The following is a 115525-nucleotide window of genomic DNA, read 5'->3' as shown; positions in this document are numbered from 1 at the left end:
TGAAGCGTAAAGTAAAACATGGAAATTCTCTTCATATCTAAATAAGTGCAGCATAAGAAGCTGTTCCCACTGAGGAAGTGAACATCCAGTTCCCCACAGGAATTGGAACTATGTAAGCAGTTACCAATTCTAGAAAAGAATCCTGTCTGCTGAAATTCTTGAATGAACTTTAACATGTCTTCAAGCTAATTGTTTTGTGTACCAATGCTTAAGAAGCTCACGCTTGAACTACCTGTACAGAAGCAGAACACTTCTCATAAAGCTTTGGATGAAAATATGCATAATTCACATTTAGAGAACTAACGCAGTAATTTTTTTTAAAATTCGGTGTTAATACACGTGTTACTGCTTGTAAAGTTAGCTTATGCTTACAGTGCACACAAAAGGTTGTGACTGCTTTATTTCCTCCCTAATCTGAAACTGGTATATGTCAATATTTACAGTCTGACCCTTTTATGGAAAAAGTAATGTTTACATCTTGAAATACAAAAAAAAGGAATTAATGGAATTGCACTCTTCATGTTAGGACTCTTTCATTGCAGTATAAATTTCCTCTTATACCTCACCTTGTTCCTAGTGCCCTTTTTCATTCTCAAATTATTCTGTGAAGTGAATGTTACTTGCCTAATAGAAGACTATTTTGAGACACTGGAAGATGCTTTCACATGTCCAAATGAACTACCTGTAAGCTCAAACTACTACTGCTCTCCTGCATAAGAGAACTTAACTTCTGGGGAAGTATTGTAGAGTTAAATATTACATTTGTTCATAAGATGTACTGATACTGTGATGCTAGAAATGAGACATGGGAGGAATTTGGAATCAAACTGCTTGGGTTTTTTTCTGAAGTTTTCTTATCTTTGCCAGTTTTGGAAATAACTTAAAGGGGGAGAGATTTGGCCACAGTACTGTACTAGTTCTAGGTAGACTTCAGTTTAGACATATAAACAATAGAAATGTGAATGGTCAAAAATAGTCAATGTACCGCTGTCTGCAGCACTTTTTGAATTGTAATCTGATGATGCAGCCAAGCATCAGTGTAGACAGAAAGCTTTTTGTTCGATTTGAAACTGCTGTCCCAATGGCATCAGACTATACTTCAATTTATAGCTTTTATTTTGCCTGTGTATGGGAAGGAGAATGAAAGCAAATAACAAGTTGATCAAATATGTAACAAAATGCAGTTGTAAGCTGTTTGCTAAGGTAGCATTAGAGTAGCAGAGCTCTTAATCAAATTAGGTTCTTTCTTTGAATCTCAAGCACCTTATGCTTTTCTTTGAAAGGTTTATGAACAAGTTGAGGATTCCTAAAACCTAATTTACATTCTCTGTTCTATGAAGTAAACTCTGGAAAGATGCTTATATTTGTGGAAAACTTTACATTCTTAGTGTGGAACCGTAAACAAAGTTGTTTTGTAGTCTTGATTTTGTTCTCAGTGTTGCAATATCTGGGCTTCAAACAACAGATGAATGTGGATTTTGCTGCCTTTTTTTATGTGTTTGTGTTTTTTGGGGGGTTGTTTGTTTGCTTTTTTAAAATACCTTCCAAAGCCTTTTATTTTCAGAAGTTTGAATCATCAAGGAGAGTGTGGCTTCCTGTTTTCAAGGAGTTGTTCTTTAGGGAGAGATTTGCTCTTTAGGGAGAGATTTTCAAATGGAGAATGTCTTTGTAATTGCACTGGCCTCACTTCAGTCTCAAGAGATACTAGTTCTGCTGTACAACAAGCTCAACAGCTTCATTGTTTTAAGAAAGGTCACTACTACCAGGGCTTTTTTTCTTTGAGGTTGTGGCTGGGGTGAACTACTTCTTTTGAAAGACACTGTCATTTCTAATTAATTCACAAAATGTCTTTTGACTACCATAAACTGGAAGCAATGGGACATTTCTGTAGTCTTGGTTAGTGAGTGAAACTATAGTGGAAGTTAGTTCCTTCTTTCATCAGTATACTTTACCTTTTTATACTATGTGGCATTTTTATCTAGTACTTCCAAATCTAGCAGGGTGAAGTCAGTAGCTTCACTCCCATACGAAGTACAAAATCTACATGTGAAGTCCCACCTCTCATAAACTGGGTTTACTGCTTGTAACACACCCAGTAGCAACAAAGACCCTTGGCAGTACTGTCATGATTTTCAGGCACAAATAAAATGAAAGTTAAAAATTTGTCTCTTTCCTTTTCAATAAAAAGGGGGTTTGGCTGAACTGTCTCAATAGAAGCAGGCATGGGAATCAATTTGTTTAGGTAAGACCCTGAGAGAACATTTTGAGTCTCAACACAGGTATTTAAATACTAAGCAATTACATGAACACTTTAGTTAAATGCTTGAGATTGGTTTTAAAAAAAGGCTTCCTTGCTTTTAAATAAAAAAAGTGAAGAATTACACACTTCCAGGAACGTGTTTCAACTAAGGAAAGATGGGCTAAACCATGAGCTTTTTTCCTTCTCTTACAAAAAGGCAGGGTATAGCATAGGTTCCACAGTTTTCTTTGTACTGAATGCAGTTTTGCTGCTGTCCCACATTGCACGTGAACTTTGAGCTCTTGCTTTTGGTAGTTCTGAATTAAAATTACAATTTTATACATGCAGATGTCATATATATTGGAGCAATTTATTTGCAATATATTGGAGCAATTTATTTGATTCATGAGCTGTCTTAAAACATATTTTGTTGAAAGTGAACTGGAGTTTTGACTTTACTTGTTTAAAGTTCAGGATATATTATGTCAAAATTAACCTAGTACATCCTGTAGACTCTGTTAACTTCATAGAAAACTGGTAGAGAGCAGAGGAACCTTAGGCATTGACGATACACGTGTGAGGTGCCTGTGTTAGTGATGCCAACTGCTGGGCTTGCTTTGGTTGTCCTGCCTCTAAGTAGGGAACATTGCTACCTCCCCTGATATTCTGGTAACAAAACTGCAGTTAAGATCAGTGTTGATGCAAATATGTGAAACTTAAGATGGAGATGTAATTTTTAATTATAAATTTGAATTCAGAGTCCTTTATATCACTGACTGAAAATTTTGCATTCCCTTCTGCTTCTTGGAAGCATAAGATGCTTGCATGAAACTGTCAGTTATTTTTTTTTTCTCCCTTTTCCTTTCCATTTCAGTAGATAAATATGAAGTGGGATGCCAGTCAAAAAGTACTGCCTGAAAACACACCTTCAGGTGTGTTCCCCCCCCCCATTGCCCCCTTACTGGAGCCTCTAAGGTGCTTCCCTATTCTGTACTTAGAGAGGCTGTACATACTAAGAGAAGTTCTCTCAAGGCCCCCAATCTTTTATATAGTTTTAACAGGTTTGTTTGGTTTGGGTTTTTTTAAAAGCATGCATGCTGCCCTCTTAATTTCCCTTCACCCATATATATTTTGCTTTATTCTCATCTGTCATTGCTTTGGGTAAGCCTGAGAGAGCACACAAAGGAAGCATCTTTTCTTTCATGGTTACATTTCTCATTTGTTTATGCTTCTCTGCCCTGAGGCAGGGCTACCCTGAGAGTGTGAGTTGTTGGCAAACAATTGAACCAGATAGTAATTTGTGCATTACTCTGAATTAGCCACTGCACTACAGAGACAATAAAGCTACACTGTTTCAGGAGGATGTGTTGAGAGATAAATTCTATTAAATATGTAGTACTGAATTAGGCTAGAATAGTTCTTTTAGTGCTCTTTTAGTTTTCTGTTATAATGAAGGTTGTTGCCTTCGCTTGTGCTTTCATGGTAGTCTACAAGATAGAAGGGCATCTTCACATATTTATTTTCTTTAAATCCAAAATCACATTTCCTGAGTGACTAATCCACTCTGTAGGTCTTCTGCTTGCTTGTGTTTCTGCATATCTTCATCAGCTTTCTTCTTGTGAAACTGCCTGAAGTTAGGCTCTCTGCCAGCTTCAGTGAGACCCCAGGCTTGGGTGCCACGGCATTTTATCAGCATCTTAAGCAAGTTGTGGGACTTCACGTCTTGCAGTTCTGCTGTCTTTTGCAGCCATTGTCATATGTATCCTTCTGAGGAATGTTAACATATAATTTGCTTAAAGTACCCCACTGTAGCTGTAGCCCTAAATTTACCCAAGCACTTCCAAGTGTGTTTGGATGGTTTTCCTGAACTACAGTCAGTAGCAGGGTCGTTTGTACTGATAGAGTAGTAACAGTGCTTTTCTCTAGTTAAAAAGTAGGCAAACTTCATTTTGGGAAGGAAGGGGAGAGGTGGTTTCATAACTTTGTTTCATAAGTTTGTCCATGCAGGTAGGGTGCGAGTGGTCCCGCGTGGTAGTTACTTCACCCCTTAAAGTTGGTGCCAGCAGTCTGAGTTACACTGGGAGAAACGGCAGAGAAATAGACACAGGTTTGTAAGTCGGTGAAAACAAACTCGTCTTTGCAAAGGCTGGGACGCAGACTGCTTTAGCTGTATGTATGAAACACTCTGCCCGTCTGATGAGCCCTTCCCTGGTGCAAATAGCACCAGACACTTAAAATACGGGGTTTTTCTTAAGCTCTGTCCCTTAACACGGGATGCCGGGGACTGACAGCGGAGAGCAGCCTTAGGCCGGACAGCGGTGGGCGGGCAGGTCTCGCCGCTACTGCTCATCCCCACCACGGCCTGTCTGGCCCCCGCGCAGCCGCTCCGGGGCCGGCGGTGCTCGGTGTCGGCAGTGTCCGGTCCCCGACGCCGGCGGGACTCGTGGGCAGCGCGGCGGCCCCGCCCGGCGCGGGCGGAAGGCGGCCGTGTCCTTCCGGGGCGCGGGCCGGCGCTGGCGGAGGCGGGAAGGCTGGAGCCCGGAAGGCTGGAGCCGGGGCTGAGCCGGGCCGGGGCCGCTGCCATGGAGAGGTGAGGGGCGCGGGGCGGGCGGTGCCCCGTCCCGGGGCTGTGCCGTGTGTGACACGGGCCCCAGCCGAGCGGGCGCGCACAGCGCGGGCTGCGAGACGCAGCGGGGCGGGAGCAGCTGCTGAGGGTACGGGGGGCTTTTGTGTCACCCGGGAGCTTGGAGCGTGGTTGCTGCTTCTTGAGTATATCTATGGATTAACCAGGAGCCGTGAATTGCTCGGGGATCGCGGGGCCAGGCCTTTACCAGGCCTGCTGAGGCATCACCGCGGTGCCTTCACAGCGCACCGGGAGTGGCTCCTCCGCGTCTGAGTAACTGGGAGCGGATTCCTTCTCTTCTGCAAGACACGTGAATATTTCCAATCTGTAGTGATTGCGTGTATCCGAAGAAAAAATCAAACAGTGAAATCATGCTGTTCTTTCAAATTAATTTTTCAGTTCCAAATTGAATTTCATACCTTGTATCTCTTACTAGTCTTTTTCTTCTTTTTTTTTTTTTTCTTTTTAATAGTGATAAAAAAGGTTTGTTGTCGTGTAGAAGGAACAAAGTGTGGGTTTTCAGGAAAGGTCGTTTCCCTGACCTGATAAGCAGTGCTAGATGTTCTGCAGAGGAAACTGGACATCAGTAGCAGAGTTGGAGATGACTTAACACTTTAAGTTTTCTAGTTGTGGAGTTAATTTGATGCAACAAAAACATCTTGTGTTTTCCGCTTGAATTCACTTGTTTGCTTTCTGTCTATGTTGCTGTTTTCTAGAAATGGTTTTGAAGACATGTTATCACCACTCGAGGCAGAGGTGGTCAGACCAGGACGTAAGCAAGGCTCTCAGAAAAGAGTTTCTAGTATCCTTTTTCTGTAAAGAATTTTTGTCTTCTCTTTAACTGCTGCTTGCTGTGTTCACTAGATGTATATATTTTTACTACTACTATGATTTTAAGCATGTTGAGAATAGTTTTTGAATATACAGTAAGTAACTCTTACTGTAAACTCTTTAAAATTAAGAATGTAATGTGAAATTGTTACCTGACTTTTGAGGTATTCTGCAGCCAAAATTCTGCTATTGAGCTATCACATATTATCCCCTACTCTAGTCAGTTTTCTTTTCTGTGTGGTATTTTCATGCATTAAGAAGGAGAAAAGTTAAAAACCAAAACTGTAATTGCAATATGTAAAAACTAGTAGGGAGGGATGTTAATGACTGTGACTTAGGAAATCTAGATGAGTTTCATTTAGAAAAGTACTGCATTTTCAGCAACATAGTACATTACTTGTCCTTTACAGAAGAACTTAGAAGTAATTCAAAAGATGTAATTCTTTGCCTTTTCTCAAAAGTATTTCCTCTGAATGAAATTTTCTCTCTCTCTTCTCTTTCTTACACTGTAGTCTCAAACCATGTCAAAACTGTTGTAGTGATGGCTCAGAACAGATTATTCAAAAGATTTTGGGGAAAGTAAGAGATTGTTCTTGCCTATATGTAGATTGATTATTTTGATTGTGGGTTAAATGTGATTGCACGGATATTGCATTGCCTGTTTGCTAAACTTGTGCCATAATGTTTATATAGTGTGGTGTTTTATAGTTTTTCTTGGGCATATGAACTCAGGTTGATGTCCACCCAGAGAACTATGTGAGCCATAGCTGATTCCATGTCTGAGCTTTTGGAAAAGAAAAAGGAGTTTTCTTCCTTATAGCTTAATTTTATGGCTCTATGCTCTTTTGCAGATATTGTGTTACCGGTGATGATTCAGCGTATCTTAACTTTCCATCCATTGTAATAGCAAGAGTAGTGCACAGACAGATTTAAATTTCCACAGAATTTTCCCCCCTACTTTTTTACAATAAGGAACCCCCCCCATGTAATTTGACAACTAAGATAAGGGTATTTTTATGGTTATAATAGCAAAAGAATCCTGTACATTTGCTGCTTTTTCTAGTTTTTGCATGTAAAATAAAGCTAGTGAGATATTCGCCCTGATTACATTGTGCCTAGGAATCCAGATGTTCCTGGACACTAATAATGCAGGCTGCTGAAACATTTGTACAACTACTTCTTAGTAAATCATACTTAGAGCACTGAACCTAGTTGCTGCCAGGAAAAAGAAAAGTAGTGCAACAGAGCACCTTGACCTAAGAGAGAACTTTTTTAAACAATTCATTTAAACTCAGATTTTCGTGTTGTGGTTGATGTAGCATAAGGCAGCTCTTTATGGGGCATAAGGATTCTCTTTATTCTGAGCAGTTGTGAGGAGTCCCAGACCTGTTCTGTTCATATTTCTGAACTTTGCTTTGTGGTGTCCCTTTTAGCCCTCCAGCCTTAAGGTTCTGGTGAAACATTTTGTGACCTAGCTCAGGTTTATGAATGGGACTTTCTGTTTTACTCCGAAAGAGGTGTAATTTCCATAACATTTTTCCTTTCCAAGTAGTCACAATCATTTGGAATAGAGCCAAAAGCATGTTTAGGAGAGTGTTTCTTAACTTGTTTGTTAATCAGTTCTCACATCCCTGGATGACACTATTGGAAACATGACACCCAGAAGCCAGTTTCTTTCCCGAACTCCTAATTCATTGCTTCACCAGCCAGGTAAGACTGCTTGCTCTCTTACTGTTTAGTTAAAGTACTTACGCACTCGTACTTCATAATTAATAGCAATTCTTAAGAAGAAGGACATGGACATGCTGTAATGGGTCCAGTGAAGGCCCACAAAGTTGATTAGTGGATTGAAGTATCTGACGTATCAGGAGAGACTGAGAAGAGCTGGGATTGTTTATGGGAAAGAGATTGGGGGATCTTGTCAATGTATATAAATGATGGCAGGGAGTAAAAAGAGAGCCAGGCTCTTCTTGGTTGTGCCCAGTGAAAAAACAAGAGGCAATAGGCACAAGAGCATATACAGGGAATTCTGTTCAAACATAAGAAAACCTTTTTTCTGTAATGGGTGTTAAATGCTAGAACTGGTTACCCAGATGGTCTGTGGAGTCTCTGTCCTTGGAGATAACCCAAGCTGACTGGACAAGGTCCTGAGCAACCTTTTCTAGTTGACACACCCTTGGGCAGGGGACTTGGAGCAGATGATCTCCAGAGGTTCCTTCCAAACTCAGCGTAGTGGGTTGATCCTGGCTGGATGCCAGCTGCTCACCAAACTGCTCTATGATTCCCCATGTCAGGCAGGACAAGGTGGGGAGAAAATGTAATTAAAGAGTCACAGGTAGAGATAAGGACAGGGAGAGATCATTCACCCATTACTGTCACAGGCAAAACAGACTCAACTTGGGGAAATTAGTTGATTAACAAACATATCAGAGTAGAATAATGAGAAATAAACCCCAAACTTAAAAACACCTTCCCTCTTCTGAGGCCTAACTTTACTCACATGTTTTATACCTCCTCCCCTGCCCATGGTGCAGGGGACTGGGGAAAGGGAGTTGTGATCGGTTCATCACAAATCCTCTCTGCTGCTCCTTCTTCCTCTGGAGGAGGACTCCTCACACTCTTCTCCTGCTCCATTGTGGGATTTCTCCCACGGGAGACAGTCCTCCATGAACTTCTCCAATGTGAGTCCTTCTCATGGGCTGTAGTTCTTTACAAAGTACTCCAGTGTGGGTCCCTTCCACTCCAGCATGGGTCCCCTGCAGGGTCACAAGTCCTGCCAGCAAACCTGGTCCCGCATGGGCTCCTTTCTCCCCAGGGCTACAGGTCCTGACAGGACCCTGTTTCAGCATAGGTTTCCCACAGGGTCACAGCCTCCTTTGGGCATCCACCTGCTTTGGTGTGGGGTCCTCCACGGGCTGCAGGTGAATCTCTCCTCCACTGCTGACCTCCACAGGCTGCAGGGGGACAGCAGCTGTTTCACCATGGGCTGCACCACGGGCTGCAGTGGAATCTCTGCTCCAGCACCTGAAGCACCTCTTGTCCCTCCTTCTGCACTCACCTGGTTTCTACAGAGTTGTTGCTCTCACATTTTCTCACTCCTCCCTCTGCTGCTGCTGTTCCCTCAGCAGTTTTTTCCCCTCTTAAATCTGTTATCCCAGAGGTGCTACCACTACTGCTGAGGTGCTCAGCCTTAGCCAGCGGTGGGTCCATCTTGGGGCTGGCTGGCATTAGCTCTGCTGGACATGGGGGAAGCTTCTGGCAGCTTCTGACAGAAGTCACCCTCACTACCAAAACCTAGCTTTGCAAACCTAATACACTCAGCTACAAGGTGATTCTGTGATTTTGCAGTTAAACACATTTCTGAAAATGGACAAAAACACCTAGTAGCAGGCAGCATTTATGTTCATAAGTTATTCGCTTATGCTATTCCTGATTAACAATGAATTTTTGCCCTTTAGTTTTTAGAGTGGGTTTGAGCTTCATTTTCATTGTTTGGCACAAGAAGGTGTCTGGTATCATTTCAGTGTCTCTGCTTTAGTGAGCAGTTTGTTGTTTCCTTCTTTTTGCAACCTTCTTTTGATTTTGCAGTAGCTTCTGATTCTTCAAGATTGTCAGTTTTGTAGTGTGTCTTCAGATATTTTTCCATCGTTCTTTTTCTGACAGGTTAATTTTGTTGCTGACTTTCTGCATATTTATTTATTGGTTGGATCAGTTAATTATTCCCTCTCCACTAGCAGAAGAAGAAATTAGCACACCTTACAGAAAGGCTGTGGAATCACACATGGTGGCTAGGGTCAGGTTGCCCTGAAACCTCCCAGTCTCATCCCAAGTTCTGCATCAGTGGACGCATATTAAGAGCATGTTTGGGGCCAGTTTCCATAACTGGCACTTGTGCAAAGATATGAAGCTCCAGAGAGACTGATTCTTCATGATTTTGCAAGGTTCCTGCAAAGTTCTGTGTAGCCCCTGCTTGTTCTTGTTTACTGTAACATCGATTGGCTTCTATTTTGGCAGCCAGCAGCAAAGATAAATGCTGTTAGCATCAGCCTTCTTCTTGAGCAGAAGCTACTTATGTGTCAGCATTGTTGTTCTTAGTGTTGACTTGATGCTAAACATACTGTGAAAAGGTCTGTAATCTTCTTAGAACCTCCCTCACTAGTTGTGGCTGAAATAAAAAAATGTGCCCCTTCCTTACATTTCCATGTCATCACCAGGGCTTACCTCCCCTTTCCCTGTCACAGTCTCTTCCTATAATCTTTATTTTGTTATCATTCAGGCATTCATATTGGGAATTCCTCTTTTTTGTCATCATTTAACCAGTATGTTTTCCATCAAGCTCCAAGAGGATGGCTGCACCTTCTGCTGTTCTGTTTACCTTAGGCACTGGAGGAAAAAAAAAAAGAAAAGTGCCATAGACATTTGATCTTTTGCATCTAAACTGGATGGAGTCTGATGGAGACCCAGGACATGCCCTTTATTTTGGGGTTGTATATGCTGTTGTGGGCATTTTTCGATGCCTTGGATTTCAGGAGACCAAAAGGAAATATTAGTGATCTCAATGCTGACTGAAGCTGTCTTATTACCAGGAACTGCTGCTGAAAGTTGTACAAGCACTCCTCTCCCCAAATTGGCTACCAAAACGTCATTCCCTCTGCCACTATTGACACAGCTCCTGTCTGTCACTGTCTTGATGCAATCAGTATTTTTAGATGGCTTCCGAAGCTGTTTGTGATTGATAAGGGGACCAAAGTAGCTATTGTCTTGATGGAAATTCTGTGATGTTTGGTTTGTAGAAGGGCCTGTTGTGGTGGATATCCCTGTTGTCATAGGATGTGGTATTTATTATCTTGCAAAGCAGTGTTTACATGAGTTAGATATTCCTGGGAACACTAGGCACTGGATTGATGTGCAGAAGTATCTGGAGCAGATGTAATGCTTGGTAGAGCAGATTTGTGGTTGCCTTTTGCTTTAAGGATTTGGAGACGAATTTCCAAGAAGGAGTGACTGGAGATGCACTGCTCTTTGTGTTCATATGTGTTTACCAATGAACTCTAGTAACTGAAGGTGTGTCACATATAAGCCTCTCTCTTTCAGGTACTGCACTACATCGGAGCTCCATGAAGCCATCAGATATGTCTGCCATCCTGGGAACAGGAGGGAAATCTCCTCTGATTCTATCAACTTCTGGGCTTTTCGGCAATCTGTCAATGGTAAGATGGTTAGAGCATCTTTTTCTCTTTCGTTCCTGTGAAACATAAGCAACTGCAAGTTTACAGCATTTCTGTGTTGTTTGCACCAAGGACAAAGTGTGGGTGGTATAAGCTTCCTAGTACTACTGTTGCTGCTTGCTGCTGGTGTTATTTATTACTGTGTTGTTCTTTGAGAAGATGCAGTGAGGAATAATAGGAGGTTTTAAGGACTTTCCCAATGCACCATGTGTGTTAAACTGGTCCTTATAACATGAGCTTGTGACTACAAAAATCCTGATATTGCTTGTTTACAAATTCTTCAAAGATAATTGTTCTATGTCAGCAAGTTAAAACTTGAGAATTTTTCTTATTTTAGCACTCTCCAGTATTAGGCTTCATTTAGGTGTTAAAGTTTGGACTTCAAAGAACAAGCTCTTCTGATGACTTTTTAGAGGACATTGATTATCTTCTACTTCAATGTTTTTGGAAAAACATTGATTGGAAAAGTTATCAGTAGGGATGTCTGAAGTATTTTATCTGTTTTTTTTAAATTAACTTAAAAGAAGTTTAGATGTCTTTCTGTATATGCATTTTAATTAATTCTCCCTTTTAGTTGTTTCTTTATAAGTTATCACCTTCTAGGGCCTAGTTGATCCTTGGTGAGTGGAATGTGTTTTTAGGTTAACGTTTAGTGCTCTGACTTGAATCCAGTTTAGATTAGGAGGGGAAATTTGGGACTAGACAAAGGCTTTCAGAGGAGGGTGACAGGAAAAAGGACTTTTACTTGTGGAAATTTACTTGCTGGTAGATAAGAACACTCATCAGCCCTTTTTGTATTTCCCACAGAGACCTGATATGATCTTGCTGGAACTGTGTTTGTTATTTTTACTCTGTGGAGGGAGGACTATAGCATTCTGTTCTGGTTGGCTAGAGGGGATTAATGGCAGAGAGAGATCAGGCAAGAGGAATACTGTGGGTAGAAATAAGAGTCCAGAAAAACAATCAGCCAGCAGCACATCTCTAAGTCTTTGTATAGTATTAATTGCTGCTGAGAAGGCAATTGCTGGCATGGAAACACCTCTAGGAAGCTGTCCTGTCAGTGCAGTATATGTACAGTCAGTCTTCTGTTTTGGTCATTTTGCTGCTCTGGTGTCAGATGTGTTATGAAATACCTCACCTGAAATACTCCCCACAAAGTATAGGTATGTCTTTATTTCCTCCTTTAATATTCTGATACTTGCTATTATTTTAAACATATTGCTGCCATTGATCAAATGGTTTTGAGCAATTCACCAAGAAGGTTGAAAGACCTTGATTCAAATTTTAGCTATTTTGCTTAACTTTTCACAGCTGCTTTAGAACCTGATCAATATTGTGTTCTTTTTACTTTGAAAGACTAGCTAAGCATTTAACATAATAGAATATGAAAGTTTAGAGTGATTTATTTGTTTTATGATGAAAAGTGATACCTGATATTCTAAAGTAGGTAGGTTTACTAGATTAACTTTTCCATTTTAGTTATTTTCAGGGGAAAAAAGGGATTTTTCTTTTTCCAGATTAAAATTTATCTTTTCAGAGCTGTTTGTTAAAGGCATAGTTGCACCTTATCTAAATGCAGTTATTTCACATTAGTTTTTTAGGATTCTCTGTTTATATACCGTTCATATAGAAGAAAAAACGTGGAACTAGGCTTGTAATATCTGAGACTGCGATTTATTTTCTTTATGTTCTTGTGGTTTTAGTTGGATGAAAGTAGCTGGACAATGGCACTCTCGCCTCAGCAGACAGGAATGTTTGTAAATCCAGACCTGTCCAATATGACAGAAGATGTCACTATGAGTGCTGTACTGTTGCGTGAGGATGATCCTGGGGAAGCTGGTGAGACAATCTGGAGTTTTCATAATAATCTTATTTGTGGGATATAAATTTATATGTTTGGGGTTTTTTCTCTATTATTTTGCTGCTATTTCTTAGTCAAAAACAGTCTAGTTGAAAAAGTTCAGAAAATTAAGCTGTTCCAGTTTATTGGAGTTTTGCGAATTTGTGTCTTCTGGGGAACCTGATGGAAAAATTGGGATGCTCTGGTGATGTCAGACACAACTGGATTAGTGGACTGGGGAGATACTCAAATGAGTTTGCTTTTAAAACTTTTGCAGATGACATATCCACAGCAAAAGTTTTCTAATTATTTTACTTAGTTCATAGCTTCTGTCTGTCTTGCTGTCTTAGCTGATAAGTTCTTATGACTTTATCGGATCTAAATAGTTGATATCATCAATGTTCTCATTTAAATTTGTGAAAGATGAGATGCCTTGTCATCAGAAGAATTTTTTTGTAGTCTGTTGGGGTTTTTTTATGAAGTTGCATCTGACTAATATGGCTTTCTTATTAAATCTGTCCTAGCTACTATGAGCATGTACTCAGATTTTCTGCATTCCTTCCTGAAGCATACATCAACTACCATTTTTGATCTTGTGGATGAGTATGAAAATATTTGTAACAGTCAGGTAAGTAGTTTACTTGCCCTTCTCAAAGCAGTTTTGCTGAGAAGTCAGAGTGCTTAACATACTTTAAATCTTCCAGCTGGTTGCAGTGTTACGAGTCATGCTAGCATTGAGTATCACTCAATGATGAACATCACTCTTTCTTCATACACTACTTTGGCACAGAAATACCCGTGGTGTAGTTGCTGAATACTAAAAAATGTCATCTGGCTGCCACTCCACTGCAAGTGTCAAGTGGCAACTCACGGTAGCAGATGTACAGATATTTTTCTTAGTGTCAATAAGCTGGATTAAAATGTACTTATTTTTCTCAGGTATAAATAAATAAAATCATTGTATTATGATGCTTTAAGTTTTCTGCTGCGTTACTAACAAGCTGGCCGTAGAGGACTCAGCACTGGCTCTAAGGTGTCTCTGATTTTAGACACAGTTCTTCATTTGACTGGTCGTTTGATTGTCAGTTCAGAATCAGCAGGGATTGACAATCTGAAAGGAAGAAATTATGATGCTTCTGTCAGTAAGTGTTGATCACAAGAGAGGTGTGCAGATTAAGTTTTTTTAGGAGACTTCATACCTATGTCTGTGTTAGGAAAATTTGTTCTTAATGGAGGGTTGCTAGCCATCTTTTGTGCAAATTTATTACTGAGGCTGAGATAGAGAATGCTGAGATCTTTAATGAGGCATGTACCACAATTGTACAGGTGCTCAGGTAGGAAGCAGACAAGAGGAAAATAAATGTGAACTTGATTATTTTGTGAGATAGTGGAACTCCTGTTGGAGAATATGGATAACATCTACAAGGTCAGGGAATAATAGAATGGGTGTTTTAAGCCATGTGGAACTGAGAGGAGTTGACTGTATGTTGCCAAGGATGTACAAGAGTACAGTGAAAGATGCTGCTCTAAGGTGTAGCTTGGACGTTGCTGGTGGGGCTTGGCATGGGAGTGGAGGGACAGCCCTAAGCTATCGTGCTGCTTCTCAGCTGTACCCTCAGATTAGCCCAGTGGTTCCCAGCAGCCATAAGCTCTTCATATTTTCAGGGAGGGGGGTAATAAAAGAGAACAGAAAACTGTGCTCCCCTCTTGCATCTTACTGGTACACGTATTCCTTTTCTCCAAATCTGTTGTTCATCTCCCACTTGAAAACCAGTGACTATATTGATGCCCGATGAATTGGATACCCCTAAAATATAAGAGACTGGGACTCTTCTTGGAAGTAGTAGGAGCTCTGGAACTAGCTACCAATGGAAAAGACTTCATTGTGTAGTTTTCTTCATAGTAAACAAAGGAAAAAATAGTAGAATTTTTTTGTGGTGATACTATAAATTATGTGGTAACCAGCAGATTGGGTTCCCTCATTTAACAGAGCTAGAAAGGAAAAAGTATCTTTCAGGCATGGATAAATGCATAAATACCATTAGGGCTAACTTAATGTTTGATATTGACGTATATGGGAAAAAAGCTGGGGATTTTGGTGGCTGCAACCACTCTCTTGGTTTATATCCTCTAGTCTGTGTTAATGGGGTTTTTTTATTACTAATTAAGAGAATTTACAATGTATTGTCTACCTATTTTGAAGAGATGGTAATGAAACTCGGTTGTTGAAAGCATTTAGAAAAAAAATACACTGATGGGCAATGTTAACTCTGTATAAATTTATCTACCTCAGGTGAATATACTGGGGAAAATAGTTTATCGGGCAACTCCTGGACAGCAAAAGTTTTCCAAAACTGCCAGTGTCTTGTGGCTTCTTAAGCAGGAGATGGTAACTTGGAGACTGTTGTCCTCGCTTTATAGGTAATTCCTTTGAAAAGCGTGTTATGTTTTTGTACAGAGATGACTTTCTTGGATATGTTTTGTATGAGTTTATACATAGGGAGTGAAGCAATTAAGTACCTATTAGCAAGCTGTTTATGGAACTAGGTTCTGATATATGTGTCTATTGATTATCTATTTACAGAAATGAAAGTTTTAAAGAGGACTGTTCTTATTACCTTTGCAACTTCTAGTATTTTTTTAAACATTTTTGTAAATGTTTTTAAAGTATTTTTACTCATGCATTCTGTTAAATTTTCTCAGCTTTATTTTAATCATTAACGTTTTGCACTTTTATTTCTAGAGACAGAATACAGTCTGCACTGGAAGATGAAACTGCATTTGATGTCACAGTGAGTGTGGACTTTTTTTGTGTTTTTTAAGTGTCATAAGAAGCTAAATAAGCAAAATACAAGCTAAATGCTTTCATTGTACTTTTAGAATCTCAAAATTCAAAGGTGAAAAATGAGACTGATTTTTATTAAGACAAATATTAAATTATTTCGTATATTGTGAAGAGTAAATCTAAATATTCAGTTCTAAAGAGAGAATGCTAGTGTAAAAAATATTCTAAACTATTGTTTGTTTTATTTCCCTAAATATTCCACATACACTTGGAAAATCATAAAATACCATGAGTCGGAAGGGACCTGTGAGGATCACTGAATCCAACTCCTGGCTCTGCACAAGACAAACCTAAATTCACTAGAAATAACTATTTATTTGTTTTTAAAAGCTGCATCAGTAGCTGTAATGTTCCCATAGGTCAGAGATAATTTTGCTTTGGCTAAAAGAAGAACATGTGGTCTCAAACTGTCTAGCCTTTGCAATTCTGACTACAATTTATTTCAAGAGAAATTCAGGTTTTTTAGCATTCTTGTTTCAGCTGTAGTCGTCTTGTCTATGTCAATACAGCGCTTCCAGTCTTTGCTGCCAGAATTGCTTAGGAAGACAAAACAATAAGTAAAAAGACTCTGCCTTTGTAAAATTTGTGATCACAGTTGCTTTCTTCTTGAAAATAAAATAGCTTACTCTAGAATTCCCAGTGCTAAGTTGTCACTGTTAAACACTGATGTGCCAAAAAAAACCCAGTCTCCTCTTATCTGTGTAATTTAGAAAAATGCATCTCCTGTTCTCTTTTTATTGGAAGTCTAATGGAAGCTAAATTAGTGCAGGAGATCAGATAGAAGGATCAGGGCTCTGGTTTTATTTTTTTGGTTTTTTCACACTTGTTTATGTTAAATGTGCACATGATCTTGGAAAATCTCATCTTTTTAATGTATAGTAACAAATGGGATTTAGGATGAGATGAGTGCAGCCAGTGGAATCCATGGATCTACTGTGTAGAATCTTTCTGTGGTCATAAATTTGTGAATTATATGCTGAATCTCATTATTACAGTTTTTAGTGTAACTGGATGTAAAAGATCATCCAAATAAAACAAGTGATAGTGTCATCCATTTTTTAAAAAGGGGGAGGGGAGAGCTAGCATACTGAACTTGTAGAAAGTTTATGAATTACTATGTGTTCAGTTTGATATTCCTTTTTTGCAGCAGTTTTCTTTTCCATGAAGTAATAATCAGCTTTTTCTTAAACAGGTTTTAACTGCTAGTGAAAAAACAAACGTAGACAACTTGTTTCAGAAAGATTCACTTGTTCGACAAAGTCAGGTATGATGGAAAGTTTTTAATATGAGAATGAAAATAGATTAAATGTTTATAACACTAATGTTCTATGCACTTTTTGAAGTTGTTTCTAATACTTTTTTTTCATATTCACTCAAGTGTAGTATTCCTTCTATGCATAAAAATAATGCTCTCTAGTTTCTAACGGTCAGGATGTTTTTTCAGTCTGGCTTGGGGACAATGAAAGGCTGAGAGCTGTTCCCAGTTGCAGCGTCTGTTACTGTTGATTGTGATTAATAAACAGTTAAATAGCACTGTAGTAAACTGCACCATCCAATGAGAAATAGAGATTAAGTGCCAACAACCTTCATACTGGATACTTAAAATGCAAGTGAAATAGTCTTCTGGATTTGTATGCCTTTAGATTGCCGAGTAGATAACAAATAGATACAGAAATGAGAGGAAGACAGTAAAAGTATTATTTGTTACATATTTGCTTTAAAAATGCAATTTAATTTTATTCCAGCTGGTGGTAGATTGGCTAGAGAGCATCGCTAAGGATGAAATTGGGGACTTCTCTGATAATATTGAGTTTTATGCAAAAACAGTATATTGGTGAGTTCAGACTTTCTTTAATTATATACATACTCCCATCAAGTGTAAGATTCACATTCACAGAATCACTCTTGGAAAGAAGTGGATTTTTTAAGTTGTTCATTGCATTCACTTCTTTTCTTCAAAGTCAGAGATGTAAAAATTGAGATTTCTTACCTGTCTGCTGAAGTATATCTTCTCAGATGTCAGTTACTGCATTTTGGGAGGCAAGGATGGAAGGAAAAACCATCAAACCAACTTAAATTAATCTTAACATAGATGAGGATTACTTTTATGTCTTTCTCAGGTGGTCACTTCTTTGTCTGGCTTTAATTTTTGCTTGTTTAAGTACTTGTCCCTTTATGACCCTTCACTAGAAGCCATTATTGTCATCTTTATTATCACTGATGGATTTGGCAGAAAAGACCAAAGACTTCCTTTAAAAACCTGCTTTTAATGGCCAGTGAATGTAGGCTTTTGGAATCATGTTTATCCTAAGCTGAATTTCTGTCCTTGACTGAATTTATAGTGAATGCTAATGGGAAATTTTTCTTATGCAGAAATCAATTAATAGTTAAATACATGAATGATTGAAATAATGGATGCTTTTGAAAGGAAGTAGAGATATGTGTATTGATTCCAATGCTTTTGAAAGGAATCAGAGAAATGTGTATTGATTCCAATGTTGTACCTCTTGTGAAATGTTGCATTTTCACAACAGTAGCACAGTCCATAATAAATCAACCAAACCAAGTGTCTGTTCTGTAAACGTATTCCATGTAAGAAAAAATATCTTTCAATATTTGTGTCTTATTAAAAGATGCTTGCTAAAAAACCATTTTTCTGTAAAACATTCCACTGCTTTCAGGGATAACACACTGCATACCCTGAAGCAGCGACAGTCAAGTACATACACTGGAAGTTCTCGAGCTCTGGTAACAGAGTTGGTAAGTATTAGATAAAAATAAGGCTTGATTTCAGAATATGTTAGAGCTATTTTCACAGCTTTCCATCAATTCTTAGATAGTTGTGCTATCTAAAAATCAGTACAGAAATTGTGAGGCAGGGCACCTCAAAAGTTCTTTTTGGGATCCCTGTGGTTTTCTGTTTTCTTTCAGGAGTCACTTCCATATCCCCACCCCCCATCACAAGTACTTGTGGCCTATTTGGTGAAGTAAAGGGCTTTATTATGACTTTTTATGTCTGAAAGATACTCATGTTCCTAACCAGAAAAGCTTAGAAAAATGTTTGGGAGCCATTGGAGCCATTACAAATAAGGGAATTCTGTCTTTATGTAGTGACTAGTACAATGAAACCAAGTCCTGAAGCAATTCTTTGAGAGCTACTATAGTAAGACCTAATAGGAGAGAAGGCAAGAAAAGAAAGTACTGTCCAGCAGAACGAGGTAATGAACTGCCCCAGTGACAGCAAAGCAGTCGTAGAAGATTGATTCAGTTGGGGAGTGATCTGAGGTATTGAGTGGCTTAAGAAAATCTGTTTGGATTAAATAGAATCGAGTGCCGCTGTTGTAAAAAGCCTTCTCAGATAGAAGGTGGAGGAGGAGAAACAGTGGTAGATGGATAGACGGAAGGGGAAAGGATGTTTGAAGGTGAGAAGAGACCCGGAAGATGAGAAGTTTAGGGCAAATAACAAGGCAGTGGAATAAATAAATTGCATTGGCTTCTTTGAGTAGGAACAGTGACAGAAGAGAAATAAAAGAAATGAGAGAGGAAAAACTGAAAAATATCATGCTCAATATTACATGCATTGTACAGATTGTTGTGCTAACATGAAAAAATGACTCCAAATTATAAAACAGGGCAGGAATATAATGGAAGAGACATATAGGCATTGTGTGGATGAGTGGTGACTTCTTTTCTCCCAGGATCCAGATGCTCCTATACGACAGAAACTGCCACTTGATGATTTGGACCAAGAAGATGATGCAAGGTTATTGAAGTATCTCTTCACTCTCATCAGAGCAGGAATGACAGATGAGGTAGCATAACTTTTAATTAAGTAAGATTTAAAATATCTTACTGTTAAAGCCAATGAAAAGCTGTATACTAAAATGTCTGTTTAAGTTTGGCTTGTGATGATTTTCAATTTGTTGTCAATATTGAGTGCTAAATTAGCATTTTAATGAAATCTTGCTTTTAGTTAAGTAATTTTGGGCATAGAGTAGATGTTACGGAAAAAACGTACTTTGGGGTTTTTTGGTTGTTTGACAATATTTTTTCACTCTTGTAGCTTGATACTAAATACTGCCAGAAAACACACAGAATGTTTCAAAGAACTTCCTAACTGTGTTTATAATCATCAGCAGATTATCATGCATGTATATATAATGGCAGTTGAGTAAAGGGAGAGAAAGAGGACTTGAGAGTCTTGTTGCAAAGACCTTAGTCTTAGGAATATGGTTATTTGCTCATATTCTGTTCCAATACGGCGCACATCTATTCATTGTCTCATATTATGGGAATGTGAGCATATTGCTGCAGGGCATTACGAACATGAATATAAATTCACAGCTTCACTTGGGGCTCTAAGTCAAATGGAAAAGTAGATGACTGCATGAAGAGATGGATTATACATATAAGCAACAGGATAACACTTTAAAACTTATCAGAAGGATGTGTAGTAGCTGTTTAAGCTAACAAAGATGAAGCTGTAGCACATTTCTCACATTGCTATAAATACTGACTGAAAAACTAAAAAGTTTGGCGACAAAAAAAAAAGAATGACATTTACTTTGAAATCTTTCTGTTGTTTTGAGTTTAAGATCCTCTGTGGTTATTTCTCACATAGTAGAATCTACACAAATTAACTATTTTAATAATGTTCACATTTTTAAAGAAGCTAGAGATTTTCCTACCTTAAAGTGTGTTGCTGAGAAAATCCATTATTTTTCAGGCACAGCGCTTATGCAAACGATGTGGTCAGGCCTGGAGAGCTGCAACTTTGGAAGGCTGGAAATTGTATCATGATCCAAACATAAATGGAGGTATCTGCTCCAAAGTGCATTTGAGACAGATATAAAAATAGAGCAGAGGGCTTTCTCTTAATATCTGTCTGTGGCAAAGAGAAATAGCTGTTTCTTAAGAGCCTTTTTTGTATCTAAAATATTTTCCCATGTCTGTTAACATGTAAAAACTAATATGAAATCACTTTAGTTGAAAGTATGAGTTCACTGAATTCATCTAAATATGTTAAAGTCACTTTCTTTTTTAAAATCAGGCATAATCACTAGGAAGTAGATGTCTCAGAGTTCCAGACAGATCTTCTCCACCTCCATATGATACTTCAGTCTGTATTTTCTTAACATCTGACTTGCGCTATCTAGTACACATTTTTTGCTTACAAACTCAAATTGGACTCTGTATCTTCAGAAAGGTGTAGTAGGGCTAGAGTTCAGCAAATGCAAGTGCAGGAAATAGAGAGGCTTTTAAAATACTTGAAAATTATTAAACTACCTTTTCCCTTGGTACTAAGGTTCCTTGCACACGGTCCCATTTATAACACAGTGCCTTGCTTCTCTCTATGCTCAGGACATTGCAGGATTTAGCAAGGAATTTAAGAACAAGTCTAAGTGTTGGTTATAGGTGGGAGTGGAAGGCATAATGCTTTCCTACTTTTCAAATCCCGATAGCCTGTCACTGTTATCTGCATGCTACACCAGTGTCCTGGGCTTGTTTTGAATCTGCCTACCTAACTTGCTGTTATATGGGTTTGAATGCCCTCATGCAAGTGCATACAAAATAGCAGCACTGAAACAGTGACATTTTTTAAAAGTTTTGATTCCTTAAGATATAAAAATTCCTTTTTTTTCCTTAACTTTGTTGTTTTTCCAAATGTTGACATTGTAGATACACTATAGCCAAAACAATAATTTTCTTCAAAGCTAGATAGCAACCAAGCTTTAAAAATACTGTAACTTATAGATACAAATTTACCAAACTTCCCAGAACAGCCACCTTGTGGTCCAGTCAAAAGCATCAAAATGCTTTGGGAAAAGTTTCAAAGCGATTGAAATTGGGTTAATAACAGAAAATAGGCTTTACCTGTTACTGGGTTCTCTTTTTTTAATAGCATTTTTTTCTTTTGTTCCTCACACCCTCTCCCTTTTTTTTTTTTAATTATCTTTGCATGTAGGAAAAGAGCTGGAGCCTGTTCAAGGCAATCCATACAGGTGCATTTGGAAAATTTGTTGTTGGCGTATGGCTGAAGAGGTAAGATAATGCTGGTTTGCTTGATATTAACACATACATTTGAACTTTCCTGAACTCTGAAACATGATTTTAAGTAAACCTACCCCCTCTGTGTTTGCTGCTTATAGGATTTACAATTAATGCTTCTAAGAGGACTTCTGAAATAACATATTTATGTTCTGTAGTGAGAAATCTACATAATCAGCAGCAGTTTTTCAGGAAATGAGTTCCTTTTTTTTTTTTGTTGAAAGTAAAACCACTGACACTTTGACTTTCATCTTGACTTAATTAAATGGGAAAGGAAAAACATTGCTTTCTTTCCAGGTCAATATAAATTTTTCAGGTAAGTTACAAGGGGATGCTAGTGAAGGGAAAGTCACTTGCTATTCTTGTTTTGGCTCCTTGTGTCCCCTGTGGTTTTCTGTCTGTTAAATGGAACATTTTCCAATGGATTAATCTAATGTAAAGTGACTAGAAAACTTAAATGCTTTGTAATTAAAAGTTTGGGTATTTTTACTGTTTATTTTAGGAGCAGTTTAATAGGTATGAAAGAGCAATCTATGCAGCCCTGAGTGGAAACCTCAAACAGGTAGGTCAAGCCTCCTAGATTGTTTGGTAGTTGTGCATTTTCTTTTTCATATATGACAGTGATATCATCAGATTTCATCAGAAATATTGCAATTACTGGTTATTGTACTTTTAAAGATGTAGTAAACAGGACAATGGCGAACAGTGCTGCTCCTTGCAGGACTGCGTCTTAACTAAATATGTGATAGTCTTTTCTTAGTATTATTCCTGCTGACTTTTCAGTCATCCTGCTTTGATGAAGGAAAGGCTGCTGTTCGTGATGGTTACTAGTCTGCTTTGGTGCCCAAAAATCTGATCATAAATTACAGTTGCTATGTTTGGGAGATAGTTCTCCCTCTCTTGATAATTTTTGCTCTGTTTTTTTAATCTGTAGCTTCTTCCAGTTTGTGATACCTGGGAAGATACTGTTTGGGCATATTTCAGGGTCATGGTGGACACCCTAGTTGAACAGGAAATACGAACCTCCGTGGTAACTGCAGAGGAGATGGAAGAACTCCCTAGAGACTATTTAGAAACAAAGTAAGTTTCAAGTAAAATTATGCTCCTACACTCAACAAAGCATCCTGTATGATCTGTTTGGAATATTCAAGGTAATGTTTTTTGTCTTTTCTCTCCTACTTTGAAGCTGGACTTCTGAAAAGGTTTTTGAAGAACTTCAGGCAACAGACAAAAAGGTATGTAATAATTGCAGTGTTTCTCCTCCCTGTTTACCAATCACGAGGTTCTGTTTTTACTGCACTATTTGATGAAATGCTCAAATATGCACAATGAGGCATTTTATATTTTCTACCTCTATAATGTGTTATTTCTCAATTCAAGTATATTGCCACCTTTTAATGATGAAAATTATACAGATTTTGTCTTGCCCTGTATCTGCCAAACCAGCTGCATGTGCTAAAGAAACAGCTGACTGTCAAGTGTTTTTGGACATACAAAGCAGACAAGAGTAAATCAACTATTTAACTCTGACAGAATGTTCAAAGATTGATTACATTGCGTTTTCTTTATAGGAGGTTTGTGTGCATATTTCAGAACAGACCTCTCAAAATTCAAAAGCATGTTTGCTTTTGCAATGATTAAATTGAAACTACACTTACTTTTATTTGATGGCATGGACACATATTGCTAAGACAAAGACATGCAGTCAGCTACAGATACACCCAGCTGCATTTGCCATTGCAACACAGTGCAGTCCTCACCATATAGCAAATTTACAGGTGTGTTTGGATTGCATTTCTTGCATTAATTCCTCTATAGCGGGGGGAAAAAATATCTTCTTCCTCAAGTAGCTTTCACAGGCCTTTCCTTAGGGATTTATTCACATTGTTGCTTCTTATGTGACTTTGTAGAATCTATTATCTGTAATGTTATTGTTTATTCTCCTCTTCAGAGCAAAAAGCCCTTAGTCTTGGATCTCTTCCATGAAAGTATTAACTGTACAGATCTATATTCAGGTTCTTTCAGTTTGTCGATATTCTTGTAATTTGACATGGAGATAGCAAGTGCCTTTTCTCTTGGTCTTTATGAAGAATACCCTTTGAAATAGGATAGCTTTTTTCCCCCCAAGGAACTTTTGCTTTATTTATAAGTTTGTTTTCTTCATACATTAGGCTATAAGATTTTATTCAAAGTTTGAAATTTCTTTTTCTATCTCCAGAGGGTTATAGAGGAGAATCAAGAACACTATCATGTGATTCAGAAATTCATTATACTGGGAGATGTGGACGGTGAGCTTTCTCTAAGTGATTTTTAATTGTCAACTGACTACATTATTTTTGAGTGACCTTTCCAGAAACTTTAATGTGAATGGATTAGAAGCATGCAGTAGGCAAACTCTGCCTTAAAGCTGAGCTCTAAAACAGTGGGGACTTTGTGTAGTTTGACTTTCTGCAGTTTGACATATAAGGTAGTTTTCAAAGAAGTCGTGAAATCATGTAAATGTGTTAGGATATATGCAAGACTTTTCCTGAGAAATGATAAAATATATACAGCAGATATTTAAGCCAAGTCTTTCCAAAATTATTGCTGTTCTGTTTTGTTGGACTTTTGAGGCTAAATTGTGTTTATTGAATAAATGCGTAATTTTGAAATATTTTTAAGGGTTGTTTTTTTTCCCCATGATATGGCTAATACAGACATTTCCTTGGTGTCTATAGGTTTGATGGAAGAATTCAGCAGGTGGCTTTCCAAAGACAGAAGTGTGCTCCCAGGACACCTCCTTCGTTTCATGACGCATCTTATTCTGTTTTTCCGCACTCTGGGTATGCAGACTAAGGTAAGTTCTCTTGTATTTGATTTTTGTCATAGCAATAGCTAGTCTTTGAAGTAGAAGTGCTTGTGTGCAAATGACAAAACAACATAGAGGGATGGTAAATTACTTCCAGGCTGATGAGGAGCTGTATGCCTTAAATAGTGTATTTGTTGATCTTGGCTCCCAAATACAACAGCCAAAATGAGAAAAGAGCATCCTCCTCTCCTCCAGTTCAGCTTAAAAATTGTTTTTTGAGGATGGTGGATTTTACTCATAAGCCCTTTATTGAGAAGGTCCTGACTCAGACTTCAATGTTAGGCTTATTCATAGCAGCCAAGATGTTTTGAATATAACCTGTTCTTATAGACAGTTGTTGGAACTGTATGTATTGCTGCTGTAAGCTGATATATGTTTTTGTTTGAGGTAGTTAGTACTAGCTGAAACTTTCATATTATCTCAAAATATGAACTAAGTATAGCTTACTAGCTATCTAGCCTATTTATGCTAAATATGCAGATGGCTCACATATCTGTAATTACTCTTTTCTGAGGAAATCACAAGTAATTACAAGCTCTCCTTTTCTACTATTTTAAAATTTAGAAGCCCTTATGTAACAAATAAGTTTCTGAATGTAACGTCTTTTGACAAATAGCAAATGTGTCTTTTCATTAGACGATTTAAACACAGCTCTGAGTTATTATGTTTATTCATGCCTCCAATCATTGTTTTATTCCCATGTTGAAATTTATTTTGAAATCAGTTAACATTTAGCTAAATAAGAGGAATGTATACATGTATACATACATGTATGTATGTATGTATACGTACTAATTTTTTAGCCAGACTTAAAATTTGATAGAGTAGGTCTTTAGGCTAAAGTGTAGTACAACTAGCCATTAGCATATGTTTAACAGAGGGGACAAAAAAGGGGCAATTTCCTACATTACTTCCCTTGTGAGATTGTGAATAACTGTTGATTCTGCCTCCAGAATTTTGAGTAGGTGAATTTACTGGACAACTCGATCAACCCTCAGTAGACTTCAGGGAGAAGAGGCAGATGTGCAGACTTTTACAATGTTCATTATTTGTTGTTTGTATACAATTCATATCAGTATATGCTTAAATGAAGGTCTTTAATTTACATATATAAAAATAAAATGATAATTCTTGACAGCAACAAACACTTGAGTCTTGGCTAAAGCTGTTCCAGGTGCTCAGACTATACTTTGGTTGTTTAGTATAGGCTATTACAGATGAGCAAGGTGATATTTATACCCTATTACATTATAATTTTCTATAATAAAACAGTACCTGTAGTAAACTGCAATAGTAATCTGTATGCCTGACATTTTGTTTATTAATTTAAAAAATATAGTAAAATGGAAAGAAATAAAAAATATTTAAAAAGTAACATCCCAATTAGACTAAAGACTGTATTATCCAGTTGCTGAAAAAGAAAATCCTTGAAACACTAAATCTTTGAATTAGAAGATCTATTTCTTTTTAATTACACTCCAAGAGAAACAGTTCTTCCAGTTGAACCTGTTTGTGTAGATGACTGAAGCAGGAATAAGGAAATAACCTTGTGTCTGTTTTAATAGTGTTAGCCTGTAAAGTATCTTTTACTTTATTTTCCACATTATCTGATTTAAAATTGAATTTATATTTGTTTGCAATAAGGAGGAAGTTTCTGTTGAAGTCCTAAAGACCTACATTGAGGTAAGCTTTCAGAAATACAGTTTGCTTTCTCTAATGTAATTTAGACATAAAGGAGGAAGAAAAGGAAACTTAAGGTTACAGGATGAAAGGAGATATGATGCAGCTAATGCTCTCTTCTGGAGAGATGCATGGAAGCTTGCCTAATACACAGAGTTTCTGTCAGCAGTTCTTAAATAAGAGACCGTTTTATTGATCCTTGTTTAGAAGCTGAGTGGAATTTTCCTATATCAGGATAAAATAATCAGAAGTTTGTTATACACTTACGTTTTTACCTAATACATGTTTTTACTTGAGTGTAAACACACGCATTTACACAGAGGAATATAGTATGTTTATATATTATATATACATTTATATAATAATGGATATCTTCTATATATTTGCTTCATATATATTTGCTTCTTGTTCTGTATATTTGCTTTTTATTCTGCAGCGGATGGTATCTGAGAAGCACACAGACTTAATAGCATTTTATGTGAGCCACCTGCCCCCAGAGCTCGCCGTTGCTCAGTATGCTTTATTCCTTGAAGATGTTACTGAAAGCGATCAACGCCACCACTGCCTTGAGTTGGCAAAAGATGCAGGTGAAAGATCCTGAAATTCCTATTATCATTTTATATCCTAGGTTCTTTTGTGGTTTTGCTCCAAGACCTAGCTACGAATATGATACTTTTTCCTTTCTGTGTCTCTGTTTTTCAATTAAATAAAATTAATTTACTGATCACTTCTTCAAGTAGGTATATAATGTGTTTTAACTAAGTTGGAATTGAAGTTATTTTCTGAATTAAACTAAATATCACTGGCTGCTGGATTATGTCCAAACACAGCAAGAACTAAATGCCAGCTGCCTATTTCAAATACAGGTCCTGAAGGTTGATGTGATCATATTATTTCAGAGAACTATTTTTAAAAATATATACCTGTTTGTGGATTTAGGAAGGTTATGAGTATCTTAATTCTTCTGTTCTATTTATAGTGCATTTTCTTAGCCGTGGTGGGTTGCTTGCATTAATGGTGATCTTCCTACCAGGCCTATACATCAAACCAAAAGGGACTACAACAAAGCAGCATACTGTCCATTGCTTGACAGTTCCTCTGTGCCACTCAAAATTCACAAAGAAATAGATTTACTGGAGATTTCAGTGTCGTAACATCTCTTCAATCATTTTTCAGTCATTTTCCTTTAAACTGGGCTAAGGCTTACAAAAATAAAACATCCTGCTTAAGCATCTGTAAAAGAGCTATTCTGAGCTTTTTCTGGTACATTCCTGTCAAATCACGGTCTTGCTTCAGAACTGTAGGAATCAGTGGTTTTAGCAAATATATCTATATGCTGTTCCTCAGCACAGACTGAAAAACTTGTTAGTTGTCTTGTTATTTTTCTCATATTTTATATTCTCTCATATCAAATATCATTCTTGTAAAATATCTGCAATAAATACACAGCTTAAAGGCTTAAAATTTTTTTTGACAATATGTGTGTGAACAGACTGATAGGAATTACCAGTAGTGAGGAATAAGTTGGAGTCTGAAATTCATTTTTTGTCAAGTTTGAGTTCATGGTAGTTCTTATACAGTTCTTTCTTAACCCAGGTCTGGATGTTGCAACCATAACAAAAACTGTTGTTGAAAACATCCGCAAGAAGGATGCTGGAGAATTCAGTCACCATGACCAAATGCTAGATACAGGCACAACAGAGGTGAGTACACTTCGCAGAGCAGATATTCCAGTTTGCAATCAACTATGGAGTCTTCGACGATGTATGATCCATCTGTCTTTTAACAATGGTGAAAATTGCCTTGAAAAAGCCTGTTGGGGAAATGTACTTTCCATGTGACCGACTGAGGATATTGCACAAATCCGTAACTTCTCTTTCTGCTTCTCCTTGATCCTTGTGTTGGTCAGCAGCCACGTCTGTATGCAGACATCAAGTGAAGATAAAGCCCATGAAATGACTGCAGCAAACTACCTCATAGTTGAGAGTAGGATGTTCTTGTAGCTTCTATGAATTACGAGGATTAATACTGTGGATCTCAGATGTCCCTTTTAACATGCTCAAGTGATATTTCTAGATACAGCAGATGCTGCCTTTACTGACAGTTTCCTTTCACCACTATTGAGCGTTGGCTGGATCCAACTCAGTACTTTAGGGACAGTGAGGTACTGTTAATAGCCTGTATTCAAAGTGCTGCTTAGAAAGCAACTGATTGTTTGCAAATTTTTGGCTATTTTTTTGCTGTTCAGTACAAAGTTTAAGCTGTCTAAGACAGAAAGGTAGTTTATCTAACATAGGAGGTGCAAGCTAATGGCACCTCTGAAGATTATAGCAAGGGCTCCATAAACCATATTTGTACAGTGTATTCATATTAAAGTTTGATGAAAATGCATTGTAATCCATAAAAAATTTTGAGAGATGATGCTCAGTATCTTGGGAACACTTAGAAATTAATTTTTTTATTATTCCATATTGCAGATATTGTTTTCTAAGCTTTTGAATAGAGTGATCCTTCTTACCATGTCGTAATGCTTTCCAAACTTGTGTATTTCATTGACCAGATTTAATGTGTGTAACATCAGCTGTATTTTTGAGATGGTAGTGAATCTCTATGTTGGTTTTTACAGGCAGATCAGCTGAAAATAGATGTGATTGACTGGCTCGTATTTGATCCTGCACAGAGGGCAGAAGCACTTAAGCAAAGCAATGCAATCATGAGGAAGTTCTTGGGTACTAAGCTTCACAAATATTGTAGACTTTTTAAATGTTGGTTTTGTTCTCTTTGGCTCTTGGCACTACATTTGACATAATTTTGAATCTAGTCTATTAAAAGCATGGCTTTGCCATCTTATGAAAATAAGGCATGGAAATTGCAAAGCTGTTGATACCCAGTTCACATTCTCATAGCATCCAAGAAACATGAAGCTGCAAAAGATGTGTTTGTGAAGATTCCCCAAGATTCTATAGCAGAAATATATAACCAATGGGAAGAACAGGGAATGGATACTCCACTTCCAGCTGAAGATGACAATGCTATACGGGAACATTTATGTATTCGTGCGTATTTGGTGAGTTTCAAATATACAGTATTCCAAGTTATTACTTAGAAATAATGGTGGGTTTACCTTGGTGGTTAAAGACTAGCTTTGTCCATTTAACTTAACTTCTGATTTTTGGATGTATTATAGCTGTGCATGTAATGACATTCTGGTTATTATATGAGACAAAAATGTCCAAACACTGTTTCCAATGCAATCCAGGAAGCCCATGAAACCTTTAACGAATGGTTTAAACACATGAACTCAGCTCCACAGAAGCCATCTTTGTTACCACAAGCAAGTTTCACTGAAAAAGTGGCCCATGAACATAAAGAAAAGAAGTATGAGGTAAGTAGAAGTCCAAGTTATTTACTGCAAACTTTTATGGTTTTGCTTAGGAGGCAGTCTTAGTTCAGTGAAACAGAGTAGAAGACTGCTATGTCATATTGCTTAAGAACTCTATTATAAATGATTCTATTTTTAGGTTGAAGGGAGTAGTATAAGACAATAGAATAATAATGGCACTGCACAATAAATTCTGCTTTTTTAATATGACTTAGCTTTACATAAGATATTGTAATGTAGTAAATATTCATTATAATCTGTTGATTGTCAGTGTTATTAATAAATCTGAGCACTTGATTTTGCTATTAACTCTTTATTCTTGTATTTATCACCTTTTGTTTTCTAAAAGATGCAGCAGTTTTGTTTTGCCGAAAGTTCTTTTGCGTGCCTGACCAGTATGAATATACTGTGCTCGGTTAATACAAATGTTTGTTTTATAAGCATGGCAGAATAAGTTGTTTAAAATTATGTGCCTCGAGAGGCTTTACTTCTGAACAACTTGTCTGACTCTCTGGACAGGGAATTAAGCAAGGATGGAAATAGCAGCAGGTTTTAAGTTTTAAGTTTTAGCCACTGGCTGAAGATTCTAATTTGAATTGGAGCTGCACTGACTGTTGCATGCCGGTGAAGAGTCTGTTTTAAAATAGCCTTGGAAATCATCCTGTTCTGCAGTAGTTTATTTTTTGTTTCTTTGCCAGATGGATTATGGCATTTGGAAAGGCCTCTTGGATGCTCTTACAGCCGATGTTAAGGAGAAAATGTATAATGTGTTGCTGTTTGTTGATGGAGGATGGATGGTTGATGTTAGAGAGGTAAAATAAATTTTTATATCACAACACAGACCACAAAGCACAGATTGTACCCAGTTGTACCCTTGTCACCTTTAGTTTGATGTGTTCCTGTTTAATTTGCTCTGGCCTTGCTGTGACCAGTTACAGCTTGCTTCCCCTTCAGTTACCATCCAAATCATATCTGACAGTCCAGTCTAGGCTGGTTAGTCCAGTTTTCTGCCTCTGATGCTACTGATTATGTGGTTATGTTGAGTTGCCTTTTAAAAGTATATTTTCATAATACTAATATGCTGTATTACTCTGGTAAGGATGCCGAGGACGACCCCGAACGAACACAGCAGATGATTTTGCTGCGTAAGCTATGCCTGCCAATGATGTGCTTCTTACTGCACACAGTGCTGCACAGCACAGGGCAGTACCAGGAGTGCCTGCGCCTGGCAGACATGGTCGCTTCTGAGCGGCACAAGCTTTACACGGTGAGTTAGTGAGGGCTGCAGGCAGCTCAGCTTTCATTTAACGGCTCCGTGGGTTGGCTGTGTAAGAAGCTTCTATATAGAGAGGAAGATGCCATATGTTCCTTAACATCATAAGTTTCTTTATTGCTTCCTATCAACAGCAAGTGGTAAAGGGTTTCCTTGTATTCTGACTTAAGGAACACTGAGGATGATGGCCAGTGTTTTGACAAGCAGTTCTTCTGAATACTGCAGTTACTAATTTTTGGATGGGAGTTTAAAGGTTGGACTCCGTGATCTTAAAGGTCTTTACCAACCTAAACAAATCTATGATTCTGAGTTGAGCTGCGGAATTGTAATTGATTTCAGGAATGTATACGCAGGTTTGCACTTGTTTACCCCTAACCTTCTTTCCCTCCTAAAGCCTGGAAAAAACCTCAAAATGAGACAGAGCTATCTTGAGCCTACCTTCAGGTTTTGGATGCTGCTACTAGCTTCCTGTGCCTTACTAAAGGTCATTCAGAAGTGCCTGATGCTCACACTATCTTGAATAGAAAGAAATAAAAGGGAAAAAAATAGTAACTTAATTAACCACCATTGCTTTAATATCAGTTATATTCATGGTAAATAAATATAACTGTATTATGTTTGGGGTTTTATTATTTATTCTTAGGTATTTTCAAAAGAAGAACTCAGAAAGCTTCTGCAGAAGCTGAGGGAATCTTCTCTGATACTTCTGGACCAGGATCTTGATCCTTTGGGATATGAAATTCAGTCATAGGTTTTCGTGTAGATACCTACAAAACCTCCTGTCATGGACATTCTGGTTACATTAAAAAAACAAACCAACAAAACCATTACTTGGACAAATTGTTCTGATTTTTTGGGGGGGAACCTCCAACTCTCAGATTTCAATGTAAACTTAAAAAATTCTGACCAACTTCAGAGATGTTATTTGTTAAACAACCTTTTTCATAATTTTTTTTCCTAATAAAAGTGCTTCAAAAAGAGAAAATGTTTGTTTGTTCTAATCTAAAATGTCATTATATAAATATGGTGATTGCATGAACTTCTTTGCTATGTGCCAAAAAGAGCCGCCCATAGACCGGAAACATTACTTGGCAGGAAAAGAATGTGCATGGGTACAGTGAGGAGAAAAGTGAGACTGCAGGAACGTGTACATGGAAAGTAGGGGAGAAGAAAGCAAACACTTGGGGCTGGAGGAAGGGAACACCAAAAAGCAAAAGTGAGGGGCTACATCCCGCCCTTCAGAAGAGAAGGCAGCCTTGCTTCAGAGCTTGTGCTGTTCTAGCGTACATCGTGGAATTGCTAAAATGCTGCTGAACCAAAGCAAGGATGATCATATGTTGAAACTCCCGAGATTTTGCAGTTTATTTAGAAAGCTTGTTCTGACCCTGTTTACCTGTGTAAACAAACATTTAGCTGCCTTTCCCTTAACGCGAGAGTGCAGAGGACACGACTGTAGTGGAGTTAGGCAAGGGCTCTGGCTCCTTCACCCAGTCGGTGTCTTCTGACACCTGACAAAGATCTTCGTTTGTGCTGTACCTTCTTTAGGAGGTACAATATGCCTGTTGCAAAGAAATTCACACTTAAATGGATGACTATCACATCAACATGACAGAGGATGCTCATTTGGGAGACTTTTACAGTCGTGGCCAGTAATGAGCTGGTTGAGATATTAGTAAATGTTAAAGCAGAAAGGGCTAAGACAGTCCTTGGACATATCTATTTTTTCAACCATAATCATCCAGAAAGGTTGTATTGTGTGTATATCCTGCATTTTCGTGTGTGTATTCCGGAAATACCCAGTCCGGTTGTGGAGAGGTACCTTGGAGGGACGGAGCGTTTCTGCCCATCGCTGGGCTGCTGGGCAGAGCTGGGGGTTGTACCGGGGCAGGGAGTGGACGTACACACAGACGAACAGACGGACACGCCCCCGCACGCGCCCCCCGTCCGTTCCGGGGGCGCTGCCGGCGCTGGCCCCGCGCAGGGCGGGCGGAGCCGCGCGGGGAGGGCGGGGCCACCGGAAGGCGCGAGCCCACGTGTCCCGCGGGGCGGGGGCGGCGGGCCCGGCCGGTTCGCTGGCGGCCGCCGGGCAGCCTCAGTCATGGGGTGGCTGCCGGCGCAGGGCCGGCTGGCGGCGGGGCTGCTGGTGAACCTGGCCGCCTCCATCTGCATCGTCTTCCTGAACAAGTGGCTGTACGTGCGGCTGGGCTTCCCCAACCTCAGCCTCACCCTAGTCCACTTCGCCATTACCTGGCTCGGCCTCTACCTGTGCCAGGCGCTCGGCGCCTTCTCCCCCAAGAGCCTCCAGCCCGCGCAGGTGCTGCCGCTGGCCCTCAGCTTCTGCGGCTTCGTCGTCTTCACCAACCTCTCCCTGCAGAGCAACACCATCGGCACCTACCAGCTGGCCAAGGCCATGACCACGCCGGTCATCGTGGTCATCCAGAGCGTGGCTTACGGCAAGACCTTCCCCCTGCGGATCAAGCTGACCCTGGTGAGGAGGCGGCGGGGCTGAGGGGAGCGGGGAGGGGCGACGCCGAGGGCAACAACCCCGCCTAAAACCCCCCTCTCCACCTCCGCAGGTCCCCATCACGCTGGGCGTCTTCCTCAACTCCTACTACGACGTGAAGTTCAACGTCCTGGGGATAGCATTCGCCACCTTGGGCGTCCTGGTGACCTCCCTCTACCAAGTGGTGGGTATTGGCGGGGGGGGGGAGCGTTGTGGTGGTTGGTCTTCACGATACGGCCCCTTGTTTTGATCGCCTTTCAGTAGCATCCAGCCTTCCAAGAAACCCTCCGTGCTCCGTTTTTTGTTTTTAAAAAACCCACCAAATTTTGATAGTCCATCATAACCCCTGGTAAATTGACGAATTGATCGTCCTTGCTGCTAAAAATTGGGGTCATCTTTAACGTGAGTGTATTTTCAAGGGGTGAAAAGCGGTAAAACTCCTTTTTTTCTAGAGAGAACTGATGTTCTTGCTGAAGTAAGTGTCTTGCATTTGAGCCTTTCCCTAGAAAGGACGTTTTCCAGTCCTTCAGTTAATCCCGTGGTTTACTTGAGCTATTTACATTTTGTCAGCATCCTTTTTCAATTTCGACTATACATAATCTCAGGTGTTTTTGTAGAGGGTGCATTAATACATATGCATGATATACACACAATACAACCTTTCTGGATGATTATGGTTGAAAAAATAGATATGTCCAAGGACTGTCTTAGCCCTTTCTGCTTTAACATTTACTAATATCTCAACCAGCTCATTACTGGCCACGACTGTAAAAGTCTCCCAAATGAGCATCCTCTGTCATGTTGATGTGATAGTCATCCATTTAAGTGTGAATTTCTTTGCAACAGGCATATTGTACCTCCTAAAGAAACGAGGCTCTTTGATCTGTAGTGTGTAAGATGATAAGTAATGGTCTGGTCTCTTGTCCTGTTTTGGGGCAGGAGGAGGAGAGACATGCTATATAATAACTTTAAGTGATGGTGTGTGTACTGGAGAAATGATAGTACTTGGGTGAAATTATTCTGTAATATTAAAAAAAACACCTTAGCAAATTCATATGCTGGAATTCATGTTACCAGTTAATGTGATTTATGAAGTATTAAACATCGTTCTTAAGCATGATATAAAGTCGCATCTTTTTGGCTGTAACATCTATCTTCATAGCCATAGATAAATAATACTTCTTAAAGCATGCTACCTTGAAAATTGAAGTTACAAGTTAGAGTCAATTATAATCAATATTGAAATGAAATCTGTTAAATTTGGAAAACTGGCAAAAGAAAGACGAACGTTTACTGATTTTGTTAGCTTGTATGGGGAAGAAAATAAGCAGAAAGGTGCACAAGCAGATCTCTGCCGTGGCAAAGGTACTCAGCTCCATCACAGACAGGATCTAGAATTTGTGTTGAATATAAAAGGGAGCCGGCATTTTCTTTCTAGTTCTGCTACTTTTTTGTTCTTCCTCAGGCGCAATACTTTACCCCCAGGCAATGGGAAAAAGGAGGTTTAGGCACTCAGGACTTTTTCACTGTCCCTGCATCCTATTTTCTCCTCTTTTGTGCTTGCAAGAGACAAACACACAGGGCCCCCAATTAGGCGAAGGTAATGCTCAGCAATCTGTTTATGTAATATTGTCCACATGAGATTCCCTCTGTGTTAGTAGCCAGTTTGCTTTTGCTCAGGTTTTCAATTTGTGGGGTTTTTTTCCTCATGTTTAACAGTTTTCTCTTTTGGTTTTAGTGGGTAGGTGCTAAGCAGCACGAGTTGCAGGTAAACTCTATGCAGTTGCTGTACTATCAGGCACCAATGTCCTCAGCTATGTTGTTGTTCATCATACCCTTCTTTGAACCAGTCTTCGGAGAAGGGGGAATATTTGGGCCCTGGACGCTTTCTGCTGTGGTAAGGCTTTTATTGACTTCATTTAAATAATTAACACTGATGTAGTTAAACTTGATAGTAAGATATATTTCTATGTGAAACAGATTTTTGTACAACCATTGGCTATGGTGAGATGAGAGGGGCATGTGCAGGAGAAAAGCCCTTTGTTGAGTCTGCCCCACTTCCTCTGAGAGGAGCGAGTCTGTCAATTTATTTATGTCCTTAATTCTTGTTTCTGTTTAGAGGGCATCTGAACAGCAGGAAAATCTGTGAAAATCCAGAAGCTTCCCCTAATGTATTAAATTAAAAATAATGTAAGTGCTCTAGTTCCAGCTCTTACTGTCCACTCAGAGAAAGAGAGAAGCGTGCTCGCTTTTGACATTCTCAGCTCTTCTTCTGCGGAAGGATGTCAATATTGGTTGTTCACTAGAATTAATAGTTTATTTTCACCAAGAAGACTATAATTTCTCTCTGTATCCTGTCCAAAAAAGAGGCAGTGGCATATTCTTACCAATGCTGATCATGCTCCTCAGTGGTGGGTCACTTCTTGTAGCATTGCAGCTTATGAATGGGTTAGCAAGTATTCACAATAATAAAATCAGATATTTTCCTTAAATAGTTTTCATTGTCACCATAAATAAGACTTTGTCTCAAAGGTAAAGAATGCAGCCTCAGTGTGCATGAGCAGCCAGATTTTCCAAATCACTCTTAAATGTTCACCAAGGGTAAAGGAGAAAAGGGCTTGTAGGTCTCTCAGAGTATATTTATGGAGATCATACCCTGAGCTGCTTATACACATCACCAGTGTATGGACTGATTTGAAGCTGTTTCTATTTTTGTTCTTCGTATGTTTTTCTTGCCTGATACTTTGCATTTGAAAGTAAATGAAACTAAATAAATACCTGGGATGTATCTACAAAAGCGGGTCAGATTACTGACTGTGTCCATTAATCCACAGATAATGGTACTGCTGTCTGGAATAATAGCCTTTATGGTAAACTTGTCCATTTACTGGATCATTGGAAATACGTCACCAGTCACGTATCCTTTGTAACATTAGTCATTTCTCCTGTTTCCAGATGAATTGTGTTGGAATTCATTTGGGCTGATTTATTGTGGCAAAATTGTTTGTAACCTGCCTGCTTTATCTTAAAAGATGAAGCTGGAAAAGCATGTTCATGTTTTAGTGTACTTTGTTTCTTTGTTCGAGATTTGTACAGGTAATGGTGGTTCCCTCGCTGACCTTCATACCTGCAAAGAATATTAATCCACACTTTGGCTACTTTGAGGAAGTGTTGGCATGCGAATCAGTTTGAAGTGTACGATGGGTGAAAAGCTTTAGGTGGAGGTTAATACTCACAGGCTGCAGAGATGCAAGAAAATTGCATGAGTTGGAGTCAGCATGGCCATACCATTGTGTGCTTTGGGTGTAACTAATGAAATTTCCAAGTGTTTCTTTTTACAAAAAATAATACTGGAATTTGCTGTTATCCTTAATGGATGTCTAGGTATAACATGTTTGGACATTTCAAGTTCTGCATCACCCTCCTGGGAGGGTGCCTCTTATTTAAGGATCCACTATCTGTTAACCAAGGCCTTGGGATTCTGTGCACGTTGTTCGGCATTTTAGCCTACACACATTTCAAGCTTAGTGAGCAGGAAAGCAGTAAGAGTAAATTGGTCCAGCGTCCATAAAGCAAGAGTTTCTGAATACTGTTGTGAAGGAAAACAAGTATTTAAATATGCATTGATTCTAGAATGCACGAAATTGCCTCAATCATTTAGATCTATGGTTTTAGTTTAATTACCAGGATTGTTATTCTGTAACTAAACCAAAAGAACTGAATTATGTAGAATGCTGGGGGTTTGCCATCTCAGTCCATCCTATCATTTTCATTAAATTAAAACAGTAACTTAAAAGAGAAAAAGGCATACTTCGAATTGCTGTGGAAATTGTACTGAAGTAATTATATTTTTTGCATACCAAATGAGATCATGATGGCTACCGTTATAATACAGAAAGAGAGAAAGAAAAGGAATCCTGTCTCTGTGATCATGCCATTATTGCTGTCATGAAGAAAAACTTGGAGGCACTTTTATGCAGATGTTCTCGTATGTAGTAACGCTTCCTCCTTTTTGTCTGGTAAACAATGAGGAGGAAAACATACTTTGTCCAGTTGTTTTAAAAAAGGCCACCAGAGTCATTCCTATTTCTTGTGTGCTTTCTTATCTATGTTTGGCTTCAACACAGGGATAGATTTTTGGCTGAAGAAAGTAGATAAAATTACAGGTGGAAGGAGACTAGAGGTGAGAGTGGAAAACTTGAAGCCATAGTCCAAGCTATAGAAAAATAGGAAATCAGATCTGAACAGTTCATCTTAATTTTTTCTTTTAGTCTATCAGGACATTCATGAAGTAATTAATGTTTTGGAAAATTTTGTTACTGCATTATAATTTTCTCTGTGCCAAAACCAAGACTTTACATGAGATCTTGTAAATACTTGTGAGCCTAATAAAATCTCTGGTTTTGTGGTAATAACCAATTATTTTGCAGCCCTTGCACACAGACACCCATGCTAAAAAATATTTTGGAGAAATCTTCAGAAAGGTCATTGTTTTTAATGGGTGTGAAGATTGCCCATTTCTCTGTCCTGCCTTCAGCTCCACCTCCTTCACTCCCACATCTTTCCCCAAGAGTTACCTTGGGTAGGATCTGCAGGTTTGTCTGCTGCCACTGTTTTAGGGGAGAGGCACAGGAGGGCTGTCTGGGCAGTGCTGGTTAAGGCAGCCTTTCCTCAACAGACAGTCCTGGGAAACGTATCACAGTGACTGAAGAGCGCGAGGTGGGACCTACTTCTGCTCTAATTCAGAAATGCTTTGAAAATTATTTTGTGACAGTATCAGGCACTGATTTTGACAATGTGGATGGAAGAAACTGAGCTCTGTTCTAGTTAAAAAAGGAAAGAAAAAATAACTGCTTTCAGTAAATCTGGTGAGAACATATGTTTGCTAGATTTGCGGGGTTAGAATGTAATTGCAGTATCTTAATCCTTACTTGTTGGAGTTTGTTTTATCTTCATCTACCTCTAGGAGATTTAAAGAGGGGAATTATGTGAACAAAACCAAGTATTTAAGTTTTGCAGCCACCAGCAGAAATAATATTTAGTTCCTCTAAGTTTTATACAATAGAGATCAGAAGTCTTTATGTAGGAAATAATTCAGCTTTTCTCAAGCTTGTAAATTATTTATTCTGTTCTTGATTTAAGAAAAAGCTATTTCTCTGTGTAACCTAAGTTTACACCATAATACTCTATATCATTTCAGAGTTAAAAATACCTGAATAATTTTACATCTTTACCAACTGTTTCTTGGACATTGTACTGGTCCAAGGATAATTTTTTTATACATTTTTATAGATTTGTATAATTAGTTTAAGAATACAGCCTGGACTACTGAAAGATGTATTCAGGCAGTCAAGCTCTGGATGCATATCCTTCAGTATGTACACTGAGAAAGCTATTTGCATTAATTTGTGCTGTGCACAAGTTCTTCTGAGATGTAGATAGACTGCCAAAACACAGAAAACAACTGAATTAGATGCCTGTTTGACAAATATTTGAGATCAGACTGATGTAAAATGGTAGAATGAACAAAACAGCCATGCCTGGAAATACAAAAGACTCCTTAAGAAGAGGAGCAGATCTGCAAGAGAAAATTAACAGTATCATTAAAAAAGTACATTATAAATAGAATCTGATGTTGGAATGTGGGGGGGTGGGGCTTAAGTGACGTGATTTTTTTCATACCTTCAAGATCTCTCCTTTGAGATTTACCTGTTGTATCTAATAAATAAAGTATCTTGAACTTTGTCATATGGTTCAAAATATTAAATCCAGGAGGCTTGTGTAATTGTGAGATAAATGGATCTTTGTATGTATTGTTTCTTTGGATATATGTGGGGTGGGAATAAATTTTGATCAGTTTACTGATACCTGCTTATTGCAGGAGAAAGAAGTTGTTCTTGTCTTTTTTCTTCTTCAAATTGCATACACTTTTGAGGTCTAGGTGTCTGTAAGACAAAATGGTGCCACATGGATTTCCATCTGTATGAATATTTCATGAAGTTTGAATGTTTTGCACTCGTGGCACAAATGAGGGAAATTTTAAATCCTGAGGTAAAAACTGAAATCTTATAAAAATCACTGATACTTACACGGTGGGAAACTTGCTTATTCTAGTTTTTACTACATCAATTGAATGTGTTTTCCTATTAATTATATGTATTTCAATCAGTTTTGACTTTCCTGAAAGAGAAATCAGAGGCTTGTAATCTTTAGCAATATGTAGTCATCACCCTGTGTATGCTGTTATAATTGGAGCCATACCATACAAACCCTCTTGTTTGCTTTCTGATTTTCATTTTTCATACTCTACATGTCACAAAACTGTGGTAGCAGGATGGGCCTTGCTCCTTTGCCATCCAGTGCTTTGCTGCTTATATTATCATTCTTTATTTTAAAAAGCTACCACTGATGATGTTCCAGTGGAAATGGTGGTGTAGATACCAAGGTGGCATTTAAAACTGAGAGCATATGTAGATGATTCTGTTTAAAATCTGAGCAGCTGGTGGTAAGTTATCTTTGCTAGCCTTGTCCCCAAAAACTCTTTAAAACAACATACACAAGGTTTTCCCATTTTTCCCAAAGGAATAGGAAGTATGCCTTCACTTAAAAGATACTCAGTTCAAAGCTTTGTGTTACCTTTAACTTTGGTAACTCAGCACGTGTTTGACAGATTTTTCATCTGTTTTTGTATGACTTGCTAAGTTCTTGCAGGTTCTGTGTCCGTGCAGGGCACTGTGCCAGGGGAGTTTTCCTGTTGATGCGTGAACAGTCACTCTCTCAGGCTTGAGTCTGAAGTAAAGTGGTTTGCTGCTGTTAGACGTATGAAAAGGAGGTTTGTCTTGCAGGAAGTCTACCTTCGAGACAGAACTGCAATTCAGCAGGACTGTATCCTCTCTCTGTCTCATTTCATGAAATGAGTGCCCAGCGATGGCCTAGGGCTAAAGCAACATTAAAGCCTTGTTTGGACTATGCAGAGTTTTTTATTAAACTCTTTTTAAAATATTAGTCCTAGTGAATGCTGGTCAAATAGTAAGGTAAAAGAGTCATTTTTATAATGTTTTATTATATAAGAGTTTCCGAAGAGTGTTCTGTGACATTTTGGAGTACAGCTAACCCATGTCTAGTTTGTCACATCTTCTGCAAAATCTGTCAAAAGATCATGATGGCTTTTGTAATTGGCTGTATATATTTATACAGTTGGGCTGCTTAGGAGGGCCTGCTCTTGAGCAATATTGTGCTACTAAACACTGGCACACTGCTAAGGTATTTAGCAGTGACTTAAAAGCTGGCCTGAAATTCACCAACCTACTTCGGAAAGTAATAAGAAGGCTCACTCTGATAGGTGAGAGAGCCTTCTATCTTCCTGGATTTTATGTTTCTGCTTTTAATAACAGACTGCAGGTTAAGGGAATTTGAAGAGCAGATCTTAGTGTCCCTCAATTCACTTTTCATATTAAGATTTTTCTCCCAAGATGTCTGTTTTGCTCCCAGTTATGTCTTAACTAGTTTCTAAAAGAAGAAGAGTTTGGATTAAAGACTTGTAGGTGATTGCTTGTGTTATTGTGGTTTTTTCCTCTTAGAATTTTATTTTAGCCTTCAAAACCCAACTTCCCCATTTAATAAGAAAAAAAAAGAAAATAATTTTTAATAAATTAAAGGCAACTATATAGAGTGAAGATATGTTTTGTTTTGCAAAAGAATTTCACTCTTCTAACTTTAAAGATGCAGCTCTTTGTTTTTCTACTATTACAATCAGGCAGATGCAAAGAAGCACCATCTTTCTGCTCCGTACAAATTCCCTCTGTTTCTGTGTGTGCTTTCTCTCTGATCGCAGTCTCAGATTTCCATTTGACAGCGCAGTTGCTGCAAAGGTGATTGGGATGTCAGCTGCATAGGGTTAAGAACATGAAGGAAAAAAATCTATCATCAGGAGCTGATATAATCCTGGATAAACAGAAATCCTGTTCTAAGACACAGAGATGTCTTACCAAATAAATCTGTGTTAAGCACTGGGGACAGGTGTGTGTTTGTGTCCAGGCAGGTATTGCAAAAGAGTGCAAAGCTGAGTTGTTTGAATTCTTGTTGTGCTGTAGTAGTTGACACATTTAGTATAAAATAGATTTTAATAATATAAAAATTGAAAATATAAATGCCATGCAAAAAAAAAAATAGTTGGATTCAGACAGTCTTTGCCAGGCTTGTCTCACAGCTATGGTTAACCTTCCTGAGAGAAGGGAGCTATTGTTCCACCTCCCCTGGCCCAGTGATGCTGGGCTTAGTAAAGGAGGGCTTGTGTTCCTGAAAGCTGGTTTGCTTTTCTTCAGCTGTATCAGTTGGTCCAATGAAAACATATCATCTCTCCCTATGGAGCTTGTCTGGCTAAAGTTACTGTTCCTGCTTTCATCTGACTGACTTAGATCGTTCTCCTGTCTTCCTTGAGTAAGAAGACCTGAGAGTTCTAATGGACCTAATGATTCTGTTCTATGACCCTGGGGAGTACAATGTACTTCATCGCCTCATGTAACAGTCAGCCCTGGTGTGAGGGATCCAGTCCAGTCCAAAGGGGCATAGTTACAACCTGCAGCACAACAAGGACTAAAGAAAGGGGAAATGTGATCCCTTTTTGTTGTTTTAGTTGCAAGGCAGTTTCTAATACTTTCCCATTTTAGTTTTTGTCATTTCCCTAAGTTAGTGCATAAGAAATCTCCCTTTCCTGTTTCAGTCTGCCCTTTATAATTAGGGAATTCTAGAATTGAGACAGAAATTGTATTAGTGCTTATATAAATATGTTGACCTAACCCGGTGTTGCTGGTTTTTACCTAGGGAGCCTTGCCTGCCTTCCACTCCAGAAAAAATTAATTGCTTAAAATACAGGAATCAGGTTAACGTGGATTAAGAGGTAATTTGCCAGCTCAGGAGTTGCATTTGCCTTCGCAGCTGCACTAGCTCAGTACCTAGCAGGCACAATATGCTGCCTTTATAATGGAAAGGCAGGAACAGACATGGGCAGATTAAACATAATGTAATGGAAGTAAATTATGTATTTAGAAGCAAGTACTGGGAACGATCCAAAGGTTGCTTAAGGATTGACATTGCAAAGATAATTTTCTAATCTGTTTGTGGCTTCACTGGAACATTAATACAAGCCATACATTTGAAGACACATGATTATATTTAAGGAGCTCCAAGAAGTCTAGCACGGCTGTGTGGGTAACTAGCACATACAGGATGCATATGCAGGCTAGTAGTGTGTCAGAAAAGAGCAGGATTATTTTTAGAACCACAGGCGGCTGTGTCTCATCCAGGAAGTGCAGGGAGGAGATCTCTGGTTGAAAGACAGCATAAGAATGTAATTTTTAATGACCTTGGCACAGAAAACTGTTGCATTTTTTTACTTTCTTACAAAGCAGAGGCTGAAAAGCAAACTTGTTTATAGGAGATGTGTTGTGATTGGGTGAAGCACATGGAGTAATCATGGATATTGGGACAATAGAATAGAGGTGGTTGTGATTAAAGAAAAAAGTGAGACAATGAGTTAAGAAACAACTGAGAAGAGTATACAGCACACAGACCTTATATTTTAAAACTTCCCTAGATGTATAAGTTTAGATGCTTAACTGCACGATAAGGCAGCTGAATACAGCAGGGCCAGATTTGTCAGTGTGAACTTCTTCCCTTTCAATAGTACTTAATAGAGAATGGCATTGGCTCAGCATTTCCAGAAATGAAGCTGCATAGTTGACAAGTTTGACTTTTTTTTTTTCTTCAACTAAATTTGGTATGCTGTTCAACAAAGAAACAGTCCTTGTTCTGCTTCCTTACTCTGCCCAGAATGTTTTTGATTCTCTTTACTTTCTGGGGGAAAAGAAAATATTTGCACGCTTTTATTTTCTGTTACAGAACTAATGAGTGACTGAAGGGGTTTTGTTTTACAATACACCAAAGTTGCATATTAAATACTTTGATTAAGATCATGTAATTTATCTACATGTGTGCATGTTGATTCCATTCAGGTTTCTGTCTTCGAGCTGAGTGGAAAAAGCCTCTCCAGCTCCTATTATATTAACTGTTGTGAAATTGAGTGCTTTTCTCCAAGGAGTTGAAAGCAATGTTAGGGTCTTCTGGGATCCACAATGGTTTACTTATTAAATGCATTTCTTGTGCTGGTTAGTCAAAAACTGTATTCCTACTTGTTAATCCAGTTGAGAGAAGAAACTGATAGTGGTGGTCATACACCCTTCAGGCAATTATGATACCTTTCTGAAAACACATGATCTCACTTTTCTGAGTGGTAAAGTGGTTCTTCTGGACTTCAGGACTGACAATAACCAGTGCAGTTTGCATCAGGCTTTGTTTGTATAGGTAGAAAAAAGAGAGGGATAGAGATGTAGTAGGTTTGTTTCCCAAACAAAGCCCAAGCAAAGGTTTCCCAAAAAGTCTGTTTGAATTCATGGATAGCTATGTCTCTGTCGGGGAGGGGGGGACACATGTAAACCTTTATTCTGTACCCCTAAACCTACAATCTCATGAGGTCCAGCTGACAGCAGTAGGAATGGACACATGGGAGGCTGGCACTGAGCTGGGATTACTGAGCACCCCACCAAGCTGGTTTTCCAAAACTACATGAAATGTTACAGAACCAGCTGTACTTGGGTGTCATTCAAACCTCATCTTGGATGCCAAAGACAGAAATTAAAATTCAGAAACTTTGGGAAACTAGCAGATTTAGTGAAAGACATGCTCTTAGCACATATTATATGAGATGACAGTGTCGGTGGAATGTCACGTTCCTGCCTCTGATCTCTCTGAACTGTGAGAGTCATATGACCCTCTGCTAGACAGAATAGCCACAACTGGCTATAGAGCAAGTCGATGCCTTCCTGTTGACGAAAACAGGCAAGTTTTCGTGCTGGGACAACGGAGAATAGTGACACCGCACGGCTAGGAACGGGACTGAGGGAAGCAGAGCGGGGCGGGAGGCGCCTCTTTCAATAGTCCCCATGTGACGTCCACACATCCAGCGTCAGAAGGCAGGTTTTGAAGAAGAAGGTTTCACACAAACGAAATGGTTAGAAAGCATCTCAGACATAAGCCTTCAAGGAGTTTCTCAAGCACTCCACAACATATTTATGTGCCTATAAGTGGTCTTGAATTCTCTGGGAGACTGGCTTGCTCTGAGCTGCAGCAGCTTGTTTCCTGCCTCTGCAGCCTCCTGTGGACTAGCAACTCTATTTCCCTTGTCCCCTGTATTAAGGGAAGATCTTTGGAAAGTATATTGTGTGTTTGTCCTATTTTTCAGTGTGCTGTATTTAGCTGAACCAGTCTGTGCTACATCAGGTGGTTTTGCTTCTATGAAGAAGCTTTACTCGTTTGATAGCCTATAGTAATTCACTGGGCGTCATATCATTGGGATATTATTTTTAAAGGCTGGTTAATTTTCTAATCAGTTAGTTGTTCCTAAGCAAGCCAGGATTTAAATATCTTGTAGTTAAGTATTCTCAGTGTTTTTATTGAGTGTAAAAGTAAGATATACAAGTCCCCCGTGTTTGCAGTTTCCTTTTAAAAATGGATGTAAATCAGTGCATGCAAAGATGTCAGAGGAAATTATTTTGTGATGTGATGTCCTTATTGTCTAACGGGATTTCACATTTGCAGGCTAGGAATGATTGAAATGAATCAAACCTCTGCAAAGGCTTTGCTGCAAAAATGGCTTGGCAGGATGGGATTTGAGTAGAAGCCAGAGACACGGAGCTCTAGAGATGCATTGCTAGCATTGAAAACTGAAACCAAAACCTAGTAAAAATGGAAAGTTGATATGCATACATAAAACACAGATAAAACTATAAAGTTTCCTTAGGTCACTGAGGTCATCATTTTGGTCTTGCATAAAATAATCGTATGGCTGCATGGACCTGAAAGACTCTTGGTCTGTGTGCACATTTCCAGTATGTATGACAATACTGCTCCCCAGCTATTTGAGGCTTCTGCTTTTCCAGAGACAGTTGTCCTTTCCTGTCTGTGTCACCTCCAAAGAGGAATGCACGCCCATGCTGTGGTGTCCCTTGGATACAATCCTTGGAGTAACAGTTTAACATGCCAGACTGAGAACTGAGATGTGGGTTGATTTTTTTTTTGTGATCCCTCCAACTTGTGTTGCAAAGGCAGTAAGTTTTGCTAAGAAAGTCCTATCAACAGCAGAAGGGAGTGATGTTTTGAGCTGGAGCAACTTGCTAGAGGTGCTTGATATCTGCACAAGTGGAATGCAGAATACACAGATGACACGTGCTGTCTACAGATTTCAAGACGTACATTTCCAAATCAGCTTTCACAGAAGAGAATGTGTTCAGCTGGAAGTACAGTGCAATAAAAACACGGCCTGCAAATAATTTGCACGGCCTGCAAATTACCATCAGAAGTGTCTTCCTCGGTACAATCAACACAACTCCTCTTGCAAACCTTTCAGCTCCTTTGCAACACAGGAAAAGCTGGGTTGGGCCAGCTAAACTAATTATCAGTGCTAACATGCACTCTTTACTTCTCCCTAAGTAACACCTGAGGGATACTTCTGGGAATTTGGACCCAGTTCTATCACAGGAGATACTGCAGGGGCTTATCAAGCCAGGTGACTGATACCAGAGGTAACATTCAAGGTGTGGTTAGACGATAAGGAAAAGGCCATTCTGCTTTCAGGAGTTATTTCCCCATTGCCATCTCCAATTCTCTGCTTCCAGCTGTGTGTTCCTGCTGCTTTTTTGTTACATCTCACGTGTTCATGATAAAGCAAGGTGACATACTAGCAGCAAATACAAATAAATATCCTGCTCTCGAATCAGCTAAATCTGTGGTCAAAGGAGCCAAAGCCAGTTCAAAGAAATACTTGGTTGGGAATGTACAGCTCCTGTCAAGGCCATTGTTTCAATAGGGCATTAGATGGGCTCAGTACATTCTTTACGTGAGATATTTGATGAGCTCAGCTGCATCACCAAACCATGCAAGGTGGCTGAGGCAATCCAGCACCACAGTTCTTCCAAAAAAGATCTGTCTCACCATCAGCTTGCAGCCATCAGTGAGGAGACAAGGAGGACAACTGAATACCTCTCTTGCAGTGATGTGCTCTGAAATCAACGAAATACAAGCTTCACCTTCAGTAATGCTGAAGCAGATCCCACACATTTTCCCTGCCTACCTGTCTGCTGCCATTCCGGTGATGTCCTGGGCCAGCTGCTATGTAGCTACTCAAGACTACCTCAGGGAACTGATCTGCAGAAAAAAATGCCTTATTTCTCAGGTGTGCCAGATCACTTTATCCACTTTTTACCATAGATGCACAATTGTCTGTGCCAGTATATCAGAACAGGCAGCAAGAGGATTGAAGAGGTGGATGGGATCTCCCTGAAGTAACATGCCAACAACCAAAGAAATGCATGCTGAGTCTTCATTATCTTGCCATTAAACACAACCATTTTAGTGGGGCTGTGCAGCTATGTAAGCCCCACAGCTGGTAGGTTTCTTAGAGCAGTGCAGGTAATGTGGCTGATTAAGGATCAGGGAGAGGGTAAGACAGGCCCAAGTCCTACCTATATCCCAACTCTACCTATATCCCATCTGGTAAGAAAGAGGAAATTAACTCATTCAATGCAGTGGCATCCCCTGCACTGAATGAGTTAAAGATCAAGATTGGCAATTGTCTGCCAAAAACGATGGTCTGTATTCTACCAGACCCTCTTCAGTAAATATGGGGGAAAACAAGTGGTTTTGAGAATCTTTTTGAAACTGTATTTTGGCATGTAAAGACAGAAGATCTGTACTCTCAAATGCCTCACTGCAGTGCATATCTGGGTATGTTTGTGTGAGGCTTATTTTGCTTATGTGAGGAAACTGCAGCCTGTCTCCTGACAGCCAAGTCATAATGCAGCAATATCTTACAGTCCCACAACAGTGGATTTGGGATTTTTCCCTTGTGAGTAGCACTGCATGGTGTGTTTCTCTCAAGGTGTTCTACCATGCTGTGTTCCCTCTGGCCTTGGCTCATACCTGAACAACATGTTGTTAAGATAAATAAGGTGGGTCAGAAGTCAAAGCCCAGTGCCTGCATATCTCTCCAGGTACACAAACAAACGCAGAAGAAATTTCCAAGAGAGATGCACAGACTCAAAGCTACCACAGCTAAAAAATTCTTTTGAAACAACCGGGGTGATCTAAGCTAAGATGCTAAGATGGATCCTGCAAAACCAGCTGAATCAAGGAATACCAAAAAGTCCAGGTACATGCTTTTTCTGGAGGCAAGAGATGACTGAGCTATTAATACCGCAATGGAACCAAACAAAGCACAGAACAGTATTTTGCATGGGTTTGTCATCTGCAGTCAGAGCTTAGTTTGTGTCTTGCTTTTCCAGTGTCATTCGATGGGTTTGTGCAAGTTTTATGCATTAATTCCAAACGCCTTTCTTTGTGTGCTGTAGATGGAAACCCCCCTTTTCTGCACCAGATGGCGCAACCACCAGCGAACCTCCCCTGACAAACCTCCTGCCGAGGCCAGCAGGGTCTGAGTCCCAAGGCTCGGAAACTGCAGTGATGTCTGTCAGATCAGCTAATGGAATCAGGCCAGGTGGCAGAAAAACAAGCTTAGTGGCACACACAGCCTTCAAAAATTCCTAGAGCATTTGGCTTAATACTTCCTCTCCCTCTTTTCAAATATTGCCTTCCTGATAAAGACTGTGAATGTTATCCTGATCTGTATTGCCCGCCAGTACTTAGAAAGAGGTTTCAATTTGTAGAGCAGCTGGGGTGGGGGATTTCCCTTAATGTTCCCGTTTCATATTTAGTAAAAAAAAAAAAAAGTTATTCTGGTAACAAAACCAAGCCATGGACTTGGACAACAACTACCTGTTACTTGTTCAAGTCTCTCTAATTCAGCTGGCTCCATCAGAGTCCTCAGGCTAAAGCATGCCACATACTGGAGAACCACTAACAGCTCGCTTTCAGGTGAAAACTATGAAGAACTAAAACTCTACAATTAAAAAAGAAAAGCAGAGTGGGAAATTTATGAATATTAGAACACTTTAAAAAAGTGCTATATACTTCTTTATTGATCTAATTCTACAAACATTTTCACATGTAATTACCAAAAATCAGGACACAGAAGAGTATTTTCAGAATAGTTTGCAGGCTCTTTGTATAAAACTACTTTTTATATGTCTAGAGAGTGTATATATATGTATATATATACATATATATTAAAATATGTTATGTTATGTTATGTATGGCCAGTCTTCGCGAACGAAGATTTGGGAAAGGTCATTACCTTTTGAGCCTGCGCAGTGGATTATTAAAATATACTGTGGAAATATTAACAACATCTGAAAAGCAGAAATGACATGGAAGAGAGAAGAAAACAAGGAATATGCAAGTACTGCGAAAAAAACATTGTAGGGGGCAAAGGGGAGAAATTCAGAGGTGAATATAAAAAAGAAGCTCAAGACAATGCTGGTCATCCCAACCAGTGTCTGGCACCTGAACTGCAGGATGCTAAAATTCCACTTTCTTAGTGTTTCTTATTGCAGATGTGAGAACGGAAAACGTGAGAGCTTTTTCCTTGACTTGGGGGAAAACATGACGTTTTCCCTTGGTTTCTGTGCCTGTCATGTTCCAGGGTCTTAGCACCCAGCTTGGCACAAGCAGACTAACCATCACTTCTGTTGCAGCAGAACTGCATGCTGTATCTCTGTGGGTCACAAAACTCCTCCCAAGAATACCCAGAATCCCAAGAATACTCACTCCACAGAGAGAACTGTTTCTGTTTTAGTGTCTCTAATGTGTTCCTTACTTACATGACGTTTCATGTTTGTGTTTAAACAAGCACTAATTTACAGGCAGGCAACTGGGCACTGTAAGAAACTTCTCTTGCTTGGCAACAAGTAGTTGCATGTCAACCGTTGGGTGCTGAGGTGACATATGATCAAGATCCACCTGAATCAAGGGAGGGTACATGGATAAAAGAAAAAAGACAGTGAGGGTCTTCAGCAGGATGACTTAGCAAGGTATATCAGTTTATTTCAGGAAGTATATGGATCCATGCCTGATTTTAGGGAGAGATTTAATCTCAAGGAGACCCTTCTCAGCAAACCCACTTCCCAAGTGGGCTTCAGAATATACACTCAAGTTTGATAACTTAGCCCTGTTTGTGATGGCAATGAACTCCTGGAGGGAAACTACTCAAATCAACCTTGATGGTTTCAAGTCCAGGCTACCCCAGACACTAGTAATGCCTCTAATAAATGTTCCAAACTATTTGTCTAGCTACTAGCATTGTTGTCTAACTGCATGTTCTGCTAAAGTTGTATGCTTAAAGTTTTACTGACAAAGCTATGCTCTCAAACAGAAAAGAGCCAGCAGAAAGGTGACTTATAATTCATCAGTAAAATCAATTGTATTAGCAAAAGGAGAGTGCTGAGGCTTTTCTGAGGAATGGATGGTTCATTCTGTGTCAAGTAAAATCATACACCAGTCACTAAGGCTGCATCAACCAAACTTTACATTGTGGAGCAGGCAACAAGAAGGTGTGCAAAGGAGGATGTTGTAGAGACTTCGCGATCCAAACTAAAGCATGTATTCCTTGTATAACAGGCAGCTAGAAAGCAACTATGGAAACGTGGGGGAGATGTGGGCAAATGGGCTAGCAAGGGTGGGACAATTCTGGGAGATACATGATCAGGTACACAGAATGGGACTGAATTAAGAAGCTGTTTGTGCAATAAAATGCCCTTCTGGGTTTTGTTGTTAGAAACAAACAGTTCAAGTAACAGCCAGACAGTTAAAATAATTTTTTGTCTTCCCTTGCTTTAACCCAGACTGCAGCCTGACGTGAATAGTTCCTCAGGCCTGACCTCATCATCAGCTGCAGTTCTGTCCATACATGGCACCCCAAACAGACTGGATTTGAACTGCATGCTATGTTTGCTCTCAGCTTCTCCTAGATTTAGGTTGTCCCTGAATACATTTCAGTTTTAGACTGAAAGATACCTCAGTCTTTCACATGAGTCCTGTTAGCCTGTGCACACCCCACACACCCTTCTGGGCCGCTCCCTTAAACAGAAATGTGTTTTGTGCTGGACTGAACGGCACATTTGTATGACAAATGAGCACTGGATTAAAAGAACAATTCTAAACTGAAGTGGCATCATCGTAGTCTGGCTAAATAAGGCAGATGAGCATGGTTATACTGAGTCTTTTTCTGATCTAGTTACATGCAATCAAGTACTAGGGAAGGAGATATCACTGGATTATTTAACTTTCACAGCTACAGTTTAGTAAAACAGGAGATGGTCACAATCTAATGACATATTTCATCCCTGCCTAACAAGAAAAGCATGCTTTTTCATTCAGTGATATGCCTAACAAAACCTGTTTGAGAGTTAGAAGTATTTTCCTGAGATTTTTCCCTTTCAGTTCTTCAGAATCATTCCATAAGCTTCTTTAAAAGTGAGGACTAAACAGAAAACTAGAGGAGGGGAAAAACACCTAAACTTTTCATTCTGTTTTAGATAATGAGCAGAAATTCAAAATAATTGGTTTATGTTCTTGCTAGTTGGCCTCCCTTCAGAAGGCTATTGTTTTGTTTAATTGTGCTTGTGGCTGACTGAGCTGCTACTAAATAGGAATCAGATTTGGGCAGACTACCAGTGTCTCCCAGGTGGATGAAGGAATAAGTACGGCAACTAAACAAAGGCAGAAGAGCTGCTGTCTTCTGATGTGGGATTGTTCTAGCTCCAGATGGTTTTGAAGCAGCTGTAGTTAACATGCTCAAGAGTAGACACACCTGAACTGAGTGCCTGTGGGAGGGGGGTAAGAAAGAGCTCATGAGCAGCTGCTAGAAAAACATTTTGTTTCAGACCATCTTTTCCAGTCCACCTGAAGTAATTTTACATTTTTCAAAATAAAAGGTTGCTCTGAAGTTATGGAAATGTAGGAAACTGCCGATCTCACATGCAAAGCTCCCACATGGTACATGAGACTGTTCTGTGCAGGGACAGGAGTTGGACATTGATGATCCTTTTGGGTCCCTTCCAACTCAGAATATTCTGTGATTCTTTGATGAAACACTGCAGGTAGTTGAGCCCAGGGTGTGCACACAGGTGAAGCTGCAGAATGCCTGCTGTGCCACCCAGTCTGAAGAGTCGCTGGGGTTGTTGGGAAGGGCAGTGCAGCCATGGGCAGCTCAAATACACGGCTCCTGCACACCAGAAAAACACAAGTTGAACAGCAAAGTAGAGCTTGGTGTTCCCTGTTAAACAGCTGCAATAGCATCGCTTGTGGTCTTTGGGTTCCCACTGCTGCTGTGAGCTTTGCTCTTGATTCCTGTCATTACTCTGTCTTCAGATTTGCCCCCAGGAAGGCTGCATTCCCTTTTCATTTAGTAGATTTTGGGTAGCATTTATAGTAAGAAGTTTCTGGTACTGACAGACCTCTCCACTGGGATAGGTATTAGCTTATAATTTCCCTGCATTGAATTTGTGATTACTGTCCTGAGGATTTCTTATCAATGTGCTTTTTCTTACACAACAAAGCAGAAAGCAAACAACAAAATTCTCTCTCCTGTACTTGTACAGAATTGTATTGGCCCACTGTCTGGCACATGGGGTCACAGCTGCAGCAGGCAGGCCTAGCAGAAAGTCCCATTAAGCCACACGTGCCCCAGCTGTGTTTCAGCATCCTCGTTCCTACGGCCTTTCATGTTGAGGTGCCTGACAATCTGTGGCACATAACTGATCACAGCTTTATGTCATACTAATAGAGATTGTGTCTAAGGCTTCAGAAAGGATACATCAACACAGTGTAAGGCCCCAGAGGCTTGCTTTGAATTTTTTTTTTATTTTTTTTTTGTGTATGTGTCTGGGAGCAGTTCATAGACAGCACATGAGATTAACCTATCTGATAGCCAAGGAGCAGCAAACTGCTTGGAGGTGAGCCCTGACAAACCCTGGCCACATATGCCTCTGATCAGCATCTGGCAAGGACCATTTTGTGTATGTGCTGGATGCTTAAGAGACAGCTGCCAGTAAAGGGTAAGTAGGACATGTTGGGGAAAAAAAAAAAGAATTACAGTGAGGAACAAGAATCTGAAATCGAATATTTAACAGTCCATCCACTCACCTGAGTTGGACACCCCTGCAGCACAGAGACCCTTCTTGAGTGGGTCTTTCCTCTGGCATATGACCCTATAGGTAGACCAGATCCATCTCAGAAAGTAATTTAGCTTGCAAGCATTTAACAGTGAAATGTCTACAGTTAGAATCTGAATTTATATTAAAAAGGGTGTCACGTTAGTTAACCACAATGTAAAGTGATGATCTCCGGTTAAGGCAGCTGGGCTACATCTGCTCCAGATATTTTCTGTGGCATTGTAAGTAAAATACACAGGTGGGCCTTGCTGTAGTGATTTCTCCTTTTCTTTTTACAACTTCAAATATTGAGGAAGTCAGCTCTCATAACTATACAAGCTTATTACTCGCCCTTCAAGTACTTGTTCTGAATTATCAAGCACAAGAAAATAATTATGCATGTTGATGACACAGCATGTACTGTACGAGTAGCAAACAGAAGTGTTGCAGCACTGCATGTCAGAAAATATCCCCCTCTCTTCCCAAGCAAGCACAGACAGCATATTTTACCTACCTGCAGCCTCCCCTTACTTGAGATTAGTCTGTTGGAGAAAAGAGAGAATACTGTCCTTGAAGACTGATAAAAATTCTAGGCAGAAATTGTTGGATTTTCTTATAGTTAGCAGTTAATGAATCAGTAAGGCAAGCTATTATTTAAATAATTCCAGTTTAATCTGAAAGTCATTGGTCACAAGATGCCCACTGGTAGAGAAGTGGAAAAAGAAAGTCATAGATACCAGTTTGATAAGTCTTGGACTGTAGAAAATTTATTCCTAATTTTAAAAAGCTCCTTAATTTTCCACACAGCCTTAGCAAAATTGCAGTGTGCTGAAGACAAGGAACAATAATGTGATAGCTATGTAAACACTCTGGATTTGTTTTGCTTCCGTCCAGTAAAATGCATTTTGCATAAGAATTAAATAGTTCTCATGCCACATGAGAACAAGATTGAGCATTGGTAATACAGCTGGTTCAGTATTATATCAATTGAATGTAGCCATTTGATTCCATCCTCTTGTATTTTTGTGTAGACAGAATTTTCTCCTACCGATGAAGTTAGCTAGCTAAGGATCTCAGGAATTGGGATGCTGAGTGGAAAGGAGAAGATATCTGACTTTGCCTGATGAAGGACATTCCACTTCAAATAGATTTCTGTTTGCCTTGAAATCCCGGTACTAACAGGAGGTGAGCATGCTTTGCAAAATTCTGGCAGCTTCTCAGCTGTCCCTCACTAGCTTTATGCTCTAGAACGATAACAAAGTCATCTCGAAAATCCATCATCACACAAATATCTAGATTTAAACCGTTGCTGGAATTTTTACAAGGTGCTATGGTTGCTGAGAATCTGTATTTGGCTAGCAGACAAGTCCAGGCAGTTATCCACTCACTACTTGTTTGGACAAGTTAGTTGTCATGGAAAACTAGCATTACACTCCCTCTGCTCTACCGTATCTTTAAACACTGTCTACAGCTCTGATGTTCTCTAACAAATCTTTTCACTCTTCAAAAATAATTTTAAAATTTCACTATGGACAAAGAAAAAACCTGAGAATTAGAAAAGGCAGTCAGATTAAAAACTAACCAGTTCTGCTTCAAGTGTAGCAACTACTAAGTCCCTATGAAAGTAACATACTTCCAAATACCCTACATTTAAAAGATACACAAAATTATAGAATGAGAGATGACAAGAATATAGGACAACAGCATCCAATTCTCTTTGTATGTAAAGTTTTCTCCTCATTTCATCTCTTAAATATCAGTGACAAAACAACTTAGAAGACACAAACGACCACTGCAAATCAAAACGGTATCCAAAGGCGTGGTTACCTATTGGCCAGGCAACCAACACTTGTACTACTGTGTCCCTGAATTTATGAGTGAACGCAGGAGCCTTTGCCTTTCCTGCCCTGGGCACAAAGCGGCCGCAGCGCCGTCGCTGCCAGGCCCGAGCGCGGCTGTGCCTCCGCGCGGGCGCCGCCCGTCAGGGGGCGCTCGGACACCCGCGGGCCGCGAGGCCAACATGGCGGCGTGGGGCGCGCACGGCGCGGCGGGGCCGCGGTAGAGGCTGCGGGCAGGATCCCGCGGGGTCCTGGCGCTCCGCCCGCCGCGGGCCAGGCTGCGGAGCGGGCGCGGCTGGCGGTGCGTGGGGATCGATCGCGGCTCGCTCGGGGGCCGGGGGGGGCCGAGGGCTCTCGCTTGTCGCTCGTGCGGCCTCGGCGCTGGGGGAGGGGCTGCGGCGGGGGGCGCCGGGCGGGCGAGGGGCGCGGGGCCGGCGCTGTTTCCCCGCGCCGCTGTCCCTGTGCCCTGCCGGGCCCCCCCGCCTTCGGCGGCCGCGGTGAGTCAGCGCCGGGCCCGTCCCGCCCGTTCGCCCCCCGCGGTGACTCGGCGACGGCGCTCCGGGTCATGCTCAGGCATGTCGGGCCGGGCCGGGCCGGCGCGGAGCTAAGCCCTGACTTGCCTCCTGCTGGCAGCGCTATATAAGGCCCGGCCCAGCCCGACTCGACCCAGACACCGCCGCTGGAGCCCAGCGCGGGCTGTACGGGATACCGAGGTGAGTGGGCTCCGCCGGCGGGGCGGCTGCCGCCAGCCCGGGTTGTGTCGCTGTGTGCCACGTTCTGAGCTGGTTCTCCCCTCAATTGCAGGCAAATGTGCAATACCAAGATGTCCTCCCTTACGGATGCCTCCGCTGTCACCGGTTCGGAGCAAGAGGCGCTGGTCAGTAGCTCTGTTGGACGCGCGAGTTTTTTCATGCTTTTTACAGAGTTTTAGCAGCTAATTTAGAAGGACCACTTTTTGCAGCGAGCGCCGGTTGCAGACAAACCAGGAAATCCGGTGAAGGTGATGTCTCTGATCCTGTAATTGTGAAGCAAATGTTATTCATGGTTGAGAGTTGAGGGTGATGGTTTAGGTGTAGACTCTGTTTCCTGGAGATCTACGATGGGTTTTGCTTTCTTTTAATAAAAAGGATCTTATCATCCGATTTGATCGTGGTAAGTATTTCATGGTGGGAGTTGTTAACAGATCATAACTGAAGAGTTGTGGAAGATCTCCGTTGTGTGAACTGTACTATTTGTGAAATAATCTGAAGGTTTTCTGCTTTCTCCTCTATTGGAATTCATAAGCAAGTTGTAAGAAGAGTCTTGATTTGTTTTTATGGCTTCACATATCCAGGGTTTCCATGATGCAGTGGCAGTTCTGCTGCCCTGATTTTGTGCATAAGTTTTCCTGAGAATGGAAGGCTGTTATACCTGAAAGACGAGTTAAAAACAGCACATGTGCAATGATGTTTGGACGGGGCTGCCCTGTGTAGAAGGGTAAAGCTTAAAAGGGTAGACTTACAGTAGAATTTCAAAAAAGCAAAACAGCAGAACAGCAAAAACCGTTGTTTTTTTTTTTGTTTGTTCGTTTCTTCCTTTTTTTTGTTAAGTCATCATATCGTGATGCTACTGTCCGCTGTCATATCTGAGAGGGCAAAGAATTCATACTTGGAGGAGTCAGGAAGAGAAGGCTGGGGAGTAGAAATGGGCTTAGTTGTGGATTCAGAGATCTGAAACTGTCTTCCTATGCTTAGCTGTCAGTAGTGCTTTAATAAGTTTCTGTTTGCTTCCTTTATGAAACTGTAATATGTTTCACATGTTCTAAATAATTCCGCCCTTAGGAAGGGGTGAATAGACACTGTGGAACAGTGCAGTGAACCGGATCAGGACACTGCTCTGGCCAGAAGGAAAAAAAAAAAGGTGTATGTATGGGGAAGTGATTTTTTTGTTGTTGTCCTTGAACTTTTCCATCCTCTACCTCAGAAATTGTCACAGCCTGGCTGCAGATAAAACTGCTGGCACAGTGGATGGGTGGGAGGCCATTGTGGAGGTAGGCATGAGTCAAGTATGATGGGGAGGACAGGGTGTGCTTGTCCCAGCTACAAAAGGTCTTCAGAGATAAAGCAGCCCAGTTGGCAAATGTAGAACCAAAACCCCAGAAACTGTCACAGAAAGAGAAAGAAAGAGCTGGACCAGTGTTTTGCTTTATGACTTGCACTTTGGACCTGACAGTCATGAAGGTGCTTTGCCTTCCTCCCTCCCCTTTGGGAGTCATTATAATGGTTAAAGAAGTGAAGCTGAATTCCCCAGGACCCAGCCCTGTACTTGGAACTAATAAACAAATCCAGTAGCTCAAATTAAGGAATCTCTACTTACCAGCATGTTGAGGTTTAAGCGCAGCCAGCAACTCAGTAGCACGGAGCTGCTTGCTCCCCACCCCACCCCCCTGCAGTGGGATGGGAGAGAGAATCAGAAGAAAAGGTAAAACCTGTGGGTTGAGATATGAACAGCTTAATAGTTGAAATAAAGTATATTAATAATAAAGAAAAGGGAGAGTAGTAAAATCTGAGAAAAACAAGTGAAGCACAATACAGTTGCTCATCACCTGCTTACTGATGCCCAGCCAATCCCCAAGCATTAATCGGTCCCTCCCGACCAACTCACCCCATGACATTTTGTGGTATGTTCAGGTCAGCTGAACATACTTTGGCCAGTTAGGTCAGCTCTCCTGGCCATACGCCCACACAGTGTCTTGTGCACCTTCTCACTAGTAGAGCACGGGACACTGAAAAATCCCTGATTTAGTGTAGCTACTTAGCAACTACAGAAACATCAGTGTGTAGTCAACATTATTCTCCTACTAAATCAAAAAACACAGCACTGTACCAGCTACTAGGAGGAAAATTAACTATCCCAGCTGAAACTAGGAGACAACAAAAGACGGGTTTGAGCTAAGATGGACTTTTGAGCTAAGGTGTATGAAAAGTTTAGTATCATTTTGTTCATGTTATTTGCTTTTTAACTTTGCAAAGTGAAAAATTTGATTGTGGATTTGTTTTCATATAGTTGTGTGTTTGCATGTCAGATTAATACAGAAGGAGGAACGTAACCTGTATAAGTTACATTTTCTTGGTGGATAATTGGTGCTGTTTTTCTACTTGCCCTCACAGGTTAAACCAAAGCCACTATTGTTGAAGTTGTTAAAGTTAGCTGGTGCAGAAAAGGATACTTTTACTATGAAGGAGGTGAGAACTTTTAATCACTAAAGGTAGACTACAGTGAGTACAGATACATTGTTTGGGTGACTGGGGGGCAGTGTAGTTCATAGCTTATCTAGAAATTATTGAAACAAGATGTTGCGTTTATTCTCCTGCTGTAACTGGTTATTTAGCTAGTTTCTCAAAAACGTGAACAAAAATTTCTGGTGATTAGAATAGCAGTGTTCTTGGGGAATGATAGATGAAAATCTGTCAGCTCAAAGGGAGTTCTAGGCATTCAGAGTTTGAAGAGCAAATTTCAGTGTATTTAATGTGCTTGTTCTCTTAATCTTGAAACAACAACCTGGGTGTTTAATGTCTGTGTATTTCATTTATTGTACAGGTAATATTCTATATTGGACAATATATTATGTCTAAACAATTATATGATGAAAAACAGCAACATATTGTACACTGTGCAAATGATCTCCTGGGGGATTTATTTGGAGTAACAAGCTTTTCAGTAAAAGAACACAGGTAAAATGAGATTATTTTCTGAGAGTCTGGTTGGGAAATAATGAAGAACACAATGTGTATGGCCTTTTTAAACTCTGCATCTTTGAAGATGGTAAGCTCTCTTCTATGATTCCATGTAGCTAACTTGCAACGATTCTTTCTTTATTCCCATTTAAGGAGACTATATTCGATGATTTCCAGAAATCTGATAGCAATCAATCAACAAGGTAAGCTAGTTTAGGAGGCCATTTTGTTTTGAGAAACAGCAGTAGGGAAAATATATAATGCATCTTGCAGGTAGTGATCAGATAACGGTGATCTGTCCATTATTAGATATTTGGCTTTACCCACTGCTGTCCAGAGCAGTCATAAATAGTGACTCAAAGCAAACACTGTTTCTTCTGGGGCAGAAAAGAATTCTGAGCAACATTTGGATAATTTTGTTGACTAGAACCAGAACAAACACAATCAGAGCTGAACAAAAAGAGTACTAAATTGAAAACTTAGTCATTTGCTTGTATTTGTTACAGCTAAAGCCCTCAACAACATAAAAAGTTTTAATACAAAAAACTAGCTTCTTGAACTTGTGCCAGCAATAAAGTCAGGGCAAGTGCTGTTCATTTTTTTTCTGTTAAAGTTCTGTATTTAGAACTGGTCACCCTCAGCTACACTGAGTCTTGTTTTGAAAGATCTGTATACTTTAAAAGAGTAGCTTTGTGGTAACTGGTAATTGTTATATACAGTCATCTGTCCTGCAGTATAAAAATGCTCAATATAGCTGTAATTTTTGCCTCATACAGGGTGTGAACCAGAAGTTAAACAATGGAAGCCATTTTGTAAATTGGCTTATAAATCTGTATTAAGAGACCCTTTGTTTCTGATTCTTCCTAAAGGCAAATTCAAATGCTGAAGATGGGAAACATGCTCTCTTTATTATCCCTATTGTTATGCTTGCAAACTAAAATTTATCTCTCAAATTTTTTTTTTAAGAGTCTTTATTAATTCAGGGTCTGTCTGATAGTAAGCATATACCATCAACAACAGCTATTTTTTTTCTATTAATTGTCTTCTTAATTCAGTGTTCCCACAACATGATAGCTAGTAGAAAGCGCTTTGTAGAGGAAGAAGTGTATTGCATTTCCTGCTTGTATTCTTTCACATCTGCAGAATCACAGCTCATGCACAACCTTCATTTGAAGCCGTTTATAATGAAATTCTGAGCTGCTTTGCGGTTGACATTTCTTCTTTCTCCCCACGTTCCCACTTCAGTAATGTTACAGGGAAGGTGCTGCACACACCTGAAAAGCAAAGGAGCAGTGTGGTTTTTTCCATTGTTCCAAAATGTCTGGGGGTTAAGTTCTATATAGAATTTACTTTTTGAGCCTGAAATTAACTTTTTCTGCTATGTTGTTTTACGGGTTTTGGTTTGGTTTGGTTTCAGACTCTACACTTGGTGGCACACCTGAGGATGATGCCGGATCTCAGCTTGAAGAAGAAAATGTTCTTAAGGTGATACTTTAATTTTATTTTAATAAATGTTCTGAGTTGTAAATTCTGTTTAGTTTGCATGATAGTGTCAGTGGTTTAGATGTAATTAGTTGATTCTAGCCTTTTACTTCACATTCTTGCTCAGGCTTACTCATTATTTCTGTTAATCAGGAGTCTATGCAAGAGTTGGAAGAGAAGCAGACTTCATCGAACGTGACTTCCCGACCAACTACATCTTCTAGGAGGAGGACACACAGTGAATCTGGTATGTGCAGATTTATGGTGCAGAGCTTTCAGTAGCATGAACACTTAGGGGAAAAAGTACATTCTTTTGCCTTGATGACTGAACAGAGGCTGACAGATAGTAGTATTCATGTTTCTCTGCTTATCTAAAACAAAATGTTCAGCCTCAAAAGAAAAACACGATTCCTTGCATCGCTCCAGTGTCATGTTACAGTGACTTTGGATATGTTTAGGTAACTGATTGTTCATTAAGCACTTATTAAAACATCTGGTAACTTAAATATCATATTTGCTTCCTTTTTGTCTTTTCTTTGCTGTGGTTATTCAATAATCACTGGCAAATACATTTTCAAAATATGAAATGTTTCTTTTTATAATTAGCAATAACAAGCCAGTCAGCATAAACCTGAATAAGTTTCTCAGTGGAAGTGTTCTCTACAGTTCTACTTAAATACTATTTTGTGGAATTTCTTACATTAGTTTGTTCCATCACTTGTCTTACCTCACGACTTGGTGGTAGTAATTATCTGGGCAGTGATAACCTGTCGCTGCATAGAACATCTTCAGTTGCTTGGGAACATTTTTCAGTTCCTCAGCTTTTGAGTAGTATTTTTTGTGTTCCTTGTAGGCCACTGTTATGTCAGTCAGTCAAAAACTGTGCTGCGTTGCTGAGCGGTTTGCACTAAATTAAAAGATCGTTTTAATGTTGTAACTAAAACTAGTGAAGGGATGGAAAGCCTCGGTTAAACAGCACAACCTGTAATATTTAGGCATGACCCAGAGCACATGAGGTGCTGTGTTGTGCTTACTTATTGTAGGTCTGTTTATTAACTCTTGTCTTTGCATCCATTTATTAGTTTGTTACAACTTTAAAACTTCTTTTAATATAGTGTTTTTATATACACTTTTTTTCTAATTTATAGGAAATCTTCCTTTTAAACCACTATTCTTGTTAAATTGGGATAGTAGCAGCTCCTTTGGAGCCCTTTATATAGTGTATAGAAACCTTGTGGTGATACAGTATCAGTACAGCATGGAGCCAGGACAACTAAATGAGGACAACGATGGACAGGAGCAACCCTTGGGCCTGGGGGCTCCAAATTTGGTGGGGCTCTCAGGGCGGAAAAAAGAAAAGAGAGGGACTGAGCCAAGAAGCACCAAGGGAAAGTAAGAGAAGTCTCAAAGTATGTACAAGTGTTTTGTTCTCTTTCCTTTTACAATGAAAGATTCAAGACTTGAAGACTCATGGATTGTCACAGTGTGTTCTGCAAGGCAAGGGAGAGGCTGGGCAATAGAGGGTGGGTGCAAAAGGCACCTGTGGTGGGGCAGCAGGCTCATACTGAGGTCTGTTAAACCAAGTTTTCAGGCATCTTGGGGGGTTTTCACTCCACTGCACTTAAATACTGACTTTACAGCACCTTTTTTAATAAAATTGTTTCTTACCAAACACTCTAAAAGTCAGTGGAACTGAATTTTTACTTACCTATCCCTAAAATGCTGCACTCCAACTCCTTATGCTGCTTCTGGTGGTTGTTTCAAAATGTGATGGATTTAAAAAGCATTGTCTTTTTGCCTTCAAACCAAGCATACTTAATAGGCACAGCATAAAGCAATGCTCTCAGAGTTCAATTTTTACGTAGTATATCTTGAAGATTTTTTTGCTAGTGTGGGTTGAAAGTTATAACAGATTATTGCAAAAATCTTGTTGAGTGAATACAATTACATATAGTGGAACTAATCATTGGCAAATTTGTTCAGGTGTCTGAAACTTGAACCTGAACTTACCTTGCTTAGCACAAGGAATTCTGTATGCCTGTGACCTGGGAGCTAGTTGCTCTGTCTCCCTACAAATTCTGGGATGGACTCAGAAGCTCTCTGAAAGTGCCCTTCTGTCTACTGACTGTAGAGGGAGCAAGGACAATTAAGATCTATTTCATAAAATTAGGAGGGGTATAATGTGTCATGTGTGGAGTAAAAATTCTTCCAAATTTGTGATCATTTTATTTCCTGCATGTGGATGCTGCTATTCTCAAGCTGTACTGATGGGACAAGTGGGGAAACCCAGCCCCTGAAATACTGGCTTCAGGAATGTTTCACACTTTACATATTTATCAGTGTTATTGTGTCTTTTTGAATAAGTTTTGGTGCCTTTACTTTTTTCCTCAAGAAATAATACTGAGTTATCTTATTAGATTTCTTTATAAGTAAATTATATTTTAAACTTCTGTTAAGAATATTCAAAACTGCACATTGCATAGTTGTTTTTGGAGTAATAAAAATTCTTGAATATGCCCAGAAGAAAATTCTTCAGATGATCTGCATAGTGACAGAAGAAAGCGACACAAGTCAGACAGCATTTCGTTGACGTTTGATGAAAGTCTCTCATGGTGTGTAGTCAGTGGTCTGTGCCATGAAAGAAGCAATAGCAGTGATTCAACAGATTCTCTTTCCATTCCCGTAAGTCAAAGTATAAATATAAAATATCTTTATGGTACAAATTTTGCAAATGCCACAAGTGCAAATATGCATCTGAAAACATCATGATCTTAATTAAAAGCAGCAGTGCCTCCAGTGGTGTGAGAGGAAGGAAAAGAGGATTAAAGAAAAGATAGTGTGTGGGTGGGGTCTTTCATAGATCTGCTGACAAAGCTGAAGGGAAATTTTTTTAAATATTAACTTTGAGTTTTCTTTAAAACCAAGACCCTTACTGCTTGGCACAGCGTTGAAAAAACTGTCAGATATATTTTGTGTTTTAAAGTAAGTGTTAAGAGAAGAAAAGCAGTCACAGATGTTCCATAATTCAGAATTAGTTGGTAGTTCTGGTACAGCCTGGGTAACTGTACTCAGTAGTATGTATGTTGATGATACACTGTATTCATTTTTCAAGCCTCTACTGTTTCATATTGTTGTTTTCAACAAACACCAAGGCAAGTTACCTGTGATGAGATTAAGTTGTGAAGAGCTAAACTAACAGTATTCCCAGTCACATACTGTATTCTGAATTGACAGAACTAATACCGTATCTTCAGTCTTCCTATTTTATAGGAAGACTGTTTCGCCACAGTCTCAAATTAAAAGATTAGCAGAGTTGATGAGAACAGAGAATTTAATGACATGCAGCCAAAAGACAGCATCTTCCTGTATCTGTTCTTTCACTTTTTAGGAGAGCCTATGTGAAACAGTAACTGCAGTCTTCAAGCTGGCTATAGGCTGACTGCAGCCTCTTATTACAGAGTCAACAAAAGGCTTTCAGATCTAGCTTTATTTTTACCTACCTATAATTTATCTCATAGAAGATGTACTGTCTAACAGCCACTGGTCTTATTTCTTCCATAGCTAACTAAACTGAGTAGCACAGTTTTATCTTAAGAGCTGCTTTAACAGTAATGGTTATGTATATGGACTGGTGAGGTTAAATATGTACTTTCTCTTTTCTCCCAGGATCTTGATGCTAGTTCATTAAGCGAGAACTCTGATTGGTTTGACCACAGGTCTGTTTCAGACCAGTTCAGTGTAGAGTTCGAAGTTGAGTCCATTTATTCAGAAGATTATAGCCATAATGAAGAAGGGCAGGAGCTCACAGATGAAGATGATGAGGTACGTATTTATTTTGCTTGGGGATTTTTTCGACCTTGGGGGGTTGGTGAGAGGGAAAATTTGCACCCAGTTGTTCGTTAAATCCAACCACATGTCAGTGCAGTTGGGTCACCATTATACACACACCAGGAAGTAACTGAGACGGTGCTGAGGCTTTCTGCGGGCTCTGAAACAGGCTATGTAGGAAAAGTCTGTGTGTTTAACTTCACTCACTAGCTGTTAGAGTCAAAGGCAGCATGCATACTTGAGTCTTTCTGTATTTTTAGTTATAGAAGTATGAGTTGACCTTTGACATTATTTGATATTGAATGAAAACTTACCTAGTAACTCTTTGCAAAGGGATACTTCCAAGTCATTTGCGTCTGTGAATACAAATGTTTCATATTGATGCTGAGCCACAGTTTTAGAAATTTTCATTAGTAGGAAGAAGACAGTAAAACTGTGATTACCATAATTTTCAAGAGGTCTAGATACATGGAACGTCAGGAATTAAGTGAGAATTTATGCGGAGTTTTTTTTCTGGGTTAGTTTTCTGTTACTTTAGAGAGGTTAATCAGCTCATGGCAAGATTGGGTAAGTACCAGAGGCAGAATTCACCAGGGACATACATGACTGTGGTACTTGAGAGGCTGAATGGACTGACTGTACTGATGTACACCAACTTGTAGTGTAGCGCTGCAGAGCTGCACCCTGAGATAAGACAGTAATTTGGAGAAAGAAAGGATTGGGGTGTGCCGCTGCTCCCAGCAGTAGTTTTGAGAATTGCAGAATGACTGAGATTGCAAGGGGCCTCTGAAGATCATCTTATCCCCCAGCCCTGGCTAAGGTAGAGCTGATTGCCCAGGTGCGTGTCCAGATGTGTTTTGAATATCTCCAAGGATAGAGTCTTTCAGAGATGATCAGGGCAACTGTGCCAGTGCTCGATCACCCGCAAGTAAAAAGTGTCTGCTGACATTCAGAGGGAACCTCCTGTGTTTTAATTTGTGCCAGTTGCCTCTTATTCCTGTCACTGGCCACCACTGAAAAGAGCCTGTCTCCCTCTTCTTATACCCTCCTTTCAGCTATTTATATATGTTGATAAGACACCACCTGCCCTGAGCCTTCTCCAGGCTCCTCTGGAGCTCCTCTAATCTGTTTAATAATCTTAGTGGCCCATCACTGGAGGCTCTCCAGTAGCTCCCTGTCTGAAAATCTATAAGGTTAAAAATATTTGGGGTTTTTAATTGAATGCCAGAAAACAGTTACATCATTTTTTTTCCCATTTAAACCAGGTTTATCAGCTGACTATTTACCAGGATGAAGATAGTGATGATGATTCATTTGATGAAGATCCAGAGATTTCTCTAGCTGTGAGTAAAAACTTGTCAAGTAAAACATCATAAATTGGGTGAACTGACAGAATAGAGATCAAGAAGTATAGATGAATTCTATTGCTACCAGTGAATTTTTTTTTAAGAATCAAATTGACTTTTTCTTATATGCTTGAAGGTTCCAATACAATATTTTAATTATTGAACATGTAATTATTAACCTTGATTTTTTTATAACTAGTAAGCTTCCTAAAGGAAATCATTTCCAAAGGAAATTATTTGAAGCCTAAATCTGACTTTCTGCACAAAATGAAAAAATCTTGGTCATGTACATTTAAAAACTTTTCCTATAAATCAGAATACCTAGTTTTATTGTCCATCCTGAATTAAGGTATCTCTGACATACAGATGTGAAGGCAAACCTTTTTTCAGAACAGTAATATAAAATTAAGAGAGGCTTTTTCTATATTCTGTGAGACCATTTTTGAAGTGTGGGAAGAAACTTAGGGTCTTGAAGCACACAGTAGAATTAAAATGCAGGGTACCTCATTTATATTTGCTTTTCACAGTTGAACCTTAAATAAAGTTGTTTTCCAGAACTGTCTGAAGTGTTCCAGTCCCTTGATGGTCTGTAGGACTGAGGGACGTTATTCTGTTTGTGAAAGACAGGGCTGGCCACCTTCTGAAAACATAGCAGTACTTGTGTGTGGTAAAAGAGGCCTGTATGTTATTTTTAGGATTTAGAATAGGTCTTTTAAGCTTTTGATGTTACTCAGGACTCATCTAAATAATTTTTGGGTGATTTTTATGTTTTGATTCCCCCTAGGCTTGCATTACTTCTAAGAATTAAATGTGTTTTTGTCATGGTTTGAGATAGCCCCAAAATCCAATTCCCTAGCTCCATCCCCCCTCCCACATCTCAACCTAATGTGAGATGGGTTTTTCCAGACAAAACACACCAGACTCCAAGTGGGGGAAAGGGAATATATATTACAATGACTGTACAAATAAATACCATATCACATTATACACACGATCACAACTATCTCTACCATGACATATGTATTTACAATGATCAGATCTCTTCTCCCCTCCAAATAAAAGTTCAGGAGGGAAAGAAGGACAGATCCCTTCCAGTCCTTAAGCAGCAGCATCTTCTGAGGCAGCAGGTTTCTTCTTCTCATGCATGCAGCAGCTGATAGCTGGCTTTCTGCCAGCATCCACGAGGGAGGTATCCAAGCTCCCTCGGCCCCCTTGACGCAGGCAAAGGGGTCTTCCATGGGTTTCGTAACCCCAGACAAGGTCGTTTCACCACGTCATATCACGAAGACACAGGGGGGTCTTCGTGACGATCTGGTATCTCTTGCAGGGCCTCTGTGCCCTGTCTCTCAGGCTGCCACCGTGGCAGCAGTGCGAGGGGGGAGCCAAGGTCAACTCCCCCTGCATTCCATCTGGCCATCCTGGTCCAGCTCCAGGACGCTCTGAGCTTCTCAGCTCCTCTCTCTCTCTGGTGCTGCATGTCCAAAACTGCTCTCCAAAATAGGAGTCCATGTCCCTCTTCTCCAAGAGGGGTCTCAAGGAAGTTTTGGGGGAGTGTGGTACAGTCTTACCCCCAGAACTCTGTCTCTTGGCTCTCCTTTCCTCAGCTCTCCTTCCAGGAGTCTTTTCTCTGGTGCTGCATGTTGCTTCTGCTGCTCCTTCAGTTCAGGTCTTATCTCTGGCTCTGCCACCATTTCTCTGGTCAATGCCGGCTGCTGCTCTGCGCCCATGGAGAAAACATCTCCCGGCATAACTACAGACACTTAGTCCAGTCTAAGACTGTTCCAAGCCTCTGCAATCCCCCCAGCCGGGGCTGGGAGGGGGCCAGAGGCCCCAAGGGGCTCAGAGCCCCTGCCTCGTGGCTCTACAACATGGCCACCTCTCCTCAACCAAAAAACTACAACTCATCTCTTCCGGTGAGCTTGTGATATGTTTACATTTTTGCAGGAGCGCCCATTGGGCAGAACTTCAAAACTTCCAGGGGTTTCCACCCCTTGGGGTCTACCACTTCTCTTAGCCTCTGGGGGAAAACAAAATCCAAACCACTACAGTTTTTAACAAGATATAGTGGCTTATTTTCAGTGTAGTCCATAGAGTATCCGCTGAGATGGTGATGCAAGATTTTTTTTTTTTCCCCTTTTTTCACTTCTGTTTTTTTATTGGCTGGTGTTTTCTCTTGTACCTCTGTGTCAGAGTGCCCTCACCTGGCCATTTTGCACACCAACAGCTTAGCATCCTACAGGTGATAGGTCCCTTCAGTCTTGAGTAGTTCCCATTTCAGAAGTCCATTCTCAAAAAGAAGAGGAACGGTGACCATTTTATTAGAAGTTTTTTGTGAGGTTCTCTGAAGATTTTTGTGGTCTGGCTTCTGCAGATTTGCATAAGAAATAATAAATTGTTATTGTTCTAGTCACAAACCTACTGCAAAAAGAAAGAAAATCAGAGTTGTTTTAAAATAAGAACTGTTGTAATCTAGAATGGTAAAATGGGGCCAGACACTGAATGGCATTTTAAAATTATAAACAAGTCAATAGCTCAACATAATTATTATTTTGACATTAGTAAATTGTTTACAGTCTCTGAATACTTCAGTTGTATGTGTTCCAAGTAGCTTAAGCTGTTCCAACCTTTAATTCACTAAAGGATTATTGGAAGTGTCCTGAATGTAGCGAAATGAATCCTCCGCTTCCGCGACATTGCCACAGATGCTGGGCCCTACGCGAGGATTGGCTTCCAGATGAAAAGAGTGAGAAATTGGAAAAGAGCAAATCAGAAGGTTCCTTCCCTGCAGAGTCTGAAGAAGGTTTTGATGTTCCTGACTGCAAGAAAACAAAAATGACTGAAGATAAAGAACCAGCTGTGGATGAGAATGAGGAGAAAGCAGTACAAATTTCCGAGTCCCAGGAAAGTGAAGATTATTCCCAGCCATCAACATCAAGCAGCCTATTCTGTAGCAGTCAGGACGACCATAAGGAACCTGAGAAGAGAGAAATGCAAGACAAAGAGGAAAGCCTGGAATCCAGTCTGCCTGTTACCAGCATAGAGCCCTGTGTCATATGTCAGAGCAGACCTAAAAATGGCTGCATAGTACACGGCAAAACGGGACACCTCATGTCATGTTTCACGTGCGCAAAAAAGCTTAAGAAGAGGAACAAACCCTGCCCAGTGTGCAGGCAACCCATACAAATGATTGTACTAACTTATTTTAGTTAGGTGGATGTTGACTGGAAAGCTGCAAGAGAAACTATTTTTGTATTCTTATTGGAAAATTAGTATTTTGGGTCTCTTTACATTTGGTATGAAAAATAATTGCTGACATAAATGCACTGGCGTTGTTCAGAGGTTTGCCCAATAGTCATAAATCAACTTGGAGATTTTCAATCCTTGTCAGTAGAAATAACCAAGTCCTGTAAATCACCTCCCTCTCCAGGTGTGTAATGTTCCATGCAAGTTAGTGACGTTTCTTTTACTGTATTAAACACACACATTAAAAACCTCAGTTCAATGATTGTGAGAGGAGACACATGTTGAAGCATTCACTTATGCGAGTTCCTCGTCTTAAGAAGGTAGAAGATTCTCCAGGTTCCAGTATTTGTTGCCTGGTGAAGATACCAGGCTCAATCAGACCATACTGAATAAGTCAATAGAATAAATAGTCTTGTCTTAAATTCCTCCAAGTAGGCAAATTATGGGGGAGATCTTACCAGGAAGTGGAGAAAAATGCGATAGAAGATAATTTAAGGCTTTGGAAAAAGAGAAGGGTATTGTATGTCTTTTATTTTTATAGTGTGCATTGTAAACTTCAGGGCTGTGTGTCCCCCTAAGAAGTCATTGTTCCAAGTTCAGTCATACAGTTCTCTCTTAAATGTCTTAAGAAACTGACATTTTAAATGCTTTGTGAGTTTGGAGGTCTGTACTATCCCAAGTATGCTTATTATTAATTTAGGAGCATGAGAGAAGACTTGAACAGGCAAGATAAATAAAGGAGGAGTCTCATCAGGCAATATTAGGGGAATAATTTTCTGCAGTTGTTTTTGACTTCAGCAGAACATTGACTGGAATAAAAATAGAAAAAATTCCATCTTCATCTGCAGAAACAAATAAGTTGTGCAGTTCTAGTTCACATAGACATTCTTTAAATTCAGTAGTCTTTCCAAGTCAAACTGTTCTTTTCTATATCACAAGAATTCTGAAAATCCATTGTGGGGTGTTTGGTGAACTCAAAATTGGTCTCATTGGACCTGTCCTTTACTGCTTTTAGTTCTTGTCCCTTCACTGTACTTGGTCAAAAACTTGGTGAAACTTAGCAGTTCTGTTCTCAAGGGGTCTGCTGACTGACTGGGGTGTTCAAGATAGTTCTCTGAGCGTGTGTAAGCTCTGGTATCTTCCTGTGGGATACGGTAAAAATCATTCGGCTGTATTTCACATGGAGAGTTTCTGTACCAGTGAGTGATATTTATTCCTTTGGAAAACTAGATTACAAGAGGAACTGTATGATTTTAGCACCTTTTATTTTTACAGGTAGTTGCTAATCATCTGCCCAACAGGGAATGGCAAATAAGCAGTCAGGGGAGGTCCAAGAATGGAGATGTAGCCTAAATGAAGAAATTGCATTGTGTTACTATCCTGCAGGCCAAGGTTCAACAGCTTTCCAATGCCACCAGTATAGAATTGCTGATGCCTGTGTGCTGGCGCAAAGACTTTTACTGCTATCATTACCTCCAGGTAATGCCTGAATGCCTAGGAAAAGGACATAAAGATGTCCAGGAGAGACTTGGTAAATCCTTGGTTGTGACTTGCCTGCAGAGAAATACCTTCATAGGGAAAGTCTGAATTATTGGGATCAGTCACATTTTGTTCGTATATTTGAGCTTTTTTTTTTTTTTTTAATACCATTAAAAGATCCTGGTGTGTCTGAAGTTCTAGCAATTCATTTTAACTAAACAAATACAAACCCCAGGTGTATACATTTTGTCAAATTCTTAATTGCAAGTTTCTTGCCCCTTGCAATTTGTAAAGCAACAGCAGGTATCTGGAAGTTCTTGGAAGATTTTTGGTCAGCAGAAACCCTTCATGGGTTTTATGGGATTTGATAATCCTTCAGCCTGAGATGGAGAAGGCCTTTGGGTAGATATTTAATTTTTTCAAGTAGGGATGCTAATAGGGGGCTACCTGCCTTAATTTACACTTCCTATTAATTTTTCTTAATTTTTGATTTTATTTATTTAGCTGCATTGAGGCTTTCAGAGGCTCTTCATTGCATCTGCAGGTGAGACCAAACAGTGGTCTTGTTGTGGTCAGGGATCTGCAGCTGAGAGAAAACTGTAGACATGTATATGCAGAAGGCTCAATAACATGGGGACTGTACTTAAAAAGCATCATCTGTAAAAAGCTTTGTCCATTACACTGTCTCCCATGTCTAAGGCTTTTCAGCATGATCCCTTCTCTGCAGTCACTACCATGGCTGTGTAACTGCCATGCAGGGAGAGCAGCTGCCCTTACCCCATTCCTACTGGGACAAATTGTACCATCCCACTCTTGTTATTCTATTACAATCAATCCTCTTAAGTGATCTCCATACTTAAAAAAAATATTTCATCTCTCAGAAAGGGAGGTATGGCCAGAGTGGTGATCCTTGCTGTTTACAATCACTCACCTTTAGGTTTATTCTTCTAAAGCAATTTCCCAGTAACACTTTCTGTTTTGGCAAAAGATAGACTGAGACCATACAGCATAATGAATTTTCCCTTTTATGCTTTAAAATTTTACTTCCCTCACACGTCTTCTGTTGTGGAGAATAGCCCTGGAAATACCCTCCAATCCATACAATGGTGAGGAAATGTGGAATTTTGATTTCTGCATCTGCAAAACACTGTGTCAAATCTTTTTGCTTCGAGTTAGATTTTTCTGGCTTAATATTATTCTTAATGACCTCTAGTGCAACTAGAATTTGCTTGGTTTGGGTGCATGCCTTACAAATTGGGGAAAGATGAGTATTGGTGTCTGTTCCAGTTCCAACCGGGGATGGAGCAGGCAAGCGCGTGCCTGGGGCCCAGGGGTGTGTACGTGACACACGGACCCCAGTGCTGTGGCCCTGACCCCACGCTGGAGCCTTTGGCTCTGCCTCCCCCTCATCGCGTGGGCACGAGCAGCGGCCACCCTGTTCATTCTGGCCTGTAAGCACATTGCTGGCCTTGGGCAGAGGCACAAAAGTCAGTGAAATTTTGGTACAAAAGTTGTTGCTGAGAGTTGTTGTTACTTGGTGTTTGAGATCCTTATTTAATATCACACACATTTTAATCTTTAATTTATTGCCATTTGTAAATATTCTTGTGCTCACAGTTAATGTTTTGAGCTCTAATTTATTGAATTAGCCTACTTGCATATATGTAGTCATATAAATATGCTTACTTAAGCGAATAACAAGAAAAAATATTTAAGAAACGTAGCATTAAAATACAGAGAAATATTCGGATTATATTCAGATTTAAGAAGGGCACAGAAAGATTTATGGTTTTGTTTCCTTTTTTCCGTCCCTTAAAACAACTTCTGTGTTGCATTTGAACATTTATTAGAGATGGAGCTGGTGCAACATGAGCACAGTGAGAATATTTTGGTGGTGTTTGTTTTCCTTTGGAATGCTTTTGTATCCCTGAGTACAGCCAAGGAGCTGACTGGCTGCTTCTGGTGCTGGTGACATCAGGGGTGATGGTCTGGAAGATGCAGGACAGCGATGAGAGATTTCAAGGTTAATTTGCAATGAGTGGTAATGGCTTTTGCTTTTTGACATTTGACCAGGAAGGTTGCAGGGAAGGCCAGATGCTGACAGGATGCAACTACACAATTTTCAGTAATTGTCTTAGTCTCTTCCTTCTTGCCCATTGTCTATCTTCCTTCAGATAGACAACAGTAATGTATAAATGGTGCAAGAACTCTCATTTATTCTTTTTTATAAAGTATGATAAACCTACTTATTGTATGTACTTATTTATTAGTATTGAAATTCAACTCTTGACCCAAGGAAGTGAAGTGCAAAGTGAGGTACTTAAGGCTGAAACCGAAGTAGCTGGGTGGGTGATTGTATTGAACATTCACACTGCAAGGTGATGCTCTTTGTTGAGCAGCACCCCTTCAGTCTTGTGTCAGTGTTCCTAAGGAGCACATGGCAGAAATGTGTGCCACGTGTGCCATGCTGTGCTGTGCCACTCCCATCAGCAGGTTGATCTAGAAAGGATAAAAGTGCTTCAAACTGTTAATTGGTGAAAAGCATTACAACTGTTCTAACAGTGTGGCACTCCATACCTGAGTCAAAGGCTTATCTTGAGTTACTTGTTTAAAGGTTGCACAAGCAAAACAAAACTGAGGCCTAAGGTGTCTTTTAAAAACTTGCACTTAATGAACGTGAAAAATTGTTGCTTTTAACTAAAGTGTGTGCTTTTTTTTATTTTTAACACAGATGCACTGAAAGCTTCAAGTGAATGCCTCTCTAGTGTATCTGTATCTATATTCTACATGTAAAATTTGTCAGTGATTCTCAAAAAGGTGTTGTCTCACCTTTTGAGTAAATGTTGCTTTAGCTTAACAGCTTGATTTTAAAGGACAGTTCTTGGTTGTGAGCCAAATTATTGGCTGTCTACATGATGATTACTTAACACCTAAAATACCAATAGCTTTTCTAAAACCAGAGTCTTTGTTGTCTGACTGCACATAGCTGGAATGACTATTAAACAGAGTAGTTCGTAGTGAATTGAAATAACTATGCAATTTTGCCACTACTCCTAGATGAACACGCTTTCAAGAGCTTGTAATGGTGTGTACCTTCTGGCTGCCCAGTGCACGTACAACCACAGTCAGTAACCATTAAAATACAAGTATCCACTCCACTTGCACAGTGCATAGATCCCTTTATAAAAACTTTCATGTGTGTTGCATTTATCTTTTGGTTTTCAGTTGTTCCTTTTCTAGGGAAACTGAGTACTGTGTTCCATTTAAAAGCTTTAAATAAAGATTTCTTTATATACTCTTTGGTGCTCTTTTTTTTTTCATGTCAACGACTTGATTGCTGGAAGTTCTGGTACTTGGTTTTCATACCGATTCTTGTCCCTGTAAGCCAGCATGCAGACTCTTTCTGCCCTCACTCACCTGCTGAACTGTTGACTTCTCTCACATTTCTTGGGTTTTGGGGGTTTTACACTCAAGGCATCTCTAGTTCTTTCTGCTATAAGTGACAGGATCAGAAACAACTATCAGTGGTGGGACTTAGTGGATAATTAATCACTTCTCTGACCGATAAACAACCCACAGCAGATCAGAGAGTGAGAAAATATAGAAAATTGAAATGGATATGATGAAGACATTAAAAAAACAGTATCTTGCACATGCGGCCCTCATTCCCAATAAGCAATGCTGTTTCATGTTCTGAAGTGCATTCACACACTGAATGCAGCTGGCTGGCAGACAGGTAAGTGGCTGATGCCCAAGTTCCACAGCCCAGCTGGTGGGTCCTGGTGTGACAGGCAGCAGTGCCTCAGGAAAGATTTAAAAAGGATTAACTGCATTCCTGCATTTTTTATTTACTGTATACAGGAAAAGATTGATGTTTCCAAAGATAATCTCTTCTGCTTTGCTTTTGAAATTGCGTAAGAAAATTACTGGCAGATAAAGTTTAAGATAAACACAGGAGATGGTACTAACTGGCTTTTCTTGATAAATTTTGTGTTTATTGGACAGCTTCAAAGGGCCCAGAGGATGATTCGCAACTGGCCAGGCAAAAGGAATCTGCTAATCCTGCCTGCAACATCTCAGCCCAGCCAGGGGAGTGCTGAAACCAGCCTTTGTAACTGGATCTGGTTTGTGCCTTGCTGAGTATGCCTGCCAGCTCCTGGCATGTGTAGTAGCAGGGCTCTGAAACTACTTAAGCAATATAAAGCTGCTGCTAAAGCTATTCAAAGAATCTGAATTGTCTGTGATTGTTCCACACCAAATTCAGTTAAAAATGGACAAGGTATAAAGCTGTCAGTGACTGTTTCCACATTGTTTTCAGCAGCTCTGCTGTAGGAGAACACTGTTTTCAGAGACACAAATTCCTCCCTTTTTCCTGATGGTGCAGATTATAATCCAGTTTCCAGGAGCGTGGCCCTTCAGCACATACTTACACTTCATTTCCATCTTTTTGTCTTAAAACCTGTCTGTGTTACTGGTCTTACCTCATTTGAGCCCTAAGCAGTCTCATCTGTCCAGGTAAGAAAAAGCATATTTTAAAATGCCATTCCTCATTTATAGCAATGGCTTTATTATGAGAAAATAGGATTGATCTGATCACTTACAGTTGTGTGGCACCTTAGCTGTTGGTTCAGAGAGGAACCTGAGCTTGCATAAAACATTTGCAGTACAATCCTCAACTTTTTTTTGAATTCAGGCAAAGTCTTGAGAATGTATTTGTACTTTCTGCATTGAAATTCTACAGTTATCTCCATCGGCTGTACAAAATTTCTTCAGAGTAAAATACTTATATAGAAAAATATGATAGTCTATTACAATTAAAAATATAGTCAAACATTTGATTGTCAACCCAGTATTTTACAAAATACAGTGAACGTGATTGTGAATCTGAGAATTTGGTTTATAAAAACAGACATTCTTTTGCATATACAAAGCCACATTTGTGCAGGTGGATTTTGCCTGGCCATAACATCTCATTCCTGACTTTATTTTAAAATTACAAGCAGAGCAGTCATTAAAACCAAGACATGTAGGGTTGGTTTTACTGCAGCTGAAGCCCGTGTGAGCTCTTGGTACAGGGGAATTTTGGGACATGAAGCAACTCTTGGTCTGATAGAGACCTCTGAGAAAGAGAAGTCCTGCTTTAAAGCACTGAAGTTACCAGTGTTGTCAGGTATTTCCACTGTCTTCAGCATCGATTTAAATCCTGGTACAGTAGCCTAGGAGCAAACACAAAAGTGTTCTTACTTGATTTTGAAACATCTGAGTTCAGCTGTGAAACAACCAGAGTCTAATGTGCTTGTTTACACTTTAAATGTACAAGAAAAAATGTTCTAAATACACATTTGGAAACTTGGGATGAAAAAAGGGTAAAGTTTCCACATTATAGCAATAAGACTTTTTGTACAGGAGAGGGCATCCTGCAGTGATGCTCAAGTGTAAGCCCTCGGCTGACAGCAGGCAGAGCCTACACTGCATGGATGTTCTCTAACACTTCTGTGGAGAAACCGTTTTGACACAAGGAAATAACTGTCACCAGTGGTGGTGTCAGCCCGGTGCTGCCCTGATCCACCTCCTCACCCTGGGAGCTCTGTGCTTTGTTTCAAACACCTCAAGCTCAAGTCGCTGTGCTCCAGACGCTCATCCCCACTGGCTCCACCATCAAGGTCAGATGGGTGCTTATCTCTGGACATTGAGGACTTGAGATGTTACTATATCAAAAAATTTCCTTTCTGCTGACTCACATTTAAAGGTACTATTTTCTTTTAAATCTGCTAAAGGGTCTTTACAGCTCCTATATGTGACTCGAGCAGTTCAGCTCACTCATGTCTAAGGATGCCTTCTCACTGTGCTCAGGAATTCAAGGCAATTAGAAACAATAATTTAGTAAGGCTGCACACTTACATTGATTACATACGTCCCAGGCAAAAGGAGAAGATAGTACTCCCCTTGTTCATTTGTTCTGTAGGGGCAGATATGAGGCCTTCCCTTGGCTTCCACAATGGCATTGGGAATAGGATCCCCATTCTTATCAGTAACTTGACCCTTGACACCTATGAAAAAGAGAGAGGAGAGAGATCACGACCTGTAACTGTAGTGAGCTGCCTCCTCCAAGAAAGACTGTTCTCTTGCTGGGTGCACTCAAAAGCTGTTTCACTGAGTTTGAGCACATCTAATAATATCAGTAGTCACTTCTGTCTCACTGAAAGGAATTAGAATATGCCTGGTTGTTGTTTTTAATAGTTTACCCTCACGTTAAGTTAGAAAGCAGCAATATAATCTCCTAAATCTCATTTGCTGAAGGCATCATATACGCTTATTGTATGTGTATTTTACTGAAGGGCTTAAATCTTCAGTACTGCTTTGGCATTTTTTTGCACACACCCCTTCCTTCTCTTTTTGTAATTTAAAATAAGTCAGCCTGTTCTCTAATACTTCCCAAAGGCAGAATAGCAACAATGTCTGATTATGAAGTACTTTCCCTTAATTCTTACACACCGTCTTTAAGGCAGCACTGGCATTAGAGATAAAACAAATATTTTGGGCAATAAAATGCAAGATAGGCAACAGATTTGTGCAAGCCCTTTGTGCAAGCAGCACTGCTTCACTAAGCAGCAGCTCTCTTCCAACTGTGAAGTCAGGTCACACCTAGAAAAGTCTTTTAAAAATACAAAATCCAAGTAGCAAAAGACCCACAAAACTTGTGGGCAGGCACACATACACCTCTAAAATAAATGACTGCCCCAAGGCTGCTCAGGAAAGCAGAGTCTGTGAGGAGATGTATGGTCAGACAGCACCTGGGGCCTGTCCCTTGCTCCTGCCCCAGCACATTTTAAGCCCCTTGCACTACTGTAGTAGCACCCATTGCCCCTCACCTGACAGGCCTGAGTTCTCCTCCTTTACCCATCCCTGGCCTTGTAGCACTTCATGTTCAGAAGCTCCCAAGTTCACACCAGAGCTCCTCCTGCTGTGAGCTGTGACACTGACCCAGGCTGCCGAAGAGTTCCCACTAACCCGGCCTCAGCTTCACCTCCCATCCCCATTCACATACCCACCTAGGTGTACTTGTTTTATATATTCAATCAGAGCAACTTTGTTGTCTCTCCAGAACTTTTCCAGCTGGTCTGCTGGAGGATATTTACAGCATGACAGCTCCAATGTAATTTCAAAACATTGTCCCCAGACATAGTTGTAATCTTGCATTCCACCTTAAAAGTGAAATAAGAGAGTGTTCAGCTACAAAGAAGCACTAAGTTCCAAGTAAAAGACAAATAGAAGAGTTAAAATGTCGATCCTTGCATCCTACCAGTAAAAAAAGTAAATCAGGTAAATTATTCCTCAATGCCACACTTGTATTTACTGCCTCCTGTGGAAAACAGACTTTATTACTCTAGTTACACATAGAGTGGTATTTTCTAAAGCACAGTGGCATTTTGGGAATGATGATGATTCTGGCTGAGAAAGGATGGATCTTTGACTGAAATTCATTCAAGCATTTCCAACTAAATTGTGGCAGATAAATTCATCAGTTTGCCAAAGCCATTCCAAGAGCCTTTTATATGTCTTTGAATTCAGATGGTGAAAGCAATACACAATGCCACAGCACACAGGGCCCATATTCTATTTGGCTACACATAAACAGTAATGAAAACATTTATTTCAGTGATCAAACAATTAAAAAGGATGATATATGAACAGAAGATTGGTTTTCTTTCTCAAAGGACAAGATCTTGGTGCCAAGGAGTGTGTGCACGTGTGTATAATCTATATAGCTATTGCAGGCCTTAAACAAGAGCACGGAGGCAGCCAAACAGCAGTGACTGCCTCATTCACTTGTAATTGCTAGCTGGGAGAGACTGCAAACACCCAGGTCCTGCTCAGAGAATCTGCATGAAATGAGTTGGTTTACTCCCCTCATGAGCCCTCTACTCTGGGTAAAATCACTGTCCTTTCATCATCAGAGATGGCAGGAGAAAGTGAGACATCATATCAGAAGCAGCTGAATAAAATATCACTGAGATTCCTACCTTCCAACTGGTACCAAGAGTATCCATTGGTAATGCCTTCTGGAAAGGTTTGTCTCTTGTCACACCCAGTCCCTTTGTACATGCTGGCATGGTGGGAAGAATAGGTTTTTGCCAGGTGAATAAAGACATCATCATCTGGAGATCTGCTATAGCCTTTCGAAGAGCCAGTAACTACAGAATGAAGACAAAAATTGTTTAACTCTCATTACTGATAAAGCATACAGTGCTGGCTTACACACAGGATAAACGTCTCCCAAATAGCTACGTTAGGCAGTGAATTTTTATGGGGTTTATCAAATTCTGCCCATCCCAGCTCAAAAGCTAGAATAACCTTGCAGGAATCCTTATAAATTTTGCTTTGATACAGCTAATGTTCCTAAACCAAATCAGCTGTGAAGAAGAGAATTTGTTATTAGCTTACCTGAGTTACCATTATCAAAGGTGTAACTGGCAACCAGGGCACCCCCATGCAAGTTTGCTGAAAGAACAAACGTTTCATTTTTTATCCAGTTCATTACTGCTTGAGTCTCTGGCTGAATGCTAGCGTTGTTATTTTCAAAGGCATCAGGAAAATTTCTGTTCAGATCTTCTCCATTCTTGTTGTACCTTAGAGAGGAGAGAAGATATTCACATTACTGTTTTGCCTATGGACACCTCCACATCACCAGCCTCCCAAGTACTCCAGATCTATGGCATGGTAGTGTCTTCAGGAAACAAACAAGATGACCATTTCTTATTTCTGAAGCATTAAGATGATGGATTTCCATTTGATTTCTAGCAGCACTGGAATTTTCATAGGACACAATAAAATAATTCTTCTGTTGTATCTCAAGTGAAAACAGTGCATATTTAATATGCATATAGCATGCACACAGCTACATAGATGTGAATTAGAAAAACCAGAGCCAGATCAGGAGGACATTGTCCTTCTGTATGTGTTTTTCCCACTTGCATAGAGGACCAAGGTAACTACTGAATGGCTGTGTCCCTTGTACTGCCATATCTCCGGTCAGAGAGAAAAATTTGAGTCAAACACAGAATGTATTCTCTTCTCCCTGAACCCGAGGGTCCAGCCTGTGCAAAAGCTTACTTGCTTTTTCACTCAGACAGGAGTAAAGAGGGTATCTGCTGTCAATTGTGTTAATTTTTAAAGTCGTTAGTTAAACTGTATTTGACAGTGAGGGGATAAAATATACCCCCCTCCATACAAGTCCCATCTATTTGCTGAGAAATAAACTTCTTTCCTGATAAAAGGATGGCCTACACTGGTCACCCAAAGAACTACACTACCTAAACTACCTTTTCACTTGTTTCTGATGTTGCCATGGCCAGTGATCCAAGAGAAATTCTAGCTCATGAGTTTGCTTTTTCTGCACATTCCAACTTTGTCCCTTTGGCAATTCTTCCCATTCTCTCACTCTTTCCCTATTCTAGCTTGTTAAGCTTTCCATTCCCTTTTGGTCTCTGCAATGGTTACATTAAAGAAAACAAAAGTAGCACAGGATGCAATGCTAAGTTGGTTGCATTTTATTTTGTGTTAGTTTTTTTCCTAGTACTGCTATTAGTGCTACTATAGGTGCAGCTATTACCTATTATAGCCAGCTGTCACTGCGTAACTCCTCCCTCTTACTTTATCTGCATTCAACGTGATCTTCAAACACACTGCTAGAAGTCCACTCAACAAGCTTAGACACACCTTTGTCTCATTAAGAAGTGTTACAAAGTTCTCCAACTAAAATAGATCCCTGTGGGTGGAGTTTTCCTTCTTTTCTTGTAGCACCCTAAAGGTGCTACAAAATAGGGAATTGTGCTTGTATTAACAATCTGGGTCTCCTGCCTAAAAGGTGAGGTCATTACGCCATTCTGACCGATATTCTCTGGCTGCACCACATATAAACACCAGTCTGACTCAGTCTTCACAAACTCCATGTTGTTAAAGTGCGTCTTCAGAACTGCACTGGAAAAAATTAGCCCTAACACATCTTCTAGACTATCCTCTCCACCAAGTATGATTCAGACTCTTGGCTATCTGCGATTATTGCTCCCCACCCATTTCCTTTGCCTCTCCCACCCTCATAAGCCACTTTTACCTTCCTCGTGTGTAATAACAATCAGGCACTTCTGTAGCTTCAAATCCATCAGGATTCATTGTTGGCATGATATGAATCCGGGTATTATTGAGTAACCGGGTAATAACTGGGTCATGTCTATAGCTGGTCACCAGGAAGTCTATCAAATGGAGCAGGATTTCTCTCCCAACGGTCTGTATAAAAAAAACATAAGATTTTATTTTAAGTCTGCTATGGAAGACAAGAAGAAGAAAATAAATTTAAAAAAAGACCCACCACTTTGCACTTCCAGGTTTTTCTTACTGGATTACACAGACATACAAGGCATACAAGAGCATTCTAATCAACACTGGTTTGTTTTATGCTCTCCCCTAAATACATTTAAAGCAATTTCATAGATGAAAGGAATCACTGGAGGGTTTTCACAAGGGTTTTAAACCCAGATCAACCAGAGCTTTTTGTATAATGGGAAGCTGACTGTATCAGCTAGACTGCTTAGATCTGCATGGATAAGGCACAGCCTTATCAAAAACTAAAACTGCCTGATAAAGATCATGTGGGCTTGGGAACACCTCACTCTGTTTTCTCAGCCCCACTACAGTCACAGGTCTGTTCTGATGCCCAAGGAACCCTGCGTCCTGTATAGGACTGTCAGTGCTGTACATCACCACTTGGCAGTGATAGTTCAAAAGAAAGAAAGGAGAAGCCTACCATAATTGCAGAGCAGGCCTTTTCTTATTGATCCTCTTTTATGGAAAGTCAACTTTAATACAGGATCAAAGAGGCCCCATAGACACTTCTGTTACATTCCCTGCTACACTGCTTTATTTTAATGGCGTGAACACATGCATTGGGGAAACCAAACGTGTACATAAAACCTTAGAAAAAGACATGGAAGGACATTTGGATGCAGACTTTGAATCAAGGAAAGGCAGTGGTAGAGAAAAAGCTTAACACATATTTTTGTTCATATAAGTTTGTATAAGTTGTGAAAGCTGACAGGACATCTCCCTTTATCAGATTTCAGGTAAAATAGTGGCAAGTTCCAGACCCAGAGTTATGAACAATCAATCCTATTCTACCCCAGGAACCACTGTTGCAGTGTTTACTGGACTATGCTTTCCAGGGACACCTTCCATAGCACTGTGACCCATGCTTCATGGGCACTATAAGGTTCCTAGGCCCTGCCTGGAATGGGAATAAACCAAGATGCGCAACTAGATGTCCTCTAGAGACAATTTATTTTTACTTTATCTCCAAAAACAAAGCTTAGTAAATCACTGCAGGCTCTATTTCAGAGCTACAGCATCTCAGTATCTTTTAGAACGAGTCTTGCACCACTAAGGTGGAAATATTGCAAAGAATTCTTTTTTTCAAAGTGAGGAACACAGAGTGGCATTACCAGATGAACCTCATGTTGCAGATACACATCTCCTTGCTTTAAGATTACATTAATAATTTTTTCAGAGATATTGCACAGAACATTCTGAGTTGGAAGGGACCCGCAAGGATCATTGAGTCCAACTCTTAAGTAAATGGCTCCTGCAGAGATCAAACCCACAACCTTGGTTTATTAGCAACATGTTCTAACCAGCCGAGCTAATCTCAGGTAAAAGGTAGGTAGAATCAAGCAAGGGGAAAGCAATATTTCTCCACAGCTATTTGCTGCACTCGTTATCTTATTGAATTTTCACATTGGTGCATTTTAAGTGGCAAATTCTGCTTTTGGTGTTAAGGGAAATGGGAACACAGACACCATCCAGCAGGACCTCTGCCTGGATACGTGATGGGGCAGGAGAACTGGGTGTAGCTGCTGTTCAGGTTGGGAACAAATCATGTCTTGCCAGTTAGATGCCAATTGTTGTTTATTGCAGAAGAAACAAACAAACAAACAAGGTAGAGCCAAACCTGACTCGGCTAAGTTGCAGATCACACCATTTTAAGTGTCACACCTGAAGGTGGCTGTGGTCTCTGAATTGGTACTCAAGCAATTCTGCCATGCTGTTTGTACAGGGAAAAAGGAGGAGCTCTTCTCTTCCCACCTTGCCCCCCAGTAGATTTGTTCTTAGGTTTTACCCCTGTTGCTGGTCTCCTGCAAGCCACCGTCAAGTAATTTGCTAGGGGAACTTAAACACATATAGTATGCCAGTAACCAAGTGGTTCTTTTCGTAGACACTACAGAAAATGGGCTTTGAAAAAGGGGGGGGAAGGTACCTAATTTCCTCCATTTCCAGTAGCTTTCAAAGCAGCACCTGAGTAGGTGAAAACAGACTGCTCTGCAAGTTTGATAAATATACTCTCTGACATTTACGAAGAGATGCAATAGAACCTGTCTTGCACAGGCAGCTCTTGAACTGTGTGATAGACATCTTGGGAAGAATATAGGGGTGGGTGAAGAAAGGAAGGGAGAGAAACCAGCCAAATCATGGCCCTGGGCATGAGAGATAAAGCTAACAGACTCAGAATCAGCAAGAATGGCCCTACCGCAGAGACAGCTAAACTACAGACAAGACTGCACTGTTGTCTGGAGAAACTGGGAAAGTTTCTGTAAGTTTGCTGTACTTCTCTTCAGCGTCTGACCAAAAGAAAGGGTAGAGAAGCAGGAAAAGAAAGGGGAAAAAAGATAAAGAAAAGTAAAAAAAGAAGGTGATAGAAAAGGACAATATTTACAAAGAATGAAAGGTGACCAGTTTTTCACAGATGACATTCTTTGCACTTAAAAGTTAGCCCCAGAGTTAGTTATGTATACAGTATTTTAAAAACTGACTCTATTTTATAGGAATCCTTGTATAACTATTTTTGTACCCAAGTACTCAGCACATTAAACAATTCAAATTATCTCTGTCATAAGAGAACTGGTCCTCTTATCATTGCTCTTGAGGGAAGAATATACTTATTACCATTGTTTGGGTGGGGCAACAGAGACATTTGGGTCCAGAGTACCCTGCATTTCTTGAGAAAGCACATCTGGAGGTGTCTGAAGGAGAGAGAAAGTCTTTGTTTCTGGGAACCTATAGCTCAAGTTTTGATCAAGCCCTTGGAAAGCATCTGCTGTTCAGTCAATCTCTACCGTTACTACAGAGGTCAGCTGTACCCGTGGATAAGTTATGAGTTAGTTTTACTTTAGATCTTCAAATAATGGATCTGGATACACTGAAGGTAGTTTGCTGACAGTAAAGTCAAGGACAGACACCTTAGAGAGAAGAGCAGGGGACAGCATTTATAAGCTCTGGGGCTTTGAGAAGACATAATGAACATTTGGTTTTAATTGCAGTATCCCAAGGGTGATGCCCAGGTGTTTTGTTCTGCTGCAGTTCACATGAAGGCTGAGAGAAAAGCAAAGGAAAGCCCTTTCTCCCAGCTCTAGAGATGCAATTAGACGTTAAGTTTCTCTGTGCACTTTCAGCTGTCAGTTCCCTCCTGTGCACCAAAGGGAGAAAGTCAGGAGGAAAGGCTATCAGTGTTCCTCAGGGGAACTCTTGAACGAAGAAGTGTGCGTGTGTCAGGGCACGGATCAACACTGTAGAAAAGGGCGTGACTGCTGTTTCTGTACACATATCCCTTAAACTTTCTGACTCTCCCCTCTGGCATGGCTGTGTCAGCACCCTGCTCAGCTACCAGAGAGCTTACTCAAGAAGCCAGTTAGAAGATTAAGGTTAGCTTCAATTGAACCTGCACTGTAATACTTCACTGCAGCACCCCTGGCTTTAGAACATTGTTGTTACCACATGATAGAGACCTACTACAGACCAGGGGACTACTGGTGGATGGACTCTGCCCATTTTTATTATTAAAATTCTTTCCTTAAATGTGGCCTGATTTTTAAGTTCAACGATGTCGAAAGAAAGATCCAAACCATCAGGTAGGACCTGTTTCAGGGCAACAGTCTTGCCAGTTTCCTTGCTTGAGCTCCAGCCGCTCCACAGGCCTAGTTCAGCATACCAGGCACAACCTCACCTAAGGAAGTGGAGTTAGAGCAGAGAAACCAGTAGTCCATCTTGGTTTCCCACTTAAATGCCACACTTATAAGATGTTATTTCTAACACTTGTACAGTGTTATACATATACATAATTATTATGCACTGCTACAACACACTCCACTGTGTTTGTCTTTCTTTACTAAAATACACCAGTGTTAAAGTGACTGTTTATGCAATTAGTTTGGCACACATACATTTATTTCTACAGCAGCAATCACTATGAAAATCTGAGAATAGCACATGTATGACAGGGAAGTGCAGTTCCTTGGTTTATCACTGAAGGAAATGGCAACACAAAGCCTGCTTTTGAACTAGTAACTGGTGTAAGTTGTTACTGCCTGGACAAATTCCACATGCTTCTCAGCACCTGGCTGACAAATGGATAGCTTTTTCTTTTCCCACTCAGAAGAGTGTGAGGAAGATAAGGAAAAAGGTAACTGGGGCAAGGCAGTGTTGAACTGTGTTGAAACAGATCTCAGCAGCACCCAGCTAATTTAAAAGTCTGTTGTTAGCACTGAGATTTGATTGCTTTGAATTTTGAAACCTCTGGTGCTTCTGACCTTCTTAACATTACATCAGCTGATACTGAAGCCAGGTGGAAAATAGTTTACAATGCAATTTTTTTAAATAAATATATTTTTATTTTCTAGAGCACATATTATTTCCCTGCACAGCACTTCCATAATATATTGCAGAGTACTAAGGACATAGGAATATGTGCTGAAAATAGCAGATTGTGTAGTATGTGGACACAATTGTTTTTTTGCAACTGGGTGATAAAAAAACCAGCCTTTTTTTCCATAGCGGTATCTTGATAGTGTAAATGTAGCTTCCATCTATTTTCTTGGAAATAGGAGTGAGAAATTCTATACAAGAACTAGTGTGTTGTCATTTGTTTGTTGTTTAAGTTTTTTTAAGTCTCAGTTATACTGATTACAAATAAAACTACTCCAGTCCTTACTCACCTAAGCCCTAATATCTCAAAAAACTTATGTCATGCCATATCTCAGGAAACCTTATTGTGGATATGAATATGTCTGTGATGACATGGAAAATAGGATATAGGTGCTTTAACTTATTTCACAAGATAAGCCAGCAAAATAAACGTTTCATGTAGGTTAGCTCAGACGTATCAGTCCAGGCTCAGTTCCACATAATGTAAGAGGCAAAATACTATTACACTAAGAAAATAAAGCAACCAGAAGTGGATGCTTTAGGAGAAAAGGATTGGTATCAGCATTGCCATCCTGAGAAAGATGTTATCTCGTGGTGGCCCAGTAACATTGTAGCTGCAGAAGGTTAAGAAAGCCATATACATTAAAGGGAACAAGCAGAAACACATGGGTAGTTTACAGTTTGTTCAGACATGCTTCTTAAAGGATTTCCCTGCTGTGACATACATGGTTTAGGAACAGCCTTCCAATTAGATCCTATGGTTCAGTTGTATAGAATGGACTCAAGTCACTGGCACAGCTGGTCCAAAGGTGATAGGTCTACTCCATTTATGACTTTGGGGTATTTAGGGGTCTGGTTGTGGTCGATGTTAAGTGGAATCAGTTCTTCCCCAGGGAGGAATGTGTGAGTGTACAGACTGAGAAAGAGAAGATCTTTCAAGCAAGAGTATGAGGCTGGGACAAGAGAAGCTGCTGCCTAATTCAGAATGGGAGCCGCCCCAGAGCAGGAGGCAAACTCTCCCTCACCTTCCCCAGTGCAGACTCTATTAACATTTCACAGGCTTATGCATCTTATGCAGTCTATTAGCGTCATTTTGATGAATCAGTTTAAATTAGTTTTAATCTGGCTTGGGTTAAACAAAAAGTACTGCTAAAGATGGTGCCCAACTTCATACAGTCACACAAAGAACAGGAGAAGTCTTTTGTTGTCTCTCTGTCAATCTGGGGCAAAAGTTCACTCTATTTGGCAATGATGAACCTAAAAGCAATTCTTTTAAATCTTGGCTGGTTATGCCCTACAGTATTAAGAAAAAATCAGCCAGTTCTGAAAAAACCAACTCTTTTCCTAGAATTGTGGACTCACATTATTTTATTAGAACTTCCCTATTTGGCAGCTCTCCAAATAACCTAGATTTTCTTTCAGAAGCATGTGTGAACAGCCCACACACATGCAATTCAGGATCCTTCCCAACTTTTATGTTTTAGGAGCAGCTGGCCAGCTAACTCAAAGTTAAGTGTCATTTGTGTGATCATGACAGGTTAGAAGGGCAGCATGACCAAACAACACCCGAGAACAGAACTTTTCTCATTTTGTATCATTTTTGGAAAGCGTCACTAAAGCACAAAAAATCTGACTGGATCAATGAAGCCACAATCCCACAATTTAAATTTATGAAAGACTCTGGCACACAAATTGAAGCTTGTCATACAAAACTTATCTGCTTAATATATTGAGGGGGTAGTCGAATCTATCCCCAGTGACTATCCGGCAGAATCTTAGATTAGGGGAAAAAAAAGTCAAATTCTCCAATGCCTCTCTATATGAGGAATTCATTTCCTGACATCTGAAATACATTTACAATCAGATAAAAAACAAACACCAACTGTGCATTATATGTATATACAAAAAAAAAAAAACACATTAGGCAAAGATCGTCATGAGGGCCTGAAAGGAAGAATAGCTCTATTTCCAGAATGTTCCCTAGGTACATGCTTGGTCTAGTGAACAAGAGAGAATGTAGCATGCCACATACTATATGGTACCCAGGCATCTCAAGGATCAACCCTGCTCAGACTGTCTGGCACTGTGTCTGACTTTAAAACAAAATCTTGCCTCATTTCCTCATGAAGACAATAAAAAAACTTAGATCCTAGGCAGTGATCTGAGTTGCCAATCTGCAGCAACTCTCAACCCTATGCACATGCAAACGGTGCTTGTTCCTATGTTCAGAGCTCCTTGTATGTATCCAGCTGGGCACTGATAATGGCACGGGTGTTTCATTGTGGAGGCTTCAATATATGTGGCCTTTTGCAGTGCAGCAACATTCATGCTATGACAGTCATGCTGTTCTGGATGAGATCATATCTTGTTCTCCACCTCCTTCCCATCAAAGCTAAGTGATCTATAGCCATAGGTTTGCCATTCCCTTCATCAGGGATTGTCATATGGACCCCCAGTTCCTAGGCACCATATACTCCCCTGCTGACACAAAACAGGTTTCAGGAGCTGCAAACCCTGTCCAGGGGTTTGAACACGTTTGAAACCATGAATCAGCTTCTTCCCACACAGAGTTAAATTCCAAATCAGTCAAATTTCCAGCAGCACTTTTAGCATAGCCACTGTCAAACAAGGTGAAACTAGTCTGACTTGGGGAAAATTCTTGGCACAAAACATCATAAGTGCCTGTAGGTGCGCAAGTGCTCCCACACAGTATTGTTAATAGTAATAACTTGTAATACATTGCCCTTTACACAGGATGCACTTCCTACTACACATATTTTTCTTAGTTTTGGGAATTCACAGACTAGTATATATATTATATGTATATATACACATACATACACACACACTCCTGTTAAATTATTTAACCCTCACATGAAGACCGCATAAAAACATATTGAGTAGTTTAAACTTATCCTGAACATGACTAATATAAGCAGGTAAACTAAAGAATAAGGGAAGTAGAAAGCAAGAAAGTACTATAGAGGAGAGTGAAGCTTTGATTCTTTCTGATCCAGATTCATGTACTGCAACAGGAATGCTGATAATCACCATTCTCTTATTTATCATTAATAAGTGGGCATTCCTCCTAGAGCAAGTTATTTGCTTTGGAATTGCTTTTTGTTTTGTATTCACTGTGTTAGCTCAGGTGAATTTAGGTGTTCCTAGCTTAAGGTTTCCAAGATAAATTTTCTTCCTAAAATAAATAATTTGATGCTTCACAGTAATTATTATTTAATCTTACAATGTATTTGAAGAGATCTATCAGTCATATTCCATGCCTAGGCAATAATAATGTACAAGCAAACTACTGAATCTGACTCACTGACAGGAAAGTTAAAGCCTCTGGGTTTTATCACTTGGAGAAGACAAAGCTCTCTACTTAAGAGACGTCTTGGGTGTAGGATTGTAGGACTCTTAACTATGATGTCAGGTCTGTTAAAGCCTTTCCACCAAAACAAGGGAACTTTATTCTTAAAATTCCTCAAGAAATACACGCATATTATGTCCTCTTTGAGTTATGACATACCTCAATAATAAGTAGCACATGCCAGAGAAAAGTTCACTCTAAACCCCTGATAAGTGTATTTGGTATAAATGACATTGCAAAAATGGAAACGTACCTCATCCCCATGCATATTAGCAACATACTTGAACTCTGGAATGCCAATCTTATGATGGGTTGGAAACCTTCCCAGAACAAGAACCCACAGGTCTCTACCTTTAAGAGGGGAAGGGGAAAAGACATTTTTTAAACAAGCATAAAATCATACAAACCTTAGAAGAAAAAGAATAAAAAGAATTGGTCATTAAGGCCACCATACAATTTCTCATATTTCATTGGTGCCCAGTCAGTCCTACATATAACATATCCAAGCAGACTGTGGAGTGCTTTTATTCTATGAATATATGCCATATTAGCTATAGGAACAAATACACTTTGCCTTCTGACCAAGTATGTAGTGAACCCTGCAATTTCTACAGCATTTAGGCAGTACTAGAAAAGAAGGCTTTTTTTTTGTAATAAACATTTTTCAAATCAAATTTAGCAAACAAGATCACTCTTCCCCCCAAAATATTACACTATAAGGCTTTTCTGAAGTATATATAGAAGTTTTCATTATCACAAAGAAAGAATATCTGGTTTTGTACTAAAGATAACACAAAAAAGCTAAACACATTCATGCATTACTGCTCAGAAAACAGGAGGTACCAGGAAGAGCTGTATCAGAGACATATTCCAAATATATCAGCAGGGAAGAAATTAAGAGCTACAGAAAGAGTATTAGTTAGGACCACTAATGCTGCACAGGAAGCTGAACTTTTAAGTAACAAAATAAACATACCTACATTTTGGAAGTCCTCAGTGGGGGGGCAATTTTTGTTATTATTTTTAGCAATACTGTGGCATTTCAGACCTCATCTGCAAAACTCTGCTTCCCACTGGTCTGTTCATTGAGGTGGAAAACTCAAGTTGCAGTAGATGGCAGCAACGAAACTGGACCAGTTCTTTGATAATAGCAGTCACAGCCTATAGATTGCTAATGCCCAGAGCTTTCATGCATGCTACCTGTCCCCAGCTCTCACACAGGGCTAGCTGGGACCCGTGAGCTGTCTGAGACGAGTCCAGCCATCACTGTTACTTACAAGAAAGAAGAACATAGGTGCTGCTATAGGCAGTACTATAAAAAGCATTACTTCGTAAATCTTTGTGGATCATCAAATCTGCAGTAAACAAGCTCTGGAGCATATAAATTTCCCATTCCTCAACCCACGACCTCCACGGTCATGCACATGTCACAGCACTCTTGTTTTCTTTTCCAGCTGTGTGACTCACAGCAGTTATACCACAAGGGTCATGACTTCAGGAATGGGAGAAAAAAATTGCAGAGGACTGAAAGAACACTGCAAGATGCACAGAAACAATTATAAGAGGTAAAACTGAAGACAGTGGTTCCCAAACTAAATTCTTACTTAACAGGTTGAATCAGTCTCAGCTTAGGAGACAGCACTGAGAGCTGACAGATTCAACAAGGAGTGATCACAGGATCCCCTGATTTTATGGTTACTCTAGAAGACATTGGTGTTCAACCCTTGTAACCATATGCTATGCGCAAAGCTGTGAGATGCTGCTACTGACTCTTTCATTAAAGGACAATGTGAGAAAGCAATCCATATTTTTAAAAATAATTTTGTGGTAAGTGATCTGGCAAGGAATCTAGTTGTTTGGCTTTGTTGCATGCAGAGCCACTGCTACATAAAAAAAAAAGACAAAAGCTTGACTTCTGTAAGCTTAGACAAGTTACAGAGTGGAGAACCCAGAGATACTATCTTTCAAGCACATCCTGCTTCAAAAAGGAGAGCAAGAGAACATCTAATCCCTACCACCCTAGTCCTTCTCCCCTCCAAAACCTCTACAGGTCCCCTCCAGCCTCAACTATTCTGCAATTCTGTGAAAACACATGACAAGTTTTGCTGCGGTAGTATATATTTAGAACTGAAAACAATCTAGTTGTGAAAAACATATGCTACTGTTAGTCATAATCAAGCATGGACAACAATCTCAATTTAATTTCCATCTCTGCAATGTGTCCTTCTCTCCATGGTTGTATCCTGCAAAGAATTACCAAGGAAGGCCTTCCAGAGTGCTCCTATGAGTCTTTGTCCGTATGCCCTCTAAGCCATTCCTCCCAGCTGCCATTCCCTCCACTGGAAGGAAATTTCAGACATCTCTCCTTGGTTCCAGCGTGTCAGTTGCCATGTGGACTGCTGCACCAAGCAGAACAAACCTGCTTACAGTTGAGACTGCAGCCTTCTCACCACATTCCAAATCTAGAGTTGACTTCTGCAAACCTAAACGTGCAGCTTCCCTAGTGAGGGGTTCATCAGACCGAGCTGCAGTGCCCAAGAGCACATCCAACGTCTAAAAGTCAGCAGTGAAATTATCAGATTAATGTAACAAAGGACTTACATTGGAGACCTGATGGTCCCAGTTCTCCCCCAGATAAACTGTAAATTGTGTTACAGCTAAATTGTAACACACAAGGTTTCCTACAGAGGAAACCTATGCCTTCAATAAGATTATAAATTCATTCAGGTCTGAAACTGCCCATTATCAGCATGAGTATCAAGCACACAGGGTTTCAAAATATCTCAGAGCCAACAAGTTTAGTGAATTACGTGTAAAAAGACTTTTCAGAGCAAGTGCCAATTAAAAGCATTACTTTCCTCAAATCCTTGACAGTTTCCTGCACAAGCAAAAAGCAGTGACTTAGAAGGTGAGATGATTTAATGTCCTGAGCCTGCACTAAACTAACCAATATATTTACTACATTTATATTACCTTTCTGTACATAATTATTATCATAATATATAAAATAACCAATTGATCACAGCACCCAAGCAATGTTGTAGTCTCTAGAACATGAAGCATCTTATCTCGCCAATAACCAGATGTTAAGATTAGCCCCTGGTTTTATTTGCAAGGAAGCAGATCACAAAGGCTATTTCAAATCCAGCTACCAGCAATGACAACATCCTCATCCACTGCTACAGACTTCTTGGAGTAGCTCGTGAACTAATGTAGTGATATTTTATAGCCACTTCCCCATAACAGTACTAGCACCAATTCAGTACTATGTATACACTCGAACAACAAGAGTCCAGGTACAAGTAAAATGCTCTAGATGTTTCCATCATTTGAGACTTTTTACAAATAATATTTTGTTCTGTTTTCAAATTTTAAAAAGTACTTCTAATGGCTTGCCATGAGCAGTGCTCATTCCTGCTGCTCTCACTGTGAAATTGCCCTCATGGGAAACACAAGGAAGAGCTAAGTATAGACTAAATGTAAATTGGTCTTTCCAGCATTAGTATTTAGACTGTTTATAGTTTGTGTGAGGGCCATCTAAATGATAAACACTCCCATGAACTGAGATACCAATTATTTCCTGGCATTTCCAGTTTGTAAGAGGTATTAAACCTCCCACTAACAATTAAAATAAATTCCTAGGTCTGCTCAGCCTGCAGTACTGGATAGTGTACCTATGAGGAATGATGTAAGATTTCTTTCCATATGGCAGTAATTAACTGCATATAAAAAGATTCAGCATATGGATGGTTTCCTTTAATCAGTAAAGCCTTGATAACTCTGGGTTTGTACCTGAGGTGAACAACTAAGCTTCCTCTCATGCTCTGAATCAACTGAACATATAAAAAAACCCCATTCCTCACTGCCAAATTGCCAAACTAGAACTGACATCAACTAATTAGTAAACTATATTTTAAGTAATCAAGACAAACATATGTTTCTAACTGTGTGTCTCAGGACAAGTAACAAGACTTGTTTTGGAACAGAGCCAGACCACACAGCTTCTAGTAGAATGAGCAGTCTTTTTAACTTTTCAAAATGATTCCTAGCATTGCCACAGTTCACAGCATAGTATCAGTATTCTAAAGAGACCTACAAAAACTAGTAATTAAAACGTGGAAGTGAAACTGATCTCCAGATCTAGTGAAAAAGAAACCAAATCAATGTGTAGATGTTGGAGTTCGGATTGTGTTCTGAGTTTTATTTCTACTTTTCTTCACTTGGTTCTTTACAGCTTCATTTATGAAAAACTTGTCATTTCAAAGAAATTCATGGGTAGGAAATGAAGTGAAATGACTGGGCAGTGCCCCCTGACCCACTGTCAGTACCAGTCAGGCTAGACTACTGATTCAAAAGTTTGCTGGGAGGACCACTTTGACCAAGAAAAAACAATAATCTCATTACAGTCCTCCTGGGTTGGCCACATGTTGGCCACTGGCTTCATGGGAAGGAACTGCAGTAATGATGATCCATGTTGAGGCAGTCCTGCCTCAAAAGGAGCAGGACAGAGAGGAGGGGGAGAGAGATTGACACTCATGAGAATGCAAGACCACAAAACAATTTACTTGTAGAAACAATCTCAGAAATATTGAACAGCCAAGGTTGGAAGGGACCTCAAAAGATCATCTGGTCCAACCTTACATGGGAAAGGGAACCTAGATAAAAATCAGTCGAGCGCTCTGTTCAATTGCATTTTTAAAACCTCCAGTGATAAGGACTCTACCTCATCTCTGGGGAAGTTGTTCCAGTGAACGATTGTTCTCACTCTAAAAATTTCTTTCTCATATTGAGATTAAACCTCTTCCAGTGCAACTTGTATCTGTTGCCCCTTGTTTTTTTCCACATGGCTCCTTGTGAAGAGAGAGGCTCCATCCTCTTTGTACCACCCTTGAAATACTAGAATCCTACGATGAAGTTCCCCCCAAGCATTTTCTTCTCCAGGAAGATGAGCCTCCTTCAATCCTTTCTCACAGGGCAGATTCTCCAGCCCTTTGATCATCTTTGTAGTCTTCTTTTGGATCCTCTCCACATATTTTTTGAATTGTGGAGGCCAGAATTGGACACAGCACTCCAAGTGCAGCCTCACAAGCACTGAGCAGAGTGGGATGATCACATTTCCATCTCAGCTAGTAATGTCCCTGTGGATGCAGCCCAGCATCTGATTTACCTTCATCACTGCAGGAGCACACTGCTGACTCGTGTTCAGCTTGTTGTTCATCAGGCCCCCAGGTCCCTTCCAGCAAGGCTGCTCCCTGGCCACGCAGATCTCACCTGTACTGCATGTTTTGGTATTCTGTCCCAGGTGCAGGATTTTTCATTTGTCACTGTTAATATTCATATTGTTCTTGATAGCCCACCCTTCCAGCCTATCCAGGTCTCTCCAAGATGGTTTACCCTTCTGAATTGTCCACCTCACCACCCAGATTGGTGTCATCAGCAAGCATGTTGACAGCTCAGTTCCATCATCCAGATCACTTATGAAGATATTAAACAGTGTAGGGTCTACTATGACCCCTGTGAGTCACCATTTGTGACAGGCTACCTGCCTGAGTAAAAACCATCAATCACTCTGGTTTGTTAACCAGTTTCCTAGCTATCTCACAGGCCACCTATCCAACCTGAATCTTGCCAGTTTGTCCAGGAGAAGGCTGTGTGAAACAGTGTCAAAAAGAGTTTACTCTGGCTCTAGATCTATAGCTCTGAACATAGCTCACACAAAAATTGCTCTGATAGTGGCTAGAAAATTGAGGGTTTAGAGTTTAGGTCCAGGACTCAGATATGAATCTACTTGCATCCATCTGTGTTACCTACAAAAAGTACATAAAGCTAGATTATGAAAAAAAGACAACATGACATTATAACTAATCAAACTAACAACCTCAAAAAAACATACTTTCGAGATTACATACAAGACACAACAATTTACTTTGCTTTCTATTTCACATCCTCTTCCTTAAAACTTACTAATTTTTACCCTTATTTGTGCCACATTCAGCAACAAACTCTACAGGCCAAGTGGCATATTATCAGGGTGGTCTGCATACTATCCAGAAAGACGCTAAGCTGTAGGGAAGGTCACTTTAGAAGTAAGAAAAGAAGATAGAGATGTAAAATAAAAAGTTCAAAGTACTTAAAAGCTATGTCATTATTCTTCAGATTGTTACTGGCTATTGATATTTCAGCAGTCCTGAGAACTCACACTATCAGGCCTTCATTCTATTGTGCTTCACATAAACTCTTAAAATGTTTGTGATCCCCAAAGTACACCACCAAAGCACTGCAAATAAGAAGGGGGATAAGACAGACAAGATTCTATTCAATGAGAAGATGAGAGGGTGGTGGCTATGCCTTAGGCATAGCTTGTGTCAATCCTGCTCAATTCCAGTATAAATAGAAGAGCTTCAGCCTAGATTCTATGATGAGAACACCAAGTAACAGCAGTGAAATAAAAACACACCAGCTGATTTTTACAACAGCTTCCACTGCAAAAGCAACCTCTACATAATTATGGTTTGACAGGAGAAACAATGCAAATAACTAGAATCTGCACTACTTATGCAAAAATATCGTGGGGAGACGGGATGGCATGAGAGTCACTCCTTGATAAATTCTTCTGTAGATATACCACAATTCCCACATAATCTCTCATACACTCTTTAATCCACTTTAACTATGCATACTAATATTGAAAACATTTCCCTAACTGCATTTGGCAGCACATTCTGCTGTGTGTTGTGACACTCCACCCTCACTTGCTACCTGTAACACTAGTGTAAATCTCTGTTCATTGTTACCATGCAAGATACTAAGGCATTTTACAGTTTTCTTTTTGCTGCAGAACTGTATCAGAGTATCTTCCCAGCTGCATCTGACATCTATTTTCTGAGATTAAGTCAAACTATGTTCATTAAAACAACAAAAATTCCTTATCTTGCAGGAAGAGGGAAAAAAAAATAAATCAATCCCGGCTTTATCACTTATAACTTCTAAATCACATTCACAGTAAATCTTTTCCCTTGCTAACAAAAACCATTATTTGCCTTTTAATTTTTCTGATCTGTACTTGTGTTCCCTGCAGAGCTCAGTACTGCCAACATGTAACATAGGCATACAATTGCTTCCTATGTGCACACACATAGGCAAGAAGATGGAAATAGAGACATTAAATTCTCCTGTACTTCCAAGCTTCAACAGAAAGTGTTTGCTTCTCCTTGATAACAGCAGAGCAACACTATCTTCCAGCAAAACGCTAGCACAGCTAATGGAGGACTTCAGGAGTAATTCCCTTTTGCTAAGCAAGCACCAGCAGCATCCATGCCCTAAGGCACGCTGATTTGTCTATCGATTCAGGATAGAAAATCTAAAGCCATTTTGGAACTTGTTTTCTGCAAGGGGACTGCCCAGCAGCACACATGGCTTGCTTCAGATTCTAACAGAATTTGAGGTACCAGTACATTATTTGTCAGTTTAATCCAGCCAGACTTTTGAGCAAAGCCTTCTCAATATAAGCTACACACTCAAACCTGGGATCAGACAAACATCTATATGAACAACTGTAGTACATCAGATTCTTTTGAGCGTTTATCCTCAATTTCACTGTACCACGTTATCATGGTCCACTGAGACAGAATGGATTATCTAAAGATTTGGCCTATAGTAGCATTGACATTAGTAATGAACAAAGTTGATATCCCAAGAAGAGCTAGGACACTTTAAGTATAAGAAAGTTTTCAAGGTATTTGAAAGGATTAAAAAGATACAGATCCATCACATACGTCAACCAGGCAAATGTGGCAATATTCACCATGGTGCTTAGATAAGCAGAAAAAAGCCAAAAGAACTCAAGGTAACATTAGGCTGTGGGTCTACCACAGCCACTGCTTAAGGAATACGTGGGAAGAGACCAGAAGTATTATTACAGACATAAAGCTCTTTCTCCCAAGGCAAAAAGTAAATAAAAGTAACAATTTCCCACTGTTCAATAAGCCCCTATCTACTCCCAGAGATTATACCAGCCAATCCAATTTAGAGTCAGCTCCTTATAAGCAGAACTGCCGGAATAACAAGAGACTCTTTAAAAAACACCAGATACTGTTTTTTGTATCCAAAGCACTTGAGAAGGGAAGGGAGTCAAAAGAGTTCATGGTTCACATGCTTGCTTATCTTCCTAAAAGTTTACAAATCTTTTGTTGATTAGGACATCCATAGCTGCTTTGGACACTTTCACAGGACTTGTATCTTATGAGAACAACTCTTTCTGTCCTAGGTACATGTGACTCATCACTGTACCATTTCCAGTTTTCATAATCAAGCTGAGCACAAAATTATGAAATTTTTATACACAAAACTATGAAAAATTGCTAATGCAGAGAACAGTCTCTACAATAGCACCTTATAGATTATTTGAACAAAAATGAAGAAATAAAAATAAATTTGTAAAAGCCAAACAAAAACAAGGCAGAGGGGATACTGTTTTCAAATTAATATATACTAACCTTATTCAGTATTGCTCACAAAGAAGATGAGAACACCACAGATACACAGAATAGACACATCGAATTAAGTCGAAACAGGCTTTCCCCCCTGTTTACACTGACTGGTTTCATATTTACTCCCAGAAACCAAACAGATTATTTTTCCTTTTCACTCTTGTTTCCATTACCACAGGGTTTTTAAACCTAGTTCTAAAAATGTGTACTTTATTTTCTGAGACAGCTGTGAAACTGGTAGGCATCTAGTAATTTTCAGGAAAGCTATTGTATACATAAAACAAATCTCACCCATTCACAGTAGTACCATTGGACCATCATGAATAAAGTGATTGCTTATAACACAAGCCAGGCACAAGAAGGGTGGTCGTTTGTTTTCAATTGCGATTTATCCCAATTCAAGAGGTTTTTTGGCCTACTCTTTTGCCACCAGAGGCAGAGGAGGTCAAAACTATTTCAGCCATGTAAAGGCAAGAGAGGGAGTAGAAAACCAACTACAGGTTGTTGCTCATATATGGTTGAGAAGTTACTAGAGCACTTCGAGGGTTTCAGTGCATTGCAGTGCCTCATTAAGAGACTTGCTATGCCTACCCCATAATATCTGGGATCTGCCAAGGATTTTTGTTTGCCCCACAAATAGGAAGCTCAAAACAATGCGCATCTCAATGCTGACAAGCAGAATCCTACATATTTAGACAGTGAGTAGCTTCCCCCCTTCCCCACTAATTCTTTTCAACCTGCTGGAAGGGGGAAAAAACAGAGGACAGACTAACTTTTTAAAAATTATCCAGTCTCTGTCACAATCACCTATTTCTGTCTTAGTTAACTAACAAACTACATTAGCTTGACCAGTTGCTTCCCGTTTCTCTCTCAAAACAGGTAGCAAAATGTCTCTGTAGAAATATTAGTGACTGGCTTTTAGAAAAAGTAACAAAGACACAAGGCAACAACTAAATTTAGGTAGTGTTACTACCTAAAAACAGAGGAAGTCAATCATTAGTCTCTTGAACAAGCATGTTCTCATGGTGTTTATTTCTTCTTGGGATTTTGAGATCAGCATAATGCAGTTGTGTATCAAAGTACGTTTTGTACTTTGACCTATTTTAGGTACCTCAATCAGGAAATATGCTTTGTCAGAAACATCCACGCTGCACATTGCTAGAAGTGCATACCAGGGAAGTGCCTGCCTTATTCCTAGAATTTTCTCTAGCTGTTCTTTGGAAAAAAAGGATGCTGAACCAGACTAGACTTTCGAACTGATACAGTAGGACTATATTTCTTACTGAGAACATAGTAAACTTTTATTTTAGCTTTAGGATAAGTGTTACTTTTTTAGATCTGCTCAAGCTCTGTTTAAATGCCCCATGTAACTGCAAGACCCATTGATGCAGAAAACATTGACTAGGGACAAAGAGGAAATGTAATTCAACTGTCCTAAATCCACTGTGAGCTCAGCAGGCTACATAGCAGCTACAGTCATTTAATTAAATAACTCTAACTGCCATGGTCTGACCTTTCCATAACAACAAGTAAGTCTGAGATCTCAAACTGCAGAATCATCTGCTTAGAAGCATCCTCTAACCTCTTTCTCACATCTGAGCCAGTGCATAGCTTATAAGAGTGACTGTGCCAGAAGTGGAACAGTTTATAGGGAGGGTATTCTCTCAGCTGGGAGGCGAAGAGACCTAGAGCCAGTCCTATGCATTATTTGCTTCTGTAGTTCATAAAATTAATCTTCTAATTAATAAAAAGTTCAGGAAGTAGAACTTTCGGAAAGTTCAGAAGTCACATGCACATCCAGATTTCATTCAAAGAAAAATCTCTCTCTTATGCAAAATCATGCAGAGAAAAATTGTCTAATGAACAAATGCTTCAGGGTAAGAAGGCACATCTTGCTTATCAACTAATTAATGTATTATAAGTAGGTCTCCATGTACATATGTGAACTAGCTGAACCCAATATGCCATACCATAGTAAATTAATTGGGTAGCCCTGAGAACAAGCAACACTGGTAGCTCCAAGGATCTAGAGCCAGAGGTCCTAGGCAGAAACGCCATTCAGAAGGGATGCTCTTCTCCTTTTGTGGGAAGTGAATAGAGAGCTACTAGAAACACTATTCTACTAGAAAGCCTCATCCTCTGAAGGGAGGTAGGAGGGATGTGTTACTGCACTCTCCTCAAGCTAGAAGGAGAATGCAGACATTCACCAGCTGGGTCAAACCGAGGCATAGGATAAGAGTTTAATTTCTATAAGTAAGTTTGTGATCAGGATCATACTTCATTTACATGGCTAAAAATTTATGCACTATGCTCCAAAACACAGAATCCTACAAGAAGGGAGGGAGGAAAACATTAATTTACATCCATTGTGTATCACTGTTAGTATCCTAAGATTTGTCTTTTAGCTGGTTTAAAAACAAGCAATCAAACGTCCCAAACACAAAATCTCTTACATACTTACTTTCTCAACACCAGAAAAGGATATGGCAACAGACAAGAGTCTAACTGCATCCCCCAGCTGCAATCACTGATTCTATGTCACACAAACTCCAGAGCATTGCTAACTTCACTGGTGTAAATTACAATATCCAGTTGTCAATTCTCTCTACTTCTAAACAAACATGGAAAGCTGTAAAGCCTTGCTGAGGGGAAACAGGATGGCTGCAGGCTTAAGAACTTTATATCTCTGAAGAAAAGCTTAACAGATATATTCTGCAACTAGACAACAACAAAGAAAGGGGTAGAAAGTAAGGAGGAGGACAGATTTTTTTCTCGCAAGACTGGTTTTAAATAAATGCTGCTCACACAAACAGTGGAGTATTTCTAAATAGATCAGATCTTTCCATTTTGAAGTTACAACATAAAGATTTCACTACTAGATAGCAGTTTATATATGAGAAATGTTTGATCTATGTTGCTCGGATAGGTTCCCTTCACACAGTTGTTTGACTTTATTTATTTATTTAGGCTGGGACAGAAATGTCTGACATGCCACATTTCCCAGGAAAAAAGAAACCCAAACCAAAACTAAAAAAATCCCAACCAACCAAAATCAAATCTTTTCCACAAAATTTTCTGCAAGAAGTGTATTTAAGTAGCAGAGAACATAGAAGGCGAGAAAAAAATGATTGACCAATTCACAGCAAGCATAAAGAAGACTTAAGCAAATTATTCTGCTTCCACTGCAAGAGAATACAAATATGCTCAGAGTCAGTGACTGGACCTGCAAGAATAATATCTTAACTTATCAACCTTTTAAACATCTGATGCTGACCAAACTACACATTTTTTATAAATTATTTGCGTAAAAAGCATTGCCATACTGACAGGAAAGCAATGTTAATCTAGTTATCATCAGACAAAATACTGGTATTTGGCTATTGGAGGACTGATTGCACACAACTACCTGTGTCACATTACTTGAGTCAAAGAGCTAGAGGATGCAGTCAGATGATATATTAAACAATATTTTACCTTTTAAAGAACTTTTAGCTTCAGTTAGGACAAATAAGCTTAGAATTTGAAGCCAATATAGTAACGGTGAGTTCTATTTAAACACAGGATTTAGAGCAAAGCTCAGTTGGGAGCTGAAAACTTTTAAAAATCCAGGCTAATACTTTTTGGTTTTAAAGTCATGATTTAGCTTTGACTAGACAAACCCTGAAGGAGCCAGAACTCCTCCTCTTTTTTTTTTCCCCTTCCCATCACAGTGACTCACATAATATGCTGCAAATAGAGTTTACAAGGCTGTTAAGATTAAGCCCATCCATGAAGCCAAACCTTTTCAATAATAAAGCGAACATGTAAACCTACCTAGAATCTCGTTAACATACATTTATATGCCACAAGTACTGCCAAAGACTAACAAAAATGGTTGTGAGGAAAGACACCAAAAAGAGCAAGTGGCACATTAGAGGAAAAAAATTTCAGAAGAGGAGCAGGCAAGCATGGGTAAAAGTTTAACTACCGTGGTAAGCTTTAAATGATTTTTACATGAAACTCTGGACTGGAGGCAAGTGTCTTTAGTATGATTTGCACAAGGCCTTTGGAATGGAAAATGTCTCATTCACTCTTGTTTCTAAAAATAAGCATTGAAAAGCCTCAAACCTTATATTATCTATACACGCCATGCTTGCATGATGAGCCTAATTAACAGTACTAAGGAAATTTGTGGGGTGGGAGATGAGGAAGCAAGGGAAGAGTAGACATTATCAAGGATTGGAGACAGGAGGAAAGCCATCTGCAGCAATCAAATGGAACAAAAAGAAGGTAACACTTCTACACAAATATACCTCACATCATATAACCATGGAAAAAGATAACTGTAATATTGTTTTTAAAGACATCACATTCCCTGTGAATTTTTCTCTAAACAACTTGTTTATTTTCCAGACAAAAAGAATCCTCTCTATAGCATTTGATTTCATTCTTTTAAAAAACACTGGTACTAGTATTTAGTTTGTACAAACATTTAATCACAGGTAATACTGAGAAACTTACCTCAAACTACACTGGCATGTATATAACCTTCTCATTCGGTTTTGCAGAGTGTCAGAATCCCTGAAACTAACCTGATAATAATTCCAATAGAATACAAACATTTTATGGATACATATTTCAGCTTTGTTTTCTCCAGCAATAAAACTTGTTTTCTAGTATTTTAAACAAAGTAAAAATATCCAGAATATAAGTGTCTTTAATTTAAATTCAATAAAATTTACAATGCACTTTACTACTGATGGTAGTAACCCAGGCTTCTTCCATATTGTGTCACAATAAGTAAAATAAGTTCCTAATTTTTCCCAGGTAGACATAATTTTTCCACTACATACCCAGACTATTAATATATATATGAGACAAATACAATACCTAGTCTTCTATTATTAAATATTCTCCCTGGAGGGCAGTGAACCTGAAGTTAGCACTCCCCTGTTCAACAGCCACCCATAAACCCCTAAAGGTATCAATCATGCTGTATCAGAAGAGCCAGGAGATTTAAATTGGTCCCTGGCACATCCTGGGGACACGTTCCATTGATGTTTGTGCAGAATGATGTCATGGACAGGTTAATTCCCTAGGTTCTCTATTAACTGCATTACCAGGCACATGATTCCTCCAGCACTACCTGAGTCCTAATCCCTAGCACGCCCTTTTGCTGAAGTCACAGCTGCTTATCAGATCAAAACCTGGGCATGCGCCATTCCCTTCTGTTTTCCTCAGAGGAAAACCCATGAATGCAGGCAAGAAGGAGACATAATGAGTTCCAAAGGCACCTCTTTGGAGTCACTGGAAAATCTGGCCTGCTGGGAGCTCCACTGAGAACACCCTCCCTGTAGTACATAGTATTATCTGTACACTCAGCCATGGGCAAGTCCTCCAGGAACTTTAAAACCCACACCAACCATACACACACCCCTGCATGTTTCAGCCTCTCCGCTTATAGAGCAGGGGTAGCAGAATGCTAATAAGCGATATTCACTAATTCACAAAATAAAGAAAATTAAAAAATCAAAGTTAGCAAGGTGCTTAAGATTAATGGACAGAATGTGCCAGGCCAAGGGCAATAGAGAGAGCAATTGAATACTAAGCATCAGAATAGGATGACTAAACCACATAGTTCTCACCTAAATAAGCTTTCAGGACAGTTTTTTGCAAGATATTTCTGAGAATTTCTAGTGGAACCAGAATTAAATCTGGTCAGTTTGTTTTAGTTTTTGACTCTCCAACGATGGAATCTGCCAGAGATGTCAATCTATGAAATCAACTTTGAAACTTCACTAGGTAAAGACAGAAGTACTTTAACCAAACATAACTTTTTGCTCAGTGAGGAGAATCTGGCCTAAGGATGTTTACAATTGTTCCAAGTTGACTGGAATTCCAAAAATGCAGACTGGCCTCCAGAAAATCTAGATCTAAACCAACCTATAATTGGCTTTATCTGAATCCAGAGAGTATCTGAAAAGAGTTTTTAAAGAGTGTGGATCTATTATGAAAGTCACTTGGCTCTTTCAAGAGTTGCTTGTCTTTGTCCTCCTAAGAAGGTCATCAGGTCTGTTAGAATCCTCAAGTCTGCTTCCCACCACCTTCATTTTCTTTTCAAAGGATCACAACAGCACTGTATCTTGAACAATGAAAAGCCACAGATCACATGCATACATCAGATATTTTCTTTTTGCTAATGGACTCTAAGATTTGCTTGCTGAAGAGTCAGTCTGTTTTTCACTGGAGTGGCATTAGGCAGGACAGGTTAATATGATTACATCAGGTCACATTCTCCAGATTGATGTAGCTCTGCAGCTTCCTCTATTATTATACAGAGCACATGCCGTTCTGAGATTGGGTGTATTAGAAAACAGAACTCCTGCCAAAGATCTTTTATGAGTTTATTCAACAACACACCTGAAACAATATAAAAGAATTAAGATATTTTCTGGGCCGTCACACATCTCTGCCTACTGGCCGCTAAGACCATATCAAGTCTCTCACAAACATGTAGATCGCCTACAAATCTTGAAGGATTTGAGGATGCTCACTAAATTAGATCAAACACATAACACTCAGTTTTGTCAGCCAATGGGCTACATCTTTTTAAGCTCCTTTCCCGCCTTGTTTAAGGATAATAGCTTAGCAGAGAAGATGCATAATTAAATATCATGGCTTCCAAATGTGCAAACCTGGAGACTGAACAGGCCATTGCCAGTCTCAAACACATTCTTCCCAGTAATCTGTCAGAGGGGAATTTCTATATGGCGATGCAAACCATCACAAAACAGACTGGGCTTCTTTTAGTTTGCGTTCCATTGAGGATCTTGGTACTGATTTTGCTGCGTACTTTGCTGTCTACATACATCAAATAAAACCACTTTGTAAATTTCACCTAAAATTTATCACTGACAAATCATACTTGACTGCTTAGGTTTTATGCAGAAATGACTGGCTTAGTGGGAAGGAGGAAAGCACCCTATCTCTTTAGTCTTGACCTTAGCAAGGCTTTCAACAGAATCACAGGGTCAGCTGGACTGGACCTCCAGAGGTCACCTGGTCCAACCCCCCTGCTCAAGCAGGGCCTGCTACACCCAGGACTGCCCAGGACTGTGTCTAGACAGCTTCTGAATATCTCCAAGGATGGAGACCTCATGACTTCCCTGAGCAGCCTGTTCCAGTGCCTAGTCACCCTCACAGTACCTTCGAAAACAAGATGGGAACATATGGAATAAAGGAGTAGACTACAGTAAGGTCACAAGCTGGCTGAACTGAGCAGCTGGTGGTTCAAGAGACAGCAAATCATTAGCAACATTCCTCAACGGTCAATACTGAAGCTGATACTGTTTAATATCTTCAGGAAGGACAGGGCTACCATTCAGAGGGGCCTTTGGCAAGCTGTAGGAATTTTTCAAAAGAAAGCTCATTAAGTCTGACAAATGTAAATGCAAAATCCCGCACCTGGAATGAACCATATTTGGATCATGAACCCCATGCTTGTACAGGTTGCAGATTGGCTAGGTGGCAGCTGTGCAGCCTAGAGGCTGCAGGATGTGGGATCAATGTCCAGGTAGACAAGATAAATGTGAGTCATTAATGCGTTCTCACAGCAGAAAAAAACATCCGTGTGTTGGGGTGGGTGCATTACCAAGAACTGAAACCAGTATCTTGAGAGAAATTAATATTCCCCTCCACTCAGCATTATTAAAGCTACATCTGGAGTACCATGCCCTGCTATGAGTTCTTGGACACAAGAGAGACAACACCACATCGGAGGAAGTCCAGCAGAGTGTCACTGAGATGATCACATTGTGTCTGAGGAGAGGCTGTTTAGCCTGGATACAACTACAATCTTCCAATAAATAAAGGGACATTATAGAGAGACAGAGCCAAACCTTTAGAGGCACACAGCAAAAGGACAGTTAACATTACTCATAGCAAGGGAAATTCTAATCAGAAAAAGGAAAACATCTGCACAACAAAGGTAGTTGACCACTGGATCAGGTACTCAGAGACCCTTTAGAATCTCCACCTTTGCAGATATTCAGAATTTGAGTGGAGAGGGCCCTGAGCATCATAATCTAACTTTCAAATTGGCCTTGCTTTGAATAGGAGCTCAGACTAGATGGGCCCCAGACCTAAACTGTAGGATTCTGCAAGAAGACTCCACACCCTGGCAGAGCTCTGTGTCTACACACAGAGTAGTCAAACATTCTTCATAATCTAAATCTAGATGGTAGAATAAAATACTAGATTATTAGATAAAATTGTAGTAAGCCCTAGAATAACAAATAATATGGGAACAGTAGCCATTTATGATAACAGTAAAATTATGTCTGTTGGCTTTATAGACACTACTTTGATCCATGGGATTTTGTATTCATCATCAAGAATTTCCATATCAGGAATGTCAATTTACTACATTGCATTGATCTCAGTCTTATGCTATTGATAATGAGAAGTGGAAATTAATTTAAATAAGTACATTTTGCTATCATGATTTAATGCTAATTGGCAGAGAGACAACACTAGTAAAGTAAGTGCATGCACATACAGTCTTGTTTGTGTCAGCTTAACTGAGAAAAGAGGAATAGAACTTCAGCCCATCGACCAAAATAGAAACTTCATTTTCACCAAAATTAAATAACCACTGTTGTCATAAAACTTTTTTTTTTTTTCACTAAAAGAAATGAAGGGAAATTAGACCCTAATTCAGTACCATTCTGTGCCACATTCCAGGGGACTCTGAAGGCACATTTCTTAACACAGGTAGAAATCTCTTAACATTTACAATGAGATAAAAGAGAAGCACTGAACATTTTTCACTACCATTCTGCTTTACATGGCACTGAAAAACTTTCCACTGCCCACCTATTCCATTCAGGAAAACACTGCAGGCACACAGTCATGAATCATGTCATGTAGTTGGCAGAACAAGGAAAGCCCACACAATTCTCCTCTCACTAAGTTTGGCAAAGCAGAAGGCAATGTATCAAAATCTGAATGATGTTTCAGTGCATTGCTCAGTCAAAAGCAAGAGATGATGAATTTCCAGTTTCCATCCTGATGGAACAAAGACAAGTTGAACACTTCATGTTATCAACTTTAATGTATCTAGATATGTAAAAGCCAGAGTTTCAATCTCTCAGGTTGGATGAAAGGTTTTTTCCTACCTGCATGAAGATAAGCCAGCAGAGTTCCTGGCAGAAAAGTCAGGATCTATTCCTATCATCAGAATGTTAGCTAAGTTCCCTTAAGGTAGGAAAATGAGGATGTGGATAATTGGTAGTTTGTACTGGAGGGAACTATACTCACAGGAACTAGTCTTCTCTTGCGTGCATGAATAACACAATCCAATCTAATTCTGCCTTTGATGAAATCAATAACAACACAGTTTAAATAACTTTACATTCCTTGTCTACTATGATATACATGGTAAAACAAAGAAGGAAGCAGGAAAAGGAAATACTAGCATTCATCATGATTATCTACCAAGTAGAACACAGATTTTTTTTTTTTAAACTCAAGCACAGATTTGATAATAGAAGCTACAACTGTCTCCTTCCAGTGGTATGAAATGGGATTAGAGGAACAGATGATGTTTCTAAAGAAGGAATTCTCTATCTAGTTTTGTACCTCTTATCAAAGTAACTTAGTTTCCTGAACTGGAATCTACTAAAGTGGTTTTTACTTGCTAACAAAACACTAATCTTTCTAATATCTTTAAAAAAAATAGAAATTCTTTCCCCTCCAATAAATTTATGGTAAGAAAGTACCAGTCATAAAGAGATAAAATCAAATATTTATATAAGGCCAGAAAGGTGATTATTGATTTCAGTACATTTTTCTGTAAGGTTTGAGACTGAAGTCCCATTCTTCATTTAAAGCACAGAACCTTTTATCAGTATGGAATTTGAAATCCTTTTTCTAGTCAGTCCAGATTTACTGGAATAATGGATAAAGTTAAAAACCAAACAAACAAAAAAAGAAGGTATTTTTAACAAAACCACAAGTTAGAAAACACAGTGTTATTGCAGTCCCACGTAGAACAGGCACTTGGCAAATGGGTCCTACACATTTTAAACTCCTTAAAGACAGCCCTCTTTCTGAAACTGCCACTTAGGAGGTTTCCAATTCTCAAAGACATGTAGGTGTTGGGAGAACTTTTACCCCGATAACACGTATGACTCTTCAGCCAGAGTGTGTTATTCACGCTTAAGGAAGAGGAAGAGGAAACTTCACAGAGATTTGTTAGAGCAGCCCCGCCGCCAGCAAGCGCCCACGAAACGCTACCGCAGCCACCTTTACCCTCACTTGTCCCAATTTAATTAAAACAAAAAGCCTTCTCTCCCCTCTCCGCTCCCCCCGCCTTACCTTCCACCGATCGCCCGATGCTGTGCAAGTGGGTGAGGGAGGGGTATTCGGCGTGAACCCCCTTCAGGTACTTCTCCAGCTCCTCGGCGTGGTGGTACTTGAAATCCAGCGTGGCCGCCACAGAAACCAAGCAGAGGATGCCCACCACGTCCTAGAAAGAAAGGGATGAACCGAACAGCGCTGGATGAGCCTCCCTCCGCGGGATTGTCGCAGCGGCAGCAAAGCCGAGATAGCGACAATCCCGCGGAGGGAGCCCTCCCGCCTGCCCTCTCAGGGAGCAGGTGCCTCCCCGCCCTACCCCGGCGGCCGCCCGCATGGTGCCGCCGCTCCTCCACAACTGCAGCCCCACACCGGGCGGGGGACGCCATCCCCCGCCGCCGGCCTCGCCCTGCCCCTGACTGACGCGGGACCCATCCACTCAGGTCCCCCCGGCCCGCCCCAGGGCCGGGGAGAGGGGAGACATCCCTCTCCTTGTCCCCTCCCTCCTTCCCGCCCCGCCAAAACCTCTCACCTGCACGGGGCGCGACTCCCGTCCAGCGCCGCGGCGGGCGGCGCAGCCCTCACTGTTGTCCTCTATTGATCAATCCCTGATGGGTTTTTCTCGTTTTTCTTACCAGAGGGTTAAAAAAAACCGTAAACAAACCAAACCCAAAACCGTCCGGGGGCGCAAAAGTTCACATTTTGATTTTGGGTCGTGTTTCGATTCAGAAGAAGGGTTGTTAAAATAAATCCCCTCAGCCCCTGTGTGTTCCTGGTGTGTGATCAGACGGCAGCAGACAAAACCTTCTGCATGCATAGGGACTCGTGAGAGAATTTATCTGCAAATCCAACAAAATCTGTGCTTAGCGGGTTTTGTTGTTGTTTTGTTTTACGATGAGTTTTTAATAGGGTTGTATTCACTTACTGAAAGGACTGGATTCTATCTACAGAATTAAATGCCTTTCTTCGTTCTGCACTAACCACACTGCCCTGGGGATATCTCAGTCTTGGGATTCACCACAAAGACTTTTTCATCACCTTTTATTGTCTTTAAGATTGAAAAGGGCTAAGAGAAAGAAAGTGAAACTGGCCTCCAGCAACAAAAACTAAGACAGTGTTTATGTTTATTTCAAAATATAAATGTGGATATAGCTGAGTGTTAGAATGTAACTGTTGTAAATGCTGTATAATTTTTATTTAAAAAAAATTATAACCAGCAGTGGGATTTCAGCTGCCTTCTTCTGAAGTTTACCATACCGGTCAATGTCAGAAAAGGATGTTGAAGGAAGGGAAGGTATGAGCCAATCCCAAATAACAAGTCCTGCATTCCAAATAGAAGACACTGTGTTAATAAAAGTTCTTATTAAACAGAAAGTTACCATTAAATTAAAAAATACCTTTTTTTTACCCAAAAGCTTTAAGAAAAAATCTTGAAACTATATTTTAATACAAGTATATGTAGTATCCCGATGTAAGAGAAACATATATATGTGAAAATGGAAGATATCCACATCCAGGCCCTTCTTAGTTCATGGGAGGGACTTACATATCATATATGACATGAGATGTATGCAAAGTACAAGGCTACTTGGTTAAAAGAGATATATAATGTATTTCTGTTGAACAGTGTTCCTTCTAGCATGGTATTCTAGGGGAGGGGAACAGATCCAGAGCCTTTCTCCCATACACTGACTTCACCATGTTTTAACTCTTATAATTTGACAAGACTTTCTCTCTCTCATCATTAAAGAAAATTCTTGAAAGACCTAAATATGGATGTCTTTTACCTTCTTTATTAAAAAAAAAAAATGTTGATAGTTGATTTTGATTAGAGTTACCTGCTATGTGGAATGGGAGAAAAATTGTGGGGTTACACTGCAAACGTGTCTGCTGAGAAGCAGGAGGAAGGAGTCAATATGTGAACTTCATGTTTGAATTTGTTTGACTTAAATATACATATTTATATGCTCCTTGAAAGATGACCGAGAGACACCACTTGAATAAGCAGGGAAGAAAATAGGTGGTAATCCAACAAAAACGTACTTGGAAACCTTCCTGAGATAATCACATGAAATCAGACAACTCTGACTCCAAGGCAGAGTAGGTGTTGGCAACACAGCAAAAATCATAGGGAGTGTAAAATCTTTATCTCAGTGAAATGACTAAATTCACCTTTTATACTAGATAATCACACGGCGTTATCTCATTTGGAAATTGCATCACCCTTTAATGTAGCCAGGATAGTCATCGTTAAATGAGAGTATTATTGCATTTAGGAGTGTTCAAAATGATAGATTGTTTCCATTTCAGGTGATGCGAGTTAAGGCAAGTCTGCCTGTTTGGCAATATTTGAGTAACATGTGACTGAATAAATTTTTTTTTTTCTTTTTTTTTCCCAGCCTGTATGGAACTCAGATACCTACTGCATTTGAATCACTTTTCAGAAGGTCAGTTTAAGCAAACATAGACCAGTAATATCCTGGTATATGCATTTGTGGGTAAAAATCAGTACCAAAGACCAAATCCTGCCTGAAACCAAGTCAGTGATAAATCTTTCATTAGCATCAGAAGTTCAGAATCAGGGACTACGTGTCTAAAACTGATTGCAGTTGTTCTCAGCACTGCAGCGGGCAATGATCCCTATGAGGAAGTGGCATAAACAGAGAAGTCAAGGTCTCCTGCTGTAAGCAACTTTAGTCTCCTCTCAGCGTCATTCTGGATCGTCCATTCAAAAGTATTCAACAAGTAACTATCAAAGTTAGCACCCGAGCATGGGGTTTGTAGAGAAAAAATTGCAAATTTTTGCGTGAACTTCGCACCGGCGGATCTCAGCAGGGAGCTTCTTGGGAACTCATCCGAGTGGTGCGATGATGTGAGTAGCTGCGTTGCCCTCTAGTGACAGGTACAGAAATTCCTACCACAAGCAACAGGTACGAAGAATTCTTCAAGCAATAATTAGGTAGCACCGTAAGACTGACACTTCACGGACACACATTTGAAATAGGTATCAGCAGTATAAGAATCCTGTGGAAGCTTTTGTGACTTTGGAGAGCCATTCACTGAGCCGATTAAGGAATTTGAAATCTTAATTGTTTCGTCGTTGTTCAAACAGGATTCCTGCACTTTCTGAAGATTAGTAAGAAAAAATGAGTGCACTACATTATAACTGAAGCATCAGAATATTTTTGGCAAGAAATACAAAGATATCACCAAAAAGGATTAAGTTTTTAAAGGATCACTGCTGCTATTAAAACTGTCTTGTCTGAAATCATGTCCCAGGTATACAGACAACAGCTTCTTGTTCTTATACATCAATGGATGTAACAATCAGATTGTTACAGAATCAATCACGGATCTGACAATCAGATCTCTCTGTGGGAAAAACACGAGATAAAGGCTTTCTCAAGTGAGATGGAACAGAGGAGTGGATTCAGTACAAATTACAACAGACACATGAAGCTAATAGGACAGCACAGTCCTGGAAAGCATAAACAACTATACGAAGCATCAGAATAAACAGCAATGAAGCCTTTCTGGTGTATAATACCTGCACTGATCAATTAATGAGCTGCTATTAGTAGGGCAAAAGGTAGATTCCCTGCAAGAAAGAGCACAAAAGCATCAGAAAGCTCTCGAGCATTCACCAACAGATTAGTTGTCTCTACCACGCTGGCAATTCTCAGCTTAGGCTTGCATATTTGGTTCATAAATCTTCTCCCCTCCATCCCAGCACAAGGATTATCCCAGAAGAAGAAAAGGATGCCCTGCTGTGTCTGGTAATCTGAAATCAAAAAATGATCCCGGGGGGACTGTTAGCAGCTGCTATTGTTTAGAGCTGTCCAGACAAACACTGATTTATCTGGGGACTCTGGAACAGCAACTGCGTGTCTGACAAGCCTCTCACTCATCCCATCTTGCAAACAGCAAAATCTGCATACAGCAGGGATTCTGAGTTACCATATGACAACATGTGCTATGGTAGAACAGGTCAGTTCTGCTCCATGGGGGGTTGAGGCATGAGAACATGATCTCTTTCAAGACAAAGGTTTTGAGTGTTGTGTATTGTAATATAATTGTAAATTTTTTCAGTTTTATCTTTCTCCTTTTAAATTGGCTTATACTTGCCCTTTCAGCAGTTTACACAGAATTAGAGGTAATTGGAAAAGAAATTATCCTTGGAGTGGCAGAACTTCATTTTGCACCTGTAGTATAATGTGTCCCCGAGTAGGTAAGAGCACAGGACTAAGAATGGGGAAAGGCATGAAGGTTTGATGGGAAGTTCAGCAGCCCGTGGACTGATGCATTTCAGGGAAGTAAACGGGAAGAAAGAAGGTGAGAAGTGTCCACAGAGGTCTTGAGGAGGTGAGTGGAGGCTGGAAGGTGGAAGGGCTATAGGTACTGTGGTTAAGAAAAAGCAACTGAGAGGATTCAGCAGGGGAGTTCATATGAAAAAGGACAGAGAGTAGTCTTTCTACTCATTAACATCTTGCTAATCTGACCTCAGGGTAAAAAAATTTGAGAGATTTAAGATGTTGGCATAGCATCTTGTCAGGTCTGCTAATTTGTATATGAAATGCATTGCAGTTAATACCATGGAAATTACAGAAATTCTTCATAGCTGATTTCTTGTTGATATTAAGCAATATTTTTGAATAATCTGAAATTTATCCCAAGAGCTGGACTCATTTTAGTTTTCCTCATTTGGAAAATTTGTCAAGCTTTGGAGTAGCGTTTTGCCCTAATTTTGCTAATTACCTTCAAATCAAAATACATTCCTAATTGTCATTTTCAAGAACAATACAACGCTCTTACTCACAATGACAGCAAGTCTGTCTCTTTAAACAAAATTCCTCCAGGCCACGTAATGTATCTGTTTCAAGTAAACAGTGGTGCCATTTCCTGAACAAGGAATTAAGACCTTTTTGGAAATCTTCATTGTGTAATAAACCAATCCTCTATTTCTCTGGACTGATTTATGGATAGTGGGCCTCTTCACAGACAACCAAGTAAACAGTATGCGCTGAAATCTCCTATCAGTGAAAAGTACACATTGTGATGTTTTGAACCAACCTTTTTCTTTTGGGAAAGAAAAGAAAAGGAGGCTGTCTAGATATACAATAGCTATGCATTTGCTGATTGGCAGTTTAAAAATGAATGTTTAGTGGTGCAATAAACAAATATGCCACTTGCTTGACCTCACTGAAAGCAGCTGGCAAGTCTTTTCTTGGATTAATCTGTACTGGCTGTGTACTGGTTAGGCTGTCATTTATTAAACCATAGGATCCATGTAGGCTCCTTTTCTCCAAAGATATGGGTATGGTTTTGTGGCCAGCTTAAAACAACCCAAAACTGAGCTGCCCCTGAGAGAGGCATCCCTTTACCCAACTTTCCTGCCTCCCTATTGCCAGCGGTCAGTTGTTTTCAGTTGAATAGAGGAACTGGTGTATCTGGAAGCTATCCCAAACACATACACACACACACACACACACCCCCTCTCTCTCTCCAAAGAATCTCTTTATTTTCACCTGGCTCGGCTCCCTGATCCAGCCCATAGAAGCACTGGCCTTGGCTGGGGGAGCAGAAGAGCTAGACAGTCCATGGAGAGTGAAAGTGAAGTGAGTGAACTGCTGGCTAGGAGGAGGAAGGTGTGGGTTACCACAGGTCAAAAGAGAATTTCTTTGGAAGCATGACCTGAGCTCAGAAGAGAGAGACTATTGTTCAGTGCCTCACTTCTGGCAATGGCTTGTTCCTTAGAGATAGGCTGGATGTGAAATCCTTTTACCTCTCCTACTGCGCTAATGATACGAGCTCATTAACACTGAATTTAACTGTAGATTAATTAGGGCTTGTCAAACAGTCTTGTAATGTCAGTTAGACAGAAATTTGAGAAAGAGAATGCTCTTACAAATATGGGAACCTCTGCTACCCTTACTCTAATACTGTTGATTACTCTGTAGAGAAAATTATAATATACGAATAGTTCCTCCAGTCACAGAAGCCTTCCAAGGGAACGTGTCATGACAGAAAGCTTATTAAGGTAATCTCAATACAGTCAGTATTTTATGAACATGACAGCCTGCACAAAAGAGCACTGGAAATAATAACTTTTATTCACAAATGCTTGTAAGTCCGCAAAGAAAAGCTGCTCCCATGGTGGCTATGGAGGCTGGCTAAAGAGCAGCCTTTACTAAGACACAAACTGGAAAGAGAGAATCTTTCAATACTCAGGCTTTGAAGGTAGATTATTGAAGGTCACACATAACTTCATCAGCAAATTAAAAATTAGAATGAAAAAAGTTGTTTGGCTGACAGCAGAGAAATTTTCCCCACTAGTTCATCTTTCACAGAATTATTAGAAAACTATAAAAGTAGTCAAGATTTGATATGAAGTAAGAAAGACCAGGTAAGCTTGTATTCTGTCTTGGTCCATTAAATTTGTATGTAATTAAATTTTCGACGTTACTTATTTACAAGACTTTTAAGTGAATTCTTGCCTTTAGGATGCTTTGTTCTTAAACTAAATCATGTAAGAATAAACATTTTGTTACCAGAATGCTTCCCCAAAAAGTGACCACTCAGCAATTCTTCCTGTCAAATCCACACTTAGAAAAGATGTATAGGATAAGGGACACTATTATTCTTGGCACATCCTTGGAATGGATGTTTCAAAATAACATATATTACAGCAGGCTTAAGCATGGTCATCAGGCACCAAACTGACATCTAAGCAAGCTCCAGATTGGAACAATTTCCTGTACCAGCTACAGAAGGAGAAAAATTTACAGGGTCCAATGTCTGCATTTTAATTTTCTTAATACATGACTGTAAATATAATATAAAATTCTCCCCTGGGAATGAGGATTTCAAGTGTTTAAGAAAGAGTAGCCTCATTTCATTTGCATTAATAATCCTTGTTGGCATTCTCACACACAGGAAGCCTGAAAATACACAAGAAAATCATTAATTCCCCAGAGAGTCTGTGGTAAAGGAAATTGCTAAATTACGATGACTTTAAGGATATCCTCATTTCAAGACATCTATTCAAATCTCCATAACAGGGAACAAGACTGAATGTTGCATGCACTGCAAAGATTGACAAAACCTTTTTGGTAGTTGATTGTTTTTCACATAATTTTAGTCATTGTTCATCCTTCAGGGTTTTTAATGGATGATTACGGAGCCTCAATCTGTCTTTTTCATTATACGCCAAGTATTTTTTTGAATCTTTCCTTTAGCATGACTGCTCCCATGCAAGCCTAGCTTCATGAAAGATTCTGATTAATGACTAAACTGTTCAGAGAATTATTTTGTCCTTAAAACTATCTTGTTGTGGGCTGATACTTCAAATTCCATTGTACATTACAAAAATTTCCATAGATTGCCATGGATATAGATATTTGATCATTCAAACATTTACACATCCCATATTTGGCTTCTTTGAACATAAATTATTTAATCTTGTCCTAATATTCATAGACCTATTATGCTCCAGATTTAGTATTATTTCAAAGTAGCTATCATGATTACAAATGTATTATAATATAAGCCTAATGTGATTGCTGGCTTACAGATTTATAGTACAGATTTTAGATTCATTGCGGCAGACGTTTTACAGGACTGGAATGTTGGCCAGTTCTTATATGAACTGAAGGAAGTTCTTGCTTTTATTTTAATTACAATCATTTAAAAAAGTCTACTAAACTTAAAGGAGAACCTCAGCTGACAAAACTTGCATCTTCTTCTGATGTTATGATGTAAGTCATATTAATGTAAACTCAGGGGTTTTATTCTTCTTGGCTCCCTTAGATTCAGATTTCATGAGATGGGACCTTTAAATTTTACCTTGTAATCTAAATGTAACTAAAATAGGTGATCACTTTACTAGCTCGCTGTCTGACTTCTTTCTTTTTCTTTAAACAAAGAATTATTTCTTCTCACTGCATGTGAGGAAAAAAACCCACAAAATACATTATTCCTTGCAAAAGTTTATATCTAGGACATGATTCCTTATAAAAGGACCAAAATTTATTTCTTCCTCTTCAGACAGTGTTGTCCTAATTACTCTTGGTCATTTTTGGTACTTTTGTCTAGATTCTAGAATTACAAAAAAGATCTCCATGTGTTGTCCAGCCTTTATTTATCTGTAAATACATAATCTGAGCCAGTAAACAATCATATGTTCAACAGCTTTAAACTTATGCCAAAGTCGTCTTGATTTCAGTCACAGTTATACGTATTATTGAGATGACACATGCTATCTTGTAGGAGATGGAATAGGCTTGGGAGCTTTCATAGTTAGGGCTTCTACAGTTCTGGAAATGTCTGTCTCCTGTAGAGTTTACATTGTTTTATATTAAACCAGAGTTAATAGGGTGATTTGTGAGATCAGTCAACATTCAAGATTTTGTGTGTTTTCCTTTTAAAAGTGGAGACTTGTGATGGAACCAGTCATTTTGCTAATGCAATCTCTTTCATTTATAAAGATGGACAGTCATGAAGTGATATTTTGCTGAACTCAGCAGGAGTCAGACAAGAAGCATTTTCTTTTCTTACATTTTGCAAGCAACACTAGCATTAATTCCATTGCTGTTAGCTTCTGTCCTGCTTTTCCTGGCATCTCCAACAAACAATATCCAGTCCGTCCAACTAACGTTTATCTATACAAGGAGATCAGCATCTGACCAGCTTTGTATATAATCTATGTTTACAGCTGATTTACTTTCAAGGGAAATGTAATCCTCTTATTTTGTATTCAAGGTAAACTTTAAAACCAATCTAATTTACATGATACTGGTACATTTCAATAAACCACTTTTTTAAGTACAAAAAGACATCCCAAACCCCACTAGGAGGATTAAATTGTCAATTTCCTCAGGATGGTTTTTTTGTCACGTTCATAAAAATGAAATATTAATAATTTACAATCATTAGCATATATTCATAAGCCTCTCTGAAGACTGACGTTATCCTCATTTTACAGACAAGGCAGTGGTGTACAGAAAAAAATAGGATCAAAAGTTTTCATCAGTCTTAGGAGCCAATCTGAAATACCAGCAAACTGATTTTTGAGGATAGTTAGCATTATAACACTTTCTTAACACTTAAAAGAAAACCATCACTGACTTCAGCTGCTGCTGTAACTATTAGACAC

The 115525-nt window shown here is 39.7% G+C and overlaps 4 protein-coding genes and 1 long non-coding RNA gene across 11 annotated transcripts; 3 read left to right on the top strand and 2 right to left on the bottom strand.

Annotated features, from left to right (window-relative positions):
- Positions 1-4726: 4726 nt before the first annotated feature.
- On the top strand, positions 4727-31822 carry NUP107 (nucleoporin 107). Of its 2 annotated transcripts, none has more exons than XM_027741498.2 (28): positions 4727-4829; positions 5579-5664; positions 7314-7403; positions 10788-10903; positions 12625-12760; positions 13286-13389; positions 15055-15182; positions 15505-15553; positions 16799-16870; positions 17352-17440; positions 18288-18366; positions 19305-19418; positions 20333-20423; positions 21572-21648; positions 22157-22216; positions 22589-22734; positions 22841-22889; positions 23873-23942; positions 24372-24490; positions 26147-26185; positions 26619-26769; positions 27779-27885; positions 28809-28911; positions 29089-29249; positions 29442-29567; positions 30263-30376; positions 30664-30831; positions 31481-31822. In XM_027741498.2, the coding sequence occupies exons 1-28, from the start codon at positions 4822-4824 to the stop codon at positions 31586-31588; spliced, it is 2760 nt and encodes a 919-aa protein (XP_027597299.2). In that variant the 5' UTR covers positions 4727-4821; the 3' UTR covers positions 31589-31822. The 2 variants fall into 2 exon arrangements, with proteins under 2 accessions (XP_027597299.2, XP_027597300.2); XM_027741499.2 differs by lacking the exon at positions 4727-4829 and adding an exon at positions 4869-4953.
- On the bottom strand, positions 10085-32738 carry LOC113998600. Of its 4 annotated transcripts, none has more exons than XR_005567258.1 (5): positions 32657-32738; positions 31276-31352; positions 20295-20388; positions 17597-17632; positions 10085-10894 (listed from the first exon to the last, which is right to left on the bottom strand). It is a non-coding gene; the product is annotated as an uncharacterized LOC113998600 (long non-coding RNA). The 4 variants fall into 4 exon arrangements; XR_005567259.1 differs by lacking the exon at positions 10085-10894 and adding an exon at positions 12577-13872; XR_005567257.1 differs by lacking the exons at positions 10085-10894; positions 17597-17632 and adding an exon at positions 12577-13872 and having other exon boundaries at positions 20295-20427.
- A 119-nt stretch (positions 32739-32857) lies between these two features.
- Positions 32858-39227, top strand: SLC35E3 (solute carrier family 35 member E3). Its single transcript, XM_027741519.2, has 5 exons — positions 32858-33325; positions 33414-33524; positions 35079-35237; positions 36175-36257; positions 36725-39227. The coding sequence occupies exons 1-5, from the start codon at positions 32936-32938 to the stop codon at positions 36909-36911; spliced, it is 930 nt and encodes a 309-aa protein (XP_027597320.1). The 5' UTR covers positions 32858-32935; the 3' UTR covers positions 36912-39227.
- A 15295-nt stretch (positions 39228-54522) lies between these two features.
- Positions 54523-72730, top strand: MDM2 (MDM2 proto-oncogene). 3 transcript variants are annotated; one of them, XM_039391306.1, is made up of 12 exons: positions 54523-54639; positions 54972-55051; positions 55143-55215; positions 57488-57562; positions 57918-58051; positions 58208-58257; positions 59472-59539; positions 59690-59783; positions 62058-62218; positions 63203-63358; positions 64630-64707; positions 67351-72730. In XM_039391306.1, exons 3-12 carry the CDS (start codon positions 55147-55149, stop codon positions 67918-67920), a joined length of 1455 nt encoding a protein of 484 aa, XP_039247240.1. In that variant the 5' UTR covers positions 54523-54639; positions 54972-55051; positions 55143-55146; the 3' UTR covers positions 67921-72730. The 3 variants fall into 3 exon arrangements, with proteins under 3 accessions (XP_039247240.1, XP_027597314.1, XP_039247241.1); XM_027741513.2 differs by lacking the exon at positions 54972-55051; XM_039391307.1 differs by lacking the exon at positions 54523-54639 and having other exon boundaries at positions 54759-55051; positions 62061-62218.
- Positions 72731-73260: 530 nt separating this feature from the next.
- Positions 73261-106717, bottom strand: CPM (carboxypeptidase M). Its single transcript, XM_027741518.2, has 9 exons — positions 106694-106717; positions 106396-106546; positions 87804-87901; positions 79547-79719; positions 77878-78062; positions 77457-77627; positions 76485-76637; positions 75334-75482; positions 73261-74648 (listed from the first exon to the last, which is right to left on the bottom strand). Exons 1-9 carry the CDS (start codon positions 106709-106711, stop codon positions 74415-74417), a joined length of 1332 nt encoding a protein of 443 aa, XP_027597319.1. The 5' UTR covers positions 106712-106717; the 3' UTR covers positions 73261-74414.
- Between the last annotated feature and the right edge of the window lie 8808 nt (positions 106718-115525).

Source organism: Pipra filicauda, unplaced genomic scaffold (assembly GCF_003945595.2).
Source record: "Pipra filicauda isolate LSUMZ 115617 unplaced genomic scaffold, ASM394559v2 scaffold93_size3172892_pilon, whole genome shotgun sequence".
In the NCBI taxonomy this organism is placed as follows: Eukaryota; Metazoa; Chordata; class Aves; order Passeriformes; family Pipridae; genus Pipra; species Pipra filicauda.
Note: the sequence above shows the minus strand (reverse complement) of the source record. Positions and strands in the feature narration are given on the sequence as shown.

Coding starts and splice junctions, on each gene's coding strand:
- NUP107 (XM_027741498.2), top strand. Junction 18,367..19,304: donor GAGCTCTGGTAACAGAGTTG/GTAAGTATTAGA, acceptor CTTTTCTCCCAG/GATCCAGATGCTCCTATACG. Junction 23,943..24,371: donor TATACTGGGAGATGTGGACG/GTGAGCTTTCTC, acceptor TGGTGTCTATAG/GTTTGATGGAAGAATTCAGC.
- SLC35E3 (XM_027741519.2), top strand. CDS start 32,936: ATGGGGTGGCTGCCGGCGCAGGGCCGGCTGGCGGCGGGGCTGCTGGTG. Junction 33,525..35,078: donor TGACCTCCCTCTACCAAGTG/GTGGGTATTGGC, acceptor TTTTGGTTTTAG/TGGGTAGGTGCTAAGCAGCA. Junction 36,258..36,724: donor GGAAATACGTCACCAGTCAC/GTATCCTTTGTA, acceptor ATGGATGTCTAG/GTATAACATGTTTGGACATT.
- MDM2 (XM_027741513.2), top strand. CDS start 55,147: ATGTGCAATACCAAGATGTCCTCCCTTACGGATGCCTCCGCTGTCACC. Junction 59,784..62,057: donor GAGGACACACAGTGAATCTG/GTATGTGCAGAT, acceptor GAATATGCCCAG/AAGAAAATTCTTCAGATGAT. Junction 64,708..67,350: donor ATCCAGAGATTTCTCTAGCT/GTGAGTAAAAAC, acceptor AATTCACTAAAG/GATTATTGGAAGTGTCCTGA.
- CPM (XM_027741518.2), bottom strand. Junction 78,063..79,546: donor TGTTATTACACACGAGGAAG/GTAAAAGTGGCT, acceptor CTCCTCTCTAAG/GTACAACAAGAATGGAGAAG. Junction 75,483..76,484: donor TATAAAACAAGTACACCTAG/GTGGGTATGTGA, acceptor TCTTTTTCATAG/GTGTCAAGGGTCAAGTTACT.